General features: G+C 37.4%; 9 protein-coding genes, 3 long non-coding RNA genes and 1 other non-coding gene across 15 annotated transcripts; 5 read left to right on the top strand and 8 right to left on the bottom strand.

Annotated features, from left to right (window-relative positions):
- The first annotated feature begins 9,080 nt into the window (after window positions 1–9,080).
- Window positions 9,081–9,987, top strand: LOC126625841 (uncharacterized). Its single transcript, XR_007624487.1, has 2 exons — window positions 9,081–9,588; window positions 9,694–9,987. It is a non-coding gene; the product is annotated as an uncharacterized LOC126625841 (long non-coding RNA).
- A 333-nt stretch (window positions 9,988–10,320) lies between these two features.
- LOC126625840 (probable serine/threonine-protein kinase At1g54610) lies at window positions 10,321–15,236 on the bottom strand. Its single transcript, XM_050294944.1, has 7 exons — window positions 14,449–15,236; window positions 14,054–14,338; window positions 12,827–13,144; window positions 12,298–12,525; window positions 11,867–11,967; window positions 11,659–11,782; window positions 10,321–10,929 (listed from the first exon to the last, which is right to left on the bottom strand). Exons 1-7 carry the CDS (start codon window positions 14,767–14,769, stop codon window positions 10,603–10,605), a joined length of 1,704 nt encoding a protein of 567 aa, XP_050150901.1. The 5' UTR covers window positions 14,770–15,236; the 3' UTR covers window positions 10,321–10,602.
- A 5,044-nt stretch (window positions 15,237–20,280) lies between these two features.
- LOC126625170 (uncharacterized) lies at window positions 20,281–22,125 on the bottom strand. Its single transcript, XR_007624350.1, has 2 exons — window positions 22,007–22,125; window positions 20,281–21,240 (listed from the first exon to the last, which is right to left on the bottom strand). It is a non-coding gene; the product is annotated as an uncharacterized LOC126625170 (long non-coding RNA).
- Window positions 22,126–28,349: 6,224 nt separating this feature from the next.
- Window positions 28,350–31,191, bottom strand: LOC126625167 (ubiquitin-conjugating enzyme E2 27-like). The gene is made up of 5 exons (XM_050294250.1): window positions 30,839–31,191; window positions 30,299–30,347; window positions 29,173–29,332; window positions 28,868–28,957; window positions 28,350–28,690 (listed from the first exon to the last, which is right to left on the bottom strand). Exons 1-5 carry the CDS (start codon window positions 31,017–31,019, stop codon window positions 28,583–28,585), a joined length of 588 nt encoding a protein of 195 aa, XP_050150207.1. The 5' UTR covers window positions 31,020–31,191; the 3' UTR covers window positions 28,350–28,582.
- A 2,268-nt stretch (window positions 31,192–33,459) lies between these two features.
- On the bottom strand, window positions 33,460–34,733 carry LOC126625168 (early light-induced protein 1, chloroplastic-like). Its single transcript, XM_050294251.1, has 3 exons — window positions 34,473–34,733; window positions 34,293–34,382; window positions 33,460–33,985 (listed from the first exon to the last, which is right to left on the bottom strand). The coding sequence occupies exons 1-3, from the start codon at window positions 34,614–34,616 to the stop codon at window positions 33,638–33,640; spliced, it is 582 nt and encodes a 193-aa protein (XP_050150208.1). The 5' UTR covers window positions 34,617–34,733; the 3' UTR covers window positions 33,460–33,637.
- Window positions 34,734–53,230: 18,497 nt separating this feature from the next.
- On the top strand, window positions 53,231–58,956 carry LOC126625164 (uncharacterized). Of its 2 annotated transcripts, none has more exons than XM_050294244.1 (6): window positions 53,231–53,670; window positions 54,383–56,069; window positions 56,171–56,422; window positions 56,990–57,070; window positions 57,976–58,512; window positions 58,765–58,956. In XM_050294244.1, the coding sequence occupies exons 2-6, from the start codon at window positions 54,789–54,791 to the stop codon at window positions 58,819–58,821; spliced, it is 2,208 nt and encodes a 735-aa protein (XP_050150201.1). In that variant the 5' UTR covers window positions 53,231–53,670; window positions 54,383–54,788; the 3' UTR covers window positions 58,822–58,956. The 2 variants fall into 2 exon arrangements, with proteins under 2 accessions (XP_050150201.1, XP_050150202.1); XM_050294245.1 differs by having other exon boundaries at window positions 53,232–53,670; window positions 54,383–56,060.
- Window positions 58,957–64,392: 5,436 nt separating this feature from the next.
- LOC126625169 (CASP-like protein 1F2) lies at window positions 64,393–65,652 on the top strand. Its single transcript, XM_050294252.1, has 3 exons — window positions 64,393–64,717; window positions 64,824–64,947; window positions 65,228–65,652. Exons 1-3 carry the CDS (start codon window positions 64,518–64,520, stop codon window positions 65,447–65,449), a joined length of 546 nt encoding a protein of 181 aa, XP_050150209.1. The 5' UTR covers window positions 64,393–64,517; the 3' UTR covers window positions 65,450–65,652.
- Window positions 65,653–66,113: 461 nt separating this feature from the next.
- On the top strand, window positions 66,114–66,221 carry LOC126627547 (U6 spliceosomal RNA). Its single transcript, XR_007625043.1, has one exon. It is a non-coding gene; the product is annotated as a U6 spliceosomal RNA (small nuclear RNA).
- Window positions 66,222–69,100: 2,879 nt separating this feature from the next.
- On the bottom strand, window positions 69,101–71,366 carry LOC126625165 (U-box domain-containing protein 11-like). Its single transcript, XM_050294246.1, has one exon. It carries the CDS (start codon window positions 71,059–71,061, stop codon window positions 69,397–69,399), a length of 1,665 nt encoding a protein of 554 aa, XP_050150203.1. The 5' UTR covers window positions 71,062–71,366; the 3' UTR covers window positions 69,101–69,396.
- Window positions 71,367–86,324: 14,958 nt separating this feature from the next.
- Window positions 86,325–91,810, bottom strand: LOC126625166 (uncharacterized). 2 transcript variants are annotated; one of them, XM_050294249.1, is made up of 3 exons: window positions 90,517–91,810; window positions 88,989–89,024; window positions 86,325–86,765 (listed from the first exon to the last, which is right to left on the bottom strand). In XM_050294249.1, the coding sequence occupies exon 1, from the start codon at window positions 91,518–91,520 to the stop codon at window positions 90,588–90,590; it is 933 nt and encodes a 310-aa protein (XP_050150206.1). In that variant the 5' UTR covers window positions 91,521–91,810; the 3' UTR covers window positions 86,325–86,765; window positions 88,989–89,024; window positions 90,517–90,587. The 2 variants fall into 2 exon arrangements, with proteins under 2 accessions (XP_050150206.1, XP_050150205.1); XM_050294248.1 differs by lacking the exon at window positions 86,325–86,765 and having other exon boundaries at window positions 88,790–89,024.
- Window positions 91,811–103,109: 11,299 nt separating this feature from the next.
- Window positions 103,110–107,126, bottom strand: LOC126627181 (sialyltransferase-like protein 2). Its single transcript, XM_050296615.1, has 12 exons — window positions 106,871–107,126; window positions 106,691–106,764; window positions 106,366–106,455; window positions 106,020–106,097; window positions 105,742–105,842; window positions 105,465–105,657; window positions 105,290–105,380; window positions 105,150–105,214; window positions 104,862–105,016; window positions 104,676–104,757; window positions 104,260–104,369; window positions 103,110–103,780 (listed from the first exon to the last, which is right to left on the bottom strand). Exons 1-12 carry the CDS (start codon window positions 106,956–106,958, stop codon window positions 103,594–103,596), a joined length of 1,314 nt encoding a protein of 437 aa, XP_050152572.1. The 5' UTR covers window positions 106,959–107,126; the 3' UTR covers window positions 103,110–103,593.
- Window positions 107,127–110,432: 3,306 nt separating this feature from the next.
- Window positions 110,433–110,959, bottom strand: LOC126627392 (uncharacterized). The gene is made up of 3 exons (XR_007624991.1): window positions 110,864–110,959; window positions 110,699–110,772; window positions 110,433–110,605 (listed from the first exon to the last, which is right to left on the bottom strand). It is a non-coding gene; the product is annotated as an uncharacterized LOC126627392 (long non-coding RNA).
- Window positions 110,960–113,835: 2,876 nt separating this feature from the next.
- Window positions 113,836–116,590, top strand: LOC126625566 (peroxisomal fatty acid beta-oxidation multifunctional protein AIM1-like). Its single transcript, XM_050294625.1, has 2 exons — window positions 113,836–113,961; window positions 116,294–116,590. The coding sequence occupies exons 1-2, from the start codon at window positions 113,836–113,838 to the stop codon at window positions 116,588–116,590; spliced, it is 423 nt and encodes a 140-aa protein (XP_050150582.1).
- The last annotated feature ends 5,306 nt before the right edge of the window (window positions 116,591–121,896 follow it).

Below are 121,896 nucleotides of genomic sequence, written 5' to 3'. Positions count from 1 at the left end.
AATCTTTGTAGTAAACGATGAACCAACCGTTAGATCGTCACCAAATCTTAGTAAGGATTTGTACGTATTATTTGAGGACCTTAGCAACTTACGAATTGGAAATCGGGTGGGCGGATCTTCCTGATTGATTTACTAGGGTTGATTTTGATCAAAATGTTCGTATTCGTTCTTAAATACTAAAATTAGTATTACTAGAGACTATTTAGGGTTTAGTGCGCCTATATTGGTTAGTGAGTTATCCCATATATTATATACCTTGGTTTACGTGTATGGGACGCTTTATTGTGATATTTATATATAAGTGTATTTATTTTCTTGATAATATGAATGATAGGTATGATAACTGTTATGACAATGTGAGCATAGAATCCTATTAGAAGTATTTTGTAGAACTTTTATGTTTGTGTGACATGTTAGTTAGTGGCCATGAGAAGTTCATAGTGTAGGTACCTACGTTGTAACTCATAGGGGTTAAGGTAGGGGTAAGTTGTGTGTTGAACTTACTGCACCATGTAGCAGTGGTACATGGATGGTCCTGCTTGGTATATTCGCGATAGGGGACCATACGTATTACAGGGGTGATCATGCTTGGTATATCCGCGATGGGTGATCACCGCCTGCACGATTAGACTATGCTTATGGTTCTGCTTGGTATATCCGCAATGGGGGACCATACGCATTCTAGGAGTGATCAGGCTTGGTATATCTGTGATGGGTGATCACTACTTGGAGCTATAGGATACAGTTTTGCTTGGTATATCCGCGATGGAGGACTATTAAGGGTGATCATGCTTGGTATATTCGCGATGGGTGATCACTGCCTACGTTATTAGACTATGCCTATGGTTCTGCTTGGTTTATCTGCAATGGGGGACCATACGTATTTCAGGGGCGATCATGCTTGGTATATGCGTGATGGGTGATCACTACATAGAGTAAGGATGTGGTCCTGCTTGGTATATCCGCAATGGGGGACCATACGTATTTCAAGGGTGATCATGCTTGATATATCCGCGATGGGTGATCATTGCCTTCACGCTTAGATTATGCTTATGGTTTTGCTTGGTATATCCCAATGGGGGACCATACGCATACTATGGGTGATGAGGATTAGTTGTACTTAGTAAATTTCAGTAGGTGACCATATTTTAGTTTGATTTCGTTAAGTGGTCTAGAATCATTACTCTTGCTCATTTCCATAAAGTTAGACTAGAACCCTAGATTCGAATGAATAGGAAATACCCACAGTAGACGTTGTGGGTATAAATTAGATATACCATGTTATTATTTATAATCCAAAGTAGGGAATTGTGTAGAGTTCCTTTATTAAATTTTGTGAAATGATATGTGATCTTGTTGATTGATTAACATAGTTAAATGTTAATATTGTGCATCTTTGATTCATGGAATTAATTCGTTAATTGAAGTGATTATGGAATGATGTTGGATATGAATGTTATTAATATGATTAGATTAGTTGATCAATGTGACTAGAGGATAATAATGTGCTTTGTTGATTTTTTGATATGTTACATGCTATGGATTGTAGTATTATGTTGAAAACATAGTGATTTATATGATTGATGGAATGGAAATCTTGAATATCATGTGGGTTTGTTATGTAGCCTGAATCAAATCATTCATGCTTGTCAAGTCCCAATAATTGATTGAGGAATGCTATGCATTTCTTTAAGAAAGTACTTGGATAAACGTCTGAGTGTAGTGAATGGTGAACTACGAAAGGCTTGATCCCTTCTTAAGGTACATAGGCAATCTAACGCTAAACTTAGATGCAACCATGAAATAAAAGAAAATGACCGTGTGGTTGAATCAACTGAAGTAATAATTCAGAACTCAAACCACAGTTTACCCTATTATATATACATGTACGAGCGAACTGAAAATTAAAAGGGTTGTTGCCTGGGAAAACCATGCAGCTCCATACAATTAGGATGGTAGTTAGCGCAAGAAAACCAAAAGGCAGGAGATCGATGTTTCTTCAGTAACCTCATCCTCTTGACTTTTATCAGGCATGAAGTCTACTGATTATAATTATTATGCACCATCAGTACTCTGAAATTTCAAACCATCTTTTTTCTTTTTTTCTTTTTTTGTGTACTTGGTCTCTCTTACCAGGTAGAAAACTTGGACTAATATCGCGGGTTAAAAATCATACATTAATTCCGATCGACTATATCTCTGAAAATATTTTCTAAGTTTTCGATCTGGTGATTCATACATACATATTCTACAGATTAGTTTTGACAATAATTAAGGTCTTTCCGTGGACACAAGGCAAAACCAAAACGGTACTCTCTTTGTTGTCGGTCCTGACTTTGGTTGGGATCCGCGGCAATCCCTTATATTAGGGTGATATACCCATTTTCTGAGCTTGTGTCTCAGTTGTTCTAAGCGGGTGCCTCAGATTTGGGCGATATGCTCATTTTGTGGTTCATTCTAGTTTTTGTTTTTCTCCACCCTCTCTCGATCTGTCTCCCTTTCTCCTCCACCTCGTTCTCTCATCCTTACCATACCCACCCCCACCTCCTTCTTCTTTGAACCCCCTGTAGAGAAAGATAATATTCCAAACTCCAAAGTACAGTTAGTGTTGTTCATACTCTCATTTTTTGTGGAATTTCACTAGCAAAGAAATAAACTTACAAGTTACAACACTCTCACCAAGAGTATGAACAGTACAACCAAAAGGAAAGATGAAAAACTAACTCAAAAGATGAGCAGCAGCTAGTTATCAATGCAATTGAGAACACCATTATCTAGAAGGAAAACAAAGGGAGCACTATGGTGTTCATCATATACCTAATTATTTGTCATGTGCCTTTTCAACTAACTCTAATTAACTTTTACATTAAATGTTAGTTTTTCAATTTTGTAAAATAATTAACTTAAGTGAAATGACACATGATAAATGATTAGGTGTCTGATGAATATACACCAAAGTTTATGGTGAGCAAAAATACTCCCGAAAACAAGACATTAAGGGTGCCTCTACACCATGAAAAAGTGTGGGTTCCCAAGCCAGCCACATGCCCACAATTAAGGAAATAATATACGTTGGGAAGTCATTCTAGAAAAAAACCACTTTAATTTTAACACCCCCAATACTCAGCTCTCCTTTCATCCTTGGCTCGTATGACCTAGATTTTTCGATTTACTGCTCCCACTTTGCATGCCGTTGGTGTTCATCCACACCCAGTTCCACCGTGGGAAAGGCTTCCCAGGCTATTCACTATTTAATCCATCCAGTGAACAGTAACTGCCATTAATGAACAGTAACTGTTTTTTGCATCTTCATCCCTACACTAAATAGTCTTGGCAATAGGCAATAAAATATTAGTATTTTTTTATTTATAAAATAATACAAAATAATTTAATTTGTAATTTCGGATAGAGTTTTAATCGTTCTCGTTGCACCACGTGTCATTATCCGTAAAGACAATTATTAGTGATAGATTTCGATAAGATTTTTATCCAATGTCGTCGTGCCACGTGTCGTTACCTTTTTAGAATCATTGAGGATAGATTTCCGATAAGATTTTTAACCAATCACGTCACGACACGTGTCACAATCTGTTTATAATCTTTGAGGATAGGTTTCAATCAGATTTTTAACGAATGACGGCATCCCACATGGCATTACCTACAACCTAATCATTTCTTAATCCTCCATATAATCCACCATCCATCCTCAGAAATCTCACACCAATTTTCTGAAGATCTCTATCATTATTCATAGTTTCTGCTTCCTTCTTCACCAAAATCAAAATCTGTATCATTATTCATAGTTTCTACTTCCTTCTTACAATGTCTTCTTCTTCAAGGATGATGTGGGAAATCGATCAGCAAGAGGAAGAATTGTTTAACCAATCAGAAGGAATGTTCAATATCCAGGAGGCCCAAAATGAAAGGGAAGATGATGAAGAGCGTAGAAGGAGAGATGACGAAGCAAGAATGGGCAGAGCCTCACATTCCCATCGAGTCATCCAAGCTGTGGGTCAGATCTGCAGGTCCAGCCATTACGGAAACCTTGATAGAAGCAGGCAACGACGAGGTACGGAACTCCTGGACGATTATTTTGTCCATAATAGTGCATTCCCTGATACGTACTTTAAACGTCGTTTTAGAATGGAACAACATTTGTTCAACAAAATCATGATTGTTGTTTGCAACCATAATTCTTACTTTGTGCAAAAGAATGATGTTTTTGGTGCTATGGGTCTCTTTCCTGAATAAAAAATTATTGCTGCCTTACGGATGCTTGCATATGGAGCATCTGCAGACCAAGTGGATGAGATAGCGAAGATGGGGAAATCAACCATTCTTGAGTCGCTGATGAGGTTTTGCGGAGCAATCGGATCTATCTACACCGCAGAGTACCTCCAGAGACCTACTGACATGGACTTGCAAAGGCTTCTGAAGAAGGGCGAGATGAGAGGTTCTCCTGGGATGATTGGAAGCATCGAATGTATGCACTAGACCTGGAAAAATTGTCCAAGTGCATGGCAAGGCGCTTATGAGGACAAAAAATGAGCAAAAAGTATCATTTTAGAGGCAGTGGCATCTTTTAATACATGGATTTGGCACGCATTTTTTAGGATTCCGGGAGCTCAAAATGACCTCAATGTCCTTACCCAATCCCCAGTGTTCAACGATGTCCTGCAAAGAAAGGCACCAAAAGTCACGTATTGGGTCAACAGACATAAGTACAACAGGCCATACTACCTAGCAGATGGCATTTACACAAGGTGGTCATCATTTGTCAAAACAGTGCCACATCCATGAATTGCAAAGGAAAAACACTTTGCAAGTTGTCAAGAGGGGTGCATGAAGAATGTGGAGCGTTGTTTTGGTATCCTCCAAGCTCGCTAGGCGGTTGTCAGGGGTGCTGCCATAATGTTTGATGCAGAGTCACTTCGATCCATCGTGATGACGTGCATCATTCTTTACAACATGATTGTGGAAGATGGGTACGATTATGATGTCGTTGATGAATATGAGCCAAACACGATGATCAATTCCAGAACATAAATATATTGTGCTCATGATGCCACTGAAGAACCCATGCAGTACGAGCCATTAGAAAGGGATGAACGTTACAATGAAAGGCCATATATGCACAATGTCCGACAAATTGACTTGATAGAGCACCAATGGGAATTGAAACAAGCTAAAGATACTTAAATTCATTTAGTGTGTTTGCTTTTTTTTGGTGTGTTTATTTAATTTTATTTGGTGTGTTTTTTTTAGTTCATTTAGTGAGTTTTTTATTATTTGATATGTTTATGTAATTTTATTTGGTGTGTTTATGTCCTTTGAATAAAAATTCTCTTAGTATAAATAAATTACCAAATTAAATAAATTTACTCTTACTTTAAATAAAGTACTAAATTCAATAAATTGGAAACAACATAAAGTACTCAATTCAATAAATAATAAATTACAACTCAAAGTGATTGGAAAATTAAGGGCTCGTGAATGGCTCATCATCACCTAACCAATTTGTGGTGCTAGGATAATCTTCTCTTGTCGTGCTAGGACCATCTCCTCTTACTCTCGCTTCTCTTGCACCTCTCATTTGCAACACGTCCGCTTTCTCCTACTTCCAAAAATATTTAGAATTCGAAGACTTCCCTTCTAAAGGCGTGTTCATAATGTCAGAATCTCGTTGAGCCATTCTTTCTTCTCTAACATGTTCCATTTCTTGCCTAAGTAGCTCTCTTTCTCTCTCATTAGCTTGAAATTCTCTCTTAACAGCTGCAGCTTTTGCCTCTTCTCTAGCCTTATCAGCCTCAAATTTAGCCATTTCCCGCGCCAAAGTCAATTCACCTTCACGAGCAAGTTCTTCCATATACTTTGCATAATCATTCTTGGAAGCACTCATTTTTCTCTTTGAAGCCTTCTTACCTTAAGGCCTAATTGGAAAACGGGCCAACCCCGACGCTTGTTCAGGGGGCGTTTCGGGCACTTCTTATGTGTCATCTTCATGAACATGCGAGGCATGATCAGGTGTAAAGTGTAAAGGGGTGTTGTTCATGAAAACTTCTAGACTGATAGGCACAACTTTGAATTTAGGACAATCTTTGACAATATTCTAACATTTCCACCGGTTGAATGATTTGTTTTTGCTTTTGGTTTTGGCATTATACCAAGCTTGTGCTTGAAGTTCTTACACAATGCGGGAGAAGAAATAATTATAATGAAAGTAGGTAACAAATAATTATAATCAAAGTAGCTAACAAATAAATAATACAAACAAATAATTATAATCAAAGTAGCTAACAAATAAATAATACAAACAAATAATTATAATGTAAATTTGGGTATACTACAAACAAATAAATAATATATTGTTACCTAATTCGCCCCACTTCGAAGATTACTACTGGCTTGTGCTAAGGCGTCTTTCCACGTACTAAACAATTGGCTAAGTAATTTCCAACGACTGGACATCGATTCTTTGGTTCTTTTCCCACCAATTTTCTCAAGAAAATTGGTATGAATAAGTTTCCATATTTCTCGTAACTACATCTCATTACCCGTAATCGGATCATGAGTAACTTCAACTCAGCTAGTACACAACACAACATCTTCAATAAGTGTCCAATTCGTACCTACATCAGTAGTCATTTTGTTGGAAAAAAATTTGGATTAAAACTTTGAGAGAAAGGTATGAATGTGGTTGAAAGTAGTTGAGAAAATATGAAATTCTGGTGTAAGGTAGAAGATAATGAAAATGTATTTATAGAAAAGTAAAATCATTTTTTTTTTTTGGATTTTATTTAATTTTTTATTTACCTAATTAATCTCTACCGTTGGATTTTAAAAAAAAATTGAATTCCAACACTCCATATTGTGCCACGTGGCACAACGGTAAGATTTCTGATTTTTAAACTTTTTTTCCTTTTTTTTAATTTATAAAGACGAATAACGTGGACCGTTGATCTCAGATCCAACGGCTAATATTAAATAAGGTTTTTTATTTTTTTTACCATTGGAAATCCAACGATCCAGAAATTGTAGCCATTGAAATCCAACGGATGTGGGGAAGCCACTTGGCCTCCCCAACGGTAACATTTCCGAGTGCGCCGCGAGCCCTAGGCCTGAAATTCTATCAGTTGACGCGCGCCCACGCACGCTTGAAGCCCACGTGCTTGAGGCAAAAAATACAAAAAAACATGGTTAACGTCGTCCTGACGTCAGCCCAAGTCACATTGCTCTTGGGCGCTCGAGTCGGCGACTCGTGTCGGGCCTCTCCCTCGGGCTTGCTCAAGCTCGCTCACCAGCACACGTTGGGCTTCATCACTCGGGCTCTTTGGCCCTGTTCCTGTGCCTGTCCCTTGGGTTGGAGCACACAGTGGAAGTGCTTTCACTGCACTTGTGAACTTCGAGTCTACAGTGGTCGGTCAGTGATCAAAGGCCAATTTTGACCCTTACTTCTGATCGATTGAGAATGACGCAGGTTGGCTTGTGTACGAAATTTCAACCCCATCCTCTACAGATCTTTTGTCAAGCCTTGCTATTTGCCTCTTCATAGGTTGTTGATGGGGCGGTTCTTGCGGGAAGGAGTAGTTAGACTTAGAGTTCCTAGTGTTTGTTCTATTTTGAGCCTAAACCTTTGTTTTGGGCTTTTTATTTTGTTGTTTGGTTGGTCACAGGTTTTGGGCTTTTTATTTTGTTGTTTGGTTGATCCATACGAAATGTGCTTCACTTTGTATTTGGATCATTTGTTGTACCCTTGTTTATGATAATGAATTATCATTTCCATAAAAAAAAAAATCCAGCTATTTGATTATTAATTTAAATGAATCTTTAATGAAAATGACCACTCCAAACTTTTTCTTAACCAAAATCACCCTAATAACTTTATTTAATGAAAAATGATACAAATTACATACATCAAGCCTAAATATTAAAGACCCATGGGCTGGAAAAAAAGTCCAACACGCAACCCTCCAATTTTTGTTTCCAGTCCTGCCCTAATAGACGTTAGCCCATATCCGTCAAACTATTGCCACTATTTCTAGAACTGGACACTACATTTTTTCTAGAATTGAACACAACCATTATTTCTAGAACTAAACATTACCACTATTTCTTGAATCAGGATTCTCTCCTGAGCATTCCCTAGGGATCCTAGGGATCCTGCAATCTTGTCCGTTCATTTTATATTGTGCGGTCAGTTTTCGTTAGATACTATTCATATTTGAATTTTAAATGATTTCTGACCGCACGATACACGATGAACGGACAAGATTGCGGGATCCCTAGGGAAATGCTCAGGAGAGAATGCTGATTCCTATTTCTTGAACTGAACTCTACGACTAACACTATTTCTAGAACAAAACACTACGACTGCCACTATTTCTAAAATATAACACTGCTACTATTTCGAGAACTTAATATTGCCACCATTTCTAGAATTTAATACTTCCACTATTTCTAGAACTGAATATTGTCCCTATTTCCAGAACAAAATAAGTAAGTATCAATTTTGAGAAAGCACTTACATGGAAAGGAAGCCCATGAGGAGAGGATTAAACTTCTCTCTTGGGTCGAGGACTGCTTTTGTCATGTTTGGTCAGAAATTGGCAAAAATCGTCGGAAAAACGTCATTTTTGGAGAGCTTGATCTCATTGAATATTGAGTTTTGACATGTGGGTCTTGTATTAGAAGAAAGAGAGCATCAGTACGAACTCGTATCAGTACGAACTCGTAACCTCTGATCTTGGGTGATTTCGTTACCATCCGGGTGACTTATGAAGAATCTAAGATTGGAAAGAATAAAATGAGAGGGAGGAACACAACCACCATCAGCCGCTGTGTGTCTAGCGTGAACCAAATAAACAGCAAAAGTCTTGCCGTCAAGGGCAAAATAAAAGAACTAATTGTTTGGGCCAGTTTTATTAAGATAGTTTGATGTTGGATTTATCCTAATCATTAAATAAAGTTATTAAGATACTTTTGGTTAAGATTCAAAGTTTTAAAATAGATTTGTTCTAACCAAAAAATAAAGTTATTAAGATGTTTTTCGTCAAGATTTAAAGTGTTGAAACCCTTTTTATTAGTTTTTTTCAAATTTAAAAGCACAATGATGTTTATATGATTGCATCACGCGTGTAGTAATTGGTTTTGACAATAATACTAGAAGCTGTTTATGCTGCGATATTCAAGTTAGTTGCTTATTTTTCTCCTCTGCTTGGCGAGTCCTTTCTCTTTGCATGAGAGGTTTTCTCACTTTGTGTGAGTTCTTCCAATTCTGGCAACTCGTTCAACCGCCGGCCTTAGCTTTGGCCATGGTCGGTGGCAGCCCCCTTCCCTTTTCTTTTCTTGTTCCCCCTCTGTCTACTCTCTGTTTCCCAGTCCCTCGTGCCTCTTATTTAACCGTTCTTTGCCCCGATCAGAAAGTTTCCATTTCCGAACTTTTTCTTCTTCTCTCGCTGTCTTTCCACCTTCATGCTTTCAATCACTTTCTTTTCTTTCTCTCCCACTTGGCTTCGCCCTCTCTCGATTCCACAATTGATCTGATCTGCAACCATTTCGTTCCGCCGTGTTTCGCGACTTTATCACAAGGTGTGTAGAGCTCCGACTCGAGTGTTCACACCCCCACTTTTCATATATGTTTTGGTTACGGTACTGTTGCATGTGGAGGTAATTTCCCACTGGTTTCCTTCTCAGTTTCCTTTCCTTGGTGGCTGCGAATTCGTTCTTATGCCGGGAGGCTGGTTCGTGATCGGCGGCAAGTGCTCCGGCGGCGGTAGAGGAACCGGGACGGGGTTTCTTTCTGCGTTTTTCTGTTTTGGGCTCAACTCTTAGGTAAAACAGTGCATGTAAAACGGTGTCGTTATACTTGATCAAAATTGGTTATGACGCTGGCTAAAACGATGTTGTTATTTATGTTCTTCGATTCTCCCTTACTTTATTCAATTCAAATGTGAGAAATAAACAGAGGCAAGCATAAAAAGAAACAAAGCGTGTCGAAATCATTCCCTTCTCAATGTTGACTTTGGCAAGAGCATAACTGCTGGTGCATAATATGTTTGTTTTAAAAAATGATGTTTGTTCTTACTAGTAGGGGGTTATTAGTTTTGAAAAGGTGCAGACTTTAATTTGATAATTAAGCTGCAGAGTGTACGGGCTTGTTTGAAATGCTTATCTAAACGGCACTTCATATAAAAGCGCTTTTCGAAACAGCACTTCTGCTCATAAACACTTTAACACCAAGCAATTATATTCCCCCAAAAACCCTTGGATCAAAATGTTGTTCCAAAATTCTCATTTGCTTCAGGAACAGTTTCTCCAATGTATCAATGTCAAAAAGAAAAGCACTTGATATTAAATACTGTACAGAAGAAGTGGAACTCTCCTTTCCGGTGTTTCGGTTGTGTGGAATATACAACGAAACGCTTATAAGGGTTTATATTACAACAAATGGGAACAATTAATGGAGAAAACAAAAAAGATTGCAATCCGAAAAACCAAGTTAAGCTCGACAGAGAAACCTAATTTCATGGGGGCAAAAAAAAAAGATTGACAGAAATGATACTTTCTCTACCTTAAGCTTTCAAAAAAAACCCCTGGAATCGATTATTTACTCTTGAACAATAAATTCATCGATAGCCCTATCGAGGAAGGGTTGAACGCTTGGATGAACTTCCGAGGTGGAGCTGCCAACGGGTCCTCTCTATTTGTTTTCTTTCTCCTTGAGGGCCCTCCAACTGCTCCCATGCTTTTAACAGATGATGAAGATTTTGTGTTGAAAATTGTTGATCCAAATGAAGCATCCGTCGTGAGAAATGAGAGCGGGCCTTTATGTGACGCATCTTGTGGGTATCCAACGGCACCATCCTGATGTGGGGGTGGGAATTTCTCACTCTTGCTCTTGGCATTTGCTTGTGTCTTCACTCTCCACCTCTGGAAATCAGCAAAGATTTGAGTATAAGTTTGCTGAGAGACAAGTACTATCCAAACTTAATTAAGGCATGACACTGCAACTGTTCGCAAACTGAATGTCCTTGTGGTGACTACTCTCTTTCCCAACCAAAGCCAAAGCATAGCAATATCAAACTGGGAGGAAAATTTGTGGCTGATATGTTCATATAGCGGTGATGGTGCCCAATATAAACTGATGTAATGATCTAATACCATCGGATCAACCCCATTACTTAATATTAAAGAAAATTGACATGGTCAAAAAGATCATCACCATATTCTATTAATCAAGTTCAGTTCATGCTACATAAAGAAACGTCAAAGGTCAGGCTCAACCTAAAATTCATAAAACCTAACCTAAAACTAGAGAGGATTTCAATTCCGGGTTCATGTCTCTATAATGCAGCGAATAGGGAAAAAAGAAGTCGTTGACACGCAGAGAGATAAAATCTGGATGCAACTAAGAAAGGTACTCTTACAATTCAACCGTTCGTACTGGCATATGGTGAGAAGGCTATACAGTTTGACTCAGAATTTTGAAGAGCCCAAATGACATTCCAGAAATAATAAGGCTATTTCTAATTTGAAGGAGTGGGGTAAAGTGTGTGTGCAGGGGTGGGTGGGTATGGGTGTGTGTGTGTGTGTGTGTGTGTGTGTGTGTGTGTGTGTGTGTGTGTGTGTGTGTGTGAGAGAGAGAGAAGCTTCACGTACATCTACGTTTCCTTGAGCCTCTGCATTAGCTTCTGGAGCTGGAATTGCCCGACCTACTCGATCACGAGCTTTAACTCTCCTGGGACCTTCAGCAGCATTTTGTTTCCCACTTAGACCTCTTTGTCTGAGGACAACAAATATCATCTGTTATCATATGGCTCAAATGAGTCTAGAAAGCAGCAAACCTGAAGAAAAGTAAAAGAGTAACCTTCTAGCTTCTTCATCTCGTAACTTTACATCCATTTCTTTGGCGGGGGGATATTTTGGTAGACTTGATGGCTCACAAGCAAAAGGTTCGGTAGTAAAGAACTGTACCCAGATCACCAAATATGCAATTAGACACAATAAAAATCTGGCACAGCCAGCAGGTCAATTTATTGTAAAGAACTCGGTCAGCATTAAGCACTTGCTAACTTCAAGACGGTGATATATCTTTATTTTGGCAAGAAACATAATTTTCAAGAAGATTTTCAGTAGACACTGAATGCCACAGAGTCATTGAACTAATTAACCACTGTGATGATTCTTTTCTTTTCTTTTTCTTCTGATGGGAGGTCATGTTTTACTTTTCAAAATACAAACTTAGCTTCACAGTTATTGTTTCCTCAGAAAAATTGGAATTATATAGAGGGCACTTACTTCACTATTTAGAGCAGCGGTGGCAGTGCCTCGTCCATCAGGATCTAGTGACAGAAGAGATTCAACTAAAGGTAGAGAAGAAGGTGGGAAATCCTTGAATGTTTCCCCTACACAACGCTTGTATGGCTGCTGTGGCTTAAAAAGTGTTGCATTTGGCAATTTATATTTTTTCCAGAATTCCTCAGAGGGGGAGCCACATAACTTAAATATCTTATGCAGTTGTTCAACCTATACAAGAAAAGAACTTAACAGTGTTTGTCAAACTGAAATCACACGATTGAACAGAAAATGACAACAACAAGAACATCAATGAAGAAGATTCAAAAGTTCAAACCATATACACGAGACAAGAATAATCAATCATTGTATTTTACTGGTGGACTTACAAGTAGAAGTGGACCAAATGTGAAAATGCAAAACATTTTCCAAATGAGTGGAGCACTACATCATTACTCAAGAACCGGGAATAACCGATCAACAGGAACAGAACTGATAACCTAAAGAGAACACCAACTTATAAACAAAGTACCTCTGTCCGTCCTGGCATAACAGGCTTCCCGGAAAGTAACTCTGCCAAGATGCAACCAGCGCTCCAAAGGTCAACTCCAACTCCGTAGAAAGTGGCCCCAAGAAGAAGTTCAGGCGGGCGGTACCAGAGAGTGACAACTCGACTAGTCATGGATTGCCTCTTCTCAGGATCAAAAAATGTAGCCAATCCAAAATCAGCTATTTTTAAAATTCCTTCGTCGTCAATTAACAGATTGGAACCCTTGATATCCCGGTGTAAGACACCATGGTTGTGACAATGCTCAAGCCCAGATAGCAGTTGTTTCATATAGCACTTGACCTGCCACAACGAATATCTTGAGAAACGAACCAGCCTCTCAATGTCATAGTTCTATGCATGTGAAATGAAGAGCCACACAACTCAGATTCAAATGGCACATAAAGCCACCTACAAGCCTCCCAACAAAGATGCTACCTTACTTTCTGTAAGATACAGTTTTAAGCCATTTATCAATTTTTTTCAAGTAAGCCCCCATTTTAACCCCAAATATCATCCTAAAGCTACGAAATATTTTGTAATATAACTGAAACAGTTGATCTTTTGTGAACAAAAGTTTGGCATAACTACCTCACAGAAAGAAAGAAAGAAAAGGAAAAGGGAGCTTGAACCAATCTAATATCTATACCAAATACTTGTATAATTTTGATCTCAGTGGAGTTTCAGGTATACTTCAGCTGTAGGTAATGGAATTTTAAATTCAACTTCTTTCTTCACGTGTAATCAAAACAATAAAAAGAACTAAAGACATTCCTTTCTTCCATGAGCTTCTAACCAATTCCAACTTTTTAATAAAGTGATGCGAGCAACCAAAAATTTGCCCGAAATCACCTACCCCAAATGATACCATAACATCATATGACTTGCCCGACGCATATAAATCATAAATCTGGAATCCCAAACTAGCAACTATGGGACCCAATCCAGCCTAGAAAGCTCTCAGGTTAACATCAAAAGCTAACAAAAAGGACACCCACGGGCACGAGTTCAAGAACAAAAGTAGACAACAAAACCAAAACACATAAAAAAACCCAGAAAAGCAGACACCAAAAGTCCAACTCAAAAGCTCCAAACCCACCAACAATTCAAAGATTTATACACACTAAACCCAACAACAATCCAATCCAAATCAAAATCAACAACACGAAGCGTCGACTTCAAGTACTAATTGAATCGAAATCCAAAATGTACCTGAGGCTCGGTGAATTTCACCCCGGAGGTGGCGGCGAGGCCCGAGAGATCGTGCTCCATATACTCGAAAACCAAGTAGAGGCTGCAGGACATTCTTGAAGTGACTAGCCCTTCAAGCTTAATCACATTGGGATGGTCAAGTTTTCTGAGCACATTGATCTCTCTGGCCATGAATTTCACACTCTCTGGCTCCGAATTATCAAACCTAACCTTCTTTAATGCCACTATCTTACCACTAATCAAGTCCCTTGCTTTATACACATTGCTATAAGTCCCTTGCCCAATCTGAACGAAAATTATATTAAAATAAATAGAATTCAGATAAATTAAAATAAAAATATATATGAATTCAGAGAAATTAAATTCAAACCCGATAAAGTTACGATTTTGAGCACCTTAGCGAGCTTCTCGAACGTGTTGGCGCGCCGAGGGGTCCATCCCTGGATCGCGTCGCCGGCGACGGCCAAGAGCCACGACGGCCAACCTTCCTGGTTCGCCGGGGAAGGCTTCCGCCGCTCGATCGCCGGGAAATCGCCAGTGTGATTGGCTCTATCCGCCCTCTGCCTCGCTACCACCTCCTTTTTATCGGCCCTAACCGCCGCGACTCGCTCGGTGGCGCCGGATGGCTCCTCGATGCTCCGGCGACGACGCCGAGCTTCACCGGAACCCCGAGTACTCCCGGCAGACGCGGCCTCCGTGCCCAAAACGCACCCCATCGTCTCAGCTGCAGGAGCCCCGGCGACTCATTTAGGGTTAAAGATATCAGTCGATCGCAGTCAGGCGTCGTTTTAACAGCTGGCAGTTTCTTCAAGCTCTCGCGTACTACCGTACAGTAACGGACTGTCACATGGATGACGTCCGATACGGCGTCGTGTCCGCGAACTGAAATGGAAACCGCGGCGGGAGGTGGCGGTTTTAACGACGGCGGTAAGGACAAACGGAGAGAGAGAGAGGGCGTTTGTGATTCAGCTGGGGAATCAAATAGCGGTCTGATGGAGTTCAGTGTCTGTCATCAGAGGGGGAGAGTATCCTTGTCCGGTGGTGGGAAAAATTGAGCCATGGGTTTGGGTTTAATAACGGAAATACCAGTGGTGCTGCTGGCGGATCTAATCGGCAGATTTTTACGATTTACCGCGGGCGGGAGAGGGAGAGAGAGAGAGTTAGAGGGAAGGGGACAAAACAGAAAAGCTGGTGTGACATGAAATGTAAAATTTGGTGGCTTGTGAAATGTTAAGAAGATATTCTCAGATTTTTTTATGAATTGTTTCATAATTTTTTATATAATTTTCGTGTTAACATTATAAATTATTGTACTAAAAACATGAGGTATTTCTCAAGCTACAAGAGAGCTACAAGGGCAAGAGGAGCAACTCATGGCATTTCGTGCCAATAATATAAAATTTGTATATTACTTTTCAAATAATATTGTATTAGTGACACCAAACGTCATTGTAGTTGTGTGTGTACCCCTCCAATATATATTGTGTATCCGTACAATACAAATTACTCTCCTAAGAAGAAGCGTAGCCATGAAGGGACCAGGATGGTTCCAGACCCATCTTGACATTTTTTCCATGCAAAAAATTTTAGTGTTATGCTTGTAACTCTAAAGGCTTTTTATAGGCTTAGGGTCCCAAACTCCTAATCCAACGCTTTTACTTTAACTTATTTCATCGGATTTGATTTGAGATGCGTGGCTCCTACAGATATTCGCTGCTTGTGAGATTTTAGGAGGACTTTGGTGTGGGATCAGTGGAGGGAGAGAGGAAGAAAGTCAAAGAGGCTTGGAGTTTAGGTTTAAAGAGGAGAATGATAGGGATACCATACTCAAACGACGGTGGTCGATTGCTCACCACACGACAATTATTTTTCTAAGATCCAAGGAGCATTTCAGAATCAGACTTTTAGGTCCCACCTAAGTTAAAATCCTAACTTCGCCACTACTTCTAAAATTAGTGATAAAGAGAAAATTTTACATAAAATAAGTTTATCATCACATACATTTAGATCTAATAATACCTTATAAATTGTCATATGTGTTATAAATAGGCAAAAGTTAGAGAGATAACCTTTATAAGGACAAGAACGAAGCAGATGCAAAATATCACACTATAACTTTAGTAGCTATAACACAAAAAGGATGGCAGATAAAGAAAGGAATACTGATATTATTTCTCTTGCTTTCTTTCGCAGTGTGTTTGATAACAGACGGAGTGCTCTATTTATAGAGCGACTCTCGTAACTACAACCATCAAAATATAATGATGATACTTTTGAAAGTATCAAACACTATTACTCACTATTACTAAGTCTTTACAACTTTGAGTGGGCATTCATTATTCATCCACTAATTATATAACACTCCATCTTGGATGCCCACATATCAACGTCAGTTGCCTCGTTAAAACCTTACTCAGAAAACCCCAATGGGAAAAAACCATAACGAAGGAAAAAGAGTACAACTTTACCTGGATTGTTGATATAGTGTTAAGTATGCTTATGTTGTCTCGTTAAAACCTTGATAGGAAAAACCCAGTGGAAAAAATCCTAGTCGAAGGAAAAATAGTACAACAAGCATGTATCATGGATGCTTCCCTTGATATTTATCTTCCCCTGATTCCACATTCTTCAAATTTAGCTTACTAGTGAGTCGACGTGATCCGATAATCTACACTAACTTCTGAAACGTGCACTTTGGTAGAGACTTGGTGAACAGGTCTGCCAGATTTTCATTGGAACGGATTTGTCTGACTTCAATAACTTTAGCTTTCTGAAGCTCATATGCACTGAAAAACTTTGGAGATATGTGTTTAGTCTTATCGTCCTTAATGAATCCTTACTTCATTTGGGCAACACAAGTTGCATTATCTTCATGGATGACAGTTGGATTGTCTGCCTTCAAAGGTAGACCACATGAATTCCAGATATGATGGATTATTGATCTTAACCAAGAACATTCACGACTTGCTTCATGTAAAGCAAGTATTTCTGAGTGATTTGAAGATGTAACAACTAATGTTTGCTTTGTTGAGCGCCATGAGATTGTTGTATCTCCATTCTTGAACACATATCCAGTTTGTGAGCAGGCTTTATGCGGATCAGAGAGGAAACCAGCATCTGCATATCCAGCCAGCATCTGCATATCCAGCAAGGATCTAGTCATTTGTGGATTTCTTTTAGTAAAAGAGACTCATGTCTATTGTCCCAAGAAGGTATCACAAAACATTTTTTACTCCTTTCCAATGACGAATTGTTGGAGCAGAGTTATATCTTGCTAACAAGTTAACTGAAAAAGCTATATTTGGTCTAATACATTGTGCTAAATACAATAAAGCACTTGTTGCACTTATATATGGTACTTCTGGACTAAGGACAATTTCATCATCTTCTTTTGGACAGAATGGATCTTTCTTAATGTCCAAAAAACAAACAACCATTGGTTTACTGAGTGGATAAGCTTTGTCCATGCCAAATCGCTTCAGGATTTTTTCAATGTAAGATGATTGGTGGACCAAAATTTCATTAACACAATGCTCGATCTGCAAGCCGAGACAATATTTTGTTTTCCCAAGGTCTTTCATTTCAAATTCGTTTTTCAGATATTCAGCAGTTTTATTGAGCTCTTCAGAAGTTCCAACTAAGTTCATATCATCAACATATACTACCATTATAGCAAATCCAAAATTGGATTTCTTAATGAACACACAAGGACAAATGACATTGTTGATATATCCTTCTTTGATCAAATATTCACTGAGACGATTATATCAAATTCGTCCAGATTGTTTCAGCCCATACAATGATCGCCTTAATTTGATCGAGAGCATACCTCATGGTTTGTTAGTTGTTTCAGGCAACTTAAGTCATTTTGGGACCTTCATATATATGTCAGTATCTAATTCTCCATATAGATACGCAGTAATGACATCCATAAGTCGCATGTCAAACTTTTCTGAAACCATTAAACTTATTAAGTAACGGAACGTAATTGCGTTCATTATAGGAGAATATGTATCCTCATAATCAATTCCAGATCTTTATGAAAAGCCTTGTGCAATGAGTCGTGCTTTCGTTTTTCTCATTGCGTTTTCTTGTGAATACCCATTTGTAACACATGGGATTTACATCAGGCGGAGTTTGGATTACCGGTCCAAAAACATTTCGCCTTTCCAAAGAATTTAATTATGTCTGGATTGCATCTTTACATTTAGGCCAATCTTGTCTCTGTTTACATTCATCAACAGAGCGGGGCTCAATATCATCACTTAATATGATTTCAGGGGCTACTGTGAATGCAAACATATTATCGATGATTATTTCATTCTGATCCCACAATTCATTTGTATATGCATAATTTATGGAGATTTCTTTGCTCTTATGTACTGTTGTCTCTTCAGGGACATGTGTCTCATCAAGGACATTTTCTTTTTCTGGAAGTCCAGAATCATGAATTGTGGATTCGTCATTCATTCTCTCTTCCGAAATGATTTCATTTAGATTTAGTTGTGTCATTGTCTTTCTCTTTCGATTGGCTGAATCTTTTGAACCTGGGAGTCTACCACGCTTCAGGCGTGCACCAGATGAATCATTCGCTGCCACTTTATTTTGTCCAACAGTGACATCAATTTTTGCAGGTGCATTTGCAGCTGGTATACGTGATTTTGTCACTTTCATAGCATCATTAAATGCATCTGGCATTTGATTGGCAATACTTAGAAGATGAACGATCATTTTCACTTCATTTTCACATTGAATGCTACGTGGATCAAAATGATACAAGGTGGGTACAACTCATGTCAACTCTTGCCATTCTTCTGGAACGGTCTTTTCTCCCCCTAATGGCGGGAAGACTGTCTCATCAAAGTGACAATCAGCAAAACAAGTTGTAAACATATCACCTGTCAGGGGTTCCAAATATCTAATGATAGATGGTGAATCAAAACCCACATAAATTCCCAGTCTACGTTGAGGTTCCATTTTAGTGCGTTACGACGGTGCAATAGGCACATAAACAGCACAACCAAAAATTCGTAAATGTGAAATGTTTGGTTGATGCCCAAACACGAGTTGTACTTGGGAGTATTGGTGGTTGGCTATAGGTCTCAATCGAACTAATGATGCAGCATGTAAGATGGCATATCCCCATACAGAAACTAGCAATTTTGTTTTCATGAGTAGAGTGCGAGCTATTAGCTGAAGTCGCTTGATCAATGATTCTGCTAAACCATTTTGAGTATGAACATGAGGAACAAGGTGTTCAACATCAATGTCCAATGTTATGCAGTAATCATCAAAAGTTTGAGATGTAAATTCACCAGTGTTATCCAATCGGATTGACTTAATGGGGTAATCTGGAAACTGTGCTCGTAACTTAATTATATGTGCAAGAAGTCTCGCAAAAACTACATTTCGAGTAGACAAGAGACAAACATGTGACCATCTGGTAGATGCATCAACCAAAACCACAAAATATTGAAATGGTTCACAAGATGGTTGAATAGGTCCATAAATATCCCTTTGAATTCTTTGTAAAAATGATGGGGATTCAGCATCAACCTTTAGTTGTGATGGTCTAATTACCAATTTCCTTTTAGAACAAGCTTTGCAAGGATTATCATTTGAGATAGCAATGTCTATACTCAATAATGGATGTCCATTATAGTTGGTAATGATCCTACACATCATGGTGGATCCTGGATGACCTAAATGGTCATGCCAAAACATATAAACTTTTGAATCAATGAACTTCTGGTTCATGACAGTATGTGATTCAATTGTCCTTATGTATGTATAATACAATTCACTCGACAAACCACGCAACTTCTCCAATATACACTTCTGGGTATCATTAGAGGTAATGCTTAGATACTCTACATTTTCTGCACTTTTCATTGCAATGTGGTATCCATTTAAACGTATGTCTTTGAAACTCAACAAATTTTGATTAGATCGAGTAGCATACAATGCATTCTGTATGGACAATATTGTTCCATTTGGTAACATAATCTGGGCTTTCCCAAGCCTTCAATTACATCTTATTGGCCTGATATTGTTGTTAACCTTACTCTTGTAAGCATTAAGCTTGAGAAATACTTTCGATCACGACGTATTGTATGTGTGGTTGCGCTGTCTACAAGACAAATATCTCCGTCATTTCTCATGTTTTGAGAATAACCATAGTTTTTGTCCATGCTTTCTGAGTAAAAAGGATCACGGTTAAAAACAACTTATAACAGAAAATTTAAATGCCACTTTTATTTAATTGAAATGTTGGTTTTAAACTACAAGTTCTACATCAAACATAAATGATTCATTCGGACCAATACACCTCATTCCCCCTTTCTACAATGAAGTCTAAGACATCTAGGTGGGTTGTGTTCAACTGTCCTGATAAGTCGTACACTGGATCAGGTATATCCATTGGTCTAGCTTGGTCAAGGAAATTAGTCTCGACACTCTTCTCCTTGAGGGAGGCTTGATATAGATCCACAAGATGTTTTGGGGTACGACAGGTACACGCCCAGTGCCCATCGCCACCACACCTATGGCAGGCTCCATCAGAGTTTCGAGGAGCATTATTTATACGAGCTTTGCCTTTGTGGCGATTTCCATTTTTAAAGCTCGAGCCTGAATATTGCCTTGGAACCTGGTTATGAGACTGACCACCATGGTTCTTTCATTTCCTGTTCTACCGACCTCGCTTGTGGCCACGTCCTTGTTTATGATTATCGCTACTAAAGGATGTGGCATTCATTTCAAAGGAAGCAGCATTCACTTCTGGGAATGGTGCAGATCCAGTAGGTCGGGACTGATGATTTTTCATCAGGAGCTCATTGTTTTGTTTAGCTACCAAGAGCATAGATATCAGCTGGTTGTATTCAGTGAAGCCTCGCGCTCTATACTACTGCTGCAGGAGCACGTTAGAGGCATGAAATGTGCTGAAAGTCTTTTCCTGCATATCTTCCTCAGTAATGGTATCCCCACAAAGCTTCATTTGAGAGGTAATTTTGAACAACGCAGAATTGTACTCAGCCACTAACTTGAAATCATGGATCCTTAGGTGAGTCCACTCATAGCAAGCACTTGGAAGAATCACCGTTGTCTGGTGATTGTATTTGTTTCTCAAGGCCTTCCAGAAAGCTAACGGATACCAAGATCAAGTTTTGCCAAGTTCTCCATTTTATTTTCTGAAAGAAAAATGAGATGTGTAAGAACTTGCAATAATATGTATTCATGGAGGAATATAGTGTTAGAACTTTTGGTTCTTACAAATTTTTCATTTTGATCTTCAAGCCAAAAATGATAAGCACTCGAAACTTCAGGATCGAGATTTTCATGATTAATAAGAAAGGCGATTGTACCGCACCATTCTCATCAAAACAAGCCTAAGATGGGCGATTATTCCGCACCACTTAAATAGCAGGAAAATTTAAATACGCAAAGTAGGGTGGACGATTATACTGTACCACCTAAAATTGGCAATGAAATTAAACAGCAGGCAAACTTAAATATGCAGGGTAGGGTAGGCGATTATACTGCTCCACCTAAAATATGCAGTAAAATTAAATCTGCAGCTCAAGATAGGCGATTGTATAGTACCATCTTTGATCGCAGTGAAAATTAAATTTGTAGTTCAAGATGGGCGATTGTACCGCACCATCTTTTATTACAGTAAAATTAACTTAAATAAACACTGGGTTAGAAACCAGGAATTGCACCAAACAAGAAATCAAAAATATAAGTAATTGTTAAATTTAGAACGAGAAGATGGCATGGTGCTAGCAGTTCATCGTGAGGATGCAGCATGCAGATGAAGCAAAAGAAGAAGAAAAACAGGAAAAACCTTAAAATAAGCTTCTTTTTTTTCTTTCGGTGAAGGGAGATGTGAACTATTTAAGGTTAGAGAGTCGTGCTGATAACATGTTATAAATAAGCAAAAGTTAGAGAGATAACCTTTCTAAGGACAGGAGCGAAGCAAGTGCAAAATATCACACTATAACTTTAGTAGCTATAACACAAAAAAGATGGCAGATAAATAGAGGGATACTAATATTATTTCTCTTGCTTTCTTTCGCAGTATGTTTGATAGCAGACGGAGTGCTCTATTTATAGAGCGACTCTTGTAACTACAACCATCAAAATATAATGATAATACTTTTGAAAGTATCAAACACTATTACTCACTATTACTAAGTCTTTACAACTTTGAGTGGGCATTCATTATTCATCCACTAATTTTATAACAATATGTAAGTTTTGTTATACATAACAGTATTTATTGACTGACACAACAAGGTAGCAATAAGATCATTAAATGAAAGTTGCTCTCCGGTCTCGAGGGACCAAGGTCAAGTTCACAACTTTTTTTCTAGAGAGTTTTGACGAATTACTCATGATATTATTCATTTTTAACGAAAATAACATTTTTACTTTAAAAAATCACTTTTGGTATTATTCACTTACAACATCTTTTTATCCTTTTGATTAAAACTCAAAATTTTCAAATCATTTTTATTAATTTTCGTATTTTTCTATCCCAAATTATAACAAATTAACTCAATGTGTGCAACAAGAATCACTTTTTTTTTTTTATAACAAATTAACATTGAGTCGATGCGTGCAACAAGAATCACTTATCTTAGTCCTCTAGGATTCCCATTAAAATAATGAGTAGATTTCTAGGTAAAAGAAAAGTAGGCGCACGATTTGATTAGAGTAATCATGATAAATTGGATAATAATTGAAAACTTAGAACCCACTAGTGATTACATAGCCGAATTGACAAGTGGTAAGGTTCATGTGGTTATGTATAACTTCTTTTTTTGTTTTTAATAAAATTTCTCTTTTACTGTCGAAATTTTTTGTAAAAAGGAAAAAAAAAAGCTGGATTGATAAGGGGAGGCTGAATTTATAGTGAAATGCTAGTAAAGTAGCATGAGGTTGAATTTTTGGTTTGATTTATTTTGTGCAGAGTTGATCTTTATAAGGTAATTTAGAAAGTAGATAGTTTTAATAAGAGTAATGTTATACATATCATGTTTTTATCCCATATTTCTATACCACTTTAGGTGGCATCTAATGTGGACAGCCACATCATTTGAAAAATTTGCAAAACTCAAGGAAAAGAAGGAGAAAAACTCCTCGTATACCACAATCACCATTTAATTAACCAGTTTTTCTTAATTATTAGTTTATTAAATAATGAACTAAATTTAAAAATCTGATGAATTCAAATTATGTGATTGTCCACGTCAAATGCCACATAAGGTGGTATGAAAATATGTTATAAAAACATGGTATGAATAACATTACTCTTTTAATAATCAAACAACATTGCAGTATGAGAAAAAGAACCGAGAAAGTAGATGGTTATTATAACATTGACATTCTCTTCGTTGTTTATCGATCTACACCTCTCATCGATATCTCCTATGCTTAAGTAACATTCACCAATTCAGCCTCATGCTACTTCAAATACAACCTGTAAATTAACACCAATCCAAAAAATGATCCACTCTAACTACAAAAAGTAGTTCTTTCGCTTTTGGACGGCTGAATAATTCGACCTAGAGTGAAAAGGAAGCCAATTTTGTGCAAAAGTAAAGCGATAAAGAATGAATAATAATTAATAGTTTAAGCAGTAAATAGAGAGATTTTTCAATGTATCGGAAACAGTTCGACTCACATTGTAACAATATAATTAAAGGAACTTTAACGAAAAACTCTTGGTACTGTTCATTTTAACGAAAACCCATATTTTTACACTACAAAGTCAATCCTGATACTATTAATTTTACCTTTTATTTTATCCTTATCGTTAAAGCTTAAATTTTTCAAATCATTTTCATTAGTTTTCTTTATAATTAATTAGTAACTTTGTAACGAATTATATTATAACATTTGATGTATCTAATCGTGTTTTCAATAATGAAAATGAATTCTACCAACCCCACCGAACCTATTAAAAAGGGTAAGATAGGTTGGATACTCACATTTATTACAAGAAACAAAGAAACAAAACTTGCAGTTGAATTTAAGTAGAATTGCAATTGCAGGCACCAAGTTTTTGTTAATTTGTGGTGGTTTGTTTGCATGGCTACCACTAGTAAAGAATTGTATTTTCAACTGACGAAATTTACATCCTACATAGCTACACCAAAAAATTCTAACTAATTAACTGATAGAAAAGAAAATTCTAACTAATTAACTAATAGAAAAAAGATGACGCTAGACGAGATTTCACAACGTTCTACGGTTCTAGTGATGTTATCCTCGAACATGAAGAGGGAAGGGCAGGAAATTTCTAGGTGTCTCATATGTGACTATTATCAAAGAGTTAATTTTCCTTTTTTTTTTTTTTTAGTTTCATTATAATAAAAAATAAGCGATAGGAGAAGGATGACACGTGATTAAATAGTATCATCTATAAGAAAAAGTATTGAGTCAAACAAATTGAAGGTCAAGCTTATAGTGCCGGTGATTAAATAGAAAATTGACCTGTCATTGACTAGATGATTCAAGCTTTCATAAAATAATAAAAGAGCAAGGAAAGGACAGAGCATGCCAAGTTTTTTTCTAGAAACATAAACATTTCATTCATTGCTCCGCTCAATTTAATTTATTTTTCCTTGCTGCATGAGTCACATTTGAGTTTGGTAGAATGGCAAATTAAAAATATAGGTTGGATGTCATCAATCTTCACTCATCGGTTTGTAGTGATGAGTATATTCACCAAACCTTTCTTTTCATCTTAATTCTAAAGAAGCATAAAGTCTTACCTCGAAGATGTAATAAAACTAAATATAGTCAGTGGCAGATCAGGAAATATAATTAGAGAGTTAATAAGAATAGTGCGGGAAGTGCAAAAAAGTTTTTGGGCAAAATAACATGTCAATTGGCATCTCATCGAGCTTTGAAAGGTTTGAGGTCATTTGCTTAATCATACTGCACGTATGTCAATAGAAGGCAACAGCTTCTGAGTAAGCATGTCAACGAAAGTCAATAGTATTTGAGCAAGCATGCCAACATATGTCGAGTAAGCATATTGAAAGATGGCCATAGCAAAGCATACCAAAGCACGAGGCTAGCAGCCACCCTGCCTAGTGCCATAGATAATTTGTCGAGCAATTGGAGGCAACTTTCAGGGCAACACATATCTTCAAAGGGCAACACCTAGCTCTTTCGTGGAAGATTTCTAAGCTTGGGGAGGTCAGCTGACCCTTCTTGCCCCAAGGTGGATCCGCCTCTGAATACAGTTTGTGTGTGAGGTTTATAGTTAATATCATCGATATTTTATGTGATAAAATCTCACACCTAATAATCAGTTGTTAAATTAAGTTGGTGATGTTGATGGTAAATTATGCTGAAACTAAAATGGGTATCAAATTTAACTAACATATCACTTTTTTTTTTAAATTATATTGATTAGCATATATGTAACGTGGATCAATTTAACTAATATGTTAGTGATATTGAACTTATTTGTGATTGTGAATTCAAAGATGAGATTACATATGATGATCTTGTGTTTAAAATATTATCAACCATTGACCGGTATTGTATATTTATTGGACATATTTTTTTAAACAATTCTTGTTGAACTATAAATTGACCACTCACTATTTAATCACAAGCAATTGTATTTTCTATGATCATTTCATTTTCAATGACCACAACATCAAAGTGTTCCTATTTCAAAGTTTGACACCTTAAACCAAAGTCAAAATTATAACATTATTATTTTGTTTAATAACAAGAAGAAATGTAAGAAACGGTGACGTTGTCGGGTCGTACAAGCGATCGTAGCAGAAAAGGGAGGACTTTGAACGTATGTTTAAATATTCTTTATCAACTGAACTACGAAACAAGGGCGAAAAGGTTTTTCATTGAGTTAGGGTGTACATGACGTTTTTGAAGCTTCTTACAAGCAGTCCAATCAATAAGCCCAAATCTTTGGACTTCACCTTCTGGTTTTGTGAACTGGGCCTGTCGAGATTTTTTCTCTTTTTTGCTGCGGTCCTTTCAGCATCGGAAGGTTGTGTTTGGTCGACATGAGACGAACAAGGTTGCACATGGGCTCCCGAGATTGAGTTTAACTGTAGCTCTTCTGTTTTATGGTTTGAAGAACCACCTGATGTAATTTTTGATTTACTTTTTGAGGATAGTATTACTAGTTAGAGGTGCAAGATGCTCTTTTTCCCTTGAATCGAGCTAAAAGTCTTGGCAAGGTTTTTATCGATGCCCATTATTAGCACCCTATTCTCGTGTCTGTACGATGCCTTCTCATTTATGCAATATCGTACTTCTTTCAAAAAAAAAAAAAAACTTTCTGTTGTCAAAATGCCAAAATAAAAAAGAAATTTTATTTTCTATACGACTTAAGCATCATATATTTGTACAATGGCAAATATTTAGACTCATTTGAAAGTATTTATAAAAATGACTGAAAACGTTTTTGGCGAAAATGTTTTTAAAACCAATTCTTAGTAAAAACGCAAGTGAATCCTAGAAAATCACATAATTGGTGGAAGAAGCACTTCAAGTGCTTTTGGAATCCAAAAATATTTCTTTAAAAGTGATTTTAGTCATTTTCAAAGCACTTTAAAACAAGTCATTAATATGTGCTAAAATTTAGTGATAATTTTGTTTACTTGCATGAGGTTTCAAGTTTAACTCCATAAATCGGAAGCTTGATATTGCACCACACAGAGGAGGGGATATTATACTCTCTAAGGAGACGGGGAAGCATTACAACACAATACATCATCTGTAACTAGAGATCAAACTCAAATGAGATATTATATTTGTTCGTTATCTATATGAGTCGAATTTAAAACATCTCACTTACTAATTAAGAGAAATTTATATTCTTTAAACCGTGGTGTTAGAGAAAAGAGTTGACTATAAGCACATGTAGTGTTGCAGAATCCACAGAACGACTGATAGCCACAAAGCAGGGACAAACTAAAACCACTAGAAGTAAAAGAATCAAAACATCATTGAACAAAACGTGTCCACTCCCCATTGGCTGCATTGTATGATATGTGGTGGATAAAAAGGGCATAAAAACTCACCACTTAAACCCTTCAACAGATTTAATTTAATTTCTTCGAGTTCTGGAAAAAAAAAAGCACACAGAAGTGTGGGAAGGAAGGAGGGAGAGGAAGATGGGAAGCTTCATCTGCTGCTCGGATTCCGACGACATGTTGCTGGGGCTGGTGCTGGCGTTGGTGCTTGCGATGGCCTTCTTCATCATGTGTCAACCTCCTCCTTCAAGGAGAGTGGCTGTTTACCATTGCTATTAATCACTTTTATACCAAATTGTGCTTCGTTTCTTCGCGTCGTGTATTTTTCATAACGTGTTTTTTTTCGAAACGCTTTTTCTTTAGCTTCGTGCACTCTGTGATGCAAAACAAAAATTGTAAAATATTCAATTTAGAGAGCAAATGACTAAAAAAAGAATGCGAAATCGTTACGTTTTTACACATGCAGATGTATTGTGTGCTTTTTTAATTGCATTTGGCATTTCTCTTCCCATGCACATCAAATAATGAGAAGTGCAATGTTAGTTTTTTATTCATTTTATTTATTCATTTATTAATATCACCCAAATAATGTAGGTACCAGAAATTGAGGTTTCTCTTTTCATTGCTTGAACGTTTGTGTTAGGTATGAAAATTGGGAGCAGACAGAGTGGAGACGTATCAAAGGAAGCAATGCCAGGAAATAGAGAATCGAACACAGAACCTCGACTCCAAAGGAGAGGAGAGTCATTGGGACAGAAGATGAGAGAACAAGTAGACACCGGTTTAGAAACAAGTAAACCCGAGAAATTAAAAATGATCCAAAGCCACCAAGAAGCGGGAACTAAATAGCTACCCACAATGAACCTCAAGGAGCTTGTACTCAAGTGATTAAGAACAATTACCCCTGCGTCGGAAGTCCTAGATACGAATCCCCTTCCGCTACTATCACTTGTATTGCAGAAACAAGCCACAATGAACCACCAAAAAAGCACTAACATAAGACACCATACTCATGTCTAAAGATCTGATCGAACCCCCAATTTGTCAATCATCCGACACCCCATTTCATCACAAACATTCCGAAACTTTGGAATTTTCGGGTGAGTATTGGAACAATATTTCAAGAACACAACATCGATGATAAACATAACACCAAAGAGAAGCACATTCCGTCCCTGGAAACAAACACGCATTTCCAATTCCAACCGATGCCCCCAGAATTTTCTGCCAGGCTGATTTTGGTGAAAGAACAAAGATGCTGAAATAAAAAATTTACCCAAGTTCCACATTTTAACATACATGGTTAATAAGGATAGAGACAAAGTCTGCAAAGCATTAGAAAAGTTGAAAAAATACTAAACTAAACATAGAAAAACTTTATATCGAATTAATCCTTGATGTCAGTATACTTTCCAGCATCTTAGAGTGGGTAGCTTATATACTTAAAGATCAAATCTCTGCTGGCAGCTATCATTTGTGTGCTGAACAAAGCTTTTCTTTTTGGCTAACCGGAGCAAAGCTTTTCGAGGGCTAAGTTCTCATCCCCACCAACGGCTTCCAAAGTACTCCTTGCCTGAGCTTCGGGGAAGCCCATCTCAACAAGCTTTTGTACCTGTAATGGATCCACCAGCTTAATAGATCTCCAGATTTGAGGATAATTTCTTCATTGTAAGTTATTAATAAGATAGTAAAATTGTTGAGTTTTCTTTCAAAGGAGTACTTTGGGTGAATTATGTTTTGAACATTTTCTGTTTTCTTTCCATCAAAGAGAAGGCGGGATCACACTGACCTTTTCATCAATCCCAAGAGATGATTTCTTAGCAAATGTTTCTGTCCAGTACCGAGCTGTGCCAACAAAGGTCTGATAATCTTTCAGATACTGCAATATCACCATAGAGGTAGTGATTTAGAAAGAGAAGAATTTTATGAATAAAAACATAAGAGGCATCATCAGGGCCAGATTAGCAGCAATCCATTGCGAGTCTGATACTCTCTGAGGACTACACATTCACTAAACATAATCTAACATCAGGTCATAGACGCATATGTTGCTAAACCAGAATCAATGGATAAAGGACAAAAGCAGGTTTAGACCTGCTGTGCCACCACAGCATCTTGAGGATCATCCGGCTGAGGAGCAGAAAGCAAAGCTTGTACAGATAGAAGTGCTGTCTTCAATGTGAGAGCTGGGCTCCATTGGTCCTTCAATATATCAAGACAAATTGCTCCACTCTGACTGCTAATATTAGGGTGCCTTCAACAGATGACATACATACACAAAAGAAAATTATGAAGACTCTCTATGAATATTGTTTCTTTGAGTATTCAAATTCATCTACTTTAGAAATTGTATTTACAAACACAGTGGCACCTGGTTGTTTTTGTTCGGAAATGCAAACTGTTTTTACGTAACATTATAAAGTGCAGTCAACATGATATAGTAGGGATCAAATATTGACCTCCAAGCCAAATCAAGAAAATTCAATCAAATCCCCGACTTGCAGTTCATGTTATCAAGAATTACAAAATACTTGTCTTCAACCCATGGTACATACATGCAATGGATTGTCAGTGTACTTCAATCTCGGTTGACTACATAAAGACGTAAAACTTAACAATCTGTTTGGATGAGGAAATTTAAGATTACTAAATAATTTTAAAATGATGGAAATTGAAATGACGGAATTTTGTTATCCAGAATTGTGAATTTTCTTATTTGGGTAACCTAAAAGAACAATGGATTTTGAATACGGAAATTGTTATTTTTAAACTCTCACTCATGGAAATTGGGAAATGACACCTATCTACATAGAATTTAAACTTGAGAATTGAAGGTCCCAAATTCCAAGTTCTTTTTTCAGGTGGAAATTCCAAATTTCTAGGTTTATGAATTCAAACAAGGGAATCGGTGCATGTCAATTTATAAAATCTGACTTTTGTCAAAATCCCAAGTTTATTTCCATCATCCAAACATAATGTAAAGGAATTCTAATTCCCAATCAAAAGTCACTATGACTTCTCCATTCATGCTTTATTGTTAATGGGTTCTTTTTTCAGTGTTATCAAACACAGAAATTTAAAGTCTATTTTCCGATTGTATACTATATAATCTAAACAGAAATGTAAGACATTTCAATGATACTCAGTGTGTGGTCAATGAACAAGCAAAATAAAACGACAAAGAACTAGAGGCTGAGATACGAACATAAATTCGCCCTACCAAACTTTGGTTGTAAACTGCATTTTGGGAGGCTCAAAAGGGTATGCATCTGCACGAAGAAATTCGACAGTTGACAGCCGTGTTAGTACTAATTTTAGCATATTCCTTTCTCATTCTTTACGACTGGAAACCCATGTTTACAAGCAACCAGCTAAACTATATTTGCATATTAATGCAATCAAAAGCTACCCAAACCAAATTATCAAACACCACACAGCCAGAACACACAAGAACAAGGAAAAGAAGTGTAATTTCAACAAATTAATACTCACAAACTTACTTACCTCCAAATTAATCAACCCAAAAATTACAAATTAACTTTTTTTTTTCTTTACCTGCAAATATTATTCAAACCCACCTAAAACCCACTAACATATTTACTAAAACGACCTTCTTTCATAAAAAAGTTTCAATTTTTCAACAATCCAATTGACCTTCTCACCTTTTCTCGAGAAACAAACAGAAAAAAAAAACATCAAAATTACGAGTAAAAATGACAAAACAGAAGCAAACAGTGAAAAGGGCAATTGAGAATTGAACCTGGCAAGGCGATGTCGATCTGAAAGGTGCCACCCTCATAAGGGGTACCCATTGGGCCGGGAATTGTTCCGATTAAACGGGCAAGAGTGGCTTCGTTCTTGGGTATGACTTTGATGCCTGAGCGCTCCATGTCTCTGCTGCATTCCTGAAGCTCCTTCTGAACCCTAGCAAAGTCTACCATCTTCAATTGCTCGGAGAGAATTAGCCGAAGAACTCGAGGGGAATGGGAGATGGCGGTACGGCAAATAAAGCTCTCGCCTTTAACTGTCTCTCTGTCGCTCTCTGTTGATGCTATGCTTGCACTTCTAGAGAGAGAGAGAGAGGATAAATCTAATTTCAGTATCAACTTTTGGAAGGGAAAAAAAAAACATCAAAATCAACTAACCAGTTAAAGGTTTTTTTTTTTTTCTCTTAAAAAATATTTTTATTATAAAAAAAAAAAGGTTATTGCTGCTGGCACTACAAAAAAATTATTCCACACTCCTTTGATGTGTAAAAAAATTTCTTTATATTTCTACATGATTGGAGTGCACAATTTTTGGAGTGCAATGACAACTATTTAAATGATATTTTTAGAATTATTTTCTTCTCATTGGAGTTTAATCTCCTTCATAAATTACGGAAGTACTTTAAATCTTTAGATTTTGAAAGAAATTGAAAGCGATTAGAACTTTAGGAGTACGTAATTAGCATTTTAAACGAATATATGAAAGTCCAAGGATATTTAACCAAGATTTTAAATAAATTAATACAAATCTGTATTGTATTTTAAATGGGTTATTCAATTATGATTTTATTTTTAAAAATATATAAAGTGAAGGATTTTGATGGTTTTGAGAGAATTTCACGATGTTTTAGGCTTTTAACAAATTATGTGTCTTCCTCTAAAATTTTAAAGCGATTGAAAATTCAGACAATTGAATGTGCACCCTTTTTGTTTTGATTAAAGTATAATATCATGGTTTCAAAAAAGAACTTTTATTTACACAATAACAATTTTAGATATTTAATCTCATTTACAAAATATGTTAACACTAATTTCTTCATGGGCATGTGACGTAGTTTAAATATTCATTGTTCGGATCCCATATAAGTCATGTACGATCATCAATGGTTGACATTACATCATACTCACACGAGTCTCACACATACCAATGATCAATATATTATTGGACCCGGGTTCTCTGTCATTCCAGTTCCCATATACTCTCATTCCTTCCTATTTTATGCGGTCATGATTAAGCCACGTTAACATTTTATATTGATTTTTTTATAGAGATAATAAGACAAAAAACAATAATGATATAAAATATTGACGTGGCTTAATCGTGACCATTCAAATAGGAGGGGATGAGAATGTATGAGAACTGAGAGGGCAGAAGCCATGTCCTATATTATTATGTGCTCATTTGCGATTGACGCTACTTGATTTATTTTATCTAAGAATTTGACTAGTTAATATATTTAGGCTCTTGGAGTTGGATAAAAGTAATTGTAGACCTTAACACTCTTTTTTTAAGAAATGCTAAGAAAATTTTGTCGAAGTAGTACTCTTTATAGATTATTTGTCATCTCATATTTTAACGTTAATTCTTGTGTCAATAAATATTATGCAAAAATATAAAGTTATAGAGAATCTGTGTAAAGTTCCACTTTTGAAAATCTCCTGAACATTTTTTTTTTTTTGGTCAAACGTAGACCTTAACAATTTGATAGTGGCAAAATAAATAAAGAAGCATTGATAGTTAATATTTAGGCCCCGTTTGGGATTGAGGTGATTTTAAAAAAAGCCACTGTGAAAAAAAACTGAGGGTCATTTTTGTGTTTGGTAAACTGAAAAAAAAGAGCTTATTTTGGAAGCTGCTGTGAGAATAAGCTGAAAATCAAAGGAAAAGCTGAAGCTGCTATTTGCCGCTTTGAAAAAAAGTCAGTTTTTTTAAAGCACACGGAGCTACAGTGCTCCTTTAATGAAAAGACACACTATCATCCTGCTTTTTTTTCCAAAAGCACTTTCACAAAAAAGTTTACCAAACACTCTACTGGCTTTATTTCACAGCCGCTTATTCTCACAGCACAGCCGCTTATTCTCACAGCAGCTTTTTTTCAAAGCACAGCAATACCAAACCAGCCCTTACTGTGGTGGGCGGCTTAAAAGTTTAAATTAATTATTCAATTAATTAAGGTTAAAAGTTAAATATTTTAATGGAAGTATCGCAATTATTAAGTCTACTAAAGTCAAATTCCATGGATCTAAAAGTTGCCTTGCATTCAAAACCACATTTCACCTTAGAAAAATTCTATGAAGGAAAAAGCAAAAAAGTGTGTGTATATATTGGGATGGTGGAATATGTAAATGTGACATTCTATATAGAAAAATGAAAAGGGATCCTTTTTGGATACTTTCATTCTAATTCATCAAGTTCGAAAATCCGAGTCATTGAAATTTGATACAACCGTTAAATTTTTAAAGTGAACCCCTGTTTGTAGCTGTTGAATTAAATTTCAACTGTCTAGATTCCCGGACTTGGTGGATTAAGAGGAAGAGATCCAGAGAGGATCCCTTTCCTAGAAAAATGTCAAAGTTATTCTCTCACAATGAGACTTTTTATGAACCCTCTACATTTCAAAATAAACATCAATTCTCATAAAAACATTATAAAATATAATGTCAAGACATGAGGTGAGAGTCTATGCAAACTCTCACTTTCGAGATAATTTCCTTAGCACTTTTCTTCTATATATTTATATTAATTTGTAAATTGTAATTACAATATGTTACATTCTTTTAAGATATTTACTCTACACTAGGGTCCCACCCTTCACATACTCAGTGAAGGCCAAAGCTACAAGTCCCAACATTGCCAGCCTTCCATTCCACAACTCAGCATCTGAAGTCATGAGCCCCTTTGATTTGGACTCCGCACTCACCCCTTTCAGTAAAGGAACCAGGGATGCCACTGTCAATAAAATGCTGGTGCCAAGAAACAATGGGATCCCTGCACCGTTCGATATCTGAGCAAACACATCCTGTCCCTTGGATAGCTCCACTGCTAGAGCTGCAACAAATCCCACCATTGCTAGCCTGCCGTTGATTCTCTCCGGTGCTGGCCCGCTAAATGCAAGCACGTCTGAAATCTTTGGGGTAACCTGCACACAAAGAGAAGTATACATGTCACATATATGTTTGTCATGTATATATCCTTGAGAATCTATACATATATAATATCTCTTCATGAGCTTATAATTTTTATTTATGATTCAATCCTAATTCCACCCACAATGTTCTCTCATCAAATTGCTTCGTAGCATATAATAAAAATGCTTATCTTGCAGAATTTGAACTCTGATTTCAAAATTAGTAGCCGCTAAATGTGTGGTTTAATAGAGTCGGACAAAGTAATTAAATTTGACAAATTAAAGAAAGCTTCCTTACATAGGTTGAGGGAGTAGTTACCTTAGGAGAAGGACGAGGAGGTAAAGGTGATGAAGGAGCTGGTTCTGAATTTTCTGATGCATACTTGGTTGGTTGCTCCTTCTGATCATCCTGCAATTAACTCAAATGTGATGAAAACCCTGACCCTAATACATGCATAATGCTAGATTAACCAAAGACATATATAGAGTAAAAATTTACCTTGGCCATGGAGATTACTCTCATGTGAGCATGCTTACGTAGACTAACTGGATAATTAGCAGAAACAATCAGCTGGTTCACTCTGCTCTTACCAACTCCATAAGCGCTTGTAAAGATTGATTGCATGGAAACTATTGCAGACATTGTGTTTCTTAATGAAACAGGATTAAGTAGGAAAATTAATCAACTAATGCACTTTTAAGAAGGGCTGTAAAGTGTGTGTTTTTGGACTGTGGAAGTTGCATGCTTTGGAGACTTGGAGTGGGATTATATAGAGGAGTGACCTTGAGGCCCTAGGTGCCAAGTGGAGGAATGAATGGTGCAAAATTTGGCAACACGTACGTCCTCATTAGGGTTTCCCAGTCAAAACTGGGGTTCTCTTGTTCCACACATATTGTGGTAAGTAGTACGAGAAATGGACGTGGCTTCCTCGATCGCCACAATGCTGCAATGAAACAACAGTGCGTCTGATTTTGCGGTGGCATTTGGTTTCTAGGGTTTTTTTCACAGTTTTTGGTCACGACTGCTATGTAGAACATTCTACAATCTACGTGAAAGTACCAGATTACCATTGTCTCCTTGACTTTTCGTGGACTTTCTAGATAATTGAAGAATGTTATGCCGGTGATGGGTAAGACCATCTCTAAATGAGATAGTCAAATTTTAAGTGGAAAGTTATATAATTAAATTTAAAGGCAGGAACAAGTTTCAATCGAAATGTTAATCCTATTTGAATTGACATATGAGAAAATGTGATGTTAGTTGAAAAAAAAAAAGTGATGTCAAATAATATTTTATTATTTTATTATGTGGGTCTCATTAATGCACCAATTATAGATCTTGAAAATTTATTTTAATTGATTTCTTTTTAAAATGGGTCCAACAAATATCCTTTATAACAATAAAAAATACCGGTTGGAAAAAGAGAAATCCGACATTACCACATCAGTCATCAAATTAATATTTGACATTTATCTTTTGATGCTCTTAGAAAGTAGTCAAGAAAGGTTGGAGGGTTTAATCACCTTTACGTAATTTACGTTTGACATAGCTTTGTGGGGATTTGGTCTTCTTTTTTTGGCGGATTTAAATGCTAAACTTTGGTGACAAATTCAAGCATTGACAAAGAATTTAGGGAACCATGCAAGTGGCAAACTGGGAGGAAATAACTTTGGCAGAATAAAATTAACATCAATAAACATAGCAATATGACTTGTGAGAATGGGGAGAGTAATTTTTGACCTGTGAGAATGGGGAGAGTAATTTTTTACTGAAAATATTACTATAAAAAAAAAATTGGCGACTAGGATTTTACATAAGCCAATTCATTGATTATATTCTACTTTACACATTTTACATTTTTCGGGTGCCGAAAATACCATTATTGCATGTTTGATATATACAATTAATTCTTATAAGGGGAGCTAATGATTTTGAAAAATAAAAAATAAAAATAAAAGACTAATGCACAAAATCTTGGAGATGAATGCACAAAGGAGGCGAAATTAATGTGTACAAATATAGAAGAAGCAATGGAAGGCATTACAAATTATTACATATTAACATGAAATATGAGAACTAATGTCCTGGAAAAACTATGCGAATTACAATTTTGTATACACTGAATAATTATATTAACTTAAACGATTACAATAAATCAAGAATATTATGCTTATTTCTCAATTTAATTAATAAAAAGTTAAAGAATCAGATATATAATACACGTTATTGGATGCATTGTCATGTCTTCAAATTTGCATAAAATTAGGTATTTTAATTTAGTTTTTTATCTTCTTACCAAATTTGAAATATGAAAAAAGGCACTAATTTAGGGTTTCTTGCTTTTACTGCATGTGTTTCTACCAAATTAGTGTATTTCTAGTTCTTTATAAGTTTGGAAAAAGTTTATCAGCAGTATGTCACATTCTGTTCTTTCCATATTTTTATCATTCATACTTGAATCCATTGCGTTTTTTTTTTTTTTTTTTTGAGATACAGTAATACCAATGATTTCTTTGGAAAACATGTTGCACCACCACCGCAAAACATATCTATCTTACCCGTGAAAAACTATATTAATCGGGTTGGTCAAAGGTTTAGTTGGAGGTTCTTTGGCTTTAGAGAGAAACTCTGTACGTATTTCATTGAAAAAAGGTTTAGTATTGTATTTAAAAAAAATGAAAAGGAGAGGGTGACAATCGAGTGTTCCAAAAAGTTTTTTGAAGGTTGTCCGTGACGGGTGCATGCCACTTTGTGTCCTGCTAATGGTTTATTTTAATTTTTTTTATATCCGTACTTTGAATAATGGATATACTTGTAGTGGTCTAATTCGTGAGCGGAAGGGTGGCATGATGACATCGAAAGTGATGTCATCCGTTCTAATGAGCAAGCTTCAAACTAATGTTGAAGCCAATTGAGATTGTATTTATCCTTTACAATCTCAGTTGGCTTCAACGTTAGTTTGAAGCTTGCTCCATTAGAACGGATAACACCACTTTCGATGACATCATGCCACCCTTCTACTCACGAATTAAACCACTACTAAATATGTTCATTATTCAAAGTACGAATATAAAAAAAAAAAAACATTAGCAGGACAAAAAGGCATGCACCCGCCACAGACAACCTTTAGACAATTTTTTGAAACACTCGGCTGTCACCCTCTCCCCTTCATTTTTAGAAATTACAATGCTAAACCCTTTTTCACTGAAATACTTAGAGTTTATCTCTAAAACCAAGGAACCCCCTCCGACTAAACCTTTGACCAACCGATTAATATCGATTTTCCGCGAATGAGATCGATATGTTTGGCGGTAGTGCAACATATTTTCCACAAAAATCATTGGTATTACTAAGTGTATTACCATCCCAATTCCGACCAGAAGACCCTTCCCCATCAACACCAACGTCACCTTCACTCGGTAACACAACCACTGGAAAAATGCAATGGACTCAGGTATGAACGATAAAAATATAGAAAGAAAAAAACACCCAACGTGAGATACTGCTCATAAACTTGTCCAAATATATATAGAACTAGAGATACACTAGTTTTGGGAGAAGCAAGAAACCCAAAATTAGTGTCTTTTCATATTTCAAATTTGCTAAGAAAATAAAATTAAAATGCCTAATTTTATGCAAATTTGAAAACATGACAATGCAATCAATTACGTGTATCATATTGTAGACATCGAAATTTCGGTAAATAAATGTTGACCGATAAATCAAAGTGTCAACGCTCATGTATTACATAAATTTTACACGTAGCGTGTGACTCAACAAAAATTGAAATGAGTTGGAAAAGTCATCAAATAGGACACGTGTCAACACCTGGCTGAAACGACTTATTTCATCTGGGATATTATATTCAAAATTAGGTCTTGGGAAATTCTATAAATACAAGCCCATTTCATTCATTTGAGGAGGAAAAAATCATTAAGCAAGCTCTGAAGCTCTGAAACTCCGAAGCTCTCAAGCATCCAGGTTCCCAAAGAATCAAGAAAGCTCTCTTCGTTCTTCGTTCATCCTAAGATCAAGCCCCAACGGCCCTTTGGATCAACAATCATCCACCAATTCAAGATCAAGCCCCGACGGCCCTTGAAGAAAGTGTTCTTCGTTCTTCGTTCTTCGTTCATCGTTCTTCCAAGATCAAGCCCCGACGGCCCCTTGGATCAACCATCCACCAATTCAAGATCAAGCCCCGACGGCCCTTGAAGAAAGCACCATCGGTCATCATCCGTTCATCCAAGATCAAGCCCCAACGGCCCTTTGGATCAACAACGTCGACAAATCCACAAATCCAACCGTTCTTCAAGATCAAGCCCAAAACTCCTTGAAGATCCGTTCATCACTGTTCTTCAAGATCAAGCCCAAAAGCCCTTGGAGATCCGTTCATCAATGTTCTTCAAAGATCAAGCCCAAAAGCCCCTTTGAAGATCCGCTCAAATCCACCTTCAAGATCAAGTCCACAGCCCTTGAAGAACGTTCATCCTTAGATCAAGCCCAACGGCCCTTTGGATCAATCACACATCCACAAATACACACCTTACGGAGATCGAATCAGAGGATCAAATTAGAGAGAGATTGTAACCCAAAATCATCAAATACATAATATTTGTTTGTGCACGTCGTTCTTGTCTCTTTCGTTTCAGAAATTTTCCGTGTTCACAAATTGGCACGCCCAGTGGGACAATCTCTGCCTCTCATCTCTTTCTCCGTTCAAGAAATTCAAGCGCACTTCCAAAATTAATGGCATCAAGGAAGGCTCAAACTGTTCCCGCAACCGGCGCAAAGAACAAAAGCGTCCTCGTCGCAACTGGTGTCACTTTGGGCATCACGACTCGAAGCATGGCAAGAACTACTTCTGCCGCCTCTTTCACCTCTGCATCAACTCTGCCAAGGGAACAAAAGCACCCAAGGCACGAGCCTTTGATCACCTTAGCCTCACTAAGGGCACCAAGGGGGGAAAGCCCAAAGAAATACTCCGAATCCATACTCTCCGATGCCGATTCAAGCGACAGTTCAGCCATGCAAGTCATGACCATTGGAGCAACTTCAATCGATGAGCAGCTGGCTCAAATGAATGAAGCAATCGCAAGGCTAACCTGAACTGTGGAAGAAAAAGACTTGCAAATCGCAGCACTAGTCAACCGACTGGAGACGCAGGACGGCGATAAACCCGACCCAGAGGATGATCCACTAAAGGGAGGAGCTGGCGGAGACGAAGAACCCCCGGTGAAGAAAATCGATGGGAAGCCGGAGCCGGACCAAGCAGCGGCACTCATGGGATCTCTTTCTATCCAGCAGCTGCAGGAGATGATCACCAACACCATCAAGGCACAGTACGAAGGGAGCTCAAATACCTCCGGGTTGTACTCAAAGCCGTATTCAAAGAAGATCGACGCCTTAAGGATGCCGAGGGGTTATCAACCACCAAAGTTCATGCAATTTGATGGAAAGGGAAACCCGAAACAGCACGTTGCCCACTTCGTTGAAACCTGCAACAACGCAGGAACCGAAGGGGATTACCTCGCCAAGCAGTTTGTGCGCTCGCTGAAAGGAAACGCCTTTGAGTGGTACACGGATCTGGAGCCTGAGTCCATCAACAGTTGGGAGCAATTAGAGCGGGAATTCCTCAACCGCTTCTACAGCACTCGCCGCACTGTGAGCATGCTAGAGCTAACGAGCACAAAGCAGTGGAAGGACGAGCCAGTCATTGACTACATCAACAGGTGGCGCACTCTAAGCCTCGACTGTAAAGACAGGCTCTCGGAAACCTCTTCAATCGAGATGTGCATCCAAGGCATGCAATGGGGTTTGCAATACATCCTTCAAGGCATTAAACCACGGACCTTCGAGGAATTGGCCACCCATGCCCATGACATGGAGTTAAGCATCGCCCATCATGGGAAGAAGGAACCGATCGCCGACTACAAGAACGACAAAGTTCTTGGGCCAAAGGTGGAGAAGGCTACGTGGAAATCCACCAAAGAAGCAATGACAGTCAACACAGCTCCCGTCAAAATCCCTACACGAGGCAAGGCGATTCAAGCCGAAGGCTTTCGTGATCAAGAGATGCGTAGACGCACTTTGAAGGAGCTTGAGGAGAAAACTTATCCATTCCCCGACTCTGATGTGGTTGCCATGTTAGAAGACCTGTTGGACAAGAAGGTGATCAGTTTGCCTGAGTGCAGACGGCCGGAAGAGATGAATCGTACCGACAACCCAAGATACTGTAAATTCCACCGCTTCATCAGTCATCCAACGGAAAAGTGCTTCGTACTGAAAGATCTCATCCTGAAGCTAGCACAACAAGGGGAAATCGAGCTTGACCTCGAAGACACGGCTGCGGCACACACTACTACTATCGTGTTTGAATCACTCGATCCTGTGCATCTCCGAAGCATGCATGACCATTCCCGTCAATGTTCAAGTCACATGGCACCTCCTACACAACCATCACCAGGGGCAAGCAACCAAGATGCATCTACTGGTGATAAGAAAGGGTGGACATCGGTGACCTACAAAAAAACGAGGAAGCCAAGACCACAAGCCATAAGGCCAAAAGATGAGCCTAAACCCGCCCTTCGAACTTCAGTCTTCGAAAGGCTGAATTATTCAAAACCTAGAATTGCAGCACTTGATCGCATCAGTGGTCGAGACCAAACTTCCGTCTCCAAAAGGCTTGAGACGCCAACACCTCAAAGATCAGTCTTTGAAAGGTTATCAAAACCCAAGAAACAAAGCGGCACAGCTAGATCCCCTCCGCAACGGTCGGCTTTGGACAGACTTAAAGAAACTAAGAAGCCTTCTAGAAACAGGAAGACAACACCAAAAGGAGAGAAGCTCGACAGTCTAGCAGGAAAAGACGATGTTCAAAGCTTGATTCCTTCAAGGATGAAGCGCCAAGCAACTTTGGAAGTCGACACAAAAGGACCACTGAAGGTAAGGAGGCGCATCATCATCTACACCGGCCAATCTTCATGGCAACAAACCCAAGAGGACCACACTGAAGAGAAGGCCCAAGAAGACAAAGAAGACGAAATCCTGGAAAAAGACGTCACTTCCGGCTCTGTCAACTCAAAATTTTCACCTCAATCGCTGGGGGTATGCTCCAAAAACATGCCAGTCAAGCCGAGTGAAGTTGAAGGATGGACTTATGTCACTCCGAAGAAATTGCACAAGAAGCATATGTCTTCTCCACAAGCTCACCAATGGGAAAGGGGGCAAAACAACTCCTGTTCACCTCTAGAACAGTGTGAAAGTGTTGGAGATAATGAAACTTTGACACGAAGATCATCCATCCCCATCACGATGCGTGACATCTTCCCAGAAGACTTCTTCAACTACTCAGTCAAGGCTCCTTGCTACGAAGATTGCGAGGAACGACTCTCTCAGATCGCTTGACGAACAAACGCTCCTTGTTCGCACGAGCCTAAACTGCATGAACCAAGGCTCCTCGCCCGCACGAGTCTAAACTGCATGGCACAAAGCTCCTGGTCTGCACGAGCATAAAAGGCAACACCAACGCTCCTGGTCTGCACGAGCATAAAAGGCGACACCAACGCTCCTTGCCTGCATGAGCTGAAACTGCAAACGGCACCAAAAGAAAATACCAAAAAATATATATATATATATATATATATATATATATATGTATTTGAATTACGTTACGACTTGATCTCTTCTTTGGAGGGGTACGTAGGCAGCTCGAATATTCCAAAATTTGAGTTCAGTCACACCAAAATAAGGAATAAAAATTTTATTAAAAGTTTTAATGCTATTACAATTTCTTTGTACCAAAAAAAAAAAAGAAAAAAAAAAGAGATATATGTATTTACAAAAAAGAAGAAAAGAAAAAAAAATACATATGTTATTATGTATTTACAAAAAAAAAAAAAAAAAAAAAAAAAAAAAAAAAAAACATATATATATACGTCTCGGCCCAACACCATGCAGTCACCAATCTGCGAGCCCATCTACACACAGGTCTTAGCAGCTGAGGAACACAGCCCAAAGACCATGTACAGCCCATGCTAGCGCCAGTTTCTCGACCCAATATGAGACAAACCCAGCAAGCAAGCCATCTCTCTCCTCCAGCGCCGGTGTTGTCATTTACAACAACCAATTCGGTTCTTCGACCCGAAGTCCGACATCACCCACATCTTCAACTCCAAGCGGCTCTCGCCGCTCACTGATCTTTTACTCCAACAACTTCACCCCCTCGGCTGCTGCCACTGATCTTTCAAAGCTGCAATCTCCTTTAAGTGGGTATTACCATGGTCCAAGACGCCGACCTGAGCAACAGCAGCAGTCACAAGGCTCATCTGGGACTTCCTCGAGTGGGATGTTGTCACTCTGCCCTCCCGTTACACATTCTAATACGAGCACCAATGCTGCCGTGTTGCGATCGAAGATGATAGAGCTAACGATGATCTTCGAGCTGGGAAACTCGGAGATGATTCAAGCCTATTCAACAACCAGAGCCTTGTCGCCACAGCGCCTGTCCACCATAAGAGCCAGCGATAGCAACGGATCTCTCGGGAAGACCCGGCTCAGCAACGCCGAGTGCGAGGACGCCGTCGTCGCAGGAAACGCGCCCCAAGCAACGTGACGCCAAGATCTCCACCAAGCTCTCCGCCACTTCTGACTTTCTCTGCTACACGTGACTGGCTCGATCACGACTGCTCCGTGTCCTGGGTTCATGCCTGGACTGTCTTCCGGATTGGTGGTTGCATCAAGATGAAGGAAATCTTTTCTGCTGCACGTCAGGGCACTGAGAAACCTCCATGAGTGCTTGTATCACTTGCTGTCAAATAAAATAAAATAAAACTCTGGTTGAGGTTTAGTTGTCTTGAGCACAAGGTATGATCTCAATAGGGCATTTTTGACAAACGATGACACGAGCAGAAGTGTCATCTGAGCATAAGTTTCGTTTGTTTCGGTGTCTGCATGCAAGGTGACATGGTGAAAAGAGACATAATAGCTTGGATAGTTCAGTATTTGATCATCCACATCCTTGAAGTCGCAACCTATTCGCTGTTGGCTCCGCCCTCTCACATCCACCGCGTCAAGCTCCAGACCCTCCAGCACCAAGACTCCTCCCTTGCAGCATGCCACGCTCAACCTTCCTTCACAGCAGCGAACAAAGGGTAGCGGCGACAAGCAGTCACGAGTAGGGCTCTTCAACTCCAAGCTCGACCCCGTGCCCTCCATTGCTGAAACACCGGTGCCCCGAAGCTCTGCTCCATCTTCTGCCCATCATCAAAACATATATATATAAAGGACACACCAGTCTGGAAAGAAGAAGAAATGGTGGAATCTTGGTGCATCAGCCACCATCCTGAAAAAATATATATATATATATATATATAAAAACATAAAGAAAAAAAATTTGGGGATAGTGGACGGCAAAGAGGTGTGGTGACAGGTGTGTATACATTTGTTATATATAAAATATGATTTGTGGAGTTGTGTCAGACAAGCAGTGGCCATCAGTTAAGTTATGATGGTGGATGTGAACACCACCGAAAAGCAAAAGGAAAAAGGTGGGTGTGTGTGTGTATGTACATTGTGTGGGTATATATTATATATATGTACATGGCACCGGAAGCACTATGTAAAATATATATATATATATATATATATATATATAACAAAATAATATTTATATATATTTATATATGTATATATGTACATCTGAAGGAAATAAAGCTCGTTTATTGATTTCTAAAAAAAAAAAAAAAAAAAAAAGAAGAAAAAAAAAAAGCATTGAGAGAAATAGAAGTCCATTTTATTTATTTTTCTGAAAATTTTACATAAATTTGCATTATACATACCTTAAAAAAAAAATCAAATCAAATCAAATTTACAAGAGGGGATCTTCAAGGACGATCAGGTGGCGCCTCACAACTCGGCGGAGCTCCAGGAAGAGGAGGCGCCGGAGGTTGACTGTTTGAAACCTCAGCAGTCGGCAGAGCCCCAGAAGATGAAGGCAAATGCTGCTGGAACAAACCCACAAACCGCTGATGATCAAGTAAAATCTGACCATCGGATTCCTGCATTTGGTCAATTTTCCTCTTCATGTTTGTGGCATAGTTGTGCGCGAGCTTGTGCAACTGTTTATTCTCATGCTTAAGCCCTCTAATCTCCTGTTTGAGACTCATCACTTCAGCCGCCAATGATTCAACTTGACGGGTTCGAGCAAATAGGCGTTGGGCCATGTTGGACACAGAACCCGCACACTGCACACTAAAAGCCAGAGACTCCTTAACAGCCAACTCATTAGACCGCCTGGAAAGTAGTCTGTTATCTTTGGGAGTGACAAGGTTCCGGGCCACCACCGCCGCGGTCATATCATTCTTCATCACTGAATCCCCAACGGTAAGAGGACCAGTATGGGATATGAATGATGGGCGCCATATGTTGTCGGGAGAAGGCGGGACTGCCTCTTCACCAAGGTTCAAATCAAAACGACGGTCGGAGGGTCCAGACATTTTCAAAGGTGTTGAAGAAAGAAGAGGTCAGACAGATCAAGATCTTAGAAGTGCAAGATGGGAGTTTCTCCAAGCGAAAATTCAAGTGTGCTTTGAAACGAACTGCGTGCCTCTATAAAAAAAAAAAATCGGCACTCGACGGGATTTCAGAGATCGAAGAGGTGAGCTCAGAGTTCGAAAATGCCGATTCAAAAATCGAAGAGGCAAGCTCAGAAATCGGAGAAGCATCTTGCTTTTCCAGACGCGTTAGCAACCGTCACACGCAAACTCAGCTTTGCGGAAATCACGGGCAATTTGTCGAAGCGCCGATCCCAGATATCGAAGAGGCGCCAGTCTTTTTCAGCCTCGTCAGCACCTATCACATACACACTCAGCTTGACGAAAATTACGGACAATTTGTCGAAGATTTCTGATAAAGAAGAAAACACGTGAAGCCATACTGATCAATCACGCATTGGTTGCCGACACGAGTGAAATAATAGTACCTCTACAGGTATCAAAGAACTTCCTATAATTGTCTACCTTCACCTTCCATAGCAAGGCAGACATACAGAACCTTTCTTCATCTCCAAAAAAATGCTTTCCCAACGAAGCCTCTCGAGTCATTCAATGTTCCTTATTCCTTGGGGTACCTCTGCAAGCCAATGACTCCAAAGCAAAAGTATCTCATATCACCAGGGTAGAAAGCAAGAGTATCTCATATCATGCGTTCTCCCTGTCCTTTCCTTTGTCCTTGTTCTTACCTACAAAGACAAGGATAAAGAAAACAATATGCCGGAACTTCCACTCAAACTCGGGTAAGGAACCGACTGCTTGGAACCCTTCCCTGATTGCCTACCTAGCACTGTTCTCGAGTACTCGTTTCACACTGCTGCTGTACTTCCAAAGAAGCTGCCACATCTGCCTGGAGAACAGATAAGGCAAGTGAAAATGATACCTTGCAGCATGTGGAGACAAGGTGCAGAAGGAACAAGCAGAGAAGAATGCAGTCTGCACAGTCAACTCAGCAGAAGGAGTCCGAGCTGAAGAACTCAAGAAGCTGCCATATCTGCCTGAAGAAACAAGCAGAGAAGAATGCAGCATGCTCAGTCAACTCGGCAGAAAGAGTCTGAGATGAAGAACTCGTTTTGACCCTCAAATTCTTGGGTCGACTTACTAGGCGTTGTGGGCTGCACGTGCCGATTCACCACCCTTGAATCGAATCCTTAAAGATCAAGTCACCAACTGGAAGAAAAGCCCATCAATCTTGAAGATCATACCGTTGACCAAACTGCTCAGGTGTGAATTAGAAAGATTGAACAAAGAAACAGGTTGTCACATTTACCTCGTGCCTGCTTGCCATGTGTTCGAGTCAACCTTCAAGAACCAAGCCTCAACGGCCCTTGAAGAAGTTTCCAGCCAAATTCAAGATCAAGCCTCAACGGCCCTTGAGGAAATCACAAGTCCGATTCAAGATTAAGTGTCTACCACCCCTGAATCAAAACCTAGTTCAAGAATAAGCTGTGGAAAATCAACAATTGAAGGAATCCAGAAAATCCTCCAACCTAGTTCAAGATCAAAGCTGTGGAAAGTCAACAAGCGCAACAAAATATGTGCCGATTCACCCACTACCAAAGCCAAAGATCATCTACCACATGAAGCTACTTGTGGTCCAATTTCAACCTTCAAGATCAAGCCTCGACGGCCCTTGAAGAAATTTCAAACAAAAAAATTCAAGAACAAGCCTCAACGGCCCTTGAAGAAATCTCAAGCCCAATTCAAGATCAAGCCTCAAACAGCCCTTGAAGAAATCTCAAGCCCAATTCAAGATCAAGCCTCAAACGGCCCTTGAAGAAATCTCCAGCCGAATTCAAGATCAAGCCTCGACGGCCCTTGGATCGACGTCTACAGTAAGAAACTTCAAAACGCATCTCCTACACGTGACAAGCACATGTACACGACGCGACTTGAAGTGGGGGCATTTGTAGACATCGAAATTTTGGTAAATAAATGTTGACCGATAAATCAAAGTGTCAACGCTCATGTATTACATAAATTTTACACGTAGCGTGTGACTCAACAAAAATTGAAATGAGTTGGAAAAGTCATCAAATATGACACGTGTTAACACCTGGCAGAAACGACTTATTTCATCTGGGATATTATATTCAAAATTAGGTCTTGGGAAATTCTATAAATACAAGCCCATTTCATTCATTTGAGGAGGAAAAAATCATTAAGCAAGCTCTGAAGCTCTGAAACTCCGAAGCTCTCAAGCATCCAGGTTCCCAAAGAATCAAGAAAGCTCTCTTCGTTCTTCGTTCATCCTAAGATCAAGCCCCAACGACCCTTTGGATCAACAATCATCCACCAATTCAAGATCAAGCCCCGACGGCCCTTGAAGAAAGTGTTCTTCGTTCTTCGTTCTTCGTTCATCGTTCTTCCAAGATCAAGCCCCGACGGCCCCTTGGATCAACCATCCACCAATTCAAGATCAAGCCCCGACGGCCCTTGAAGAAAGCACCATCGGTCATCATCCGTTCATCCAAGATCAAGCCCCAACGGCCCTTTGGATCAACAACGTCGACAAATCCACAAATCCAACCGTTCTTCAAGATCAAGCCCAAAACTCCTTGAAGATCCGTTCATCACTGTTCTTCAAGATCAAGCCCAAAAGCCCTTGGAGATCCGTTCATCACTGTTCTTCAAAGATCAAGCCCAAAAGCCCCTTTGAAGATCCGCTCAAATCCACCTTCAAGATCAAGTCCACGGCCCTTGAAGAACGTTCATCCTTAGATCAAGCCCAACGGCCCTTTGGATCAATCACACATCCACAAATACACACCTTACGGAGATCGAATCAGAGGATCAAATTAGAGAGAGATTGTAACCCAAAATCATCAAATACATAATATTTGTTTGTGCACGTCGTTCTTGTTTCTTTCGTTTCAGGAATTTTCCGTGTTCACACATATATCTGATTCTTTATTTATTTTTAATTAATTAAATTGAGAGAATAAGCATAATATTCAAGATTTATTGTAATCGTTTAGAGTAATAAAATCATTCAATATATAAAAAGTTGTAATTCGTAAAGTTTTTTAGGACATTAATTCTCATATTTCATATTAATATGTAATTAATTTATACTTCATTCATTGATTCGGCTATATTTGTACACATTAATTTCGCCTCTTTTGTGCATTCAAATTTGGCTTAAATGTCAAAATGATCCATTTGTGTCATAGTTATATAGTCAATTTAGTTTCCGTGTTTTTTATTTGACTAATTTAGTCCTCGTGTTTGTTTATTTTAGTCAATTAAGGACATTTCGTTCAATCTCTTTTAAAGCCAAGTGGCCCTTTACCACAGTGGTGGAAAAGTGTTGAGCCCTTGCATAACGGCGTAAGTTCAAACCACATCGGTGGCTAATCTAACAAAATTTATCGTTTGACAAAAAAAAATCTCTTTTAAAAAAATCATAAGAAAAACTATATGAGATATAATTATTCTTTCTTTTTACATAAAAATGCAAATCAATGAGAAATAACACATATAAGAGATAAAACTTCCAATCTGAAAAATGATTAAAGTTTTGACATAGAAAAGAGAGGGGGTAATGTTAGGGAGGCGGTCAAGGAGTTGGGAGGAGAATAATTGACACACCCTGACCTAGATCAAGGCATGCTAGCCGTCACATGAGGGTGACGTAGCCATGTGCTATATATATATAAAGAAACTCACACAAACATTGTATAATTAGTTGATATCGTTAAAATAATGATAATGCGCTCGTACTATGAAAGTCTTTCTCGATACTGAGAGTATCTTCAGCCACAACAATTGAGTACAAATAACTAACTTGCTACCTATTCTTCTTGTAATTCCAAGCATGTGAACACACAATCCCTTACGACGAGGGAAAAAGTTTGTTGCATTCCCATGTATATCTTTTTGTATTTATATTTGTCACGCAATCTTGTGTACATTTTTTAGTTACTTCACATTTACATGTACATTAGATAAAAACCAAAAAATATATAATAAAAATTAACTAAGATAATACCCTTATAATAGGAAAAATTACACATAGAGGATACTTTTAATACTTAATTTTAAGTTGAGACAACACTTTTTAATCATTTCAAGGAGAGACAAAAGGGGTGTGATATCCACACATCCCATTTTACTTCTCACACACATTTTTAATTTTTGGCCGTCGGATTGGATGAATTGAAGAAGATCAACAGACATAAATTATCAAGGGGTATGTGAAAAGTAAAATGAGGTGTGTGGATAGCACACTCCGAGACAAAATTATAACACCTATGTCATGATTTTTTTTTTAATTTACTTTTGCACTTACGGTTTTGGACGATGATTATTGGGTTTAGTTGGTAAACTTTTGATGATGTTGTAATGCCATTTGGGAGAGAGAAACATAGAAGCAAATTAATTATGGGTTTGATTCAAATTTTGTGCTTTTCTTTCTAGCTACAGATTTAAATCTTTTGACTTTGTTTGTACTATATTTAGGGCCTCCGTATTTAGACCTTGTATAAATAATCGGGGGACTCATATGTAATTATGTAATAAATGAAGGGGCAAACATGTAATAAGTGAGGAGCTCTTATTCTATAAAATGACTCTTCACTCTCCTCCTTATTAGAGGAGGTCAAGGTTTAGGCCATGAAAAGCGGGAAAACATCTCAGAGAGGGCAAACACAGAAAATAGACTAGAGAGCACACTGCCTATAGCCTTCTTGTATATTCACCATTCAAAGTGAAATAATATCAACATCAGTGTGGACGTAGCCCAAACATTGGGGTGAACCATGATACATCTTGTGTTCTTTACTTTCTTGCAGATTCACGGTCAGATTTATGTTGTTCCAAGACCCCTCCGGTTTTGTGCATCAACATTCGGCGCCGTCCGTGGGAGAAACCATGCATGCTGACCAAACCTGCCTCCACGTGAAGGTTTCCTCCAACAGCTGGACCCCTGAGGTTGATGTGAAGGGAGAAATCTCGATGTTGCCAAGTCCCATCAACTTTTTTTTTTTAATGATGTGATTTACTTTTTTTATCTTTTGGAGACATCTGTATAACCCCACTAGAGGGTAATCATAAACAAAGAAAGAAGGTAGTTTGCCCCAAAAAAAAAAAAGGGAAAATGTCGGCAAGCCCAAAATAGTGGGCTGGAATGTTATGTGGAGGGCGAAGGCCCATATGCCCAAAAGAGCCAGGCCCTATGGCTTCAAACTCCAACCTTCATCCCTCCACTTAAGGTTCACCCTTTATTATCACCAACCAGGTGATCAAAAGTACGTCCAGTACTCCAAAATTATTCAGCAGCCTGCCGCTACTATCACCAACTAGGTGATCAAAAGTACGTCTAGTACTCCAAGATTATTCAGCAACCTACCATTATTATCACCAACCAGGTGATCAAAAGTACAACTCGTCCTCCAAAAAATCATACAGGAGCATCACTCATGACAATCACCATCATACATGAGCATCACTCATGTCAATCATACATAAACATTCATGAGCATCACTCATATCAACATCTATGAGCATCACTCATGTCAATCAACATAAACATTCATGAGCATCACTCATGTCAATCAGCTTCGAAAGCTTCATTTACAGAGCTCTAGCTTCGAAAACTTCATTTCGAAAGCTCCAGGTTCGAAAGCTTCATTTACAGAGCTCCAGCTTCGAAAACTTCATTTACAAAAGCTCCAGCTTTGAAAGCTTCATTTACAAAGCTCCGACTTCAAAGCGTCATTTATAATAGCTTCAGCTTTAAAGCTTCATTTATAAAAGCTTCAGCTTCAAAGCTTCACTTTCAAAGCCTCACCTATAAAACTTTACTTTCAAAGCTTCACCTACAAAGTTTCAGTGCATGGTATACAAAGACCGCCTCCGAAAAACCGCCACTTGGCCCATACATAGATTGAATTTGAAATCTCCAGCCAACAATCTCTATTGACTGAAGACTTGGAAGATACACTATGTACCATATATTAGGCTTCCGCAACTGGGCCTCATGAAAAGTATTTGGGGGACTTAGCCCATTATTTATGTACCGAGGAGGGAACCCTTATTTTATAAAAGGGACTCATTCACTTTCATTAGAGAGCACCCATTACTCATGTATTGAGGAGCGAACCCTTATTTTATAAAAGGGACTCCCTCACCTTCATTAGAGAGACTCTTAGCCCATTACTTATGTATTAAAGAGCGAACCCTTATTCTATAAAAGGGACTCCCTCACCTTCATTAGAGAGCATCGCCGCCAGCTAAGCAATCGCTTCGCCGCAAGCATCACTCATAACCCATCACTTATGTATTGAGGAGCGAGCCCTTATTCTATAAAAGGGACTCCCTCACCATTATTAGAGAGCATCACCGCCTGCTAAGCAATCGCCTTGCCACGAGCATCAACTCTAGCCCATCATTTATGTATTGAAGAGCGAGCCCTTATTCTATAAAAATGACTCTTTCACCTTCAACGCCACAAGCCGAGCCAACCAAGGCAACATAAGCCACAAGCAGAGCAACCTCGCAACATGTGCTACTTCTAGTTGAGCATCATTTCACAGTGAGCATCGCCTCATATCGAGTATCAGTTCTAGACGACATCTAGTTACTTCGGCCCACACATGGACTGAATTTCAAGTCTCCAGCCAAAAGACTCTCTTGACTGAAGACTTGGGGGACTACTGTTTGTACCATATTTAGACCTCGTATAAATACTCGGGGGACTCAAATGTAATTATGTAATAAATGAAGGGGTAAACATGTAAAAAGTGAGGAGCCCTTATTCTATAAAATGATTCATCACTCTTCTCATTAGAGGAGGTCCAAGTTTAGGCCATGGGAAGAGAGAAAACATCTCAGAGAGGGCAAACACAAAAAATAGGCTAGAGAGCACACTGCCTCTAGCCTTATTGTATATTCACCATTCAGAGTGAAACAATATCAACATCAGTGTGGACGTAGCCCCAACATTGGGGTGAACCACGATACATCTTGTGTTCTTTACTTTCTTGCAGATTCACAGTCGGATTTACGTTGTTCTAAGGCCCCTCCGATTTTGTGCATTAACAGACTTAATGGAGATAATTTCTATTAAGTTTCTTAAACATGGTAGCCATGGTTCCGGGTCAGCTAGAAAATCAACTAGAATTTTGGGAAGAAGTTTGAAAGGCCAAGCTTTTGGATTCATCGGGTAGGGTGTGAATGAGGAAGATAGAGAAAAAATTAAATATTTGAAATTTTCAGTTATGTTAATTTTGTTCAACTAGTTGATGCTGAAAAAAATTGCAATGAAACTCAAAAAACAACGCGGACGTCATCTAAGTTCTAACTCATGGTAGCCTTCACAATACCATGCCTAGATTGCACACAATTTCACAACCATAGTCCCTCTAAGGGTTTTATTTCAACCTTTGTTAACGAAATTTATCAAAAATTTATACAAACTAATTCTGCAAAAATGGTCGAAGATGGGTTGAATTGATTATGCAAAAAATGGTAAAAAAATAGGTTGAATTGATTATGCAAAAATGGTTGAAGACGGGGTTGAACTAATTATGCAAATCTAATCGAGGACGGGTTGAACTCGTTATGCAAAAATGGTCAAAGACATGTTGAATTAATTATGCACAAATGTTTGAGGACGGGTTGAAATGGATTTTGCAAAATGGTCGAAGACGGGTTGAACTGATTTTGCAAAGGGTTGAATTGATTTTGCAAAAATAGTCGAAAACGGGTTGAACCGATTCTGCAAAAAAAGTTAAGGATGGGTTGAACTGATTTTGCATAAATGATTGAGGACGGGTAAAACTGATTGTGCAAAAATGATCGAGGACAGGTTGAACGGATTCTGGAAAAATAGTCGAAGAGGGTTTGAACTATGCAAAAATGGTATAAGACAGGTTGAACTATGCAAAAATGGTCAAAGACGAGTTGAACTGATTATGCAAAAATTGTCGAAGAAATGTTGAATTGATTTTGCGAAAATGGTCAAAGAAAGGTTGAACTGATTATGCAAAAAATGATCGAGGACTGGTTGAACGGATTCTACAAAAATGGTCCAAGACAGGTTGAATTGATTATGCAAAAATGGTCAAAGAGGGGTTGAACTATGCAAAAAGGTTCGAAGAAAGGTTGAATTGATTCTGCAAAAATGGTTGAAGATGAGTTGAACTGATTATGCAACAATGATCGAGGACGGGTTGAAAGGATTCTGGAAAAATCATTGAAGATGGGTTGAATTGATTCTACAAAAAATGGTCGAAGACGGGTTGATCTGATTCTGCAAAAATGATCGAGAACGGGTTGAACTAATTCTAGTAATAAACAATACAAATTGATTATAAATATAATTTCAAAACTGATTATGCAGAAATAATCGATGATGAGTTGAGCTTATGACATATATTAATTTTGTTGGAGTTGTAGGGGTTGGATTCTATTAACAGCCCTAAAGCCATAGGGGTATCATTGGTATTTTGAACATATTATTTTCATATTTTTAGGCTAGGGTTTAATTGTTTTTACGTTTATAAATTAGTGAAATTTCTTGAAATATAATAAAAGTTTTTATCTTTATATATAAAGTTCTGAAAAATAAAAAGTTAAAAAGTTAAAAATTTGGGCAGCCGAGAGAGACCAAGCTGTACAGAGACAAAGTTGGCACGGTCCATGGAGGTAGACAGGACATGTGATGTAATAACGGGAGAACGATAGCCGCAGCATGAATTCATAGAGAGCCCCTGGTTTCTGCTTTCGGCTTTCGGCTTTTGGCTTTGGCGTTTGAGGTTTGGATTTGCCCACAAACAATTCCATGCCAACAACATTACACAGGAAATTAAAGAAAACAAACCAACATGTGATTTGGTTTTCAACCGCAGCCACCCAGTCAGAAAATTCGGGATTAAGCGATATTCATGACCCACAATAATTTTTTTACTTTTTTCTTTCTGTTATTTATTCAACAAAATTGGGAGGCCAACACCAAATCTTCAATCACCACCCAACATCCATTTTCTCACACCAGAAAGGAAAACAGATGCAAACCAGAGGAATTGCAACCAAAACAAAAGATTTTCGGACAAGAAGAAAGAAGGATAAGCCTGCTGATTTTTGATACAACCCCAATAAGTGCTTTTGGCGTCTGGCTTTTCAGTTTCTAGTTTTCTGAGGGAAAGGTATGAAATTTAATTCTCGGTTCATGTGTTTTTCCTGTATTTCTTTTGGGTTGTTGAGATTTTAGTAGTTGTATTGAAATTTGAAAAGAAATAGTTGTTTTGGATTGATCAGCTTAAGAAAGGTTTTAGCTTTTTCTTTGTTTGTTTATAACAGTTAAAGAATCAAACTTTTGAGAAAGTTCTAGGTACTAAAAATACAAATAATCAGTTATGTATGGAGATATATCTTGTTTGATTTTCTATAATTCTTGAGCAACCAATTGGACCCATATGAAAATTGTAGCTGGAATTTGTTGGGTTGTTGACTTCTTGTATTGTAGCACTTATTTGTTGAGATTTCTATAAGAATGGCCTTTTGACATTTGTGTTGTTGAAAATTGCTTATTTTCGAGTACGTGTTTTCGGAGATTCTTCATTGGCTCACTGGATGTGGAATCCTGTATGAATCAAAGCTGGCCACATTAAAATTATTCAGTGCTTCTATTTTGTTGAGGATTTCAAAGGATATACTTCTTGGAGTCTCAGTCATTTGATTGGTTTCTGGTTTTATGTTTCTGTATTTTGTTAAGTTGGGGGATCACTATATTTTATTTGTCTGTTTTTTGGAAATGATAAGCCGGAAGGGCAAAAGATAAAAGAATCTGAAGTATGAATGTGTAGTTATGCCTTTTGGTTGTCAATTGCCACTTTCTAACCGAGCTGATAATTCCAGGACGCTGCATTGGTTTTATGGAAAGCCATGAACTACTTATTTCCCATCGTTAGCTGGAGTGAAGAAAACATGGCTTTCTACCTGCCCCGTCTGAGATCCTCATTTCTGCTTGATTTCCCATATGTCTGATGGAGAAATAGTTGAGATACAGATGCACGTGGTAGGGATAGTATCGTAGCTTCTGGTATTAGAAATTTATAACTACGTCTTTAGTTGGGGGGGACTGAGGCAGGTAATGTCTGTGGTAGCACGGTAATGGTTGGGCAACTTGGAACGATTTGGTAACTCGGAACACAGAAATGCAGTTTGATTTTTATGCATGACTGCAACTGAGAAAGCAGGAAAAGAGAACACAACATAAAAAAAGTCGAGTTAAATAAAGCACTTCACCTTAAAATTTTTGAAGATGGGATTGCCTCAAGTGTCTTCTAGCAGCGTTGCCGAGGAAGTGGCAGCATCACTGGGCACATTTATGCAACCTCAACCTAGAGTTGCTGGCATGAGCACTTGTGATTTAAGTGGGATGCACGGAGCAAACCTGGGAAACCATATGCAGGTGGATTTCACATGCTCTTCTTTTGGAGAATTCCATAGGAAATCCATCACGGAGATTCCAAATAAACCAGAGTTTTCTAATTCTCGTAAAGATAGTAGTAGATCAAGCATGCATGGATTGAAGATTAACTCTTCAGAACAAAAAAACTGGTTAAGTCAGAGATGTGGGCAGAATATTCAGACACCTGTTCCTAGGGTTGTTGGTTTTGAACCAAGAATATTAGATTCCCCTATTAATTTCTTTAATGGAGACCAATACTCTTCAAGTGCGTTGACTGTCACAGGGGACACAACTGAGGCTGCTGGGTCAGTACTCAGGAGGCGGTTATTGTCTCCTTTGAATGGAATGCTTCTCCAGGATCAGTGTAATGGTGATTCTCTAGAGATTGTGGACAGGGTTCATAAGAGTGGCTCCTGGGGTTGTAATGGTAGTTCTAATGATCCCATGTTGCAAGAGCATAAGAAAGCTCATCTTGGCAACTCCAGTTGTTGCAATTCTACAATCTGGTCTGCATCTTGTTCCCTGGAGTGGAAGAGATCACCGGATCACAACTGCAATACAAACTCCTCTTTTGTATTTGATGGTCCTTTGCTTGAAAACAAGGAGTCACGATCTCCGAATCAATTGATATCGTCATCCGGACTTGATTACTCTAGAGAAACAATTAAGGTGAGGTCACAATCAAGCGCTGTAGACATATCTTCAAGTAAAGTTGTGTTGCCTACACTTTCTTTATCTCCTCTTGGTCCAAAGTTTCCTGAAAGAGTTAAACCTGGAGAATCATGCAGGGTTCGTACACCAAAGTTAGATAACAATATAACCCTGAAGGACATAGAACAGTCACTTAATGGAACGATTGCAGGCATTTCCTCATCCTGGAAAGAGGACGCTTTTAGGTGGCTAAGGAAATCATCAGAAGACGTTGATGTTCTGCAGGAAAAGTTTGACCTCTTTAGTTCTGAGAGTACTACTCCTGGGATGAGGCAGCACTGGAGTCAGGACTTGAAACTTAATCCTAAATGTGTTAAATTAGTACGATCACCGACTGGATTGCCTGTTAGAAGGTCATTGGTTGGTTCATTTGAGGAATCCCTGTTGTCTGGTCGATTATTATCTACAAAGGTTAGTCAGGTTCGCTTTCATCTGAACAGTAATGTTATATATATTGAGTTCCATAGTGTATCAATTTTTGTTATTGATTTTACTTCGTGTTTGAAATTTCCCATTTGCAGAGAATTGATGGTTTTCTTGCTGTTCTGAATGTCACTGGGGGGAATTTCTCGCCAAAACCTCAGAAACTTCCATTTTCAGTGACCAGTGTGGATGGAGATAACTATCTACTATATTATTCATCAATCGGTCTTGCTGAAAGTACGACACCAAACAAGTATGGAAGCCCCAGGATGAAGAGGAGCCTTAGCATGGATGATTCACGGGCAAACAAGAACCGTCTGAGAATACCTACGAAAGGCCGTATACAACTGGTAATTAGAATATTAACCCAAATATAATTAAGTATTGGAAACTTCAGTTGGTCTCAGACTCTCAGTTCTATCCACGGAAATGCATTGAATTTAGGAACTTTTTAGAATAACAGAAGATCTTAATATTCTTGATTGGAGCTGCTATTTGCACCTCAGAAAAGTCATCATGCACTCCTCCATAGTGGAAAAGATAAAGAGGGGTGGATGCATGACGACATTTTTGGAGTGTTACTAACAATTCCCTTCTTGATATACTAATTACAATTTATGTTATCATCAATAGTTGTTTGTGTGGCTGTGGATGTGTCACTCTCATGGGCTTAAGCTATGGAATTTGATTTTGAGGAAAAAATGACGTTGGATGGTGAATTATTTCTAACAAAATGAATGATAAGAATAAGAATATAGATGCATGGATTGTCTGCCTTGAAATCTTGGATGATCATATTCATATTGATTATGTCTATCAAATAATTCCTTATAGTTGTACATATCAAATGACATCTGGTCGTAGTCAGACCAGAGATGGTTGGTCATACACTCATGAATGTGAATTGTTTATGGCAGGTTCTCAGCAATCCAGAGAAGACACCTATTCACACCTTCTTCTGTAATTATGATTTGAATGACATGCCAGCTGGAACCAAGGTATTCGGAAGTAGAGGGGAATCGTTATATATCGTTTTTACAATTATTGTGCATGATAAATGTGTTAGTTATGATTTGAAGTTAAACCTGTCTCGAGTGAATCTGCACTTTGATATGGAATTGGATATGGCAAGGTTTTTCCAACAGGTATTACCTGTTATAGGATATCAATAATGTTCCTTAATAGGGCCTTGCGTGACTTGTAAAAGCATTTGGAGTCGTATAATTAGGAACTGGTCTCTTGACACTACTTGACTTCGTTGAAGTAGTCAGATATGAGTGCTGCCACTTGACTGTGTATGAGGAAATATACAGAGGTAGGGAAAGCACAAAAATGCAAGAGCGTGAATCAAATTAGAATTTAGTTAGCAAAAGGGTTTGAAGGGGTTCAGGTGACTTCTAGGCCAATTTTGGTCAGTCCCAAGCTCAGACGGGCAATACGACTATAAGATCCCAACATGAGTCCATCCTGAATGCAATTTTTCATGGAATATCCAAACCCAGTATGCCTTAACTAACCCAACCATTATATGTTTATATTGGTGGTAAGATCTCGCTAAGCTGATAACATAAATCTGTCATCATTTGTTGTAAGCTACCATCTATATATACCGTTGTATGTGAGCTGGTTTGAAATGGCTCAAGCTGCATATTTTGTGAACAGGCTAGCCAAGGCATGTTAGTCTGTAGCTCAAACGGAGGATTTTGTGGCTGAACATGTCGGTGTATAATTAAAAGAAATTCATGCTGTTGCTTATGCGTATTACATATGAAGCATAAATAAAGACTTTCTTCTAGCTCAGTCTTTGGCTTCTGTAGAATTTTACATGTAATATGCTTGCTTCAGTTGTTAGGTTTTTCTTTGACTGAGATCTCTCTTTTTTTTTTTTTCATATCAAATACAGACGTTTTTGCGCCAAAAGATCACTCTAGCCTCATCTGAAACAACCTCTAAGGCCGGGAATGGAAGACATGCAGATCCTGCTAAAGAAAATGATGCCAAACCATCTTCGATCCTAGATGCTGCAAATTCTTTGCAGCTTAGTGACAATGATGCGGATTCAAACGAGTTTAAGGATGTAGTTAATCAGTACCAAAGAGAGGGAGAACGCACAAAGGCCTGTTATCACAGTGAACCCAGTGATTGTAGCCTTTGTACGTCTGAAAAGACCAGTGAGATTAGTGAAAGTAGGTCTGTGCGTAGCCCTTTAAAGACGAGCAAGAAAACTGCTGGTGCTGGCGTTCTGCGTTATGCTCTTCACCTTCGTTTCTCATGCCTATTTCCTAAGAAATGTTCGAGGTCAGTCCAGAGATGCAAGTTAGATCCATCATCTGGACAAGCGACAAACAGTATCGATGTCGAAGGGGAGAGGCGCTTCTACTTGTATAATGATTTGAGGGTCGTGTTCCCTCAACGCCAGACAGATGCTGATGAGGGCAAGGTACATACACCACACCTTATATATTGATTTGCATTATAGATGTTTTCCATGTTGGTGTGCATGTAATCTTGCATGATTCGTATTTATCCGCGGAAGTAAATAGAACAATGTAGCATTCAACTACGCGTAACCTGTCTGTGTTTTGGTCTCGATAAGTTTATAAATCTTAGTTCTTCACTTTGTTTCCAGGCATGAAACAGTCTTGAGACCCTTATCGTAATCCAACTACGCATTTTGTTTTTCGTTTTGCAGTTACATGTGGAATATCACTTTCCTTCCGATCCGAAATACTTTGATATCAGCAACTAAAGGCGTAGGAATTCTCTGCTAAAATAGATAGCTGTAAATTCAGTTCAAATCTCCCAGTCATCTTTGGGGCAATTCCCCATTCAATCTGTAAATAATTGTAATTATCAATAATTAGTCGATTAAATATGTTCTAAATGCTTGTAGATTTATGATCACTTTGATAGACACTTCCATCTAGTACTTAACTCCTTTTTTCATATATAATTTATTTTTATAAGCAATGTAAGCAAAAAGGGGAGTCGTTGAATGCAGGATAGCCAGCGCACAGGTGAAGGGTCTTAACCAACTGGAATACAAACCAACCTCACGAGTCCTTAACTCGTCGATGAGACTAAAGCTTGGAGTTTTCGTTTAGGACTTGAACTAGGCACCCTGAGAGCAATTTGTTTCTATGTCAGCTAATTCAGCCATTGCTAGTACTTATGAAGAGAGAGAGAGAGAAGAGGAGGGGGGGGGGGGGGGGGGGGGGGGCACTGCACAGGCTTCCCTAAAATGTAGTAATTTTCAAAAGAACGGTAAAAAGAAGATTCCAAACCAAATGAATTTCACTTTTCGATCATTCTTCCCCTCCAACCACCCACCAAACTGTAATTTTATTTTTTTGTCCATGTAAAAAGGGGTTATTTTAAGAAATGAAAAATGGTCCTTAAGATTTGCATAACTCATCACTTTGGTCCTTGAGATTCCAAATCGATAAAAGTGGTCCCTGAGATTGTCCACCATCCATTATTTTGGTCATTCCGTTAAGTGTCCCGGAGCTCTTGGCAGGAAGTTTGGGCAATTTTCAAAGCTTCGTAACTCAATCGTTTCTTAACCAAATTCGACCCATAATATATCAAAATGAAGATATGAAAGTGTAGAATAAGATTATATCTATTTTGAAGCCCAATGGTTGCCAGAGATTGCCAGAAAATAGCCTCAAAGTTGACTGGTCCGAGTGAAAACTTGAAAACTCGCCGGAAACTAGGTAAACTTTAAACGTTCATAACTTCTTCAATACTCAACGAAATCAAGTGATTCAAAAAAGAAAATCATACTTCTCGATGATAAAAAGAGAATGGTACCTTTTTTGATGACTAAATCGCCATGGTTTGGCCGGAAAATGGCTCGAAAGTAGCTGTCTTGGTTTCGAGTTAGCCACTTTTGAGCATTTTTCTAGCCAAACCAAGGTGATTTAGCATCGAAAAAGGTACCATTCTCTTCGTCTCGTCGAGAAGTATGATTTTATTTTTTGAATCACTTGATTTCGTTGAGTATTGAAGAAGTTTACCCAGTTTCCGGCGAGTTTTCAAGTTTTCACTCGGACCAGTCAACTTTGAGGCTATTTTCCGGCAATCACTGGCAACCATTGGGCTTCAAAATAGATATAATCTTATTCTACACTTTCATATCTTCATTTTGATATATTATGGGTCGAATTTGGTTAAGAAACGATTGAGTTACGAAACTTTAAAAATTGCCCAAACTTCCAGCCAAGAGCTCCAGGACACTTAACGGAGTTTTTAACGGAATGACCAAAATGATGGATGGTAGACAATCTCAGGGACCACTTTTATCAATTTGGAATCTCAGAGACCAAAGTGATGAGTTATGCAAATCTCAGGGACCATTTTGGCGATTTACCCTTTAAGAAAAGAATCAAGATTAGTGTCATCTGACAGGGTCAGTTAATCCTAGTTCGTATACGAAGCAATAAAGAAGCAGAGAATGAGGATCGAACTTAGGACTTTTAGCTAAAAAGATTTTTGTTACCTAGCTTAAGCTGTCAAGGAATGAGTCAATAATTTATATTAAGTTTACAAGCGCAAAACAATGCGATTCAAGTTGTGCAGTTGTAATGAGATAACTTTAAACTGAAGATGTGCGAGCAAGGTAACAAAAATCTTAATGGAGCGAGATTGTTGGAACTCAGTGAAATCGCAAATAGAAAATTATAAGCACCCAAGTCGGATTGTGATTCGTCTGCAACGATAAATACCGTAAAATTATGCGGTGTGTGCTAGAACATATATGCGTGTACTTAAGTGAACAGGTGCTGCTATCTCCAACTGAATAAAAGAAAAAAGAACCGTCTTCTTCTTCGTCTACAATTATAAGAAGTGGTCCAGCTACGAGAAAATAAGCAAAATAATTGATTACTAAATTGGAGAAAATGCTTTGTTAAAAATAACAAAGCACAAATTTGAATTTAGGAAGTAAAAAAAAGTGCTACAAATTGAGGAGTCTCATAGTTTTTTCATAAAGAGTTAATTACCCCTGAGAATCAAAATGAAGTATTGATTGGACTTTCTTTGCTAATAGACCGACAAAAGAGAAATTATAAAATAATGTCGTGAGGTCGAGAGACCCCAGAAATATCACAAAAATAACAATTGCTTACAAGAAGATGGAGTTTGGTCAAAATAGACCGGACCCAAAGAATGAGTGAGGCTGAGGTTGGCCAACTTATCATGATGGAGCTTGCTATTTCATTTTAATGAAAGTAAATTAAGCTTGGTTATGTTTGGTTCAGTTTAAGCAATTTCAAACAGGAATTTAGTCGGCTCAGCTCAAGATTATATTTTTGTAATTGTAAAAACTTATTGAACCGCCAAATTGATTTGATTTGGCCATTTTGAAAAATTCAGACGGTAGTTATGCCCTCCGTTAATTTTGGTATTACTTCAAAACCCACCTAATTTCTTGATGTGGAAAGTGAAAATTGCACCTTGATAGTGAAACCTAGCCAGCAAATCTACCTCCCTAGTGCTTTACACACCCTATATATGTTGGATTCTACAACACTGATTGCAGATTTATGGTCTAATATGATTGGATCTTTTACCTCCATCCTGAAGTTGGATACTATATTGGTACGTTAGATGTTAATTTATACCAGATTTTGAAATAAATGTGTCTCAAGTGCTTGCAGAAGGATATACACAACATAACCAATATATAGTGGCAAAGAGGGGAAAAAAGGAAGAGAGAAATGCTAAGAAGACAGAAGGTAGAAAGAGGTGAACATAGATCACTCCCCTATAATGGATGTAGTAGCCAAAAAGGAATAAGTTTATTTATGAATTATACATCATCTATTTTTAAGTTGGACAAATATCTTCATTTATTCCTTAAATATTTTAAATAACAGTGAGTTATTCAATCCAATCTAATCATAGCCTAATCCCACAGAAAGACGAGCCCATAGTATTTCTATTGTCAAATGACTACAGTCTAACAACATAAGCATACATTTGCTTCACAACATAAAGCTGATAGAGAACATTACCCTAAATAAGCATGTGATAGGATTCATCATATAGTATTATCCAATATTTTAAGCAATCGAGTCTAAATCTAAACCTAGACACTAAATGAGCTCATACAAAGGCAAACCAATTGTTTTTATACTACAACCGTCTCACAACATAAAGCTGATAGAGAACATTACCCTAAACGAGCATGTGATAGGATTCATCATATAATATTATCCAATATTTTAAGCAATCTAGTCTAAATCTAAACCTAGGCACTAAATGAGCTCATACAAAGACAAACCAATTGTTTTTAAGGAAAACTAATGAAAAGGGCTTGAAAACTTTGAGTTTTAATGATAAGGACAAAATAAAGGGTAAAGTGAATAGTACCAGGATTGACTTTTTAGTGTAAAAATGTGGTTTTTCGTTAAAGTGAACAGTACCAGGTGCTTTTCGTTAAAGTTCCCTTGTTTTTATACTACAACAATCTCGCAACATAAGCATACATTTGCCCCACAACATAAAAATAGAGAACACTACCCTAATGGAGCAGGTGATAGAATTCATCATATAGTATTATTCAATCTTTTAAGCAATCCGATCAAATTTTAAACACCAAACACTTGTTAAAAAATGAGCCCATAGTATTTATATTATCATACCACAACAGTTTAACAACATAATTAAGCATAAATTTGCCTAACAATGTAAACTCTGATGAGAAAACGTTATCCTAATGAATTACGTGGTAGGATTCATATAGCATTATCCAACCCCTTAAGCAATTTATTATTCGACATGAATACATATATTTTGGTTCCGTCTAGTCTCTATAATGTAACATGCCAAACCTGGCCTCGTACATAGATAAATATGATAGGAGTGGCCACCACAACCTAGTAACTTAAAAAAACATGCATGGCATTGAATATGGTTAGGGGGTCGTATCCTGAGTCCCAAAACGTGTCGTGTCGACCTCTTTTTATTTATATTGGTTGCAGCTTTTGAGAAAACTCCCATCCTGGAAGCATCCTTTTATCTGAAAGGTTGGAAAGTTGATCAAACTTACATGATTTCAATCGATTTAAAGACAAAAATGTTGCACAGTTTGGCTATCCAAATCTAGGCCGCAGTAAATTTTGCAAGAGAAATCGTGGTTTTCCAGTAAAGGGTTTGTAACTTTTTACTGAACGAGTGGAAAAAATCGATAGACAAGTTATGGGTTCAAAGCTTAAAGTTGTACATATATGAAGTAAATGCCATGTTTGAACAAAAGGTAAACTTTTGAATTAGTGTGTAAATACGGGATTGAGATTTCACAGTGAGATTGTTTTTGTCAAACTAATGTTATCCGACAAATACTTATGTTGTTAGACTTTGAATACAGGTCACAACATAGCTAATAGTTTAGTAACGTGTCTAACAGTATAAACATCTTATGTTGTCAAATATAAGTATACACAAATACTTATGTTGCCAGACTTTGAATATAGGTCACACATACGGATAAAAACAACATGTATGAATAATTTAGATGCACAGTCTAACAACATAAACATCTTACTAGTAAAAAAAAATTTCTTGATCCACCTTCTTGGTTGGTAGTAACTGTGAAACCATACATGGAAGAAGGGGAATAAATAATTACTCCAATTCAACATATGAGATCCTGAATTACAGATCACTGATAATTTGTTTTTTTAGCTCAGCACTAAGTTAAAAGTAGTAACCATTCACATGACATGAACATGGTTGGCAGATGGCTGTAATTCTCTCTTCCAAAAGATGGCTGTAATTCTCTCTTCCAAAACTGACAAACTTTTCTGAACTTCTCAATGCTCTAGGAGCATCATCACTCACTCGGGTAATTGAGTTAAATTAACTCGGTAATAATAAAAACTAAGTCGTAAATTTAGGTATAGTCAAGTTGGTTAGAGTAATATATTTTACCATTTGATTTTAAGTTTGAATCTCTCTCCCTCCGTACCTTAAATGAAATTAATATAATTATCTTATCGTTTGTAAAAAAAAAATCAAACTAAATAACCTTAAGCAAATATTAAACCAAATTTCAAAAGAATCGTTGGGTTTAAGTTTATCAATGTAATTGTCAAAGAATAGTTTAAATGGTTAAGAACGTTTATTCTTTCGCCAGAAGTCCTGTGCTCGAATCTTTTTTTTTTTCTTAATATCCTTGCATTTAAAATAAGAAAAACCATGTAATTGCCCATGCCAAAATTCTGCAAATGAGATAAAATGGAAACCCAAAAATTTAATTTGCGGTTGAGTCGACAAGTCACACCAACACCTTAACTCTCCACTCTCGAAAGATTCCTATCACCATTTTCTTGTATAAATGCTCCTCTTATCTCCACACACTACTCAATATCTGCCCCTTATCGTTTCCCTTCAGCTCTTATTTTCTGTTCCTTGTTTTCTGCAACCCAAGAACTTTTCACCATGGCCAGCACAGACTCCAAGTTCCAGCAAAACCCACCTCTGAAAACCCAAAAGATTTTTCTTGGAGTCCAAATCTTCATGAGAACTGTCACAATGACTGCTACATTGGCTGCAACATGGGTGATGGTCACCAACAAGCAAAGCAGTCAGATTATTGGCATAGAATTTGATGCTCGATATTATTATTCACCTACCTTCAAGTAAGATGAAAGATAAAACCAATTTTATTTTGCCCCCGAAAAGTAAAAATAATTTTTTTCTCATTTTGTTTAATTAATTTTTCATACATATTATGTATTTTTGCAGGTTCTTTGCTTATGCAAATGCTGTTGTGAGTGCCTTCTGCTTGCTTTCCTTGTTCCTCCTTTTCCTTATCCATCGCCATGGCTCGAATCCTACCAACTACTTCATCTTGTTCCTACACGATTTGGTATGCCAACTCGGTTTTTATTTTCCACCCATAATTTTCCTTATTACCAATATTTATTGGTCTAGCCGAGTTCTCTGCGTTTTTTTTTTCTTTCAAAAAGAGGTCTCAAGTTTGAATCTTTTGGTTCAGACCGCAATATCTTGTCCCTACACAATTTGGTATGCCAGCTCGGCTTTACAAGCATAAAATTACTGTATATCAACGAACTATTAGTCTAGCAGGGTTTTCTCCTTTTTTTTTTAAAGATGTCTCAAGTTCGAATCTTTCTTTCGTCTGACAGGTAATGCTGTGTTTGCTGATGGCTGGATGCTCAGCTGCAACTGCAATAGGGTACGTGGGGCAATATGGGAATAGCCACTCGGGCTGGGCGCCAATTTGTGATCACTTTGGGAAGTTCTGCAAAAGAGGGACTGATTCTGTGGTTCTCTCTTACTTGTCTCTCGTTTTCTTGCTCATGCTCACCATCAGCTCTGCAACCAAGTCGAGAAAGATTCAGGTTTAGATCTTCTAATTAAGTTGTTGTTGTTGTAAAAGAAGTTGAGCGTGATGGACGTAGTTGCAATGTGATATATAAGAAAATGTTGAGCTAGAGCCGTCCCAATGCAAACTGAGGCCTATGAAGAGAGTTTAATGAGGCACTCCTAATTTAATATCTTAACTTAATTAATACATTTTTTTAATAAATTAGTGAGACTATATATCAAACCTTCTAATTCATTTTACCATCTAGGTTATGAAAAAAATATGAGGTTTGTTTCAAACTGAGGACTATGGTACATGTCTTTGGTCGCCTCGCCTTTGGGACAACTCTGGTTGAACTTGAGTCCTCTTTTTATCTAACCCTCTCCGCTAACACGGGTTTATCAAAAACACTTCCTTCGTGACTTCTAGAGTTGAATCAGTTGGTAAATACAATATTCATCAGTTTAACCAAAATTTGAATTCTCTATTTCATAAATTAGAGTAATTTAAAATATCATCTTAATATAAATAAAAACAAAGATGGGTTAGTTTTAAAAGTATGTATGGAATCAATCAAATTTGTAAATTGCACATAAACGATAATATCATGAGTGCTGTTTCGAGGACACGGAGGTGAGCTAACAGTCCCACCTCGGCCAAAAGACTTCTTTCATTAGGCTTTATATAGCACTCACCTGCAAGTAAGTTTTTTCCTTCGGGGCTATCCGATAAAATTGGAACGATACAGAGAAGATTAGCATAGTCCTTGTGCATGGATGACACGCATAAATCGAGAAATTGTCTAAATGTTTTTTTCCTTTCTGAGTTTCGATCTTCTTTTCCTTCAACTATTATTGCATCTGGTGTTTATACGTGCAGTGTTTTTCTTCTTTTCTATAGTTTAATTCATGTGTCTCATATTTTCAAGTTTTGTTCTTTTTCTTTTGACTATTATTGCATATGATACTTAACAGTTTATATTTCTTCTTTCTATAGTTTAATTCAAAAGTGTTTCTGTTAATGTTAACAAAGGGAATACACTAGTTAAGTACTAAAGAAATATATTTGGATTTAACTGTAGAATTCATTTTTTGAATTTACTTCGTATTAACATTACCAAATCTTATAATTCTCATTTGGAACTAGCTACAATAAGAGCTCGTTTTGAAAATACTTATTTTTTAAAAGTCACTTATGGTCAGAAGCATTTCTAGTATTTGGAGTACACCAATTTTTTAAGAGAAATTCAAGTGCCCACTAAACAAAGACTCGATGTGCTCCATGAAAGAAGCATGCAACATATGCTACTTACAAGAAACACTTTTACAGAAAAATGCAAATGGCACCTAAAAATGCAATTGAAGTGCTCTATTCATGAAGCCACAACAAGTGATACTTTCATAATGCACTTGATTTTCAACCGAGAAACACGTTGACCTTTTTCTACCAAAACACTACTAGAAACGTTTTTGGTGATTTGAAAGCACAAAACAACAACTATTAAGCCTTATTTTGTTAAGTGAGTCAGCTATATGAATACTAGAACATTACTATGCTCGATTTTAGCACCATGTCTTTTGTTAATTTATAGTACTTCATTTAATTATTTTAAAAGTACTTCCAGACGGATGTTAAATGATTGGCATTTGGTAGGGTGTCCTCTAGATTTTTCAGGGGACTATTAAGGGGATTGCTCTTATCATTAACAAAGTATATTTATCCATTTGGAACACAGAGCGGAATACACATATTGATACATATGGGCCGCAACATCTATACCGCAACCCAAACTCCATTAATATCGGCAATGTCTATCAACTCCCTTCCCTTATCTTTCAGCTCAGCAAACAGTACCCTGCGTTTTTCTTTTTCTTGATAAATAAAATACATTTAAGAGAAAAGATAATACAAACAAGCATAAAAAAGATGCAGCAACCAAGCCAACAACGCTGCACCAAAGCAGTAATAACAAACACTAATTATTCTTGGAGATATTCCATTTTTTGTAAAATAAACTCTCAGCAGAATGGACGATTTTTAAAGAACTCAACCTAAGTCTAATAATGGACTCAATTGAGTTGAGAACCACCATAGCGGGTTGACACGAGTTCTTGAATTTACGATTGTTCTGCTCTTCCATGCATAATTCATAGTAGCTACAAGACAAAACTTCAACACTATCGATGATAAAGATTTTCCCTTCCAACAGTTAGCAGCCCACATGACAAAAAAAAGCCAAACAGGCCTTAGCCAAGGAACACTACACTTGAACAACACCGGAAACCAAATACCATAAGAAAAAGGACAATAAGAAAAAGGGGTGGCAATGGGACATTGTAGTACCAAAGTAGATGATGCAAATCAAAGCATATCTCTTACAATTTACGTAAGTTAAGTCAATTAGTTAAGTTAATATTCATGTCATTTCACGCTATTAGAATACTGTTTGTCAAAAATAATTAAGAAAAAGCCACATAGAAGTATCTTGTTTTGGATTAAGTGAGAATATTACATCTTTTCATCACTAAAAATCACACTTCGACCTTATTTCTTCCAAAGATTCCATTAGAGAGTATAATAATAATAATAATAATAAGAAGAAGGTGAAGAATTTAAAGATGGGCCACCAAAACCCACTAGCTGTCTTATTTCATTTCCAATTAGGAACAATCCAACAAAGCAAACAGAATCATAGTCATTTTCTTTCCAAATTAGTTCATTCCGACTGTGTATTACACTTAACGGGTTTTAATAGTTATCCATTGGGTTGATTTGCCACCTGGAATTGCGTGTGTGTGTATTAATATATATATGGCAAATAATGGTTAGGAGATTTGCCAACACAGGAGTGCAAAATTGGGCAACCGATAGAACAAAAGCACATGCTCCATCAACAAAGCCACATGATTCTTAACCACAAAACTTTAAACCATCAAATTAGCTGAAAGAATTGAGATTATAACTTGTACGGCAATCTGATGAACGCTACTCAATTACAAAATCAGTCCCGAGAGATAATCTTAGCTATCTACGGTTGTATATCTTCTCGTATCTATCTACTTGTCACGCCAGAAAGATAGACACGACGGAATATACAACCCATTATATAGATAGACTGTCTACAACGTGCAGCCAAGAGCCAAACAGATTTGACACTTGCAAAAGACGAGAGATGAGTGCAGAAGATGATTAGGGTGATAATGGGTAATGGGGCATACCAGATTACAAGAAGCTGGCATTACAGGGGAGGAACATAATAGAGACAGTAATGCAAATAATCCAGTAATAGGGTCCTAGCACATGGTTCTGGCCCCACTCTTGTTTTATCATATAATTATCAATTGTCCTCCAGGTCCAAAACTTTCATCAAATTAATCAAGGATTAGGTAAACAGGGACCTAACTGCAAATTTCTTCATTTTCATGAATTGACCAATACTCAGAAATTTGACAAGAGAAAACTTTACTCTCCGCCGCTTCACGTTTTTGTATAATGTTTCAAAATATTGATACAAAAATTAACATTAAACTATGAGATAACACAGAAAATTCAACCTTACAAATCGTTGGTAGGTAATGATTTTCGCACTTCGGTTTTCCCTTCTGACTTCTCCCTTTTTCTTTTATCCCTCGATCTATACAAGGCTCAATCTTTACTAACTATGGTTGGCTAGATTGTTAAGTCAATGAAGTCGCAAAAAGTTTACTACACATGTATGAACTCGCAATCAGGCAGCAACATCAATCATTGGCCTTTTGTTGAGAAAACAAAGAACTCTTATCCAGTTAGGTCACCCAAACTAGATACAGTGAAGCTAATTTAAGTTTTCTAGCATGAATGAACAGCAATGATAAACATGGTTGGAAAAAAGACAGGAAAAACAAAGCCAAAACTATAAGTAATCACAAGTTTTGTACATACAGATGAATGAATCATCTTCGTGTACCTCTATACTCCGAAATTCGGCATTCGTCAAGTCTTCCATCGTCAAGATCTGGCAAAAACACCCCAAATCTTACCCCGACCGAGGCTTTCCAAGAGCTTCTTAGACCCCTCTACTTCCATGTCGACGAGTTTCTGTAAATGTAGACGCGCACCGGCAGCAATCATTTGCTTCCTACACTTGTTTGAATGTGCAAGCGCTGCCAATAAGGCAACAGGGTATTTCTTATCCAGATTCTGAATTGATGGGTCCAAAAGCTGAACTGAACTCACAATTCCACCCTCGTGTTTCTTAAAAATCTTTCGATTACCAGCGTATAAAATCAATGCTGACAAGGCCTTCGCAGCCGATTCTTTCTCCTCAACGGCTTTACCATCCAACATTTTGATTAATGGGTCAATGCAGCCACACTCACCCATCTCCTTTCGAGTTTTTGAGCAAAACCCGAGTTCATAAGCAGCCTTAGCTGCTGCAATTCTCACTCCTAACACACCACAACTCAACACCCCAACAAGCCTAGCTACAAACCCGTCAGAAACAAGCACTTCAGCAATCGGAGAACACGAAGCTAAGTGCCTCAAGAACTCGACCGCAACCTCGAGGTTTCGATTGTTATTGTTCCAGCCAGAGTCCCAGAAATTCTTCAAACACTCAATCCCACCTTCCCTAACAACCAAAAGCTTCAAACTTTCACTCCCAGAAACAAAATGACACAAACACCCAATCGCATTCTCTTGAGCCAAAGCCGTCCCGGAACTCGCAAGCCCCAAAAGCACACCAACCCCATTTTCCTCCAAGAAATTCTCTTGATTCTCGGCAAACCCAGCCAACTTTCTCAGCACACCTGCCGCCGAAGCCTGCGAGCCGGGCGTGCCACCCTGGCAAATGTCCAAGAGCGACGAAACCCCACCTCTAGACCCAATTGCCCTCGCGTTCTCCTTCGAAAAGCTCAGAGCTTGAAGTGCCAAACAAGCCTTTTCCTTCGCGAACCCACTTCCCGAATCTAGCACCCGCATCAGGTGATTCAACAGCGACAAACCCTCCGCAATCAAGACGTGCTTGCTGCTCTCCACCATCGACACTATCGATATCGCGAAAACGGCGTTTTCCTTGGTTTCGATTGAGCTCGAATCGAGTAACCGCACGAGCAACGGAATGATCCCCTGTGCCACGGCGATCATCACGTGCTTGTCGTCCCCCTGCAGAAGCCCTAAAAGCGCCTCCATCGCCGAGTTCCTCGACTCCGCGCTTCCTATTTGGAGCCTAGTCACCAGGTTCCGGCATTCGGCCCGGACCGTCTCCCTCTTGGAGGAGCTGCTGACGGACGAGACAGCGGAGTCCAGGAGGACGCCGCTCTTGATCAAAATCTCAGCGTCGGCGACGTGGCGGTCGAGGCGGGCCAGGATCGAGTCGACGTCGCTCTGGGTGCGGAGCTTGCCGGCGGAGAGATTGGCGGTCTGGCATTTGAGGGAGAGCGAAACGGCGTCGCTGAGGGTTTGAGAGACGGAGAGGAGGAGGTGGAGGGAGAGGGGGTGGGAGGTGGAGGTTGGGAGGTCGGCAAAGTCGACGAGCTGGGCCCGGAGCTCCGAGAGCTTGTCCCGGATTAAGGCCCATTTACCTTTGAAAGTTTGGATGAGTGGGATTTGGTCGTAGAGTGAAGAGATGAGCTGGGTCGACGATGCGATTGGATCGTTTTCTGGTTCTTTCATGGCTTCTGCTGGCTCTCTGTACAGTGATAAAGTGAGGAGAGAGAGAGAGAGAGTTTGGGGGTTTGCTTTTTAGGGTTTGCAGAGGAGAGAGACGAGTGAGAGAGAGAGGGAAATGTTGGAGTAAATGACGACGAGCAGGGGAGGTGGTCGCGAAGGAGAAGAAATTGTGGAGGGTGACGTGGAATTTGACTGGCGGCTTCGGCGCACACGCAACTGCCGCGAGTGGTCTCGCGCGCCTTTAACGGACTCGGATTAGGCTACCGTATTTTAAGTTACAAGATGTAAACATTTTATCTAACATTTTATTAAAATAAAACTTTTATTTTATTTTATTTTATCAAAAACATCGAATAAATTACAACAATATATTCACTTACTTGCGTGTTCGCTAAAAGAAAACTTTTGAATATCTAACATTAGTTTGTTCATACATGTTAATGACGTCATAAACATTCTACTGAATTTTTCATTTTATAAACTTAATTTATCGACAACAGTTATTATTATCCACGACTACATAAATCACTATATAGAGTTAAGTAAAAAGAATTAGATGTAATTTGTATTGACGTCAATCTTCACGCAAAGCCTTTGTAATGTAAAACTAAAGTTGTCTATATAATTTCACTGAACTAAAAATTATTTTGCTTAACTTTTCAATGACATGTTGGCATAATTATAATTAGAGAGACTTTGGATGCGGTCCTTAATTATGAATATTCTTTGATTGAAACCTTGTTGATTTTTAATTTTTTATCGAGGTCCCTGACATTAATGTGATAATTTATTTCTTTGTACGTTACTATATTTTTTAAATTATAAATTATAAATTTTATTTGTTTATATAAATGAGATTTTAAATATAAAAAACATAATTTGTGGGATTAAAAATATAAATATACTATTGAGTGTGTGTATACATGGGTACATTCATCAAAATTAACCAAAAAATTTATTGTATCAAAACATGGGTACATTCTTCAAAAAAAAAAAAATTAGGCTTAATAACATTAGTAAATTTCTTCGATTAAACTTGACATGAATACATTTTAAAATCAAAGAAAAAAGAATGTACTCATATAAGTTTAAAAATGGATTAGAAAAAAATTGAATAGATTTTATATGAAAAAAAAGGTACATTTTACATATAACAAATTGGTATATTTAAGAATGAGTACATTTTAAGATTAAAAAGTTTTACATGAATGGGTACATATAATTAGCAAGGGTACATTTAGCAAAATAAAAAGTACAAATAAAAAAAATATATGGGTGCAAATACAAATAAACTTTAAAAAATATGGGCACAAAAAGAAATTAATATATGGGTACAAATTAAAACTGAAAAGAAAATTGGTACAAGTTAAAAAAGAATTATAAATTAAAAATGGGTACAAACTAAAACTAAAAATATATGATAAAAAATTTAGTCATAAATATAAATATACTAATTGTAACATTTTTAACATTAAATGAATATATTTAGAAATAAAAAAATATTTTATTATTAAAATAATTAATGATGTTATTAATACCCAATGATCTTGATCAAAAATTGAAAATGAATAAGATTTTAATCAATGAAGTAGTAAAATGAAGGATGAAAACCTAATTTCTCTTTATAATTATTTTGCTCAACCTTTCGTAGTGTTGTTAATTGAAAAAAATAGATAAAATTATACTTTAATCCTAAACTATGAATCTACATGCATACAATTGTAATTTTATAAACTTGTGAAAATAAAGCCAAACCCTAAATAAAGAATTTGATTAAATTTTGCCCAATATATATAGTATTTACTAGAGTGGAGCCAACCAAGGTAACGTGGAGGGAAACGCTGACGCGGTCCGCGCCGTTTGGTTTACTACCACGTGCAACACACGTAGATACAAGGCACGTGAAGAAGCAACTAGCCCTCGTAGCAGGTTCGACTGAAAAATAAGATTATAATACTCGGGACTTGAGCCAAATTACGGTCCCACCTTCTTTTCAGTTATACCCCTATTTTATTAGATCATATTATTTAGGTGGTGTAATCCACGCATACCTCTTTTTTATTTTGATTATTTGTATAACGAATGAATTGAAAAAATTAAAACATTAATAAGTGACGTATAAAAATAAAAAATGAATATGTGAATAATACAATCTCATATGTAATATATTCAAATAAGTATAGGCATTCACATGACAAAATTTAGTTTTTAATATATATTTGGTCTAGGCTGAAATAGCTCAGGCCTTCAAAGTTTAAAGCTCTTAAAAAATCTAACTCAAGAAAAAAAAGTAGTTAATAATAACTAGCCACTGAGCACTTTTATGCCCTAATCTCTTCCAACTCATGTTTAGAATATCAGTACTCGAAATATCAATATGTAAATTTATAGAAATATCGATAGATATATTAATATAGAGATCAGTTATCTTCGATGAAAATTTGCTATAAAAACATGGGCATTTAAAATGAAACTTTAAAGAATATCATATGCCAGTTTATAGATATTTAATCGATGTCCTTATTACCTCTGAAGGAATATCATATGCCTGTTTATAGATATTTAATGAATTTTATTTGCTAGCAAAAAAAAATAATAATAATAATAAATAAAATTTCTACCCCTAACCCTTGCCCTCGTCAATTGACTTGCTTTTTAAAGTTTTAGTGACAGGTAGGAAAGCGAAAGGTCCCAAGTCTCCTGGTCTTTCCGGGAACTCGGAATCTCCAGTTGTCTCTCACCGTTATCGTCACAGCCGCTTCTGGACCGTTGGATTGGATTACGAGTCGGAGTCAATGCTGGGCTTGGCTAATGGGATTGCGCCGTGACGGGAGAGGTTGACGAGTTGCTTGGACATTAAGCATGTGACTTTTTGCCGGGATAGTCTGACCATATATATATATGTACGTGTTTATGACTCTGGAAAGTAAAAGCACCGCGTCTACCTCACTGGATATTTAAGGAAAAAAAGCGACTGAAAGATACTTTTACCAGTACCAGGAGTTTTTCGTTAAAGTTATTTTGTTTATAGGAAAACTAAAGAAAATGGCTTGAAAACTTTGAGTTTTAACGATAAGGACAAAATAAAGGGTAAAGTGAATAGTATCACGATTGACTTTTTAGTGTAAAAATGTGGTTTTTCGTTAAAGTGAACAGTACCGGGAGCTTTTCGTTAAAGTTCCCTTTGTTTATTGGTTATATTTTGGTAATTAACCATTTATTTATTATTGCCCTTTTATTTATGAACTTTATTTAAATTGAGGGGGAAATTGCAATGAAATTATTGGAATTGTTTAGTTAAGGAGACGTTTTCATTTTTACTTTATTGAAAATTAAAAGTAGCTATAGCACAAGATTGCAAGTTTTCAAAATAAATAAATAAATAAATAAAGCTGAAAACAAAATAATTATTAAACAAATATTAAGTTTTTGTTTTGTTTTGATAAGACGATAGCATTAGTGGTTAGATGTTAGATTAGGAAGCCGAAGGGTTCGAATCCACGTCGGAATGTAAAAGCGCAACTTATTTCCATCACAATGGAAAATGGTCACTTGCAACAAATGTTAAGTTTATTAGTGTGTGCTCTATCTGTTTTACTCAAATTTTATTCTTTTTGTTTTCATTTTTTTTCTTCTTTTTTAAAAAGAGGGACAACTTGTGGCAAACCAGGGTTATCCACCCCTTTATGGCTTTCAGAGGTAATGAGAATTTTCACCCTCCCCATGGTCACAATCAATCAGACTCACCAAACTCGGAGTATCGAACCCATGACCTTCTACATTTTTTATTTATTGGGGAGTTGCAGTCCGTGTCCCACTTGTTTTCATAAAAAAAAATTCATAAAAATATTACACTAAAATATATCTTCAGCAATCTTGATTTTAAAATTCAATTATGATTTATAGCTAAGCAAGAATAATTTTTTTTTTAAATATAGAAAAGATATAAAGAAAATCTTTCACGAATCCTTAAACTGTAGATCAAATTTTTATAAAATTACATTGAAAAAATCATTAAATCAAACTCTTAGGTTCGATTCTGGCCAAATGCGAATTTGAACCATATTATTGCGAGTTAATTGTAAAGTTTAACTCACTCTCTTATCCTTTTAATATAAATAAGAGTAAATTGTAGCAATGATCCCTCAACTAAAAATCCATTACTGTTGGTCCCTCAACTTATCAAAATGTGTAGCTATAATCATTTTCATCAATTTCATCAAAATTTTGTCAAAATAAGTTATGTTGGAATGACCATTTATACAATTAGGGTCCCTCAACTCATCAAAGTGTGTAATTATGGTCATTTTCGTCAACTACGTCAAAATTTTTGTCAAAACGAGCTATGTTGGAATGACCATTTATACAATTAGGGTCCCTCAACTCATCAAAGTGTGTAATTATGGTCATTTTCGTCAACTACGTCAAAATTTTTGTCAAAACGAGCTATGTTGGAATGATCATTGTTACAATTGGGTTAAAGTTAATGGATCATTTCTCCAGTTGAATTAAAGTTGAGGGACCAATGGTAATGAATTTTTAATTGAGGGACCATAACTACACGTTTTGATGAGTTAAATGATCAATGGTAATGAATTTTTAGTTGAGGGACCATTGCTCTAATTGAGTTAAAGTTAAGGGACCATAGCTATAATTTACTCATAAATAATATCATTTGTTCAAAAAAAAAAAACACACACACACACAAAAGTGATCATATAATTATAATTAAAAATCAAGCTCGTCCCGTTTACTGCCACAATCCATATTCACTTCACAGTAAACATAATTAAAAGTATAACCACGAATACTAATTTCCAAATGAATAGCCCATAAAGTCCCAACAAAATATAAATACGAACAAATTAACTTCATTTCCACCATTCCATGTCAACTGGAAGTTAAGGACCACCATTTCACTAAGGAGTAGGATTATCTTCTCTCCAAATTTCGTTTCTTTATAATTTTCTTCTATTTGAACGGTCACGATTAAGTTACGTCAATATTTTGTATCGTCTTCTTTATAGAGTGAGAAAGAAAAATATGAAAGTAAGAGGAAGGGGGAGGAGAGGAGAAGAAATTCAGAAAATTCTACTCCTTCGTGAAACTTTGGGGATTATTGGTCAATTATTTTTTTATTTATTATTATTGGTCAATTATCTACCCCAATATTAATAATCGAAAATGTGATTGTTTGAGATTTTGTTTTCCCTTTTTATACGTAAAATTTGTAATTAATTTTTTCATGCAAACCAATATGCATTAGAAATAAGAATCGTGGTCCAATCACCTCCATTTACACGGCAAGAATTCTAGATGCTTATTGTTTTTAACTAATATATTTTTTGTTTCCTCGCATTTTTATTTAAATATATTACCATCTTAAAGCACTGGCAAGACAAGATTAGTAGTGCATGGAAGTTTAAAGAGGAGTTGTTTTATGGAAACTTAATTAGTAGTCAAGTACACGTACGTAACCATTAATATTAATTGGTGCTAGCTGCAATAACATAACCTTATTTATCATGAATGTTGAATGAAATCTCGATCATGTTGATGTTGGCATCATGCACTAAAATAGCAACTACAAATAAAAAATTATGATGCCTTCCATTTGATGATATTTAATATAAAATATGTAATATGGAAAAATGCTAAGAAGACTTTTAAAGTGGGGCTTCATGCCATCTCATTTTTTTGCACAATGTTTTATAATGAGAATTGTGCTAAAAACATGAGGTGGCGAAAAGTTCTTAAAGAGTCACACTTTGCGAGAGTCTCCTTAACATTTTTCTATATTATTTTCTTTTTCTTTTCTTTTCTTTTTGAGAAATGCTAGAAGACTCGTTCAAAAGCGAGACTTTTCTTGGTCTCTTTGTCATCTCAAATTTTTTGCATAATATTTTATAAATATTGACATAAAAATCAACGTTAAAATGTGAGGTTGCGGAGAATCCACAAAAAATCCAAATTTGAGAGTCTCCTTAGAATTTCTCCATGTTTTATCATAAATTTTATTATTTTCATTATTTTTTTGGGTCAAATGGAGAAAAATGATTAGTATTCATATTCTTGATAAAGTCAATGATTAGCATCAATAATTACGTTACCATGTATGCCAATAAAGTCAAACCCATGCAACCTTCCTTTCCACCCAAAATAAATGAAAAACTCATGCAATCGATTATATTCTCCTATATCTCTTCATTTTATGTCCACTCTCCCAATTTGCACCGTCAACTAATTTTAAAATATTTTTTTGTCTTAGTAGAAGCGACAATTTTACTCTAAAGTTTAATTAAGGGATAAATTTTTTAATACAAACAATAATACAAGTGTAATTTACATTACATAAAGAAATGAGAGTTTAAACTCAAACCGCAATAAGTTGAAGGAAAATACCTTAATTAACCACCAAAATAACTCATTACTTACACTGGAGAAATGAAAACAATCTCTTAGCTAGTCATATATAACAAGTTGCTATGATATGATATCTTTGCTAGCAATCAAGAGCTCAAAATTTATAATAAAAGTCAGGGGGTACTATTTGTAGCTTTTCAATGTGAGAAACAGCAATCTTGGCAGCTCTGCAAGCCCTCCACTCAATGTTGATATGGCTTGATTTGGTTCAATATGCATGGGAGAGGTTGATTTTTTGCTTAGTTGCTTGTTTGTGTAGGGATTTTTTCGCACTCGTTTGTTAGTCTTCTGCGCTCTTTTAACGGGCATACATAGATGATTAAAATAGAGAAGTGAGAAAATCGCTACCTTGTATAAATTTTATGTTTTTCTTTGTTTTGACGTTTCATTGCGAATTTTGCTTGAATATATTGGGTCAACTTCATCCCAGTTTTACTGAGGGAAAAAACCTCATTTTTCATGTCGAATCGGTAAATATTAAGATGCATTGTGAAAAAGAATAACCAATTTATTGCCTATATAATTTTCCACCATGTTATAAAACTTAATCCACATAGATCAATTACTATACCTAAGGTGGTAGAGGAAATTAGATGAACAAAAATGTCATTTTAACCATCTATTTGTACCATATGTCTAACAGAAATGGACATGATGAGACAAATAAATGCTCAATGTAGCACTACTCATATCTCAACAGGAAAAAAAAAAATTCTTGTTTTGGGAAGAGGATATATATTAGTTGTGATCAAGATTCTCCTCTACGACCGACGTAATGCAAGTTGAACTTAGATGAATTCTATCTATCTGCCCCCCGCCGTAAAGGCTGTAAATCCCGAAGATATCCAAGTGTGATCTTCATGCTATCACGTGATGCTATTATTTTAAGTATGAAAGAATATATTTTTATCTATAAATGAATGGTTTCATTACTAATAACATCGAGGTTTTGTGTGATAAAATGCAACACATGTCGGGTTGTGCAAGTGGTTGCGACAATATCGATATAATTAGTAACGGCCGATGGCCCAACTTTGAAATATTGACATTGTATTAGAGCAACTTCCTTTCGAATACCAACTAGACTTGACCCCAACTGGACTGTTCCAATCGTGAAAAGACCGTAACCTAACCATGACTTAACATGACTTGATGATGAGTCTTTTGTTACTTGAAAAACAAGAGGTTACTAATGTGGAATTCATTGCATGTATCGCCCATTAAAAACGTGGTTAAATATAACTCCAAATCTTTTATGATAAAACACAATGAAGGTAAACTCTAATTATCCAAGCAATCCGTACGAGAATGCATTTTCCCTAACATTTAATTTGCTTCCGAAAAATTGTTTGTATATCATCTCAAGCCATGAAGCCGGCCGGTCTACCAAGAAGAATCAAATCAATCCAAAACACATCCACCATTCCACGGGCACAAGTATTCTTTGTAATTGCCCTCGAGAAGAACCCAAAACCAAATAAAGTTGAAGCAAGTGAAGCGATGGGACTTGTTGCTTTTTTGAGTAACAAGCTTGGAATATTATTGTAAACAGAATTTGGTGATTAAGTTGGATGGTTTTACCATTATTTTCCTCTTTTGTTGGGTGGGAATATGACATGGCGGTTGAGATCTTACTATCATACAGCAGGTGAGGAACTTTGGAATAAGCGAGCTCACGAAGGGATCATAAAAGAAGGTCAAGGAGAGTCGTGTCACCTCATACCATAAATCCTATCAGATCTTATCTTTAAGGATGCCGGATGTGATTTATCAATCAAGGTCAAAACAATTTTGTTTGCAGTCCTTTTTGTAGTTAGGAGAATGTCAATGAGGAAATTGGAAATAGATTGGGTTGGATGGCTCACTGCCAACCAAGAAATATATGATCCTCCATTTATATTAGGAGAAGGTTGAGAAGAGTTGAAGATGAAGACGAAGACTGTAACCACCTCACCACTTATAATGTTATATACTTGTGACTTCAAATTGCAGCTTCACTAAAAAACTTATAGCTCTGGTTAAGAGTATTTATCGATGCACCTTCGATTTAGTATTCAATAGGTAGAAGAGCTTTACGAGTGCAATTGTCCACAACGACATGAGTATTTGTCAATCTTTGATTGATTTGTGCATCTCGCATATATCAACTACCTACAATAACTACCATCTGCTACTTATGTAATAATGCATTTCGATATGTTATCTATGAGAGACTAATTAGTAGCCTCAGATGCAGACTATCTATGGCCTAAGCAACAAAGGTCACAGTTGTTAGACTTGTGGCTAAGAAACCGGTGGCCTTCGCCCCATTTTATAGTAAGTCTAGCTAACTGGAGTTTGTAAAGGAGTCAAATTTGTGAGTAGAAGTAATCTAAATGGTATAAAGATTAAAAAGATACGAAGAATTAGACTGCATGCACAAATGTTGTATGAATAAAACTTGAATTTTTATAAATTAATGTCATTTTACTTAATTGCAAATCGTATTTAGTCACTTACGAAAATATCTCATCGAAAATCATAAAAAGAAAAATTCATATACATATGTAACATTAGATTAATCGTAGCGACTTCTTAATTGTAGCAAGCTAAATATTTTTCATGAAATAGCACAGATAATACTGAAAGGTCAAATGAAGATTGAGAACAAATTCAGTGCAAGTTGCTTGACCACCGACGACCAACATATTCTATTTGCTATTGTGGCGTGATATGCAAAAGTGAAACCTTTAATTTGTACCTTTTGACTTATCAATTTTGAGACTCATCAGTACTTATCCATGCAGGATGAGCTTGCTAGCACATCGAAAATCAACACGCATAAGTTGCAGCACATGCATGAAGATCAAATGGATACAATTTGCTAGCCTCTAATTGGAGGAACGAATATATTCGATCCATATCTTCTGCACTGATATAGTTAGTTGCAGCATGACTAGGCAGCCTCCGATGTGTTACCTATAAATAGAAGCTTAGTTTAACAATGGAGAACATAGGCAACAAATTAAAATTCAGAGGAAGAGAAGTCTTGTATGAAGGTGAAGAGCCATGTTTGGTAGCCAGGGATGACTTGCCTAATTAGATCTCATATGTGCAAAAGTTACTGACAAGTTAACGCTTGAGCCTATATCTATTAGGATTTCTAGATAAGCAAGTTGTCCTTCGGCTTGTCTGACTGGCTCTTATCTTTCATGCTAGACTTTCCTCTCTTCCATGCATATGGAGTTAAGTCTCTACTGATGTCGTTTTACTATACATTGGATATGCATTTTGATGTGACTATACTGCAGTATGTATATATAAAATGTCTAGAGGTACATTTTATGAGTATGCATAGCATCACAATTTGCAGCTGGTGATTGAAAACGGTGATCGCCACTCAAACCCTAGCAAGAAATGCGGATTCGGACGGTAGTGGATCAAAGTTTGCGACGAGCTAAAATCACATGCGTTCATCTCACACTTATTTGATTTTTTATACTATATGCAGATTTCCCAATATATATGATCGCTCACAGATTTCATGATAGTCTGATGGGGGAACCCTGTCTATATATGTGGTAAACATTTTTTTTTTACCGTGAAACGATGTATGTATTACTAGAAAAGGTGCAACAATCAAGCTGCGGCTTGACTGTTTTGGATGCTTAAACTGCAACTCTCATGCTTGTGTTGTGGTTATAATACCGAACAATATATCTTGTCAATTTATTCGAAAATATACGAAGTTGATCAACAGCATTAACTTTAACCAAAAATAAAATTTCAATTGTCTTAGTTGTCTGGATATTACAAGGGAACTTGTTACATGGGGTCATGCTTTAAGTATAAAGCATCAGAGTGAGAAATGCAGTAGTGGTAGATTTGTTGGAATCTGGGACTGGAAGAGACAATCAGGGCATGATTAACGAAGGTGGTAACAGACACTTTAACATAGGTAACCATGGCAACCATGTTGAAAAATATTAGCTTTTTGATTTATTTGAATGTTTGGGTTTTGTGGGCGGTATTATTAGGGTTTTGATTTCTTACCTTTTAGGATTAATGTTAGTTTATTATAAATAGTATGCTTGTTATTAGATTATGTTAGTTACGATGTAGCCTCTTGTGATTTTGTAATCGTTTCGACATTCTTATTTATTTAATAATATTCTTATCATTTTATAGTCTTGATTACGATGCACTCTGATATTCGAAGTGGTGCAAGAGGATCTGGTACAGCTTGACAGAGATGGGTCGGGAGCGGATTGTTCAGGCGGGTCTGGCAACGGGTGGTGATGGACGGTGGCGGCGAGAACTAATTGCAGTGATGCGGGACAGAAGCGGTGCAGCAAGGATGGCGACGGATCAGGTGCGACACGGTCTGGAGCAGCATCGGAATGCGAGTCGGGATATAGACTTCGATTAGATTTTTGAAACAGAGGGACGACAGGTTTGCGGAGGCCGGTTGCAGGAGGTCGTGTTCTGGGTTTCTAGTTGCTGCGGCAGCATGATGGTGATGGTCTGGTACGATGGCCAAGCGACGACGGGGCAGAGGGTTGGTTCAGCAACTGGTTTAGTTTCCTTTTTTATTCCTTGTTTTTTTTCAAACTATAAAACCCTAATTCAGGGCACAACGACTGAACAATCCGTACCTGACCCATCTCTGTCAAGCCGTACCAGATCCTCTTGCACCATTTTGATCTGCACCTATTGAACCTGCATCTCGCTCGCCTCGAACCAGTCTCACCACCTGCTTGAATTCAGTCCTAAATCTCTCCGTCCTTGCTGCACTTGCTCGCACCCACCAAGCACCAGCACAGACAGAACCATACATGCACCATACCTACTCAACCCGCACTAGTTTGGTGCTCTAACCCAGACACACATCTGATCAACCCGACTCGCACAGGCTCGCTGCAACCCGACCCAGTCCCAGCCGTTCGTCTGAACCATTCACCAGTACCCACTGTACCCACTGTTGCTTTTGCTGTGTTAATTTTCTATTAGAAAGAAAAGAAAAGAAAAAAAAGAAGAAAACAAAAAGAAAAGGAAAAAGTTTAAAAAAAAAATTGTTTGAGGTTTTGGCCCACATGGGCAAAGGGCAAAAAAAGGGTCAAGCGAGTTTTGGCCCATGCAAGTTGTTAGCCTACTTGGAATTGTTTTGTAACCGTCACTCGACTGTTTAGACCTATGATCATTCGAGTGATATTAGTTTTTTTTTATTTTTGTTGTTTGTTGTTACAACTGAGATATAAAAATCTCGTCTATTTAGTGATGGGTTTTTTCCATACTCTCAACACTAGCTAATCTGAACCTGAATTAGTTTGCCAGCCATAATCAGTTTGCCAATCCAATCAAGTCCAGTTCGCCAGTCAAGTCATGTCAAGTTCGCCAATTAAGTCAAGTCAAGTTCGCAAGTTAAGTTAAGTCAAGTTTGCCAATCAAGTCAAGTTCACCAGTCACGACAAGTCTAGTCAAGTCCAGTTTGCATGTGTGCCAGTCCGCATCTGCTTGTTTGCAAACCCATGTCGTATATCGCCATGGTTTTTTGGGCTTAACCAGTTAGTATTAGGGTTTTGATTTCTTACCTTTTAGGATTAGAGTTAGTTTATTATAAATAGCATGCTTGTTATTCAGTCGAGAAAATATTAGTCACGATGTAGCCTCTTGAGATTTTGTTGCCGTTTCGGCATTCTTGTTTGTTTAATAATATTTCTATCATTTTGTAGTCTTGGTTACGTCGCACTCTGATATTCAACTTGTTTATATGGTTTGTTCATACAAAAATATGATCTAATCGCTCATATGTGAATTAGGCCAGTTAGTGAAGAAAATGTTCCTGTCTCCCTTGCACTCAAGCTCAAACTTTGCTCTCCGTAAGTTAGAGTATTTATACAAATTAGATTGTTTTAATTATAATCTTGCTAAAAGAATAAAAAATTGGAATCAAACGCCAACAGGTTGGGCTCACTACACCAAAAATTGCTTTTAATAGCATGTTGTATAGCGTTTTTTTTTTTTTTTATTTTAATTTTTATGAAAATGCTATTAAATGTCACGTTACAACATTTAATAGCATTTTAAAAACTGAATATAGCGTTCCTACACTATCAAAAGTTTAAATATGTATATATTTTTTAAAATAAATTTTAATGCTAACAAAGAAACATGGTAGCTTCTAAGAAAAAAGAAGCTCGATTATAAAAATAGTTTCGTGTAAGCTCAGAGAGCACACTCTCTCTGTCGTCCTGGTCGCCGTCGCCATCACAAATCTCCGTCGTCGTCATTGTCGCCACATACGTCTCCGTCGTAGACTCTGAAAATCGCCATCGCAGTCTCTCTTTCACATATCTTCACAATCGCATAGCCCCGTAACCACAATCGCACTGCTGCGCACATCCAAAATCTCAGTAAGTTCCCAATTGCAATCGCCATTGCAAGCTGCAAGGTCATATTAGATCAAATCGTATGCTTATTCCAGTATTTTCATCTGCCTTTGGTTGTCGAAATTTTATTTGCATCTGAAACATTTTCTAAATTAGGGTTTTTAGATTACAAAAGTTACGTATATGCTGTTTATTCTTCTATCCTTCCCCTTGTGATTTTCGTCTAGTATAGTATATTTTTGTTTTTTTGTTTTGTTTTTAGTAAATATTCTACCCCAGAATTGAAACTCTAGCCAGATTATAAAAAAGTTGAATCTATATCGCAATCTCGTTGTCGCACAATGAGCTCAACCAACATTGATAAGCTAGAAAGCTCCCTCTATTGGGTAAGAACTAACTGTACTTGATCAAGCTTCGAGTTAGACACCAAGAAATTACATAATTACAAATCTTACCAAATAAAGGGAAATTTGTAGCTTATCAATGCTGATCGAGCTCATTATTTGTGCGACAATGAGATTGCGATTTAGCTTCAACTTTTTTATAATCTGCCTATAGTTTCAATCCTAGGGTAGAATATTTACAAAAAAAAAAAAATCTATATTAGATGAAAATCACAAAGAGAGTGATAGAAGACATGAACGAGCATATATATGTGATTCATAAAATCCAAGCCCTAATTAACAATCCTAGAGCATATAGGTAACTTTTGTAAAATTGGGAACTCCATGCGATTGTGGATGTCCGCAGCAATGATTTGGTCTAATCTGACCTTGCAAGCTTGCAATGGCGATTGCAATAGGGAACTGACTGCGATTGTGGATGCGTGCAGCTGTGTGATTGTGGTTGCGCGGCTAGGCGATTGTGAAGATATGCGAGAAAGATAGATTGCAATGGTGATATTCTGAGTCGACAACGTAGATTTGTGATGGAGACGACAAGCAGGACGATGGAGAAAGTGTGCTTCTGCGTAATATGAGTTTACGCAATACTATTTTTTATTTATAAATCTAGTTTCCTTTTTCTTATAAGCTGCTGTGTTTCTTTGTTAGCGTTAAACTTTATTTAAAATATATATATATATTTAAACTTTTGATAGCGTATGGCTAAGAAACCCTATTTAAGTTTTTAAAATGCTATTAAATGTTGTAACATGACATTTCTTTCAAAAAAAAAAAAGAAGCATTTTCATAAAAATATGCTATAAAAACATGCTATTAAAGGCAGTTTATGGTGTAATACATGTAGCTTAGATTAGTTTAAATTAGAATATCGCTTGTATAAAAATACCAAAATGCTTTCCTGCATATATACCTATATATACACACATATTTGAGATTAGGATGCCAAAGTTCCGTGGTTGATAATCTGTGTAGGATTACTTTGGAAGACCAATAGCAAGTGCTCTTGATGTAGTTGAACGTGTTTCCGAGGATATACTCTAGTGAGTAATTTTAAACCAACTTTCTTTGTTTCCTTCCAATTTTCTCAGATTAATCATTCGAAATGTGCTCGATGCAGATGAACAGCAAAGACACGTATGTCTCTATTTGGGATCGTATAATTATTTAGGCTTTGCTGCGTCGGATGAGCACTGCACGCCTCGTGGGATCCAGTCATCGGAAAAGTTTTCCGTGAGTACTCGTAGCAGTCGTGTCAATGGGGGTAATGCCCGAGGCTCAGGAGCGGAAGTTGAACATTTCGAGCGTACTTGTAAGTTTTATACCGCTCTCATCGCGAGCGCGATTGAATCTGAAGCTCTCTTTACGTATTTGGCTCTCTATATCTTGATTGTTTTAGCGCCTTGGCGCTTGGAGAAGATTTTGAGAGAGCAAATAGTTGAGGGGCAACCTATAACACATAGGCGTGGAAGAACATAATCGTTGTTGTAGAGGTTGTTGCAACCTGTAAGAAATACAAGGTGATGTACTTGTTAGATTGCCAAATGATCTTTTCAGAATAATTTCACTTTAGTGTTTTTTCAACAGATGAACTAAGCATTACCATTGCTGTCTCCTTGGTGTTTGTTGCAGGCATATGTTTACTGGGATGAGGCTCTCAGCATCGGAGCAGTTGGAAAAATGGGAAGAGATGTCTGTGAATTATTAGGCGTCGACACTGCAGATGTGCTATATAATGGCAACTTTTACAAAACCATTTGGTTCATGTGTAGGGATGGGCAATGTTATAGTGGGCGGGTAACTGCGGTTATTTACTCATAACCGTTTATGTTCATATCGGCATAATCGTTTATCCGTTGGGTAATTGCATAAACGGTTATACCCGTACCCATAACCGTTTATAAATGGTTAATCATACTCATAACCGTGTACCTATTTAACCATAACCGTTTACCCATTTAACCATAACCATTTATCCGTTTTTGAACCCATTTATCCTTTTTTTTACCCATTTACCATTTTTTTCATCCATCTACATGTTTTTTTTAACAACTTGAAAATTACAAAATTTAGGGATTTCGAAGGCTTGATAGACAACTAAACATCACAGTCACGCACTGCATTTTGTTTCACAGCATATACAACATTAACGAAGACCCATTTTTTCGACATTTTAGCTCATCACCGTAGAAAACATAATACTTAATCCTATAAAATACAAAGTTAGAAGGCTGCCCAGCATGAATCATGTGATGGTTATATAGCTGCATCCGAGGTTGGTACTCTTGTTCATTTTTGTTAACCTAGTTTTCGCTTCTCATTTCCTCGCCCTCGCATCATTTTCGCCTTCACCTCCAGCTGCTCAACAGATCATATCTTCTATGAAGGTCATTTTTGGAGAGGACGGTACTAGTAGAGGGGCTCAAAACTCAGACGAATTCGCGAAAACAACAGACTTCTTGTGGTCGGAGTTGCAGACGATGGGCTTTCAGGTTCTCGGAGACAACGATTTCCCCTGTAATTCACATAATGCTTTTAGAGCAAGTCCACCCTAAAAAAATACGCCAGGACCCATCCTATTTAATCCACTAAATGAACAATGATAGACCCAATGAACAGTAATAGACCAAATGCATCTTCACCCCTAACAAAAAATAGCCAACTCAATTTTATTAAATTATTATTATTTTTATTATAAAATAATAAATAAATAAAATTTTATTTTTAATTTCTGACTTTATAAAAAAAATATTACTAATTGTTTACATTCTTAATTTCTTTGGATTTGCCCTTTTCTTTTGACTTTCTAAATGGGTTCCATCACTTGGTACCACTAGTTGGATGGGGACTGGGTTGCTCTTTCTTTCTCATTTCTATATGGGTTCCGTCCTTGCCAGTAAGATCCATTCAAACCTCATCACACTTTCCACCATTGGGTTGCTCGTCGGCGCCTTCAAGCCCTAACTCCACCACAGCACTATCGCTGCTTTCATCCCTGCCACCACTTATCTTCATTCTGCATGTGGCGCCACTTACTGTTGCTCTTAAATCAGACCGTTCTCAGGTAGCCTCTGTCTCCGCAGGTCAGACTTGTGTGCCCATGATGGCAACTTTGCCTAACGATGCACACCCGAACGATTCAGATGCCCCAGTTGTCGGGTTTGTCGATTCTGGGCCGGTCTAGGTTTGGATTGGGTGCCAGCCTATTAGGCTGGACTGGAGTGATTTGGCTAGGGGCCGACCTGTTTTGGGTGATGGGTGCCTGACAATCCACTCCCGATGGACTTGCTCTTACAATCCAGCAAAAATTCCTGCCGAAAAATGTGAGGCATTTAGCCTTAAAAATGTGCTAGGTGCCTGGCAATCCACTCCCGATGGACTTGCTATTAGTCATGTATAATACCATTAAATCTTTATATCGGTTTCTTTGTAAAATTGTATAGATGAAATTTGTACAAATGCATCTCCCACTCGTTTGAATATCGGTTGTGTGTTTCTACCTCAGCACTGTTGTATTGATTAGGAATGAATTTAGTTAATGTCCTGTTAGTCCAAATTGCTCAGCCTGCGTAATCCGGAATGGGAGATTCGGAGAGAAGTAGAGCAGAGGGAGTGGGACCCCATGCTCACAGGCACAACCACCTTTTGCTATATAGTATATACACAACATATATTTGCACAACGCCCTTCTTAGCCGTTAGATCAATCTCAACGGCTGCTGTGAAATTCTCATCATTCAGATGTCTATAATTTGGGGAAATTCCACTTTGATACATGAAAGTTTAAATTGTTGCGATTCATCTCTAGCCATGTTGCAACAATCCAAAGGTAACAACTTTGTCGCTTATTTTTTCAAGAGAGCATGCATTTGCACGCGACAGAATTAGACGACAAGGATGGCATTGAAGTGCAAAGTAAGACGAGGACGAAGAAATTGATGGGTTTCGCTAAACTAAGATGAGACCTCACTAATCTTGTATGATAAAGACAGTGATTTCTGATCCGAACCTCGGACCATCAGCAGGTTCTGTTCAGAGGGGGCGTTGAGGGAGAGCGAACAGGACCCCAAATTTGAGGAGCTCCAAAAAGATTTTCATCTAAAATTTATATGTAATTATGCTAGATATTAAAAAAATAATTGCTTTTATTAGAACATTAAAATCTCATTGTGCACTCCCCATAATCCATAAGTACAAATTTTTTTTTTCCTTTCTAAATATAAAAATTTGGAATGTACAATGAGATATTTGAAGTGCTAATAACAACACCTAAAAACAAATTTTTTTTTTCAATTCAATTATATAATAATGCTATATATTCAAGTGAAACTTTGAAGTTAAGAGTTTTTGAATTTTTTTTTTATTGGTTGTGTAAAATTGAGTGATTTTGATTATTTAGTAAAAGTTCTGTTTGTAGCTCTTTTTATTCATTGTTTAATGACATTTATAAATTTACAATCAGTGAGTCTTAAGGTTGTTTTGATTTAAGTTATTGTTTTCTACCATCAATATATTGTCTTACTTTTTTTGAAAAGCTATCTTAAGAAGGAGCCATTTTATAAATTTCGCACATGCCCCCAAAATCTCAGAGACGGCCTGGTTCCGTTGTAAATTCTAATGAAATGCCTCTATCGGCAGCTGTTGGCTAATCATATACAGCAGTAATGAAAACTCACTAACCATACTATAAAAACAAGGTGATAAAACTACACAAGCAAAGCCTTTACATAAATACGTACCGCGTACAAATAGGTGTCTTGCAGGCTCAACTTTCCCTGGAAAAAGAAAAGAAGACAAACTTAAAACTCTTAAGTCCACATTCGTCATGAAACTTTGCAGATTTGTACACACATATATTGGGAAACACCAGAATAACGATGACATAAGTACACATTGATCATAAAACTCGAATTTGTTTACTGTTGACGGACCAAAGTCATGCTTCCTGAAAATTATTGAGAAACTCAAACCAGCTAGTGAAAGTTACCTACGCTACCAATCCTAAACTTTGTCAAGATGTATATAGGGAAGACAAAATCAAGATGCAATGAACACTATTTAGAATATAATGGTAACAATGCAGTGTAGAATTTTACATGTATAACAAGAAGGCAATTCATCGAGTCTTAGATGACTCGGTGCTCAAACTGTGATTCCTAACACTAGACATCCATGTCTCACAATTTCTTTTTATACCGTCTTTTGGAAGAGACGCGTGACTAATACCCTGCGATACTCAACCTTGTTAACCCTGCCCTAGATCTGCACAAGCCCATCTTACCGGGGTTAAGCTTGGTGAAGGAAGCAATGCCTTCTGGAACTAGAAAGCAAGCTTTCCCTCTGACCAACTCAGCATTAAACTTCAACCCTCCTCGATCAAGGATATTGTAACAGCAATGCCTGACCTCTTAAGACTCTAAATCCTCGTCCTGGTTCTGCGGGAAAGATAACATCGGGAGAACATCACCTCCACTGCCATCCAATCTACCTTTTAAACACCCTAAGAGAACTACACAACTCTGTACATCTAATCTCAACTTTCAGGCGTCCCCCTCTCCTAACCACAACAATCCAAAATGGACTTCCAAAATTCAACTCCTTGCCTATATCTACTCTTTCATAAACCAACCAGATATGTATATACTTGGTCTAACTTGATCAGTTGATCCACTAACCAAATCTGGCTCCAAATAAACGCCACATTTACGGCAAAAAACCTATAGTAAATGTGCGGAATGCTTTGCGGCATCACCCAAAATCGAATGCAACAGTAAGATAACATAGTTTTCTATATACAACTCTGTACATCATAGAAACAGGAGGCCTAATAGATAAAGTAAGCTTAAGTTCAACAGAAGACAATCTAGGAAATCATTATATAGATTAGACGGGCCATCAGCTCAAAACTATTCCACATGCTTGGTGGAAATAATGAACGGAAACGAGATATTACAATTGATCCTTCCTGTAACCAATTCTAGGCGTTTCTCTTAGCCATTCTGTTCTAAAGGCTATAGCCAAATAAGAAAACAACATATCTCATCTCGGTCTCACTATGATCAATGGATGACTACAACTAGTTCAGCATTACTATCAAAATGAAGTATAAGGATCTGAAATTGTACCGCATCGATAGAATGAAAAAGAGAGTAAATAGTGCAATGAAAAACAAAATCTACTCATCCAAAATACTACTGAGTTGAGATTTGAGAGTGAAAATATAACCAAAAAGCCCAAACCAGTTTTACTTGCAGGCATGTCTCTTACATTGACATGGCTGGGGATTTTTTTCTTTTCGATTTCGGTGTTTCATTTGCCAACAGTCACAAAAGCAAAAGTCAAGAAAATCCCTTCCCAAGCTTCTGAATTGCACAATAGATTTTCCTCCTGGACCCAACTGCATTTATCCCCATATCCTTGAGGTCCTCCAATGTTAACATGGGCAATACCTCATCATCCACCTCATGAATTTCAAACACCGGCGCATACCGCCCTAACCCTAACCCATTGAGCCAAACCCTAACCCCATCTTCCCCACACCTCTCTCTTCCTTCATTCCCATTTCTATCCCCACTTGTCCCTCTGCAATTCCAATCCCTGGCATCGGTATCCGACGGCCCGGATAGCTCAATACCATCATGGTTGTCCCTACCCTCCGAAATCCTAGTCCTAATGGGTATTCTACTTCCATGGTAAAGCAGCTCCCTTCCATTGGCACGCCCATCCACGCCCAAATTCTCTGAACTATGAATTGGGCTCTGCTCTTTCAACGGACTTTCCGAGTTTTCGACTTCGAAATCCCGATGATACCCTTCATCAACGTCCTCTGCTCCACTGAATTTCTCGTCCCCTTCACCGCCGCCGCCACCTTCGTCAATCTTGGAAGATACCCAATTGGATCTGACCCGTTTGGTGACGTTCGAAGCCCGATTCGTGGCGTCCTTGACCTTCCAGCTCCCAATGGCAACACTATCAAGATTGCCCTCTCTGTCTTCGCCGTCTAGGGTTTCATGGAACTCCCCAACTGAGCTCAAATTCGTTAAAGGTCGAATCTTTGAGGACTTGTTGGCGTCTTTGCGGTGGTCGGGCGGGAACTTCCACTGCTTGGTGGCGCGGCGCACCTGCGAATCGTACGGCTGGTCTCCTCCGATGTCGCCCAATCGGACGCTGGGCCTCCGCTGTCGCTTCGATCCTACCGTCTCGGATGAACCCGTCAAGAACTGCCCTCCGCCGTTGATCTGACTCACCGGCTGCGGTTGAATCTCCGCCATCGAATCCCAATTTTTATTTTCCTTTTTTTACCCTAAAATCCAATTTTATTTGCTGGGATTTGAGTTTCTCTCAGAAGAAGACTCGAACTTTCCGAATTTCTCCGTGTTTTTTTTTTTTTTGGTTAATTGAAAAAATGGGGGGAGAAGCAAAGGGGGCTCTTTGGCCTTTGGGATGTAGTGCTTTCTTTCTTGTGTTCAATGTGCCTACAAGATTGTCCTTTTGGTCGTTTTCTAGAGAGAGAGAGAGAGAGAGAGTGAGTTTTGTGAAGTAAGTGAAGTGATTGATGAGGGAGAGAGAAAGAGAAGGAGAAGGTTTCAGTGAGTGATGAGTGAGAAACTTTGGGGGTGAGAGAGAAGGTGTGTTGGAGTCTACAGGAGGGTGACACTTGTCACTCTCTCCATGTTATCATCAGATGGGAATGTCCCATTGACCACAAGATATCTTTATTCTCAATCCAAAATTTTCATAAATGAAGCATTTTTACTTAACATCATAACTACGGTGTGCTCATAATATATTTAATTATGTGTCATGTGGTTTTTTTTCACATTACTCTTTAACTTTCATATTAAATATTATTTTTGTAATTTTTTAAAAAGTTAATCAGAGTTAAGTAAAATTAAACATGACATGTAATTAGATATAGTAATGAGCCCACACCAAAGCTTAGTGTGATGAGCAAAAATGCTAATTTTCATAAATGGCACATGAAAATATTATGATGTGATTCCTTCTTTGAAAACTGTCATTGACAGTTCAAAAAATTATTCTGTTGTGAATCTTTTTATAGTTTTTGTTTTTCATAAATTTTTTTAAAAGGTAGTAGTATTCACACATTGATTTTTATTTTTTATATGTTTTTGTTAAATTTTTTACCATTGCTTTATTTCAATTTATTCGATCCAACATTTACAAATTGTTAAAAACGTATAAAAAGTAAAAAATGAATTTTTAAAAAAGTCAATAAAAGCTGCCTGAAGTTTATCTTGCTTATTATTTTCGCCAATATTAAGTTCCCCCCCCCCCCCTTTTTGGTGTATCCATCCATTATCCACTCCAGGTCCAAGATGGATTCCAAATTTGAATGGCAAGTTTTGCTGGTCCCAATCCATTCCAATGAAAAGAGCAGTGGACCTGTTCTATATAAGATTTTTTTTCTAATTTTCGTTTGAATGTCAAGTCTCTTGTTTGAAGAGAGAGAGAGAGAGAGCGAGAGAGAGAGAGAGAGAGCTATGATGTTTCAACACAAATTATGTATAAAAATTGCATTTACTATCACATGTACTCTTGTGATGCAAGAAATTATAATTTCCATGGAAATAATTGTGGATTCAAGACATTAAGTACTAGTTTGGTACTGAGGTTCTTTTAAAAAAATTGGGTATAAAAAAAAAACTAAGCTAAAAAAAATGTCTGGTAAACACTTAAAACAGTTTATTTTCACAGTTTTGGATGGAAATAAGCTAAAAACATGAAGCAACAAAAATGAGCTTTGAAAAACGGGCTTCTTTTCTCCAAAACACAGATGAATAGTGTTCATTAAATGAAACTTCCAAATTCCCAAACCTACCCTCACCCATCTCTTCGTTGTTCTCTCTCACCCACTCCCTTTGTCCAGCTCTCTCTCTTTCCATTCGAGCTCGATCTCTCCCTCTCATCTGGTTTGAGCACTTTTCATCAATAAAAAGGTAAATTTCCTTTTTTTCAACCTCTATTTCTGGGTAATTGGAATATTGAATTGAATAATTGGAAGGTAGAATTGGAAGATTTGGATTTCTCGGTAATATGAGTGATCTGCGATTCTAGGTAATCTAGGTTTCAGAGTGACAAGGCCGGCGATGATGGACTTCTTCAACGACATAGAAGACTGGGGCTCCACCATGGACATGGACGTTGACGACATCAACCCACTCGAGGCGTCCCGCAAGGGCGTCATAAGTGAAAGGAAGCTCGTCGATCAATACAGTACAACACGAAGCTTTTAACACGTAGTTGTTTCTTAATATCATATTGCAATTTCAGAAACAATTGGTCTAGCACACTTGCTTTTTTGAAATTATGGAACAGAACATGAACATTAAAAGAACAGACGATAACAAGAAGAGCTTGAAATATATTCTTATCTCCTGCATTCCTAGTTCAAGCATCTTCATCTTATTTCCTTATCTACTACTCTTCTCAACTAAGTACCTTTCAAGATACTGATCTATGGATACCCACTTGTCTAATAAGGTGGGCACATAAGCCTTTGAATAATTTCCACTATACTGCTATAGCCCCAATTTAAAACTTGTGAAAAATGCAGTAGACAATTAAGTGGGAACTCTCCCACAACTTCTCCCAAATCTTTGTCAAGAGAGCAGGGATTGTGTTCGAGGGATTGCGGTTGGTATTGATGCGATGGTGGTCTTCGATAAGGGAGTGGAATTTGTTGGTGACTTAGCCTAGTTTGGTTCAGTAGTGGGGTAGTGGGAGAGACTTCTCGATGCAGATGGAGAAAATAAATGGGGAAGACTTAAGAAAATTAAATTAATGGCACATCTAGTATTATACATTTTTTGGTCATTTCACACAGTTACAGCTGTTTTACATAAAAATTTAACAAACACTATAATACTGCTTTTTTTTTTCTTTTCCAAAAGCACTTTTACAAAAAGGTTTACTAAACACTCTGTTACTTTATTTCATAGTTGTTTATTTTCACAGCACAGCAGAAGCAGTTTTTTTTTTTCAAAGCATAGTAATACCAAACCAGCCCTAAGATGTTCCTTAACATTCTTCCAAAATCGATGGATCCATAATTATAGGTACTAGTACACAATTATTAGACTCTAATTGATGTCATTTGTTTATTTTTATTTTTTTTTTTTTTTTTTTTTTGGTAAGGTCATCTCCAACCAAAAGATCCAAAGGGCCAAAAATAGCCTGAAAACCGTCTCCAACCGAGGGCTAGGCCATAGGGCTCGTAGGCCTCACAGAATCCGAAAGGACTAAAGGGTTGGCTTCTATTTTTGCTTAAAACTGTTAGATTTCCTATCGGATATAACTGACAGGATTAAGAGCAATAATGTCGGTTATAACCGACACGAATAGTAAGGAAAATTTTGAATATAACGGCTAGCTGACGTCAACTAGCCGTTTTTTTTTTTTTTTTTACATTTTTATTTATTTATTTTTATTTACAAAAATTTTCCTATAACTTCTATTTTAAAATTCTATTTTTTTCTATAACTTCCTATAACTTCTATTTTACAAAATTTGTTTCATATTTTTTTAAATTCCATTTTTCCTATAACTTCTATTTCACAAAATTTGTTTCATATATATTTTTTTAAATTCTATTTTTTTTCCTATAACTTCTATTTTACAAAATTTGTTTCATATTTTTTTTTCCTATAACTTCCATTTTACAAAATTTGTTTCATATTTTTTTTAAATTCTATTTTTTTCCTATAACTTCTAATTTACAAAATTTGTTTCATATTTTTTTTTAAATTATATTTTTTTCCTATAATTTCCTAAGCCATTATACAACATTAAATTAAAGCCATTATACAACATTAAATTAAATTAAGTAACATGAAACAACATTAAACAATATGAAACAACATTAAATAACATTAACCAACATAAAAATTATACAACAAAAAAAAAATATTTAACAACATGAAACTTAAACAACATTTTTAAAAACATTTAACAACGTAAAACTTAAACGCTTACTCCATGTTTCTTTTGGCCCAAAGATGTGCAACAAGATCCTGTTGTAGGTACTTGTTTGTGGCTCGAGAACGTCTCATTCTATAGCCCCTCATGTACTCATTTATAGAGATACTACCAGTTCTTGGATTAAAATGCAAATTAGGCCCATCATATATTTTTGCACCAGCCCTTCTTGATCTATTGGGATCTTCTTGGTCGTCATCGGACTCTCTATCAATATACCCATCTCGCTCATCCTCCACTATCATAATGTGTAATATGATGCAAGACATCATGATGGAGTCCAAATTTTCTCGACTCCACCCTCTTGCTGGTTCGCTGATGATCTTCCACCGTGCTTGTAGAATACCGAAAGCTCTCTCAACATCTTTCCGGTATGCCTCTTGGTGTAAGGTAAACAACTTTTCCACATCATTCCTAGGGTTTGGAATTTCTTGGACAAGTTGTAATACTCTGAAATTTTAAATATATGAATATGTGGAGGAAAATCGAAAATAAATCGATTTATGGTTATGGAAATAGAATTGGGAAATTTTAAAGTTTTGTTTCGGAAATTATTATAATTTACGTATTTAGATTATTGAGATATTATGTTATTTTTTGAGAAATTATATTAATTTACTTGAGTTTAGTTTTAAATTAAACTAGTTACGAAGTTTGAAGTTTGGAAATTAATTATTTAAAAACTGTAGACCTTTTAAGGTCACAATTTATATTTTTCAATAGAGCTCGATCTCACGAACACGTAGGCGCAAACCGTTCATGAAACGGAGTTATAATGAAGAAGTTATTAACGTTTAAAGTCAGTGATATTTTGGTAATTTTATTTCTATTTAGAAGGCTCCAGAAATCTTGAGCAAAGTGTTGTGCCACGTGTGTGGTCGAGATGAAAGATAAAAAGAAAAGGGACGGCTATGATGAAAAGAAAAGGTTAGAAAGGAGAAAAAGGAAGAAGGAAAGGGGGAGGGGGACAAATGGGAAAGGGTAGTCGAGATGGGAAATGAGAGAAGGTGGAGACACCAGATCACCTTGGACCCGATGACCCGACCCGGATTATCGGCTCTCGCGACGGTTTTCGATGGTTTTCTGTTTTACTTCCGTTGAATTTCTTCAATTTATGCCTTGGGAAAGTGTTTTCGACCTCCCCTCTCTAAATTATAGCAAGAAATTTGAGATATTTCATCTTGAGTCCTGTGGAAAATGCACCGGTGGGTGCACGGGGTGGACAGTGTCGATTTCGCCAATTGTGAAAGTAACACGGTCAATTTCCACTGTGGTTCGAGTCCTGGGTGGGGAGTCCAGGAACAAAGCCTAAACCACCTTGGGGGCGGCGGAACACCAGAAATGATGGATTGAAACAACCTATTTCTTAGGTTTCCGACGGTTCGAGGCCGATTTGTGGTGTTTTCCGGCCAAATTGTATTTGGCCACAGGTATAAAGTTTGCTTTACTCATTGAGATCTTCATTTCTGTAAATTTTGAGAATTTTTAGAATTAGTTGTATTTTTCCGGCAAGTCGAGGCGGCCCACTGCCACCGGCAGCAGCGCATGGCCAGGGGGCCGACACCGCCATTTGATGCATATTTCATTATTCTAAGTACGCATTTGATATTAAATTGAAGGGTTTTGATAAAGTAACACTAATGTGAAACATTTCCGTTCGTTGAATATTTTTGGGAAAGATTTGAAATTGAAATGTGAATTACGAAAGGCTTGATCCCACTCAAGGGTACGTAGGCAGGCTAACAGTGTTAGATGCAACCTTAAATAATTGAGAATTAATATTTAGTTGGAATCTTAATCTAAGAGAATAAAATGGAAATAAATTGGTAAAATAATTGAATACTAGTGTGTGTTGATAAGAGAATTATGGTTTAGACCATTTGTGAAATTAAGGAATTTAAAGTAAAGAACCTTAACTTTTGATAGTAAGTTAATCAAGAGAATTAAATTGGGCCTATCATCAAAATCATTTCCCAAAATAACTATTTCGGGGGCGGGACGTTACACAAGTGTCGCTCACTTTGGGTAGATGCCATCTGCCAAGTAATACCCCATATTGTATTGACGGCATTTAATGTAGTAATCAAGTTGAGGTGCTTTACCTTCCGTCAGGCAATTGAAGAGGTGTGAACGCCCAAGAACTGTAATATCATTTTGGGATCCAAGGACTCCAAAGAAAGCATGACAAATCCATGTATCATATGAGGCAACCGTCTTTAACATAATAGTGGGCTTTATTGACCTTCCGCTAAAGTCTTATTGCCATCCGGTGGGACAGTTCTTCCAATCCCAATGCATGCAGTCTAATGACCCTATCATGCCCGGAAACCCACAATTTTCAGCTTCGCAAAGAAGCCGATTCATATCTTCTTGATTTGGCTCGCGGAGGTACTCGTCTTTGTAAACATGAACAATTGTGTCACATAATTGTTCAAAAGTATCAAGGCATGTAGACTTAGACATATCATAGGGTTTGTTTGTACCATACTTAGGGCCTCTGTATTTAGATCTCGTATAAATACTCAGGGGACTCAAATGTAATTATGTAATAAATGAAGGGGCAAATATGTAAAAATAGGAGGAGCCCTTAGTCTATAAAATGGCCTTCTCACCCTCACAATCCTCAAGCTCTGAGATTCAGAGCAAAACCTCACTCTCATATTCAAGCTCTCTCTTCCTCACAATCCTCTCACAAATAGAGAAATACAATATTAGTGTGGACGTAGCCTAAATATTGGGGTGAACCACGATACATCTTGTGTTATTTACTATCTTGCAGATTCACGGTTGGATTTACGTTGTTCCAAGACCTCTCCGGTTTTGTGCATCAACATTTGGCGCCATTTGTGGGAAACGACACGAAAAGCTATGTCAGTTCTTTTTCATTTTTTCATCTCACCATCGTGAAACAACCACCACTGTCCACCGTTATATCTGTAAAACCCAAGAAACCAAATCTCTCTCTCTCCTTTATATACAATTAACCGAAGCTAAGACTTTTCCCCAACAGTTTTGGAGCCCAATAATTTCAAGTTTCGACCTTTTATTTCTGCTTATCTCTTACCTTGTTCCTGCAACTGGATTTTGATTTCCATGGAGACTTCACTCCCCTTCGTTCCGAGCCAAACCTGCGACGGCGAGAATGGCGGGTATTGTCAAACCGCCGGGGGCTTTCGCGGTGACGCCGCACAAAGTCTCCGTCTGCATACTGCTCCAGATCTACGACTGGGGGAAGAGGGGACAAGATTCCCAAGTGGCCAGGCTATCTACTTTCAACTCTGGTTCTGGGATTAACCCAGAAAAATAATATGCTAAATTTTGGATGGGAACCCATGAGTCCGGACCTTCCTTTTTGATTCAGAATTCGGATGAGAATTTTTCCCAATTGGATCTCAGATTATATCTCTCAAAGATTGGATTTCCAAAAGCCCAAATGTGCTTGGTGAGAAGGTGATCCAAAAATAGGGCTCTGACCCCCCTTTTTTGTTCAAGGTGCTTTCTGTAGGGAAGGCATTGTCGATACAGGCACACCCAGATAAGGATTTGGCCAATATTTTGCACAAGTTCGTGCCAAATGTTTGCAAGGAGGCTAATCACAAGCCTGAGATGGCCTTAGCCACAACCCACTTTGAGGCTCTGTGTGGTTTCATCACTCTTCAGGGCTCCATTGCTAACGTCATCAAGGGACTCCACTTGCCGAATCTTCTCGCCGCAGACCGTCGGCTCGGCTTCTGGATCGGTTCACGAGAATGAGCTTCTCTACCACTACTTCTACAAAGCCTGCCCCTATCTCAAATTCGCGCACTTCACCTCTAATCAGGCCATCCTGGAAGCATTTGACGGTCACGATTGTGTCCATATCATCGACTTCAACTAATGCATGGCCTCCAATGGCTCGTGCTTATTCAGGCCCTCGCCCTCTTTCCTGTAAGTCCTACTGCAATAGAGGGAATTATGCAGCCTACTGTAGGTCCTGATGGAAAGAGCAAAGAGTTGGAGAGTAACATGCAATCCGCTGTTAAGTGGGTTGTCTACTACGCCTACGCAGAAAAAGAAAAAGTGACAGGAAAATGAGTAATTAATGCATAGCAGCCCAACCTCTTTGTTGATTAAGGGAGCAACTTGGCATGATGACAGAGCAGAATATGCCATCAACTTTTGAAAAAGAAAACTTTCATCATGCATGTTCCCACTTTTCTGAAGAAGCCACTAGAATACGCACATGGAAAAAGATCTGCAACAACCCAGTACGCACCAACGATCTGCAACTGTCGAAACCTTTATTTTTGAATGATATGATTTATTTTTCTTATCTTTCGAAGACATATGTATAACCCCATCAGAAGGTGATCATAAAAAAATAAAAAAATAAAAAAATAAAAACAGCAAGCCCAAAATAATGGGCTGGAATGTTGTGTGGAGGGTGAAGACCCATATGCCCAAAAGAGCTACGCCCTCTATTATCACCAATCAGGTGATTAAAAGTACATCCAATACTACAAAAAATTATTCGGTAGCCTGCTGCTATTATCACCAACCAGGTGATTGGTGATCAAAAGTACGTCCAGTACTACAAAAAATTATTCGGTAGCTTACCGCTATTATCACCAACCAGGTGATCAAAAATACATCTAGTACTCTAAAATTATTTGGCAGCCTGCCGCTATTATCACCAACCAGGTGATCAAAAGTACGTCCAGTACTCCAAAATTATACATGAGCATCACTCATGTCAAATCATACATAAACATTCATGAGCATTATTCATGTCAATCATACATAAACATTCATGACCATCATTCATGTCAACATTCATCAGCATCACTCATGTCAACATTCATCAGTATCACTCATGTCAATCAGCTTCGAAAGCTTCATTTACAGAGCTCTAACTTCAAGAACACTAGCTTCAAAAGCTTCATTTACAAAAGTTCTAGCTTCAAAGCTTTACTTACAAAGCTTCACCTACAAAGCTTTAGTGCAAGGTATACAAATACTACCTCTGAACAACCGCCACTTCGGCCCATACATGGATTCAATTTGAAGTTTCCAGCCAACATACTCTATTGACTAAAAACTTGAGGGACTACATTATGTACCATATATTGGGCCTCAACTGGGCATCATGAAAAATACTTGGGGGACTTAGCCCATTATTTATGTACTGAGGAGCGAGCCCTTATTCTATAAAAGGGACTCTCTCACCATTATTAGAGAGCACCAACTCTAGCCCATCTTTTTTGTATTGAGAAGCGAGCCCTTATTCTATAAAAGTGACTCCCTCACCTTCAACGCCACAAGCCGAGCCAACCAAGGCAACATAAGCCACAAACCGAACAGCCTCGTAACATGTGCTACTTCTAGTTGAGCATCGTTTCAAATTGAGCACCGCCTCATATCGAGTATTCAGTTCTAGACAACATCTAGTTACTTCGGCCCACATATGGACTGAATTGCAAGTCTCCAGCCAAAAGACTCTCTTGACTGAAAACTTGAGGGACTACTGTTTGTACCATACTTAGGGCCTCCATATTTAGATCTCGTATAAATACTCGGGGGACTCAAATGTAATTATGTAATAAATGAAGGGACAAATATGTAAAAAGGGGAGGAACTCTTAGTCTATAAAAGGGCCTCCTCACCCTCACAATCCTTAAGCTCTGAGATTTAGAGCAAAGCTTCACTCTCATATTCAAGCTCTCTCTCCCTCACAATCCTCTCACAAACAGAGAAATACAATATCAGTGTGGACATAGCCCAAACATTGGGGTGAACCACGATACATCTTGTGTTATTTACTTTCTTGCAGATTCACGGTCGGATTTACGTTGTTCCAAGACTCATCTGGTTTTGTGCATTACAGGTTTCATCCATTGAATCAGCTAGGGAGCCATAGGTCATCATTCAGAGTGCAACAGTAGCCTTCTGATAAGGTGAGAAACCAGGACGGCCTGCTCTGTCCCACTTCTGTCGAAAGTATGGATTGACGTGTTGGACATCACGAAGTAAACGCTCGAAGGCATGACGCCTCATCTGGAAGCGACGTTTGAAATCCTATTATGTGTACACCGAGTTAGGGTTGAAGTAGTTGTTCATCAGATTGGCATGCATCATCACTCTGTTTCATGGTTTGTAAGAGCGACTAGCAACAGAGCCATCCCATTGAGGTTGTTCCTCAGTTGGTTGACACACCATAGCTGTTGCTCTATTTTGTTTGTTGCGCCTTATTTGAACTTTCCAAAGTTGGAATTCATTGCAAACTCGAATTGAAATAGATTAAATTCAAAGTTGTGTGAATTATAGCCCAATATCCACCTTATTTATAGCAAAAAAAAATTTTCAAATCCAACGGCTAGCTGACGTCACTTCGCCGTTGGATTTGAATTTAAGTTTTAGTTTTTAAATAATAAATTATGTTTGGCATTCGGTTGGAGACGGTTTTTTGTGACAGGGCTAAAACGAGCCCTATAATCCTTTGGCCCTTGGTTGGAGATTGAGACAAATATGACCCTGTACTGTTCATTAAAATATTAATATCCTGGAGGGCTAGATGACTAAAATGAGCCCACTGGCCAGCCATTGGTTGGAGATGGCCTAAGAGATACCATTTTTTTTGTTTTCCTTAATTAAAAGAAAGGTGTATTATTAGACAATATAAGGTAGAATTCCAGTTTAAATTCTCTCTTTTGTCCCCCTTTATGAATTCAGATTCTTACCGGATTCTTTTTGTAAGGATTTCGGGAATCTGTGAATCATGCCCATTCATCGTACTTCGTACGGTCATAAATTATTTTAAATATTTTTATTTAAAATTAGACACAAATAGTACCTAACAAAAACTAATCTCACGATGTACGATAAACGAACACGATTCACAAATCCCTAAGATCCTCACCAAAAGGATTCGAAAAGGATTCTATTGGCCCCTTTATAATGGGTCTGTTATAAAAATCAAATTTAAAATCTTTCATTTGCCACTTTGTACTACGGTTTAATGATATTCCTTTTCGCATGCAAGTGAAAAGGTCTTAGGTTCAATTCTTATCTAAGCCCCCCCCATGCCCATCCCCATCTTACTATAGGTAATATTGTTTCTTCTACTTCAAAAAAAAAAAAAAAAATCTAAAATCCCTTACTTACGAGTAAAGATAAATACTATTATATAAAAGGCAACTCCAAGCCAACAAAGCTCGAGAGGAAGGAACGTCTACCGTACGCTTGTTTTGCAAATAGACTATTTCCACGACTCGAACTCGTGATCTTTTAGTCACAAAAGAGTAACATTTCTGTTGCGCCAAAAATCGCCCTATGAAGTATCACTAAATAATAATACTAATTCTAATTTTTACAAACAGAAGAACAGAAACTAGTAAAAGGGGTATGGAATCTAAAGGATAGACCAAAAGTAAAGAGAATGAGGTAGTTTTCCATCTACCCTCTTTCATTCAATTACATTTAACTCAAGAAAGAACACTGCTACAATCCTTGCGTTTAAAATGAAGTGGGAGAAAGACGCATAAAACGGGTTCAGCATCACCATGGTATCCGAGTCCAATAATGTCAAATGTCATGTCATGTGTAAGATTTTCTCCACATGCCAGAATATTATTGGATCAAGAAGTCACGGGACGATGAACCTGTTTCATACAAGTTGCTATCACGATGTGGACACATGTACTTAGGTGACTTGTCAAAATTACAAAAAGAAAATTTCACGTGGAAGTGTCAAAATGTAATTTGCCCCTAATTAAAAATAATCCAAACATAAAAACCAAGTATTTTCGATTCCCTCAAGAAAATTTTTGTAACCAGTCAACTGCAAGTACATCTAAAAGCAAAATAACAGCAGGTACTCAACTATGTCGTCAGAAAAAAAGTGGCATGCATTGCACACACCAGAAGTTCATGCTATTTGAAGTGCATTTTTCCCGTTCATACAAGCTATTGGATCAGAATTTTCAGATACAAGAGAATTTATATAAATCACGGCCTGTCTTGTGTCCAAAGAATCATTTGTAAAACCTCATATACGACAATGCTAATTCCGAAAAAACAAACTGTGAACCGATGCTAAGGACTGAATCTTTCATATCTCAGCCTAATATTTTCCTTTTGGATGGAAAAATCAATATTATGTTGAATGCAGGGTGCCAAGAAACTTACAGCTCTTTCCAAACTCTACACTGAGTAGGCTCCTGTTGATCTCCTTCCTGAACAATTTAGAGCTGCTACTCATTTCTACGTACATTAGCTTAAGTATGGCGCTTGGACCAAGAAATTGGGTTGACAGATTTGTTTAGTTGCTTCGGTGCAAGGAACGGTCTAGTAACCTCAACTTTAAATGGTTCACACAGTGCAAAGCATACCATGCCGAGGACTACGCTCCAGAGGGTATAAGGTTGCACTTTTCACATATTTCTGATGGTCAATAGCGGCCTTTCTTAGACTTAGAAATGATGTCAGCTTTAGGTTGACTTGCTTCTTTACAATTGAACACATACGCAGTGGATCTACATACCCTGCTCCAATCCTCCTATAGACATAAACAAAAACACAATTACCACTTTGAAGTGGAACAATATAATGAAAAACTTGAGATAGAAAACTCTCAACACAATGCAGAACTAAAAATCAGAAATGTACAAGAAAGATAAAGCATCACGTGACGAATAGAAGTTCCCTATATAAACAACCGAATATTGAGGAGAGCTTGCATCTTTTAAGCTCCATCAATGTAATGGAACTTCTCTTACTCTATTTATTAACTTATTTCATGAGTTTAGAGATAGTCAGTAGCAACGAGCCAGCTGACTACAAACAATAGTACTTATCCTCTTACTGGGACAGTTATGTAGGGTTGCATCAGAAGCTCCTAACTGTAATAGCGATATATGTAATTCATAAAGATGTATGACTCAATCTTGGTTGAACTCAAGCTCATGATAATAGCTGCACATTTTAAAGAATTGAATCTGATTTTTTTTCATTAAATAAATAAATTTTGTAAGTTACCTCAACAATTTCTCGGATGCAAGTCTAGCAGCAGTTACTAAACTTCGTTCTGGTACCCATTGCACAACACGGTTTGGATCAGCTCGAATAGGCGAATGAATTTTGATAAGCTTAACAAAGAGAAATAAAAAGTATCAATAACAAATAAGAAAAATTACCCAGTACACATTATCCATTTCTCTCACATAATAAGCAGAAGGTGTAAGTACTTTTCTAAAATAAACAAACAAAAGACGCTACAGTTCTGGACTCTTGAAACTTTATTTGAACAATTTGCAATTTATTGGCTAAAACATTTACCATCTGGGATCCATAAAAGGAGGTTTCTTCCTCCATATAGCACTTTCAAGAAACTACTACTAATATTGCTTATGTATGCCGGTTACAGAATGACAACAGGAAAATTAAACACTTACGCCCAAACACTCCATCATCTGGTAGTATGCCCTACCATGTAGAGGAGTATGGCCTTGTCGGGCTTCTGAGAAATATCTAGTCCTGAAAAAATATTTTCAAAATCCTTTATCAGGTAAACATTTTAAATCTGTGAGAAAGCATTTTGTAGGGGATGTTGGCAGAAAGAGTAGAAAATTTTTCATTACCATTCTTTATATCCCGGATCAACAGTGAAACCATACATATCTACTGAGTCACATATAGAGAGCCCAAATTCAAGAGCCTTGAGCCCGGTTCCTTTTGCGGCAGAACCAAAGGAAGCACCTAGCAGGAGATATACATGATTTTTTATAGGAATTTCCTGCAGATGGCAATCAAAATTTGTACAAACAAAACATCAGCACTCTTTGCAGGTAAAACAAACATATGCAGCAACAAGGACTTGGTTGAGTATTAAGTCAAGACAACAAGTTATTGAATAACAATATACAAACCCGAATCATCTGGTTCATGGCGTCATGAATTGTTGTTTTGATGATCAATGCTTCCTTTCTTGACTCTGCAATAACTTTATACTTAGTGTTTACTCCAGTAAATATGCCATATTTACAACAAAGTGGACCATTTACCATACCGTCTAACATCACGACTTTATCAAGAGCTTTAGCAGATCCCCTATTAAGAAGCCGAAATGTGCATTTCTTCCCCACGTATTCAGTGTAGTTCTGCAGAAGAACAAAGAAGTAAGAAGATTTCTCAAAGTCACGTAAGCATCACTATTCCAAACTTCTAAAAAGAATCAGCTTGACCTGAATTGGTGCACCATTTTCTCTAATAACAACATCATAGCCATCAATCTCCTTTCCAAACCTTGTTTGCAAAAGATCTCCTGAGTTTCCAATCACAGCACATCGGCGAAACATCCGTGGAACATATGGTGGTGTTGCAGGGAGTACCAGTGAAAGTTTTTCCACGCATAGTGTCTTGTTCTTACAGCGGTTGCTGCAACACAGAATTACAGTAAATCAACTACATGTTCATCAAATTATTTTTCATTCTGAAACTAGTATCTAGAGCAGTACTAACAGGTGATCTCCTTTGTTAATCCTACGCCACGCATAATCCTCCCATCCATTTGGTAAAGAGTCAATAAACTCCCTGGTCAGTATTGTGGTACTATTCCGCACCTGAGCAATCAACTCACTGAATAACAAATCAATTGTAAAGCATAAAACAAAATCAAACTTAACATTGAAAAGGTCGAGACAAAAAAGAAGAAATTGATTTCAACATGCACAGTTGCATATCTCATTTGTTGACATAGTAATGTCAGATCGCATCTCTACGAATGATAGAACACTAACCTGTTCCCATGTAGCCACAGCCTCACAAAGATCAAACTCATAAGATAAGCCTTCAAGCTCACCGGTTTTAATATCTTTCTGTTTACAAATAAAATTCAGAGAATAGATTCGCCCACGGGAGCAACTTAAATTAGTCTACAACCAAAAAAGCGGGCAAATAGATGCCGAGACACTCCAACATCTAAACAATATTGCTTAAAGAGACTACGAATCAATACAAAAAAACTAGTTTAACACCCTTTCTTTTCATTTTAAAGATTACAGTATCTTATCCCTATTCCCAACTCAAATGCCAAATACACGCATTTTCAAATGCTGAACATTTCAACCGGGAAAAAGAACTCACCCATTTAGGAATGGTGTCAGCAGGAAACTGCATTATAACTTGACAGTAATCTTTACCGAGCGCGGCTTGCAAACCTAATCCATTTGCAGCCTGCATCACAATCATATGAATATGACATCCCCAACATTCCGAAATTTCTCACAACACAAACAAACCCCATTTTTTAGTACCTCAATTCAACATACATTACCATGTTCTACCAACCAAAAGACATATAATTTTTTTCAGAACACATACAAAAAAACAGAGCAGAAGTTTCAATTGGTACGTACACACACAAACACATATACATATAAAATAGAAAAGAAATTTCCAGACGGCTCACCACACACTTCTGGAAACCGGTCTGCAAAGAATGCAGCGCCTCCACATCTTCTTCCGTAAGCTGATGCGTCTCATCTGCATCACAGAATTCCAGCCACACACATAAACATACACAAAATCAAAACTTGTATAGAGAGAAAGAGGGGAGAGAGGGGGGGGCGAGAGAGAGAGAGAAGCATACAGAGATCGGCGACGCCGATGATGTAGATGAGAATGGCGACCAATCCGAACAGTACAGAAACCACGAACGCCAACCGCAAAAGCCTCATCGGCTTCGAAAGCTTCAAACTTTTTGGCGACGCGAAGCTCCCTGCGTGTTTCTGATAATTTGAAGATCTGGTTTTGAACTGCTACCTCTGAGCGAGCGAGCTCTGGATCTCTCGAGAAGAACTCGCTTTGCTTTCTTGCTCCTTGTGCTTACAGAGCTCCGAGTAACAGGAAAAGAGGACGAAGAAGACCCCCCGCGTAATTGCAGTTATAAGTGGCCCAGTTCATTGCAGCCCAAATTTACGGGCCGGACTTTTAGCTTAATTGATGTATGGGCCTCGGCCCATGACACCTTAGACCAAGCTAAATTGTAAGGAGATTTGAGCACGTCATTCATCGCCTTGTGATCTATGGTTAGAATTATGGTGGTTCAGTGTTCAAATTATTCTAGTGTAGATAATATCGTATGTATTAATTAAGAAATAAGAAGCAATCAAGTGGGCTCTTCGAGCTTTTAGTCACATTCTTAGTCAGAATAATGAACGAAAAATTAGAAATGCCTCAAAGATTTTAAAACATAAGTAAAAGATGAAAAAAAAATCCATCATGATTTTGTGTATCACCATGAGCATCACTTTTTTTTTTTTTGGGTACAATGCTATATTTACGTTACAGAGATGGGGGAATAAATTGGTATCGAACTTGTCATTCCTATAATTCGAAGCTAGACCTCTTACTTAAAAGTAAAAGGAAAATATCGCTAGACGATAACATTAAGTGGCAGCACAACCATCAACTATTAATGCCAACTAATGTGATTTGTTTGTGAATGAATGAGGTTGACACTAAGCTCAAACATAAACAAATAAAAATTTAAAAATCTAGAATATGAGTTGGTACCTTCATCACATAATCAAAAGTACAAAATGCTCTATTATTTTGTAAAGGAAAAGCTTTTTTGTTGTTCAAAACAAAACAAAGGCATGTATTTCTATTCAAGGATCTCGTTATGTCAAGAAATTCTAATTTCTGAAGACCGGATTAGGTCACCTCTCTCTCTGCAAGTCCAGACATAAAAGATCCTCCTCTACTTTATTCTCTAATTTGTCGTGCGAGATTTGGTTTTTTTTTTTTTAAGAAAAGCTAATAAAAATGATTTGAAAATTTTGAGTTTTAATCAAAATGACAAAAAGATGTTGTAAGTGAATAATACCAGAAGTGATTTTTGAGAGTAAAAATATCTTTTTCGTTTAAAGTGAATAATACCAAAAATATTTCGTTAAAACTTCATTTTTTTTATCTCACCTTCCTCTCACACTACCTCCAATTGGGCTCCGCATAAAAGAATCTCTCATGTCATTATACCATCAAAAATATTTGATGGGACGTTTTTAAAACGAAAAAAATAAAGAGTTTTAACGAAAAACCCGCGGTACTGTTCACTTTAATGAAAAATCACATTTTACACTAAAAAGTCAAACTTGATACTATTCACTTTACTCTTTATTTTGTCATTATCGTTAAAATTCAAAGTTTTCAAGCTATTTTCATTAGTTTTCTAAAAAAAAAAAAAAAATCCTAGAACAATTGTTGTTGGAATTATAACAATGCATGGAACAAAAAATATAAAAACCTAGTGGAATTCGAACTCCTTCCTTGTCCAGGGCAAATGCTCAATTGCCCATGCCCTATTAAATCAGTGTCACCTTCTTTCCTCTTCATCCATAGACAAAAGGGACAATGCCATTCAATGGCCAAGGGGTCCTTTGCCATGCAGCTTTGCTTTCACGTAGGGTTATATATAAGGAAAACTAATCAAAATGGTTTGAAACTTTTGAGTTTTAACGATAAGGATAAAATAAAGGGTAAAGTGAATAGCATCAGGTTTGACTTTTTAGTGTAAAAATGTGGTTTTTCGTTAAAGCGAAATGTATCATGAGCTTTTCATTAAAACTCCCTTATATATATGGGGGCCATGGCCTCGGTCCCAACCATCGTGCTTAATTTGGTACTCAATGATTATGATAAAACCTAATGTCCTTATCTTTGAAAGGCAGACACAGATTGTAGGGAAGATTGTTGAGTGAATGCATTAGGATTAGGGTTTTAGTCGAGCTAGTTAGAGTAATGTTGCAAATCCTACATATAGGTTTTTTTGGACTTGAGTTTAACCAAAATAGTTAGAGCAATTTGCTTCACCATTTGCACTCAAGTTCGAAATTTATTTTTTGTAATTTAGGTAAATTTATTGTAATTATTGTATCGTTTATATATAGTAGAGGTGGGCAAAAAATTCAACCAAACCAAACCATTTGGGTTGGTTTGGTTTGGTTTGGGGTTTTTTTTTTTAAATTTTTTTATTTTATTGTAACATTATATGAAAGGGTTTTAGTCGAGCTAGTTAGAGTAATGTTGCAATCCTACGTATAGGTTTTTTTGGACTTGAGTTTAACCAAAATAGTTAGAGCAATTTGCTTCACCATTTGCACTCAAGTTCGAAATTTATTTTCTGTAATTTAGGTAAATTTATTGTAATTATCGTATCGTTTATATATAGTAGAGGTGGGCAAAAAATTCAACCAAACCAAACCATTTGGGCTGGTTTGGTTTGGTTTGGGTTTTTTTTATTTTTTATTTTTTTATTTTATTGTAACATTATATGAAAGGGTTTTAGTCGAGCTAGTTAGAGTAATGTTGCAAATCCTACATATAGGTTTTTTTTTGGACTTGAGTTTAACCAAAATAGTTAGAGCAATTTGCTTCACCATTTGCACTCAAGTTCGAAATTTATTTTCTGTAATTTAGGTAAATTTATTGTAATTATCGTATCGTTTATATATAGTTTCAACCAAACCAAACCATTTGGGTTGGTTTGGTTTGGTTTGGGTTTTTTTTATTTAATTTTATTGTAACATTATATGAACGTGTATATACAATGTTATTTTTTTTTATAAATATTTTACTAAACATCTTGAAGTTATGAGATTAGAAGTTTGAGACTTTTAGTCGACTTATGAGAAAGTATTTTGAAGCTATGAGAATATTGTCAATTTAAGTTTCGGGATTGGCAATTTGATAATTATAAATAAAAAGAACAATTTTTTTTCCTAATATTTTACTATGACATAGCTTTGAATTTTCATTTGGTAGTAGATACATGTTAAACCACAAATCGAACCGAACCAAAATGTAATATTGGTAGGGTTGTGATTTTCACACACTCTTAATTACCTTTTCCACACCCCTTCTTATTTTTTAATACTTAATTGATATCTTACTATTTACTATTCCATATATACCCTTTTTACTTTTTGACCATTGGAATTTTAGAATACTTTCGTTATTTTATTTTAAACTTGTTTTTTTTTTTTTTTCTAACACTCAACTATATATGCCCATTTGTAACTCAAGCTCTACTGCCTAATTTGAGAGATCCCAAAACAAGTATAAAACACCTATTATATAAATAAAAATAAAACGTTTACCTAATGATATAGCATATATGCATAAGTTACATGAATTGTACAAAATACTAGTAAGCAATCCACATACACTTTAATCCCCATAATAGTAGCCTCATGCCCCAAAAAATACATCAGATATCATTACAAGCTTTCACATTCTGCCTATACTATGTTTGGCCTTTAATCTTGTGTTCAAAAGGAGATGTCAATATTACCAAAAAGATATGAAACCCATGCACTCCAACCTACAAGAAAATAAAAACATGTCAACAAAAGGAAGGAAAATTACAAACTTAATTAGTATTTTTATGGGGAAAAATCAACAAAAATATATGTACCTTAATGTGTTCTTTACACATCTAAGCTATTATTAACAAAAAGTTTCTTTGGCAAATCATTATGCTCATCACACCTATAAACAATGAACATTAAGTTATACGTATATATAAATAATCATGACCATAGTAGACAATATGAAAAGATAAATAAAAAAAATGGCATACCCGTCGAGCACGTTTCTGAGCCTTCTCCACTATTTCAAACTTTGAAGGACCACGCTTTGTAGAGCTTGATTCTTTTCTATTTTTAGAACCCATTGGACGACTTTTGTGAGGTTTAACATTAGGCTCAAGAGTTAATGGAAGAGAAGTATCAATAAATTCACAAAGTTGCATTTTGGTATCCTCTTTTTGAGTAAGAGGCAACTTTTCATACTTATCTTTAAACTCCAATAGAAGGCCGCTTATTTGATCTTGTTCATTGTCCAAGCTTACATGACGATCATTGACAAACAATCTTCTATCAATCCTTCAATGTGGATGTATGTCATTTAGTTGCTCTCTAATCATGTGAGCACAAGGAAGACCCATTGTCTTGAGAAAATGACCCTTACATTGAGATGGAAGATCAGAAGAACTTGAGGCTTCATATTGATTATATAACTCATTCAATGCAACTCTAGATACATGAGTAACAACCTCTTTGAAGAAGGGAAGTCGAAACTTGTGTGAAACTCTAACTTTTTCACTTGAAAGTTGAGTTTTGATTTCTTGAAATTGATTTTCAATAGCAAGGCATATTTTTTCTTTTACCTCGCGAAGACCTCCAGTTGAAACTTGAAGATATTTTTTAGAGTTGCATGTGCACCTTCGGCTCTTGAAGTAACATGGTTACCAAAGTGGGTAACTTTCTCTGACCATGCACTTACAAACTTTTCTATGGAAGCCAAGTACCAAGAATATATTTCAAAACAAATTTCTTCTCCTCGTACTTAACTTCAAAACGACTCCAAGCTTCATTGAATGATGTTTCATTAAGAGATTGGATTAAAATTGTCCAAGTAGAAATGAAATCAATCCAATCAACTTCTTCCTCAAAATAAGCTTTACAATTTGCAAGTATATTTTTCTCAATATGCCACACGCACAAAAGATTGGAAGTACTCGGAAAGACAATGCGTACAACATTCATTAATGCCAACTCCCTATCCGTTATAATCACCATAGGATGATTATCAACTCCCAAAGGATATCCAATAATGGCATCTTATACTTGTTGGTCTTATATGTGCAATCCATCATAAAAACATATGGGTAGCTCTTGGTCAACTCTATAGACAAGGGATGAGCAAAGATCAAATGAGTCAAGTGGCCTTCATGATCATATTCAATGTTATAAGTGAAACCACCTTCACCAAGTTCTTCTAATAATGCTTGAATAATTGGACGCCCAGCCAGACTCTCCTTCACAATCTTAGCTCTTAGATTATAGATGTTTCGAGAAACTACTTGAAGATGAGGATTGCCTTGCCGAAGCGAAGATAGAATTTGGAGTGGTGGTATACTAGCCTTACTCATTTCTTTAATTCGTAAGATTTCCTCTTGTGAAAATTGACGACAAGAAGGATGTCCACACATGTCATTTGAAAGTTCATGGTTATGCAATAAACTTTTTATCTCTAGCTTCCAAAATTCTTCACATTTCTTTTTACGCCCCCTGACTTCAAATGGACAATTTATGAGGCGGGATCTTGAGTTTTTTTTTTCTTTCATCTAGTGAAGTTTTAGAGGCTCGATAATCCCCACCTCTATCACAACCAATAGCAACATATGTATTTGTCTTAGATCTTCTAATAACAGTTGCAAACCCTTGCATTAATGCTATCTTACGAACTTCCCCGATGAGGTCTTCTCGACTTTCAAAACATTTCACCAACAAAGAGAGCATTTTATCGGGCTCATCAATCGTTGGTTGACTTCCTATATATCACAAACCAACACATTTATATATGTAGAATATATACTTTTTATCAATGGGCTAGACATTTAAGTATCAAATTTATACCAAAGCATTGTATGCATTATATCAAGTTTACACCAAAACATGGAGCCTAGGTAAAACCACAACAATTAAACCTAATACCAATTTACGATTAAGTTAAAGTGTATTGGGGACCCATAGATTCCAATAGAAAATTAATTTCCCCAAAACCAACACAAATCAATATTCTCTATTATTTCTGTTTTTATGAGTACAGAGTTGACACCAATTTTTGTTTTGGGCAAAAGTACATTTTTGCTCCAGTTTTTATAAACCCCAACACAAACCAATAGTTAAAGTACATTTTTGCTCCAGTTTTTATGAGGAGTAGGTAATTTTTTGCTCCATTTGAAGTTCAAGTGTTTGGATTACAGAGCTGACACCGAGATTTTGTTTTGGGCAAAAGACACCAAGAATTTAACTTAGAGATTTCAAACAAAAAAAATATATCAATCATACTTTTTATCTCATCTGTTCATTTTCAATCTAACGGTTCTTATCTAGATGTGTAAATAGCATGTGTACCGTGTACATGAGAGAAAAATCTGTTATAGAGCATTGCCCGGTGCATTCACGTAAGCATGGTAGTTTTTAATCTTTTGCTCCTTAGTCTCTGAGCATTGCCTAATTTTTCGTTATTCTCGTAAAAAAAATTCTGATGTCAAAAACATTTACAAACTTAGTTTCGTGATTTTCTGTTTACTTGACGCATTTTTCTAAATTTCTTCCCCTGGATTCAATTACTTCATTGTTACATGATACATTTATCTTAAACCACCAGTATTCATTCATTCAATTGACATTTGAACCACAAATTAGGGAAAGAAAAAACTAAACCTAAAAAACAAATTGAGGCAAGAAGAGAACAAAAACCCTAAATTCCAAAATCAATCTTAATAATTTGAGAAAATACTTTAGAAACTTACCATCAAAAGTGTTAAGAGGAGGAATGCATTCCGAAATTTCTTCCATGCCATCCTCCTTGCATGCCATATCCAATATCTTCTGCAACTCAATGTCGATCTGGAGCTCTTCATCTGTTATTATCAGGTCATCCATTGTGGGTTTTCACAAGAAGTAATAAAGAGGACAGGGGAACGGAAAGAGAAGAAGCAGTGGAAATTTCAGAATAGGTCTCGTTGGGCTCGGCGGAGGGATGGGAGGCTCCGAAGAAGCAGTGGAAATATTTACGGCGGCGAGGGAATTGGGCCGCGAAAGGTGTCTTGGTTTGGGGAAAAAGCGGGAGGTGTTTGAGTTTGGGGAAAAAGCGGGAGGTGTCTGGGTTTGGGGAAGAAGCGGGAGAAGAATGAGGGAGCAGGGGAGATTCATTCCAAGTAGATCAAAAATAAAAAACAACTTTTAAAAGTCAAAAAGTAAAAAGGGTATATATGGAAGAGTAAATAATAAGATATCAATTAAGTATTAAAAAATTAGAAGGGGTGTGGGAAAGGTAATTAAGGGTGTGTGAAAATCACAACCCTATTGGTAAACCAATGTAATTGGGTTTTAAGTTTTTTATGGTTCGGTTGTAGTTTTAAATTTACGCAAACCAAAGTGTCCGATTTAGTTTGTGATTTAGACCCAAAACCGATCCAACCCAAACTAAGCACATCTCCAGTTTGTAGACACATTCTTCCAGATCTTTTGAACTTACAATTAACTTATACCACATAATTGAGCCATCACAACTTTCGCAGACAAATTATTCATGATTTAATAGTTTGATATATGATAAAGATATAGGTTAATATGATCACATTGTAAACCATTGGAGGATATTGAAGAAGAAGGTTATGCATAAGAGAAAGAGAGAGAGAGAGAGAGAGAGAGAGAGAGAGAGAGAGATATATATCTTTTGAGAATAATATTTTCTTTCTTGTTAGTTACAATGGTTTGTTACAAGCTATATATAATGGCCTTGGTAGCTTGCACTCTAAGCAACAATATAACAAACTTAACTATCTTCATAATCTCTTGATACATGTCCATTCTATTACCATAGGATCTTTAATACTCCTAACATCCCCCCTTAAGCTTAGGGGCAGAGAAACTGAGCTTAAGATTGGCACAATGAGTCTGAAAAAGAGGAGCAGAAAGTCATTTGGTCAATATATCAGCAAACTACTCGTTCGAAGACACGAAGTGCACCTGCAATTGTTGTTTTGCCACCCTCTCTCGAACAAAATGCACATCAACCTCAATATGTTTCATATGTTGATGCTGAATTGGATTACAAGTCAGTGCTATGGCAGATAAATTGTCACAGAAAAGAAGTGGCTTATCTACAATTAGAACATGCACAAAGTGCAACAATCAAGTTCAGCAGCTGTAGTTGATAAAGCCAGATATTCAGCTTCAGTGGATGATCAAGAAACAATATTTTGCTTCTTAGATGACCATGAAATGGGATTAGAACCTGTTTATACCATATTTAGGGCCTCGTATTTAGATCTCGTACAAATACTCGGGGGACTTAAATGTAATTATGTGATAAAGGAATGGGCAACTATGTAATAAGTGATGAGTCTTTATTCTATAAAAGGGCATCCTCACCCTCACAAACCCTAAGCCTCTCCTATCTAGAGCAAAGCTCTCACACTCTTTCCCTCACTTATCAGAGAAATACAATACAATTAGTGTGGACGTAGCCCAAACCTTGGGGTGAACCACGATACATCTTGTGTTATTTACATTACATGCAGATTCACGGTCGGATTTACGTTGTTCCAAGACCTCTGGTTTTGTGCATCAACATTTGGCGCCGTCTGTGGGAATCGATACGAAAAGCTATGTCGGTTTTCTCTCAATTTTTTCATCACCATCGTGAAGCTTCACAACCGAAGAACCCAAAACCTCATTCTTGGGGATTTTTTAGAAAACCTTTCATTTCATTTCCTCCAAAGAGATGTCTATGTCCAGCCTTCTCTCTAAACCACCACCACTCCATCCTCACTAAACACACTCGCCAAAATCGACTCTCGAGCAAAACCAAATGCAGAAAGCAGAAATAGAATAGAAAATGCCAAGAGAGTTGAGTCTAGGCTTGAAGATCCTTTGGGTCTAGACACTTGGCACCGCCGCTGTACTGGTCACCAGTGTGGTGAGGACAAGGATGAGAGACATAGAGAATCTTATCAACACCGACTCAACACGTCAGCAGCAAATTCCAAATCCACCGTCTCTCACCTCGAAATGTGCTTCTCGATCTCGCTGACCTTGACTCGGATTGTCGCGATCTTTCTCACACTTTCCCTCACCAGAAACCCTCTGAACGCTTTCTGGATATTCAACGCTTCTCGATCTCGCTGACCTCGCCTCCTCGCCACCGCCGACATGGGCAAGGCCAAGGTCACCTTGAAGGTCGGCAACGACGGCGTTGCAGTTATCACCATCTTCACTCCACCTGCCAACAAGGCGAAACGACGGCGTTGAAGGAAAAATTCGAGGAGGCCGCGAGGTGAAATGACGTCAAGGCGATCGTTTTAACTGGCAGTAGAGGAAGGTTTTCAGCCGATTTCGATATCAATGTTTTCGAGAAAGTTCACAAGTCTGGGGATGTTTTGGTTATGCCTGATGTATCTGCTGACTTTGTGCTTAACACACTTGAAGGTTAGAAAAAGCCTGTTGTTGCTGCCGTCGAAGGACTTGCACTAGGAGGTGGCTTGGAGTGGGCATTGAGGTGCCATGCACGTGTTGCTGCTCCAAGAACTCAACTTGGTCTTCCAGAGTTGTCTCTTGGAGTGATTCCTGGATTAGGAGGCACACAACGTCTTCCAAAGCTTGTAGGGCTTCAGAAGGCAATTGAAATGATGCTTTCATCGAAGCCAATCCTGTCTGAAGAAGGGAAGAAGCTAAGCTGGAATGACGTCTGCCGCAGAAAGCATCACAGAAAGCCTTCGCCATACTCATGACTTTCGATCCATTTAGAATGACCATTCTGCTTGCAAGTGGTGCAGTCATGTGCTCACATGACGAAAAAGCAAAAAAGAGAAAAGAAAGAATTATGCTTTCTTTAGTTGAAAGCTGAAAATGATAGCGGTTGGTGCTTTCGTTATTTTGTCGACCACCCACAGAAAAGCTACGGATAGCAGGCACACAAATATGCAAAAGCGAAAAACAAAAGCAAAAAAAAGAAAAGAGAAAGCAAAAGCAAGGAATAAACACCCACCCCACCAGAGTGATGTGATTTACTTTCCTTATTCTTGAATGATGTAATTTATCTTTCTTATCTCTCAGAGACATCTGTATAAACCCCATCAGAGGATAATAATACCAAAAAAAAAACGGCAAAGCCTAAAATAAATGGGCTAGAATGTTGTGTAAAGGGCAAAGACCCATAAGCCCAAAATAGCATCAACCAAGTCATCAAAAGTACGCTTAATACTCCACAATTATTCGGCAACCCGCCGCTATTACCACCAACCAGGTGACCAAAAGTACGCCCAATACTCCAAAATTATTCGGCAACCCGCCGCTATTACCACCAACCAGGTGATGAGATGTACAACCCGTACTCTAATTTCGCAACTAGCCATTCATGCCACCAACCAGGTGATCAAAAGTACGCCTAGTACTTCATATTATACATGAGCATTACTCATATCAATCATACATAAACATTCATGAGCATCACTCATGTCAACATTCATGAGCATCACTCATGTTAACATTCATGAGCATCACTCATGTCAATCAAATATTCATGAGCATCACTTATGTCAATCAAACGTTCATGAGCATCACTCATGTCAATCAGCTTCAAAAGCATCATTTACAAAAGCCCTAGCTTCAAAAACTTCATTTACAGAGCTACAGCTTCAAAAACTTCATTTACAAAAGCTCTAGCTTCGAAAGCTTCATTTACAGAGCTCTAGCTTCAAAGCTTCACTTGCAAAGCTTCACCTATAAAGCTTCAGTGCAGGGTATACAAATACCACCTCCGAACAACCACCATTTCGGCCCATACATGGATTGAATTTAAAGTCTCCAATCAACAGGCTCTATTGACTGAAGACTTGAGGGACTACATTATGTACTATATATTGGGCCTCAACTAGGCCTCATGAAAAATACTTGGGGGACTCTAGCCCATTATTTATGTACTTAGGAGTGAACCCTTATTCTATAAAAAGGACTCCCTTACTTTCATTAGAGAGCACTCATGAAAAATACTTGAGGGACTCTAGCCCATCATTTATGTATTGAGGAGCGAGCCTTTATTCTATAAAAAGGACTCCCTCACCACCATTAGAGAGCATCGCCGCCTATTGAGCAACCGTCTCGCCGCGAGCATCAACTCTAGCCCATCATTTATGTATTGAGGAGCGAACCCTTATTCTATAAAAGAGACTCTCTCACTTTCATTAGAGAGCATCGCCGCCTACTGAGCAACTGCCTCGCCGCGAGCATCAACTCTAGCCTATCATTTATGTATTAAGGAGCGAGCCCTTATTTTATAAAAGGGACTCCCTCACTTTCAAACGTCATAAGCCGAGCCAACCAAGGTAACATAAGCCACGAGCTGAGCAGCCTCACAGCGTGTGCTACTTCTAGTTGAGCATCATTTCAGATTGAGCACCGCCTCATATCAAGTATCCGTTCAAGGCAACATCTAGTTACTTCGGCCCACACATGGACTGAATTTCAAGTCTCCAGCCAAAAGACTCTATTGACTAAAGGCTTAGAGGACTACTGTTTAGACCATATTTAGGGCCTCGTATTTAGATCTCGTACAAATACTCAGGGGACTTAAATGTAATTATGTGATAAAGGAATGGGCAACTATGTAATAAGTGAGGAGTCTGTATTCTATAAAAGGGCCTCATCACCCTCACAAACCCTAAGCTTCTTCTATCTAGAGCAAAGCTCTCACACTCTCTCCATCACTTATCAGAGAAATACAATACAATCAGTGTGGACGTAGCCCAAACCTTGGGGTGAACCACGATACATCTTGTGTTATTTACATTACATGCAGATTCACGGTCGGATTTACATTGTTCTAAGACCTCCGGTTTTGTGCATCAACAGAACCCAAAAACACAACCATTCCAATAGTGGATCTTCTATCATTAGGGTCTCCAGCCTATTTTGCATCATTATATGCAGTAATATCCAGTGAAGCCTTGACATAATGAATACCAAAGCCTTGAGTAGCCCTTAAGTACCTGAGGATCCTTTTGACATCCATGAAATGTGACTCTGTAGGGTTTTGCATAAATTGACAAACCTGATGCACTACAAATGCAATGTAAGGTTTAGTGAATGTCAAGTATTGTAAAGCTCAAACCAAACTTCTATAAAGTGCATGACTATTATAAGGTTTCCCATTATCTTTGAGCAATCTGTTGTAGGGTAAGCATGAAGTAGCACATGGTTTAGACATTAACATTTCAGACTTAGTTAACAAATTTGTAATATACTTGTCTTGAGATAGAAACAAGTCATCCTTTTTCTGCATAATTTGAATCCCCATAAAATAGTGTAGTGGTCCTAAGTTTTTTATATCAAACTCTTCGGTAAGAGATTGAATAACCTCAGTGATTGCTTGGGTTGCATTGCTTGTGATAATAATGTCATCTACATATAAAAGTAAGATTACCACATAACTATCCACAACTTTCACAAACAGTGATGAATGTGCAAATGTGGACTTGAACCCCAAAGATGGTAAAAAAATGGTGAATCTCTCATTCCAGGGCCTTGGTGCTTGTTTCAATCCATATAAAGACTTATGTAACCTGCAAACATAGTCTTCATGTCTAATATCAACAAATCCAGATGGTTGTGCCATATACATCTCTTCCTACAATATGCCATGAAGAAAGGTATTTTTCACATCCAACTGTCTCAATGTTTAGCCAAAGTGTGCTGATAAAGCTAAAACTAATCGCACTGTTGTTGGTTTAACAACTGGACTAAAAGTCTCCCCATAATCTATACATTCTTCTTGATTAAACCTTTTAGCTACTAGTCGTGCCTTATATCTCCCAATTGAACCATCAACATTCTTTTTTATCTTAGATACCCATTTGCAACCAACTAAATTCTTGTGCTTTGGTAGTGGAACCAAATACCATGTACCTTGATTATGTAAAGATGAACGCTCATCTTTCATGGCCTCATGCCATATTGGGGATTTTAAGGCAAATTTATATGTTGCAGGTTCAACTTTAGTCAAGTTAACTCCTCCATTTTCTTGAACATCAACAAGGAGAGCAATCTTCTTAATAATGCCACTCTTGCATAGGGTGGAGATTAACTGGAGGAATGGAGATAATCACTTGCAATTGTTTAGGTTGGAATTCAAGTGCCACAAGGAATGTAGGAGACAAGGGATATGTTATTGGTGTAGCAATGGATTGACGGGAAGTTGAATCTTCTACATCTAAACTTGAAATTGTAACTGGAATTGTAGTAGAGCCTTATGAAGTTTGATTAATGACAGTATTTGGCATGACACTAAGTGTGGGACTTGAACTTAATTGTGTGGGACCTGGTGAGGAACTCATAATGAAGTGATGTTGTGAATCTGGTAAAACAAGAACATTGTTGTGATCTGGAACTGGACTTGGTGTTTGTATGAGTGATGGCAGTGGTGAAGAAGGAGTAGATTGATGTGTAGTAGTTAAAGAAAGATAAGGGAACTCTGTCTCATCAAATATCACATGTCTAGATATATAGACTTTGTTTCTAGACACATTATAATAGAGATACCCTTTATACTTAGATGTATACCCCAAAAAAGACACATTTTGTAGGTTCTAATTAGTGATGTTGTAAGGTTTTAACCAAGGATAACAAGAGCAGCCAAAAACTTTGAAATCTTGGATCTCAAGTATGGAATTATGTAGCAATTGAAATGGAGACTAATTGTTCAATGCAGAAGATCGCATTCAGTTGATTAAGTACACTGAGGTTTGACAAGCAAATGACCAAAATAAGGATGGGAAGGAAGCAGTTTGTAACAAAGTGATGGATGTTTCAATAATATGTTTGTGTTTTCTCTCTGCTATGCCATTTTGTTCTAGTGTATGAGGACATGACATTTGATGTTGTATTCCTTTATCAGATAAGAACTTTTGAAATGCCTTATTAATATACTCACCACCACCATCAATTTGGAGAGTTTTAATGGATACTTGAAACAAGTTTAAAATGAAATTGTAAAAGGAAACAAATATGGTAGAAACATCACTTTTATTGCAGATAAGGAAAATCCAACAATATTTGGTACAATGATCAATGAAGGTCACATAGTATTTGAATCCTTTTAAAGACATGCAAGGAGCATGACCCCACATATCACTATGAACAATATCAAAAGGTTTGACAGACTTTACTACTGAAGGAGAAAATGGTAGTTTGCTAAATTTTCCCTCTAAATAGGTTTGACACAGTGAAGGTGTTCTATCAGCAACACAAGGAACATTTGTAGATATGAGAACTTGAGAGACTATTGAATTAGAGGGGTGACCTAGTCTCTTATGCCAAATATTGTTGGTAACTTGTTTTCCAAGAAAAGCTGCAAGTTTTCCTTTGAGAATTGCTGCATGAGAACTTGGTGAGATGATGGGGTACAATCCATTGTTACACAGCCCTTTGTAAAGGATCATCTATATGGCTTTGTCCTGAATCCAAAATGAAAATGCATCGAAAATCAACCAACAATTATTATCTAAACAAATCTTATGCACAAATAACAGATTTTGAGACAATTTTGGCACATAAAGGATAAAATTAAGCTTAATAGGCTGCATTGGAGTTTTGAGAAGGGTAGAACCAATGTGAGATATAGTTAAACCTTCACCATTAGCTATCTGGATTGTCTCATTTGATGGATATGGAGTTGCCAATGAGAGATTACTTTACTCTGAAGTCAAGTGATTATTGGCACTATAATTAGTAAGCCATACTTGTTGCTATGATGGTGCAAATGGCACTGTGAATGGAAATTAGGTACCATGAGGTGTTATAGCATGCATAACACTCAGTTGAGAAGTAGAATTCTTTTGAAAGCATGTTTCTGCAATGTGATACATATTCCCACATTTGATACACCCTGAGGAAGCACCTGTGTTTTGATATATGTAAGTATCAGCAAGATGGTTGTTTTTGCCATAAATTTGACAACCTCGGGAAGAATTTATGTTTCTGAATCTACATGTAGAGGCCAAATGATTGTGTTTCCCACAAATTTGACAAGTTTGAGAATGAA

This window comes from Malus sylvestris, chromosome 6 (genome assembly GCF_916048215.2).
Source record: "Malus sylvestris chromosome 6, drMalSylv7.2, whole genome shotgun sequence".
Lineage (NCBI taxonomy): Eukaryota > Viridiplantae > Streptophyta > Magnoliopsida > Rosales > Rosaceae > Malus > Malus sylvestris.
This window is presented reverse-complemented; position numbering and strand designations above follow the sequence as displayed.

Coding starts and splice junctions, on each gene's coding strand:
- LOC126625164 (XM_050294244.1), top strand. CDS start 54,789: ATGGGATTGCCTCAAGTGTCTTCTAGCAGCGTTGCCGAGGAAGTGGCA. Junction 56,070..56,170: donor TATCTACAAAGGTTAGTCAG/GTTCGCTTTCAT, acceptor TCCCATTTGCAG/AGAATTGATGGTTTTCTTGC. Junction 58,513..58,764: donor CAGATGCTGATGAGGGCAAG/GTACATACACCA, acceptor TTCGTTTTGCAG/TTACATGTGGAATATCACTT.
- LOC126627181 (XM_050296615.1), bottom strand. CDS start 106,958: ATGAGGCTTTTGCGGTTGGCGTTCGTGGTTTCTGTACTGTTCGGATTG. Junction 105,843..106,019: donor CTGTGGCTACATGGGAACAG/GTTAGTGTTCTA, acceptor TTGATTGCTCAG/GTGCGGAATAGTACCACAAT. Junction 105,381..105,464: donor AAAATGGTGCACCAATTCAG/GTCAAGCTGATT, acceptor GTTCTTCTGCAG/AACTACACTGAATACGTGGG.
- LOC126625166 (XM_050294249.1), bottom strand. CDS start 91,520: ATGGCGGAGATTCAACCGCAGCCGGTGAGTCAGATCAACGGCGGAGGG.
- LOC126625566 (XM_050294625.1), top strand. CDS start 113,836: ATGGGAGGCTCCGAAGAAGCAGTGGAAATATTTACGGCGGCGAGGGAA. Junction 113,962..116,293: donor AAAAAGCGGGAGGTGTCTGG/GTTTGGGGAAGA, acceptor CTTGAAGGTTAG/AAAAAGCCTGTTGTTGCTGC.
- LOC126625165 (XM_050294246.1), bottom strand. CDS start 71,061: ATGAAAGAACCAGAAAACGATCCAATCGCATCGTCGACCCAGCTCATC.
- LOC126625169 (XM_050294252.1), top strand. CDS start 64,518: ATGGCCAGCACAGACTCCAAGTTCCAGCAAAACCCACCTCTGAAAACC. Junction 64,718..64,823: donor TATTATTCACCTACCTTCAA/GTAAGATGAAAG, acceptor GTATTTTTGCAG/GTTCTTTGCTTATGCAAATG. Junction 64,948..65,227: donor TCTTGTTCCTACACGATTTG/GTATGCCAACTC, acceptor TTCGTCTGACAG/GTAATGCTGTGTTTGCTGAT.
- LOC126625168 (XM_050294251.1), bottom strand. CDS start 34,616: ATGTCTGCAATAGTTTCCATGCAATCAATCTTTACAAGCGCTTATGGA. Junction 34,383..34,472: donor GAGTAATCTCCATGGCCAAG/GTAAATTTTTAC, acceptor AGTTAATTGCAG/GATGATCAGAAGGAGCAACC. Junction 33,986..34,292: donor CTCCTCGTCCTTCTCCTAAG/GTAACTACTCCC, acceptor CTTTGTGTGCAG/GTTACCCCAAAGATTTCAGA.
- LOC126625840 (XM_050294944.1), bottom strand. CDS start 14,769: ATGGGGTGCGTTTTGGGCACGGAGGCCGCGTCTGCCGGGAGTACTCGG. Junction 13,145..14,053: donor TGAAATTCACCGAGCCTCAG/GTACATTTTGGA, acceptor TCGTTGTGGCAG/GTCAAGTGCTATATGAAACA. Junction 11,968..12,297: donor CCGCTGCTCTAAATAGTGAA/GTAAGTGCCCTC, acceptor ATCTGGGTACAG/TTCTTTACTACCGAACCTTT.
- LOC126625167 (XM_050294250.1), bottom strand. CDS start 31,019: ATGGTAGACTTTGCTAGGGTTCAGAAGGAGCTTCAGGAATGCAGCAGA. Junction 30,348..30,838: donor GATCGACATCGCCTTGCCAG/GTTCAATTCTCA, acceptor TTCTTCGTGCAG/ATGCATACCCTTTTGAGCCT. Junction 28,691..28,867: donor CTCTTGGGATTGATGAAAAG/GTCAGTGTGATC, acceptor GATCCATTACAG/GTACAAAAGCTTGTTGAGAT.